Genomic DNA, 144179 nt, shown 5'->3' on the forward strand with positions numbered 1-144179 from the left:
GTGCCCCTGTTGTCATGAGGCATATCCAAATTAAGGAAGAGCCTACGAATGTTGATATCGGTGCCCTTCCCCGGCATGAACCCCGTCTGGTCCCGGTGGATCAGGCCCTCCAGCACCTGCATCAACCGGCGTGCTAAGACTTTCGCTAGCAGCTTAGCATCTGCGTTAAGCAGCGAAATAGGCCGATAAGCAGCACAGTCTTCAGGGTCCTTACCGGGTTTGGGTACCAACACCACCACTGCCTCAGTCATAGAATCCGGGAGAGAACTCAAGTCAGCAAAATGGGAAAAAAAGGAGACCAGCCTCGGGGCTAATAACTCCTGATGCGTTGAATAAAATTCGATTGGGAGGCCATCCGGCCCCGGGGCCTTACCCGCCTGCATAGACCCCATCGCTACTTGTACCTCCTCAAGAGAGATATCCCGCTCCAGGTCCTCCCTCTGAGCCGGGCTCAGGCATGGGAAATTCACCCCATCCAGGAACCCAGCTAATTCCCCCTCCGAATAACCGACCCTAGAAGAGTAGAGCCCCCGATAGTATTGCAAAAACCTAGTGTTGATCGATTCAGGGGTAGTCAGGGGGGCACCATCCGCATCCTTCAACCGCCCTATGTGGGTCACCGGGCACTGTCCTCTGGCCAACCAGGCCAGAAGCCTCCCATTTTTATCTCCGAATTCGAACACCCTCTGGGCACTGGACAACATGGACTTCTTGGTCAGGTCAATCCTAAGCAGCGATAGCTCCCGAAGGGCACCCTGCCACAGAGTATAATTATTAGGCTGCGGGCTGGCGACATACCCCGCCTCCAGGTCCCGCGCTCGCTCCTCCAATTGCCGCAGAGACTGCACATATTCCCTCTTCCGTTTACCGATCCTTCTCATGTATTCACCCCTAATCCAGGCCTTGAATGCATCCCAGGCACACAAGGGGTCGGCAGAACCCTCATTGTGTATCCAAAAGTCACACAACGCCTCTGGAATCTCGTCCCGGATGCCCACCTCCTCAATCCAGTACTTTGACAGCCTCCATAACCGCGGACCCATCGCCCCCACCCCCCCAACCGACACCAGTAAGGGAGCGTGATCCGAAATGCCCCGGGAGAGGATCTCCGCAGAGACCGTCTCCCGAAGCACAGCGGAGGACGCAAAAGCCATGTCCAAACGGGACAGTGTCCAATACGTAGCGGACAGACAGGTGTACTGTGCATCAGAGGGGTGGAAGTGCCTCCACAGGTCCGTTAACCCAAATGCAGAGGCCCAATTAGACAACCCACAGTTAGCCACAGGGGAGGGATGGAGCCTATCCAAGGCATTAGACATGACTAAGTTGAAATCCCCAACCAGTAACACCCGCTCCACCCCCAACTGAGCCACCACCCGCATCACACTGTAGAGCAAAGCATCGTCCGCCGGGGGGGGCAAATACAGACCCACAATAACATAGGGGATGTTGGGAATCAGCGCATGGACCAAAACAAAGCGTCCCTCCGGATCCGTTTTGATCAACATGGGCTGAAAATCCAGCGATTTGTGCACCAACACACTAACACCCCTGGCATAGCGAGAGTAGGAGGCGTGATAATGCGCTCCCACCCAGGCCCTCTTCAATCCCAAGGTCCTGGAACCGATAAGGTGTGTTTCTTGGAAAATACATATTTTGGGAGTATATCTGTGCACAAATTTAAATAGGAAAAATGTAAACCGCGCTAGGAAAAATAATGTGAAATTAACAAACTAACAAAATAGGCTGCAGCAATAAATGTGATATGGCACCCAACAGTAATAAAGTATATACAAAGCCGCGCCAACCCTCCACTACATATAATATAAAATTAAGATTAAACAAATAAATAAAATAAAATATGAAAATAAATACTGATACAATTATGCAAAAAAACCTCAAATAATGTGTAGATGACCAAAAAAGTCAAACATGGCATTAAAGTGAAAAAAGTCCAATTAAAGAAAAGTTCATAAGTGAATCCAAATGACGGACGTAAGTGTTCTTAAATGACAACACCACAGTGGTTCAACACTTTCCAAGGCGCGTGAGGTCACCATATGTTGAATGCGCTTACCAGAAAATATATGGAATGAAGCATATACAAATGATAAGTGGATGACATCCAGGTTAACCTTCCTCAGCTGGGTCAGCACTCCATCTCTTAGCGGTGTTTCCAAGATAATAGTCTGTTCAGTGGTCTCGATATGAAGCACCGATAGACAGTGCAGATCCTAAACAAATTTAAATACCAGGGACCGCTTTATGGCAGAGTTGAGGCCACGGACGTTCCAAGAAAGAATCGTAAAATCAGCCATGATCTCCGCTCCGCCACAATAACAGGATCCCTACAAAGGTGTGCCATCTCCATCCACCCCCCCCCCCCTCCACAGGACCAGAACCTCCCCAGCAGCACCAGGCCCCTCCCGCACCAGCGACCCGGTCTCCACGTACCAGCGAAAACACAGCCTGCAGAAATAAAACACACATGTCTTCCCAAACCAACCAAACCAACCAAACAAAACTTACACATCCCCAAACCCAGTGTCCCATGGGTCGCAACAGGCGTCCCCCCCTCCCCCCTCCCCGTGCACCTCCCAACAGTGGAGGGCACATACACCTCCCAAAAACAAACTTGAACAAGTTCAGATGGGGTAAATGGCAGTGGATTCGCAACCACTCTGGTTTACACCGACAGTCTCACCACAGAACAGTGGGTTAATTCAAAAAGAAGAAGCGACAGTCAATGTCTCTGTCCCGAGATGCTGGATTACGGATAAAAAAATAAAAACATGTTAACACATAAAAACAATAGAAAAAAGAAAAATTTTCCGGTGTGCCAGAATAAGTCCAGGGATATCCTCAGGAGGAATACACGGGCTCCGGGGTGAAAGTTTCCAGGCAAAGAGCTTAATTAGCGGCATACCAGGCAGTCTAGAACTTCCAAAATAAAGGATAAAGCAGAAAATAAAAGGAAAAAAAAACCGAAAAGGCAGGGGTAGCCAGGGGTGGCCGCTAGTCCCCACCACTAGGTCGGTAAGGCAAGAAGGATAGGGCCCTCATCAGAATTGAACGGGAGGACAAAATTAAAATCAAAGCGTCCTTATCAGATAGCCCATGTCCAGCCACCCCCAGGGAACAAAGAGAACAAACCAACTCCAGGTACCCGATCCACAGCTCACCCACGGGGAAGAGTGTCCATCCAGGCACTGGCATCTTTAGGGCTAGTGAAGATCCGAACCGTCTCGCCGTCAACCACTCGTAACTTGGCTGGGAACAGGATGCTGTAACGAATGTTCTTGCTCCTCAGGGCGGCCTTGACCGCATCGAACGACCTGCGTTGCCGCTGTGTCTCGAGAGTGTAGTCGGGGAACAGCATAAGCTTGACGTTTCGATATGGAATGTCACCCGCTGCCCTGGCCGCGCGAAGAAGTTCATCCCTGTCGCGGAAGTTCAGCAGCCGCAGGATCAGCGTGCGCGGAGGGGCGCCCTCCGGACCGGGCCTCGGTGGGACCCGGTGTGCTCTTTCCACTGTAAAATACGATGATAACTGTGCGGCGGGGAGAATCGATCGTAGCAGGTCCTCCGTAAAAACGGTGGGGTTCCTACCCTCCACACCCTCCGGGAGCCCGACAATGCGGAGGTTGTTACGTCGGCTCCTGTTTTCGGCGTCCTCCGCTCGGTATTCCAGTGCCCTGACCTTCGTCTGGAGCGCCCGTATGGAGGCTTCATGGCTGGTCACCGCGTCCTCAGCATCTCCAATCCGCTGTTCCGCCGCCGAAATCCGGGAGCGGATCTTGTCAATATCCTGCCGCAGCAGCCCAACATCCATCTGTACGGCCTCGATTTTATTCGTTAGGGCTGCCTGACACGCCGTAATGGCCGCCATCACCTCCGGAATCCCCGGCGGAGCGTCCTCCACGCGGTCTGTCTGCGACGCCATATTGCTCAGGCACACTGAAGCAGGCCGCTGTACCGGGTCTTCCAAAGGCTCAGCGGGCGAGAGGAACTTCAGCTTCTTGTCCCTTCTGGGACCCCCGGAGCTTCTAGAAGGCATACACGGGTTTCTGAGTAAAGTAACACCGTAAACGGATATTCAAACGGATTAACTACCAGCAGAGCTCAGGCAGCACGTCTGCTCAGTCCACCATCCCGGCCACGCCCGAATACAACAGTTAGTTAGTGAGTCAGAATACTTATGACAATATGAATTGTTAGTTATAGGGATTTTATACGTCACTTTACGTTTTGACTGAATGCGCTTCACTATTTTTAATGGCGTATTTTGAGTACCATGCAATGATTGCACAGTTGGGTGGTAGGTGCTTTCAATATTTATTTATTTATTTGTGTTGTTTTTGATTTTTCCATTAGTGTTGGGATTTCTTATCTATTTTAATCTCTGGTTAGGAGTATGAATTCTTAGTTTAGTACACAGAAGTCATTTGCTATTTTAACATTATCCCCAGGCAGGCGGTGTTTACAAATATGTAGAAAAGTAAAAAAATAAAAAAAATCCCTGAGATGAAAAAGACCATACAGAAATTAGGCAATTAGCTATATAAAAAGGGGCAAAAACAGAAATCAGAAATAAGCTTTACCATTAGGGAAGTATGGTTTATCCTCCTGATGGCAGCACTTTGACAAAAGTCAAAAATTTGCTGTGTTCAGGACACAAATTACAACATTGGTCATTGTCACACAGCTCATTCTGAGGTATGGCTAAAGGTTGAACACTAAGCCTTGGCTAATAACCTCTGGAGGTGTTACTTCACCTGCTGGGAAGTGAGGCTCTGACCTTCTAAAGTGGCCATAGGTTATATGGAACAGCTGGTTCTGCTGGCTGGTGGGGGGTTGAGATTTTAGACATTGCCCAATTGCAACAATTCTAAGCACCACATGGGCAGGACCCAAATAACTGTTTTGCTGCTTCCTATGTGCTTCTGTACAACCAGGACATACAATTTTTCATCTGTAAGTAGTCCATAGTAAGTCACATCAGGCAGAACCAATTCCATCTCCTTCTCTGCCCAATATTTTAGGCTTTATTAGCAATGAAACATAATTAATCTGATGTAGGGACAAACATTTTGTTGACAATGGGGAGCCCAGTGTGTTTAGATCTCCTTTACTCTGTTGGGTTTGAAGATCACAAGTCTATAACTGATCCTTAATCTGCACACATGCATACAGGACCTGTCAGGGCCTGGGTCATTAACAGTTTCAATACACAGTCTTGGTTCTCCTTTCAAATTGAAAATTGCAAAGTGATTGTTAATCGCTGAATGAACAACATATTTGTAACACCCCTGAATTAAGGCAATATCTGCAATATCACTTCACCTCTACATTTTAATGCCACAAAGCAGTGATTCTCAACCAGGGTTCCTCCAGAGGTTTCTAGGGGTTCCTTCAGCATTGGGCAATTTCTGCCTCTCAGATAAGTTCCCACTGACACCATTGATCTTTTTAGCTTCCTGTAAGGAGTTAATTCTTCCCAATGACCACAAGTGTAAGGACCATTCTTCCCACTGACCATCACACTATTGTATCATGAGTTGTAGATTTCTAATTTCTTCCCCGAGACCAGAGAACTATTTCAAGGGTTCCTCTGTGTTGAAAAGGTTGAGAAAAGCTGCCACAGAGGGTTCAATCTATTTATGTTCGATACTCTCAACTCCACCTACCTGGTCATAGTGAGGGATGGTGGGATCTTCTAATGTGGGATCCTGAGAATTCAGCGGAAGGGAACATCTCTCTAGAGGGTTTCTGTTACTGGATTCATCTGTAGGAAACACACAAACTGAATAATTGGATTTTTAGCTGACCTGTAATATCCATTCCTTGGAGTACATCACAGGACACAAAGCAACTTTATTCATTCTTACTAATAGAGTTATGTGCGACCCATATCTTTAGGTGATTAGAGACTGGTAAAAAGACAGGAATTCCTATATAACCCCTTCCCTAAAAGCAGGGCTTCAGTTTTGTAAGGAAGGATGGAATATTGGACCTATTGACAATAGCTTAGGATGATCTGGGGAGGGGGTCTAATGCCGCGTACACACGGTCGAACTGTATGACGTACTTAGTTTGTCATACAATCCGACGGACAATCCGGCGTACTTTCCACTGAACGGACTTGACCACACACGGATACACAAACAGCCCGACGAAAGCTTGCGCGATGACGTACAGTACGTACGACAGGACTAGAAATAGGAAGTCCAAGACACAACAAAGCCCTGTAAATCCTTTCTGGGCATGCGCCATTCTTAGTCCGTCGGACTAGCATACTGACGACCAAATTGTCCGCTGAAACCAAAGTACGACGGACAGATTTTTGGAAAAACCGAAATTCTTAGTACTCCGGACTGCACGCTGAAAAAGTCAGCTGAAGCCCACACACGAGCGGATTGTCCGCTGAAATGTGTTTCAACTGACTAAGTACGTCATACAGTTCGACCGTGTGTACGCGGCATAAGGGTTGTTAATCAACCTGTTCACACTGTCCAAGTACCAAGTTCCCCTGGCCAGGCTGGGGCACTCAGAACCACCAGAACCCATTCCACTCAAATCCTGCTAAACAGATTAGGTAGAAGCTGCAACAGCGTGGCTGCACAGATTAGGGAGGACTGGTCCTATAGTATCACCAGAGCATCCACTGTGAATGCTTGAGGATCTCTGGATCTGGAGAAAAACCTGTCCAACCTTGCATCAGAACTTGTTGCCGGAAGAGCCTCATCCAGGGTTCCCTACAAGCACCAGAACTCCTTGAACACCACTGGGTTAGGAGTTCACTCCCCCAGAGACAGTTGTTGACTGCTAAGCAAAAGCACCAGTCACATTTTTCATGCCTAGGTTGCAAATGGCGAACAGTGTTGGAAGATAACCTTTCGCCCAGGGTCAGATTAAAGTCACTTCCTCTGGGCCATCCGACTTCTGGTGCTTCCCTGATGATTTACATACATCACAGTCATGGTGCTGTCCAACTAAACACATGCAGGGAAGTTCTTCAGCTACGCTGCCCACTATAGCAGGGCAAGGCAATTTGCCCTATTCCAGGATGTTGATGGGCAACAAACTACACCTCAGCACATCAAGAGAGTCCACCATCAGGATCCTTCCAAAGTTGAGAGACAATTACTTTACCATCCTCAGCATCCGCGAGGAGATTTTCCAGTCCAAAGACAGGCTCATGTTAGGAGCAGCTGTATCATGGAATCCAACAACTGTCTTCTCTGGGTCTAAGTTGCCAAGACATTCCATTGGAAGGAATAAAATGAGGTAAAGAGCATTGCCTAAAAGAAAGCGGTTATCTTTCCTAGAGCCCTCAATCAGTGGCGAATCAAGATATTTGTGATGAGTCATGAGCAAATCCACCTGCATCCTCAGAGCATGACAGGGCAATGGTCAGGTGCAGATATTCTAACCCCTAGAATGAAATTAGGTCAGAATACTCAAAATTCAGCACCCATCCAAACCTCACCAGAGTGTGCAATAGAGACATGTTGGTGCCTAAAGGGAAGTGAGTTGCTTCCTCTGAAGTAAGTTGTCAAGGTTCCCTATAACAGATATACTTCAGATACACAACGGCCCAGAACCTGAGCCAGAGCCTTGTTAAACACACTAGGAGCAGTAACAGGCAGCAATAACATCAGGTCCCTAAATGAAAAATGATTATCCTCCACCACAACTGAAGAAAACTCTGGTAGAGGAAAGATTGGGACATGTAGGTGGGGAGAGAGGTCCAAGATGGGTGGAACATCACTATTTGGTTTCAGAACCATAAAGAGGCTGAAGCAGAACCTGCAGAATTTATCTTCCTCTGGGACTGAATGATCATTCCCCAGGAGAGAAGATGATTGAGAACTTGCAAAAGAGTAAAACTCTTTGGCAGGTTCAAAGAAAACATTTTAAAGCATGAAGCACGGAGAAAAGCTCTGAAATTGCAGCCTGTAGCCACGAGCTACTGTACAGTGAACGCACTCGTCCACTATTTCCCCCTTCCTAATCTCCCCAAGGCCTACAAATGTCCACCCTCCCCATATGTGGCAGGGTGCCTCTTCAATAAGAAGAGGATTTTTGGCTCCAACTTTGTTGACTGGGAGGCCCAGAACTTCCTACATACTTGGGATAAAGGGTTTCCACCTAGAAGTCGAGGCCAAGAAATGACAAAAGGAATACTCTGTAAAGGAAGAAATAGAAGGAGCGTCAGACCTTTGAGTCATATGCTTTCCCATCTTCCTAAAAGGCAACAGAGAACTCTTGGCTTTAAATCCAGGTAAGGCCAAAGAAAAACCCCCATGAAGAGGAAAATTCAACAGAAACTTCTTGCAGAGTAATTCTGCAGACCAGCATCTTAGCGTCCGGTGTGGGGTGTAGGTACCATTCTTCTAAGGGATCGTAGCTGTAGAAGTGGATCTGGAAAGCACCAGTCTCCCGGTCCTAGTGGTAACCTTTGTGAATATGGAAACATTGTACAGTGTCCTGAACAGTAGCGAGCTTCACCTTCAGACAATGGCAGGAAAACTAAAGTGTCCCATGATGTGCAATAAAGAAACATACTTTCTTGTGTTATCAGATGATGGAGGATTTAGGTGGACCCTCCATACTGCTCCCTCCTTTATAATAAGGTTGCCCTTACCTGGTGAGGTGTGGGGCAACTGATTCTCCATCATGACGTCCTTGAAGAGATCATTCTGTTCTTCTAAAAGCTTAACCAACTCCATGGAGAAATATAAAGGAACCTGACACACATAATGATACAGTCACAATCCAGAAACATTCCATGTCTGGTACTGGATAATATCCCAGAATTCTCCGCAGTGCTCACCTGTCCTGCCAGCAGCTCAATCATGTTGTCGGCAACTTCTAGGATCTTTTTTCTGTTCATCTCAGGCGCGAGGGAGCGAAGTGGAGGAACTGTGATGGTGATCTGATCTCCAGATTTCACAGGGGGGGAAACTCTGTATTCAAACAAAAACAATATCATGTCACAGTCATAGAATCCTCCTCACCTATCCGGTCAGGTCTGTGTTTTATAAATAGAGATAAGAGTGATGTCACATGACCTCCCAGAATCCTCCTCACCTCTCTGCTCAGGTCTGTGTTTTATTAATAGAGATAAGAGTGATGTCACATGACCTCCCAGAATCTTCCTCACCTCTCCGGTCAGGTCTGTGTTTTATTAATAGAGATAAGAGTGATGTCACATGACCTCCCAGAATCCTCCTCACCTCTCCGGTCAGGTCTGTGTTTTATTAATAGAGATAAGAGTGATGTCATGTGACCTCCCAAAATCCTCCTCACCTCTCCGGTCAGGTCTGTCTTTTATAAATAGAGATAAAAGTGATGTCACATGACCTCCCAGAATCCTCCTCACCTCTCCGGTCAGGTCTGTGTTTTATTAATAGAGATAAGAGTGATGTCACATGACCTCCCAGAATCCTCCTCACCTCTCCGGTCAGGTCTGTGTTTTATTAATAGAGATAAGAGTGATGTCAAATGACCTCCCAGAATCCTCCTCACCTCTCCGGTCAGGTCTGTGTTTTATTAATAGAGATAAGAGGGATGTCACATGACCTCCCAGAATCCTCCTCACCTCTCCGGTCAGGTCTGTGTTTTATTAATAGAGATAAGAGTGATGTCACATGACCTCCCAGAATCCTCCTCACCTCTCCGGTCAGGTCTGTGTTTTATTAATAGAGATAAGAGTGATGTCACATGACCTCCCAGAATCCTCCTCACCTCTCTGCTCAGGTCTGTGTTTTATTAATAGAGATAAGAGTGATGTCACATGACCTCCCAGAATCCTCCTCACCTCTCCGGTCAGGTCTGTGTTTTATTAATAGAGATAAGAGTGATGTCACATGACCTCCCAGAATCCTCCTCACCTCTCCGGTCAGGTCTGTGTTTTATTAATAGAGATAAGAGTGATGTCATGTGACCTCCCAAAATCCTCCTCACCTCTCCGGTCAGGTCTGTCTTTTATAAATAGAGATAAAAGTGATGTCACATGACGTCCCAGAATCCTCCTCACCTCTCCGGTCAGGTCTGTGTTTTATTAATAGAGATAAGAGTGATGTCACATGACCTCCCAGAATCCTCCTCACCTCTCCGGTCAGGTCTGTGTTTTATTAATAGAGATAAGAGTGATGTCAAATGACCTCCCAGAATCCTCCTCACCTCTCTGGTCAGGTCTGTGTTTTATTAATGGAGATAAGAGGGATGTCACATGACCTCCCAGAATCCTCCTCACCTCTCCGGTCAGGTCTGTGTTTTATTAATAGAGATAAGAGTGATGTCACATGACCTCCCATAATCCTCCTCACCTCTCTGGTCAGGTCTGTGTTTTATTAATAGAGATAAGAGTGATGTCATGTGACCTCCCAAAATCCTCCTCACCTCTCCGGGCAGGTCTGTATTTTATTAATAGAGATAAGAGTGATGTCATGTGACCTCCCAAAATCCTCCTCACCTCTCCGGTCAGGTCTGTGTTTTATAAATAGAGATAAGAGTGATGTCACATGACCTCCCAGAATCATCCTCACCTCTCCAGTCAGGTCTGTGTTTTATTAATAGAGATAAATGCGATGTCATGTGATCTCCCAGAATGCTTTTCACTTCTCCAGCCAGGTCTGGTTTTTTTATTAATAGAGAAAAGTGTGATGTCATGTGACCTCCCAGAACCCTCCTCAGCACTCTGGTCAGGTCTATTTTATTGATAGTGATAAGAATGATGTCATGTTAATATTTTTTTTTTTATCTTTTTGCTATAATATCCCAAAAAAATATATTAAAAAATTTTAAATTTATTCATCAGTTTAGGCCGATATACATATTTTTGGTAAAAAAAAAAAATCACAATAGGCGTTTATTGATTGGTTTGCGCAGCGTCTTAAAACTACGGGATAGATTTGGGGACTTTTATTTACAGTGGAAACTTGGATTACGAGCATAATCAATTCCAGGGAAAAAAGACCACCGCTCCAAAGCAACCCTCCAGGACATAAGCTCTTCCTCCTATCGATGATGAGCCCCAGGTGCTGGCTGTTACACACAGTGTGAGCAAGTAGGCAGAAAAACTCTGGATAGCCGCACACTGGAGAAAGACTTAAAATCCCGTCTTTTATTGAAACAATGTAGGTCACATCAAATCAATTCAAATAATCCACAGCAAAAAGATAGGGTACAAAACTGATGCGTTTCGCACCGTGATCAGTGCTTACTCATAGCTAACTGTCTTTCAAGCAAATATCAAATATATAGCATAAAGCATAAAAAGAGGCAAGGCATGTCACATAATTGAAAGATTGAAAATAATTACATACAGCTGAACCGCAGTTGCAATTAGATCTCAGCATGTGCAGCCAAGCAGAGAAATCACTCAAAAGAAAGCCAAAAAACCTGACCAAAAAAATTAACCCTAATAGCTGTGAATACAATGTGAAGCCGCTGCAGGCATGTAGAGCCTTATAAATGTATATATGCCTGCATGCCATTAAAATAAAAATAAAATATAATGGATTAACAAAGTCCTAAACTATGTAATTAGTCAAATCTACAAATAAAGAGAAAATATAAATGAAAAAAAAAATGAAAATATTCCCTTTTATTAAATTAATTTAAAAAAAGTGAAAAAAGAAGAGTGAAAAATAAGGAATAAAAAAGTAAAAGTAATGAAGCGCATATAAAAAAAAAGCCTGTGTGGGTGCCAAACAAATGAGGAACCTGACACTGACAGAGCAGACAAAGTGTAGTGTACATATTGTATATGCGTGATTGTGTATTTATATAACATATGTGAAAAATGGCAACAATGTAAATAAAAAGTCGAAACTTAAAAGTTATAGACATAGAAGAATAAATAAGAATAAATATAAATAGAGACATATATAGTCCCATATGTGTAATCGATTTATAGTGTCTTGTGAGAAAAACACGTCTACACGTGTACCACATATAGTCACATTGCTGCAACATAACGTGATATGTAATGTGTTCAACAAACTTAAAAAGCATATACATGATGTGTCATACGTGAATAATAGTGAGTATTAAACAACTTGCTGAGCAGCACACACCAAGATCCAATCTACATGTAGCCGAAGCTATATATATATATATTTATATTTATTTTATTTCACTGTTTGTAGCTTCGGCAACATGTAGATTGGATCTTGGTGTATGCTGCTCAGCAAGTAGTTCAATAAAAGACGGGATTTTAAGTCTTTCTCCAGTGTGCGGCTATCCAGAGTTTTTCTGCCTACTTGCTCATAATCAATTCCAGGAGAATGATTGTAATTCAAAGCATTTGCATATCAAAGCGAGTTTCCCCATAGAAGTCAATGGAAACGAAAATAATTAGTTCCACGTTTACTTTTATGGCATGCAATACCGTATGTGGCCAGAGGGGGGGGGCATCGGAGAGAATCAGAAATACTCAGAGATCATTTGGCTGCCCACGGAAACCCCAAAAAAGCTCAGAAACACTCGGGAACCGAGTATTTCCGAATGTTTTTTACGAACGGCTCCGATCAGCTCTGGCGCCCCCACACCTCTGGCCAAATGTGGTACTGCACACCACAGAGGCTTGACTCCTGCTGGTTTTGCGAGACAACACTCGCAAACCGAGTCAGAATTAAAAAAAAATATTGCTCGTATTGCGAAACTCTCATTAACCGTGTTACTCACAAACTGAGGTTCCACTGTATTTTTAACATTTTAACTGGTAATGGTGGCGATCTGCAATTTTTAGCAGGACTGTGACATTGCGGCAGACAAATCTGACTCCAAATGCCACTTTTTGGGGACCAGTGACAATTATTACATTGATAGGTGCTAAAAAAATGCACTGATCAATGTAAAAATGACACTAGCAGAGAAGGGGTTAACACTAGGGGGCGATCAAGGGGTTAAGTGTGTTCCCTCAGCGTGTTCTAAGTGTAGAGGGGATGGGCTTACTGAAACATGAAAGAGATCACTGTTCCTGATGACAGGGAAAACAGAAGATCTCTGTCATGTTACTAGGCAGAACAGGGAAAAGCCTTGTTTACAGTTCCCCGTTCTGCCTCTCCTCGCCGCGATCACGGGCAGCCGGCGGACATCAAGTCCGCTGGACCAACAAGCAAACTCTCGAGGTGCGCGGTGGGCACGTGCCTGCTGTCCTGCTTTTTGTGAGAGCCCTTCTGCTGACATATATCGGTGTGAGCCGGTCAGCAAATGGTTAATAGGAATGAGAGTGGTATCATCTGACCTTCCAGAATCCTCTTTACCTCTCCGGTCAGCAGGGTGATGATCTCCAGGGTGAGGTTTAGCATCCTCTCAGTCATGTGACTCTGGTCCTCCTCCATCCTCATTACTATGCAGGTTCCTCTGTAGACAGATAGTGTAGAATTATCTGGACAGTATTGGCTGTACAATATTAGAATGGGGATGTAAGGGATTAATAGGCATACTCTCTGCTCTCAATGTTTCCTTTATGGTAATCACTGCTGCTCTTACACATCTGTAGCCCTGTCCATATTATTGTGGTGTTTATTATTTTTTTCTCTATCTTATTGTCTCACCTAAACAATCAACTAATCTTAATCTGTACAACTTTGGCCTCTCTTGCTCTCTTGTAGTGTGTAGGCAGCGTTCAGTGGTAAGGAGGTAAATGGGGAAGGTAAGTAGTTACATTCTTCTTTAGAGGTTGCTCTATATGGTTGCACACTCCTGACCCACAGACTGTTGCCTATAGCGGAGTAGGCGCAGGTTCTATTTATCACTTCCTGTCTGTACCTGGCATCACTTTCTGTCTGTACCTGGCATCTCTTCCTGTCTGTACCTGGCATCCCTTCCTGTCTGTACCTGGCATCACTTCCTGTCTGTACCTGGCATTACTTCCTGTCTGTATCATTTCCTGTCTGTACCTGACATCACTTTCTGTCTGTACCTGGCACCACTTCCTATCTGTACCTGGCATCACTTCCTGTCTGTACTCAACATCACTTTCTGTCTGTACCCAGCATCACTTCCTATCTGTACCCGGCATCACTTCCTGTCTTTACCTGGCATCACTTCCTGCCTGTACCTGGCATCACTTCCTGTCTGTACCCAACATCACTTCCTGCCTGTACCTGGCATCACTTCCTGTCTGTACTTGGCATCACTTTCTGTCTGTACCTGGCATCACTTCCTGCCTGTACCTGGCATCACTTTCTGTCTGTATCTGGCATTACTTCCTGTCTGTATCACTTCCTGTCTGTACCTGGCATCACTTCTGTCTGTACCTGGCATCACTTCCTGTCTGTACCTGGAATCACTTTTTGTATGTACCTGGCATTACTTCCTGCCTGTACCTGGCATCACTTTCTGTCTGTACCTGGCATTACTTCCTGTCTGTATCACTTCCTGTCTGTACCTGGCATTACTTCCTGTTTGTACCTGGAATCACTTTTTGTCTGTACCTGGCATTACTTTCTGTCTGTACCTGGCATCACTTCCTGCCTGTACCTGGCATTACTTCCTGCCTGTATCACTTCCTGTCTGTACTTGGCATCACTTCCTATCTGTACCTGGCATTGCTTCCTGTCTGTATTTGGCATCACTTTCTGTCTGTACCTGGCATCACTTCCTGTCTGTATCAGGCATCACTTCCTGTCTGTACCAGGCATCACTTCCTGTTTGTATCACTTTTTGTCTGTACCTGGCATCACTTCCTGTCTGTCCCTGGCATCACTTCCTGTCTTTACCTGGCATCACTTCCTGCCTGTACTTGGCATCACTTTTTGTCTGTACCTGGCATCATTTCCTGTCTGTACCTGGCATCACTTCCTGTCTGTACCTAACATCACTTTCTGTCTGTACCTGGCATCACTTCCTGTCTCTACCTGGCATCACTTTCTGTCTGTACCTGGCATCACTTCCTGTCTCTACCTGGCATCACTTTCTGTCTGTACCCTACATCACTTTCTGTCTGTACCTGGCATCACTTCCTGTCTGTACCTGACATCACTTCCTGTCTGTACCTAGCATCACTTCCTGTCTGTACCTGGCATCACTTCCTGTCTGTACCTGGCATCACTTAATGTCTGTATCACTTCATGTCTGTACCTGGTATCACTTCCTGTCTTTACCTCGCATCACATCCTGCCTGTACCTGACACCACTTCCTGTCTGTACCTAACATCACTTTCTGTCTGTCTGGGATCAGGACATCCCCAGTCATGTTATTTATTTCACAAACATTTTATTTGTTTTTAGAACATTTGAGAACAATACAAAGAAAGCAAAAATGGTGGCTTGCATACATGTAGCGCCGCGCTCCTGAAGAGCACACGCTATGTTTTTGTCAATTTAAATGTTCCTAAGACCATAGTTGGGTTTTAGGGTTAATTACAGTAAATTATGGTGTAATTTGGTACATATTGTAAACCCATAGTCAAAAACGTCTGGCTTAAAGTGGTTGTAAACCCACTTTGTATTTTTCAGTCAATCCCCAGTGTTAGGTAATGCTATGTCTCCAGTGTGTGTGCTTTATTTAAAAAATGCCATTGTATACCTTATTTCAGAGTGCCGCTCAGCACTTACGTGACAGCATGCCGATCCCTTTAACGAACTGACAGCTACAGCGGGAGGGGCTGAGAATCCCCCACTGATGTCAGTCGGGAGGAGAGGAGAAGAGCGGCGAGCGGTCACGTGAGTGCTGAGAGGTGCTCTGAAATAAGGTATACAATGGCATATTTTTAATAAAGTGCATACACCTGGGATTGACTGAAAAATATAAAGTTATTTAAGCAGCAGGAGGGGTAGGGGGGCGCCACTGACACAAGCTAACAGGAAGGAGGTGGGGGTAGACAGAGGAGAGCTGCAGATAACAGAGGCATGTAAACTGACCACAGTGTCAGGGCCCAGCAGTCTTGATTAACCATGGTCAGTTTATAGGAGGGAAGGCAGAACCAGGATCTGCCAGGTATTTTAGATGATACAAGGGGCCAAATTACACAGCACAAGCACTGTGCTGTTATTAGTGCTTTAACCACTTCAGCCCTGGAGGAAGGATTTATTCCCTTAATGACCAGGCCATTTTTTGCGATAAGGCACTGTGGCGTTTTAACTGACAATTGTGCTGTCGTGCAAATCTGTACCCAAACAAAATTGATGTCCTTTATTTACCACAAATAGAGATTTCTTTTGGTGGTATTTGATCATCTCTGGGGTCTTTATTTTTTGCGATATAAGTAAAAAAATAGTGCAAATTTTGAAAAAAAATCTATATTTTTTACTTTTTGCTATAATAAATACCCCCCCCCCCCAAAAAAAAAAATTGAAAAAAACAGATTTCTTCCCTTAGTTTATGCCGATATGTGTTCTTCTACATATTTTTAGTACACAAAACACGCAATACGTGTATATTGATTGGTTTGCGCAAAAGCTATAGCATCTACATAATAGGGGATATATTTATGGCCTTTTTGATTATTATTATTTTTTTACTATAATAGCAGTGATCTGCAATTTTTAGCAGGACTGCGTCATTTCGGTGGACACATTGGACACTTCTGAATTTGTTTTTGGGACCATTGACATTTATACAGCAATCAGAGCTAAAAATAGCCACTGGTTACTGTGTACATGTCACTGACAGGGAAGGGCTTAACACCAGGGGGCGATTAAGGGATTAAATGAGTGTCCTAGGGAGTGTTTCTAACTGTGGGGGTATGGTACTGCCTGGAGGAGGAGACAGATTGCTGTTCCCCAGACAGAGTGGAGATCTGTCTTTTTACATTAACAGACCTCCGTTCTGTCCCTCTCAGGAGCGATCGCAGGTGCCCGGTGGTCTTTGCGGCCCGCCGGGCACCTGCATCCGCTCCTCCATCGCACTGCGGCCGCGCGCACACTCCATAGTGGTCTTAAAGCAGCCTACGTACAGCTACAGTGATTTGCCCAGGAGAGCCAACCTGCTGCAGTATAGCGATGGCGGCTGGTCAGCTACTGGTTAAAGGAACAAGATCAATTTTTTTGGGGTAACAAGCGATTTAAGGACAGTGCCATGCTCCCTACAGCCAAAAAAGCAGGTAGAGGTTGCATTTGGGGCAAATTTAGCAACTACGTCTAGCGCCATATATCAACAGTATAAAACCTTAAAGGCATTTTCCATAGCTTAAATATTTTACGAGCATTTAGCTACGGCCACCCAAGTTTTGTTCCAATTTGTCACATCAAAAAGTCTTTTTCCCACCTGTTGATATATGGGAGATTAGCTGGGCCTATAGTATCCATGAGTAGCATATATGGCTGAAATCAGGCCTCTAGAATGGGGCTCTTTAAGGCAGTGGCTTTCAAAAAAGTCGGTCAGGTAAGCATATAATGTTGGATCTGGACATAGCAAAACACCTTCGAATCACATATTTTCTTAAAGATATAGTAGGAGTTTTACTCGGTTTTCCATCAGGAGGCTATGAATTAATTTGACCACCTTTAACCACCATCAGCAAGATGCCATCGGTTTTTCATTGGAGCGTATGATGGAGGGGTTGTAAACAAGTCCATCTAGAGGCAAGGAAGAGATGTGATGGCCAGGATATTTTATGAAATCCTCTTGCTGAAACACATGCCGCATAGATGGGTCAGTGATGGAAGGCCTCTGAGGAGTAAGGGGTGAGACCATATAAGATTATAAGACTGTATGTTGGTAGAGGAGGAAAGTCTGCAACAGTAAAGTAGGTCTAGATGGGAAGTTCCTGAGTGGCCTGCAGAGAAACTAAGGAACTAAGGGCAAAATCTTGGCTGTGATTAAATATTTCTTCAGGTTTGGAACCTGTTAGCTTATGACCATACAGAACTAAGGCAGCTAACCCTGGCCTGCTGTAATGCCAGATGAACTTCATGAGTTTTTGTTGCTCAATGCATAAGACATGGTTAGGAATTGGTATTGGGAGAACCATAAAAACATACAGACGTTCGGGCAAATAGGACAGTTTTAAGGGATGGATTTTGCCAAACTAGAATAATTGTAAGGTGTTGGGTGTCAATTCGTTAGAAGAGATGCTAGGTGTTTAAATAGTGGAGGGTAGTTAGCTCTAAACAAGGAAACAAAGGAGGAAGTAGGCTCAATGCCAAGATATGGCAAAGAGGCTGACCAAATTAAAGTATACGTAAAATAAAAAATTATTATAAAATAAAGTAAAACGGGAAGGACTTTGGTTTCAATTTACTGCTTTAGATTTAGCTTCTTTGACCTGAAGGCTGGAGAAGGAGGTGAATTCTGTATTTTGAAAAGATTAGGTAGAGTGATGAGGGGAAGAAACATGTTAAAAAATATTGGCAGGGAACATCAACAGTTTGTGATGTACTCCAGCTAACTCTAGGTCTAGGATGTCCCGTTGGGCCCAAATAACTGCCACCAAAGACTCCAGTGGAAAAATGAAAAGAATGAGTGCCTTGTGCCTCGGTGGATGGAAAAGGGAATTGAGGTAAAGCAAAGCTATTTAACAGTAGCTGATGTGTAAGTGTTGCACGCCCGAACCCAAGATATAAAGCTCTACCACAATCCCCATCTTTGGAGCGCAAAAAAGCAGGTATTGCCATGAGATAATAACAAAGCCCTCAGATATTGAGCAGCCTTGATTCTGTTGAATGGATTTTAGTTAAGTGGATAAACTGTATCGCTCAAAGAATATTGTCCCATGCTCCACTGTATGAGCAAACCATACCTAGTCATTATGGATTAGGTGGCCAAGGAAGGGGTTGAGCCCAAACAAAAAAAAGTTTTGGAAAAGAGTTTTACATTAATATTTAGGAGGGATATTGGTCTGTAGTTGGACCAAGAATGAGGGTCAGTGGATGGTTTGGGTATCATCACCACAAATGCTCTGAGAGAAGAAATCCTCCTCCTTGTCTGCTAGAAAGGGTTCTGGAGCTGAGTAGAGCTTAGAAAGATGGCGTTGGAATTCTGATAGCACTTTAGTTGTATTACTTGTGAGTACATGACATCTCATTAGTTATGTGTTTCAATGGGGGGGAGGGGGGTCATAGAATGCAAGAATTTAGCCAACATTGTGCCCAGCTTGTTACTATGGAGGTAGAATTTATGTTTGGCCCAGCGCAGTTGTCATTCAGAGATGTCCAAGAGGCATAAATTCAGCTTGGTGAAAACTTTATACAGCGGGAGTCAGGTTTGAGGGGAAGAGCTATTTGTGTGGTCGAAGGTGGCCTGCCCTAGTTCCAGCTCTAGATCTTTCCTGTGCTGGTCTTGCAAATAGTGTCTATGTGAGGCTGACGGCATGAGTTGACCCTGGGCGCTTGACGGATGGATGCTCTGAGGCTTTCGGCTAAAAAAAAAGGGTTGTTGGAGCCAAATATGGTCTGTTTGGGTGAATCGATTATGTGAAGTGGAAACACAATGTATAATCCCTAGAGAGGTGATTGAGTTCCCTCCAAGCATTTAGAATTGGGATTGGAGTGGCCAGTAGAGCCAGTTGATTTATCAGGTTGAGTGGTTAAATTAAAATCTCTACAAATAAAAATGCCACTTCCATAGGAGTGAAGCAACTCTAGGATGTGCAAAAGGAAGGGGAGATTGGTGGTGTTCCAGGTGTAGTAACAGAGTATAATGGCCACAGCCCCCTGCAGAATACTTTGCAACCTTGAATTAAAAAATTTTTAGGTCAGAGATTTGTTTCCTACATACAAAAGTTATGCTTTTGCAGAAAGCAATCAAGACACTCCAATGTTTAGTGCGGACTGAGGCCACATAGACCATTAGAATAGAAGGGTGGAAGTGTTTGGGTGCAGAACTTCAGGAAAATGAGTTTCCTGCAAGCAGAATTAGTCCTTTTCTTTTTCGTCCAGCACAGGACACAGGGCCCATAGTCATAACTATATGGGTTGTACGTCACCTTCAGGTGATGGACACTGGCATAATCAAAGACAGGAAGTCCCCCTCTATATAACCCCTACCACACAGGGAGTACCTCAGTTTTTTCGCCAGTGTCTAAGGTGTTGGTCACAGTTAATGAAGTTCTAAGAAGAGCTCCGTAGCTGGTCTCAGATCAGGGAGCTATGGAATCAGATCCATTCAAAGAGCCAGAATCAAATCTAAAGTGGATGGTACCCGAGCCTCGGTACAGAAGAATGAGGTCTTGCCTGGAACGCTTCTTTCTAAAGAGCTTGTCCCTGAGTTCCAGTGCCTTGGTCACATTCCATACCACAGGTTTGCTCTGGCAGGGTGCTATACAGGTTCAAGGGAGTGGACCCTATATGCAAAGGGGGCCTGGTTCTTAAAGGTCTATCTTGACACCAGCCCTCTGTGATGGGTGAAGATTGGGTCTGTCTGTGATTTTCCAGCAGATCCTGCGGCGGGAAGGGTAAGTCAAAGAAAAGTCCCAAAAATTTCCTTATGGACGTCTTTGTTTTTGGGTGGATGGTGTCTTGCCTGTTGTTTCCACTAGATGGTGTTTGTAACATACCTGGTGCTAACATTACCCTGCTTACCCAGGCAGACTTTATCAGCAGCGCTTGTGGACAGCGTCTGCTCCTTTCTCCACTCCTGTCAGGCCATCTGGGGGGATTACAGGGGCTGTTTCAGGTTTTGGGCACCCCCTGCTGCAAGCCCCCCATCCCCCGTCCCCCCCAGATTCTCTGCAAAAGGGTGCTACTGCGGATGCACATGATCCCCTCCTCTTTAACGAAGGAGAGAGGACGTCACAGGGTGGGGCTGAGCACGTGCACGTGTGTTTGACGCACACGTTTTCAACAGCGCAGGCGCAGGCCGGCTGATGCTTTAAAAGTTTGCATGGCTGTGCAAACTCATGGCTGACGGAGGGACACAGGCTCTTATCTAGGGTCGTAAGCACTGTTTTTTAGCGTTGGACACATCTACTCAAGATCAGGCTGAACATTGATAGCGGCACATTAACCCATTGCTGGACTCAGCACAGCAGTAGATGCATTTTTACTACCTCTGTTTTATGCTTAAGCGGGGGTTCCACCCTAAAGTGGAACTTCCGCTGATCGGAACCCTCCCCCCCTCCGGTGTCACAATTGGCACCTTTCAGGGGGGAGGGGGGTGGAGATACCTGTCAAAGACAGGTATTTACACCCACTTGCGGGCATAGACTCCCATGGGAGTCTATGTCATTTCTTGTCCTGCCGCGCTGTCTGCTGGGACACACACGGGTCCCAGTGACAGCGCGGACAATTCCTATTGCGCTGCGCGAGTCACGCATGCGCAGTAGGGAACCGGAAAGTGAAGCCGATTCGCTTCACTTCCTGATTCCCTCATCTAGAATGGTGGCGGCAGCAGCCGAGAGCCGAGCGATCGATCGGCCTCGGCTGCCGGCATCGCTGTAACCCGGGACAGGTGAGTGTCCATTTATTAAAAGTCAGCAGCTGTACAGTGGCGGAATTATAGGGGTCGCCGAGATCGCCATGGCGACCGGGCCCCTTGCTACAGGGGGTCCTTGAGGGCCCCCTGTACTCTTCGATAGGAGGGGAGGCTGAGAAGAGCTCCCCGATCATCAGCCGAACTGAAATCGGCACTGTGCGGGGAGATCCTCACATTAGCCTAAGTAAAAGCACAGTGTGTGCTCTTTGTCTCCCCCTAGAGTGCAGTACCCGGCAGGAAAGGCAAAGGTAAATGTCTGCCGTTTTTTTTATTTTTTTTATAAGACTATCTACTGTATTTGTCTTTATATGTATGTGTGTGAGCATGCATGTGTGTGTGTGAGCATGCTTGTATGTGTGTGTGTGTGCGTGTGAGCATGCATGTATGTGCGTGTGAGCATGCATGTATGTGTGTGCGTGTGAGCATGCTTGTATGTGTGTGTGTGAGCATGCTTGTATGTGTGTGTGTGAGCATGCTTGTATGTGTGTGTGAGCATGCTTCTATGTGTGTGCGTGTGAGCATGCTTGTATGTGTGTGCATGTGAGCATGCATGTATGTGTGTGTGTGAGCATGCATGTGTAAGCATGCTTGTATGTGTGCGTGTGAGCATGCATGTGTGTGTGTGTGTGTGCGTGTGAGCATGCATGTATTTGTGTGTGTGAGCATGCTTGTATGTGTGTGTGTGAGCATGCTTGTATGTGTGTGAGCATGCTTGTATGTGTGTGTGTGAGCATGCTTGTATGTGTGTGTGTGTGTGAGCATGCTTGTATGTGTGTGTGTGCGCATGCTTGTGTGTGTGTGTGTGTGCATGCTTGTATGTGTGTGTTTATGTGTGAGCATGCTTGTGTGTGTGTGTGTATGCATGTGTGTGTGCATGTATATGAGTGTGCATGTATGCATATGTATGTATGTGAATGTGTTTATCAGTGGCGGTGCATCCAAAAGGGCGCACAGGTACCGCCCCCTCTCTCCAGCCACCCCCTCTATGACCAAAGGATAGATTCATGCAAAGCATAGCATGAATCTATCCATAGCCACAGCTGCCACCCCCATATTTAGGTGTCTGGTCCCTTTTGGGGTTCCGGACGCCTGAATTACAGCGGCGGGGGGTGTTTTTGCAGCACCTGATTAGAGCCATGGGCTATAATAGGCTTCAAAATAGGTGAACTGCGAGCACCATGCTTGATGCTCACAGTCCACCCAGGTGTGTTAGAAAAGTGAATTAATATTCACTTTCCTAACACTGAACTGCCTCTCCACCAATCAGGTGTGCGGGTCTGTTACCCATCACCTGATAGGCGTCCAATAGCTGTGCCTATCATTTCAGCCAATCAGGAGGAGAGGACGGAAGATGAGGATGGCAGGAGATGCATGGAGGACCCCGCTCATGGCTGTTACCCGCTGCCCCACCAAGGCAGGGTAAGTGGCAGGCAGACAGCGAGCGGGCGGTGGGGATTCACAGTGGCAGCATTTGATGGACACACCAACAGCATTTGATGTGCACAGTGGCAGAGCTTGATGGGCACAGTGGCAGAGCTTGATGGGCACACTGGCAGCATTTGATGGGCACACTGGCAGCATTTGATGGCACAGCGGCAGAGTTTGATGGGCACAGTGATGACATTTGATGGCACAGCGGTGGCGTTTGATGGTACAGTGGCTGCAATTGATGGGCACAGTGGCTGTAATTTATGTTTTTTTCTGAATTTTTCAGTTTGCTTGCCCCCTCCCCTAAAAATTTTGAGCACCAGCTGCCACTGGTTTATATGTGTGTGCATATGTGAATTTTCCTCCTGCAGCCGCTGAATGCCTGTGGGTGGGAGAGGAGGAGAAGCAGGGGGAAATGGTGAAATCGGTTCCTTTATAGGGCAGCCACCCCCTTGGGACCGGGCCCTGGTGTTCCACCATCGGGCTCGGAGAAAAGAGCCCTGTCCGGAGGTCGGGGGGCTCCATGGTTTCTTGCATCGGGGCCCTGAAGGTTCTAGTTACGCCACTGCAGCTGTAGTATTTATAGCTGCTGGCTTTTAATATTTTTTTTGTAGGTGGAATCCCTCTTTAGGACTATGTATTCCCGCAAGAGAGGAACAAAAGCAGCAAAGAGGAGCGCAATGGGGCACAGTCATGGTCTGAGGATCCTAGTCACGCTTCCTCTGTATCATCCTCTACTGAAAGACCTGAAGTGGCTGCAGTGCTGGGACAAGGTCTTCTAGAGCCCAGGGCGAACATGCCGAACCCCCCCCCCCCCCCCAAGATGTATGAGTATTATGTGGCAACAAAGATCCTCCTCAACAAAAAAACTGAGCACTAATCCTTTTCACTCCCCCAAGCATAATTTTCCCTCCTCCCAGTACAAATCACCCCCCCCCTTCTGAAATCCCCCCTCCCAGCACAAATCTTTGCCCCCCCCAAAAAAAAATCACCTCTCCTAGCACAAATTCTCTACCCCTACAAATTCCTAATTTCCCCTCCCAGTATACATCATCTCTCTCCCCCCACTGGAAATCTCCCCGCCCCAGTACAAATCCTCTTTTCTCATTCCCCTTCCCCACACAAAGCCCCCTAAATTAACACTCTTAGAATACCCCCACAAATTTTCCCTCGTAGAACAATATTTACCCTCTGCCACCCTCCAAGTTCCCCCTTCCAACAAAAATTCCCCCCCATCTCCTTGCGGTTCCCCCTTCACCTCACATGGTACCACAGTGCCCAGGGCAGCCGTCTCTTCTGCCCACCCCTTGTCCCGGCCCTAAGTGGCTGATCAGCAGTGTTAATTTTGGCAGCAAATTTTGTTTTTATTTTAGTCTTAGGAATAAAATGGCATTTTAGTTTTAGTCTCATTTTAGTCTTCTGCAATTGTTTTTAGTTTTAGTCGTATTTAGTCGACTAAATCTCCAGTACATTTTAGTCAACTAAAACTCATTTTAGTCGTCTAAAATCAAATGGGTGTAATTAAATTGTAATGCATTAGTTAACATTCCTCTACATTTTCCAAACTCATTATATACTGCTGGAGTGAAAAATCGAATATGTTATTATTTATGGTATTGAGGTATGAACATGCACTTCAGACCCGTGTTAATATTGAAGTCAAATTTCAATTTAGCTTTAGTCTTAGCCCTTGTACACATGGTCGGAGATTCCGACAACCAAATCCGTCGAATTTTGTCCGTCGGATTTTTTCCGACGGATTTTGTCAGAAACTGTTGTATACACACGGTCGGACAAAATCCGACGTGATGACGTTATCACGTTACGACGGGACTACGTTCAGGCTAGTAGCCAATAGCTTTGGTGTAGGAATTTGATCTGAGCATGCGTGGCACTTTGTCCGATCGGAATTCTCTACACATGATCGGAGTATGTCCGATCTGAGCATTTTGTCTGAAAATTTTACCAACAAGTTGGAAAGCTTGGTCCGTCGGATACTCTGACGGAAACAGTCCGATGTAGATCACACACAGTCGGAATATCCGACAAAATGGTCCAATCGGACACATTCCGTCGGAATCTCCGACCGTGTGTACAATGGCTAAGTCTTTTGACTAAAATGACATTTTAGTTTTAGTCGTATTTTAGTCATCTCAATTGTTTTAGTTTTAGTCGTATTTTTGTAGACTAAAATAGTATTCATTTAGTCGACTAAAATGTGTTAGTCGTTTTAGTTGACAAAATTGTAGCTAACTCCAACATTTCAGCCTCTGCTTATGTCACCAAGGATGGTTTGGCTGCCACATTGGCTGGTTTGGAGGGAAAAATAGTTGGTATGCTCGCATCTTCTCCCCAGGCTGGGAAGAAATGTGATAGGTACCCTTCCCCTGCTCCGGACCCATCCTTAGGGGATCAGGAGTTGGCAGGGGAAGCGGGTACACCTTTGGAGGACCCATTAGAGGGGCCGGAGGATGCCTCCTCCTTTGAGGATTCACTCTCAGAGGAATCCTTCTAAGCCTCACAATCTCAAAGGTTGTTAGTTCAATCCCTTACGGAGTCTGTCCGTTCTGGATATAAGTTGTCCCTAGCAGAGACGGCTGAAGTTCCTTTTTCCTCGTTGGGTTCCCTAAAGCCTACTTAGGGCGCACATGCTTTCCCTACGCACCCGTTGCTGGAACATCTTATTTATGCTGGCTGGGATTATCCAGACAGACATTTTTTCCCTCCCAAGAGATTTTCCCTTCTCTATCCTACAGAGGAAAAATTCTCAAAGAAGTGGAGTGTGCCAGCAGTGGACGCTGCTATATCTTCTTTGAATATGAGTTTGACTTGTCCAGTAGACAATGTCCAAGTGTTTAAGGATCCAGCAGATGAGAGGCTGGAATCTTTTCTTAAGCCCTAATTTGCTGTGGCAGGTGCAGTAGCGCAGCCTGCGGTAACAGCAATAGGCATTTGTCAGTCCCTGAAAGACAAAATTAAGCAGATTGACAAGGGAGATGAGATTCTCGCAGAGCTTCCAAGGGCCTTATGTTTTGCGGTTGATGCCATTAAGGATTCTATTCATCAGACTTCACGCCTTGTGCTTCTGTTGGTACATATGTGTAGAGTACTGTGGCTGAAGCATTGGTCAGCAGAGCTACCATGCAAGAAGCTATTAGCAGTTTTTCCCTTCCATGGGGAATGACTGTTCGGGGAAGATTTGGACAAATATATCCAAAGGATTTCAGATGGTAAGAGGACCCTCCTTCTGGTTAAGTGGAGGAGTAGATGTCCACCGTTTAAATGTTCTTTCTCTCCGGTACCTGGGGCATCAACCTCCAGGCAGCCACGACGAGAGAGGTAGGCTTCAAAACCAGGGTCAGGCTCAGAAAAATCCCTGGGGGCAGAAGTCGGCAAAGCAGAGTCCCAAGGCCTCCTTATGAAGGGGCGCTCGATAGAGTGGGGGGAAGTGGGGGGAAGGCTTCTGCAATTTTCAGGAGCCTGGCGGGAAGAGATCCAGGACAGATGGGTCATCTCCACAGGATCTCTAGGTTACAAGTTGGAGTTTTGAGAGTTCCCAGCATCTCATTTTCTAAGATCAAGCATTCCCAAAGATCCAGTGATAAGAGGATCTTTGTTCCAAGCGCTAGACCGGAAGAGCAGGGTTTGGGGTTTTATTAAAACCTCTACATGGTGCCAAAACCGAATGGAGATGTCAGACCCATTCTAGATCTCAGGGGTCTGAATCGGTTCCTAAACATCCACTCTTTTCGCATTGAGTTAATCAGACCAGTAATGGCTACCCATCAAGGATGCATACCTACATGTTCCAATTTTCCCCGCTCACCAGACGTTCCTGCGATTCGTAGTAGAGCAGTGCCATTTTCAGTTTGTGGCCTTGCCCTTCGGGTTGGCCACCGCTCCTCTGGTGTTTACAAAAGTTCTGGCCCCGCTTCTGGCAAGGCTAAGGGCCCAGGTTTAACAGTTATGGCATACTTAGACAACCTACTGCTGATAAATCAAACCATAGCATGGTTAGACCGAAATGTGCTCAGCACGGTAGGGTACTTGGCACGTCTGGGTTGGATTCTCAACTTAGAAAAGTCATCATCATGACCAGTAAGGAGTCTGGAATACTTGGGTCTGGTTATAGACATGGCCCAGGAAAGAGTGTTTTTACCTCAGGCAAAAATCAGAGTCATAAAAGACCTGGCCCTCTCGGTCAGGAAAAAGAAGGACCGTCCATCCGCCTGTGCATAAGATTGTTAGGGAAAATGGTAACTTCATTCAAAGCAGTTCCCTATGCCCAATTCCATTCCATTCACTATCCTATCGACATGGAACAGGGAAAGTCAGGGCTTGGATTGTCCAATGTACTTGGCTCCAAGGGTCTGCCCGAGTCTCAGTTGCTGGTTGGCCACGAAAAATCTGCAGAAGGGGAAACTATTCATCTCAGTTTCTTGGAGGGTGGTAACAACAGACGCCAGCCTCCTGGGCTGGGGAGCAGTCTTGGAAGGAGACTCTATCTAAGGGAGGTGGTCAGAGTTTCTAGAGAACCTTGCCCATCAACATTCTACAGCTACGGGCAGTGTGTCTGGCTCTAAAAGCCAGGACAGGCAGATTGCGCAACTGTCCTGTCCGGGTTCAATCCAACAATGCCCCTGCAGTGGCTTACATCAATCACCAGGGTGGCACCAGGAGTCACGCGGCCCAAAAAGAGGTAGACCACATTCTAGCATGTGCAGGAGAGCATGTGCCTTGCCTATCTGCGGTTTTCATTCCAGGGGTGGAAAATTGTCAGGCGGATTTCTTGAGCAGTCAACAATTATTCCCGGGGCAATGGTCTCTACATCCCGACATCTTTCTGGCTACATAGGGATGTGGATATTTTTGCGTCAAGTTTCAACAAGAAGTTGGACAGCTTTGTGTCAAGGACCAGGGATCCACTCGCATTAGGGACAGATGCATTAATCACTCCATAGGATCAGTTCTCACTGATTTATGCATTCCCCCAATCCAGCTGCTACTGCAACTGCTACGCAGGATCAAGGGGGAACAGAAACCAGTAATTCTAGTTGCCCCGGCATGGCCCAGAAGGTCCTGGTATGCAGAGATCGTAAAGATGGCAGTCGGGGATCCTTGGATTCTTCCGTCTTGGCCGCATCTACTTTGGAAGGAGCCAGTGTTCCATCCTGCCTTACAAACGCTAGGTTTGATGGTTTGGCTATTGAATTTGACTGACCACACCCACTATTTAATGTGATTTGCAGGATGTGTGTGGGGGGAGGGATTTTGGAAGATCTTGGTTGTGTTCCAGCACCTATTGTTTGAGAAAAAAAGCCCTGGGTACAGTGCTGCATGTCCGTGCAATTGTCATTCAAAGTGTGACAGCACTGAAAGCTGAAAATTGGCCTGGCCAGGAAGGGGGTAAAAGTGCCCAGTAGGTAAGTGGTTAAACAATAGTCAGCATGTTTTCATGAAAGACAGAAGTTGTCAAGCAAATCAGATTATTTCTTTTTATCGGGAGGTAAGTAAAACCTTGGACAGGGGAGTGGCTGTGGATGTGGTATACTTGGATTTACCTAAGGCATTTGACACAGTTCCCCCCACACACACCTTTTTACCCCCCCCCCCACACTCACCTACCTCTGTGTACCGATCACACCTCTGACACTCATATTCCCCTTTTACCCCCCCCCCCCCACACCCCATGCTCCCTATAATCATCCATGTAGCAGAACTTAGACAGACCTAGGGGAGCTCACACTAAACATCACTCTGCTGCCCCCTATAGGCACTCCTTGGCTTATGTTGTGAGTCCAGTGCCTACCTGGGAAAGAATCCCTGCCTCATTCTCAGCTGTAGACCTGCACTACCACATTTATGCACTAGGTGACAAGGGACGGTCCTCGGCTGTGCTGACTGTCCATGTGCCCACTGACTTGATCCTGTAATAGCAGCTCACTCATTTCCTGCAGGTTGCTTTACTAAAGTCACTGTGCACTCCGCAAGTTCAGTTGTTCCAGAGCTTAGTAAATGAGGGGAAGCTTCACTTTGCAATGAATATCAATCACATGCAAGGAAAAAATAAATATCAAAACAGAATTTTTATTTGCAGATGATTGTATGATGGAAGTCAAGAGGTCTTCCCCTCATTTACTAAGCTTTGACGCAAATTCCCTTGCAGAGTGAGCAGTCTTGCCTATAGTACATCCATCCCCAGGGCCGCCATAAGGGGGGTACAGCCAGTACACATGTAAGGGGCCCGCCCGTCCGAGGGGCCCGTACCCAGATCACAAGCCAAACTATCTTTAACATGAGGCAGCTGCCATCACAGCGGACCATTTGCTAGGATGCAGGGGAGGGTGGAGAGGTGGGCGGATCCCACATGTGTGGAGGTCGGGGCCCGCTGTCAGATGCTGTGCAGAGTGGGGTGACGTCAGGTGCCAGGTCGGATGGCCCCATGGAGCCGGAGGAGGACATCAGGGCAGAGGAGCCCCCCCGCTCTTTTGTGTGCAGGTTGGATAGACCAGTGGTCATCAACCCTGTCCTCAGGGTCCACTAACAGGCCAGGTTTTATGTATTACCTAGGGGAGATGCAGACTAGAATACTACAATCACTGAGCAGCAAATGATATCACCTGTGATGTATTTCAGTTATCTTGCAAACCTGGTCTGTTAGTGGGCCCTGAGGACAGGGTTGATGACCACTGGGATAGACCCATGGAGGAGCCCCCCCCCCCTCTTTTGTGCATGCAAGCTCCGCTCCGGTCAGGTACCAGTGTGCACCTGGCTGTGCGGGGTGGGTGGGGCCAGTTGTGCCAGTGGAGGGCCCCATGGATGAGTAGGTCAGGGTGAAGAAGCCTCCCTTTCTTGCAGCTGCCACCAGAGATCCTGGTGGAGATGGGACACAGGCTCAGCTACCCCTCCTGGCACTGCTGGAAATGTGAGAGTTGGGAGGACTGGTGCTTCTCTAGGTGTGTGCGACATTTCCTCCCACCTGTTCCACTGCCCCCCACCTGCTCCGCTTCCCGTCTACCTATGACACTGCCTTCCATGTGTCCCGCTGCCCCTCACCTGTCCCGCTGCCTCCTACCTATGACACTGCCTCCCATGTGTCCCGCTGCCCCCCTACCTGTAACTCTCCCTCCCACCTGTCCTGCTGCCCCTGACCTTTCCAGCTGCCCCTTTCCCCTGCCACCTGTCCCACTGCCCCTTTCATTCAGCTGCCCCCTCCTGTCAAGCTGGTCTTCTCCTGTGACGCTCCCCCCTCCTGTCCCATTTCTGTGTACCAGGAATCAAACACTTGTGAGCTTCCCACAAAACCATGGGAGATATCTCTGAAGAATCGATTGCAAAATATTCCCTCAAATCTCTCTGCAGATCTGGTACATACTATCCACCAACTTCAGAGACACCAAGAGTTTCTTAAAACACAGAAGGAAAGTGTACAACATGTGAGAAGAGCCTTGGGACATCTAGTAAAGGATCTGGGGCCAAGTTGAAGCCATCGGACACAATCCACAAGCCCTCAACAAAATCCGAGAGCTTCTCGAAACAGGTCTCTAGGAAACTGACCTGACCAGAGTTGGGTGCATAAATATTAGCCAACGTGACTTTAAATCCAGCTATACTGCCCTTCAGGAAAAGGAACTGACTCAGACAGGGAGTCCAAGAAAGTCCATGGGACCGATCTGGAAAGAAGAATACTGACACCCCTTGACTGGATACCATTGCTGTGAACTGCGTTACTCGCTTTTGGATCGAATTTGATCATTTAGATCACTTGTTGGACTTTAGTTCTTGTATTCATTTTTTTTCAACAATTAATCACTGCAACTTTTTCTTTGTTTCAATTATTTATGTTGTGTTATATGTCACATTTCATTGTTGCTACTTTTTTATTCACTTTATTGCCATTTTTTATTGAGTTTTCACATAAGCGCCTTATCCTTTTGTTTGTTTTGCCCCAATATATATATATATCATTTTTTTATTACCTTTTTACCAGGTGACACGTAGGAACTTTGGTGGACAGTTCTCAATGGTGAAAAATGAAAGGCCTCAGGCGCAGTATGAATGAGCCCTCAAACTTAACCACTTTCAGACCGGACCATTTTGCTGGCTTAAGACCAGACCATTTTTTGCGATTCGGCACTGCGTCGCTTTAACTGACAATTTTGCGGTTGTGCGACATGGCTCCCAAACAAAATTGATGTCCTTTTTTCCCCACAAATAGAGCTTTCTTTTGGTGGTATTTGATCACCCCTGCGGTTTTTATTTTTTGCGCTATAAACAAAAATAGAGCGACAATTTTGAAAAAAACGCATTATTTTTTACTTTTTGTTATAATAAATATCCCCCAAAAATATATAAAAAAAAACATTTTTTTTCCTCAGTTTAGGCCGATGTGTATTCGTCTACATATTTTTTGAAAAAAAATTTGCAATAAGCGATTATTGATCGGTTTGCGCAAAATGTATAGCGTTTACAAAATAGGGGATAGTTTTATGGCATTTTTATTAATAATTTTTTTTTACTAGTAATGCCAGCGATCAGCGATTTTTATTGTGACTGCGACATTATGGCGGACACCTCGGGCATTTTTGGCACATTTTTGGGACCATTGTCATTTATACAGCAATCAGTGCTATACAAATGCACTGATTCCTGTGTAAATGACACTGGCAGTGAAGGGGTTAAGCAAGCGGTGGCAGTCTAGGGGTTAAGTGTGTACTAGGGGCGTGTTACTAACTGTGGGGGGCTGGGCTGTGTGTTAGTGAACACTGATCTCTGCTCCAACCACAGGGAGCAGAGATCAGTGTCACTTGTTGCTAGGCAGAACGGGGAGATGCTGTTTACATCGGCATCTCCCCATTCAGCCTCCCCGTGAGACGATCGCGGCGATCGAGTCCGCGGGACCAGCGACTGGACTCACGGGGGTCCCGACCGGCAGGGTGGCAATTACAAATGGACATACCTGTATGCCGATTTGCCTGCCCGTGCCATTTTACTGACATACATCGCCGTGTGTCGGTCGGGAACTGGTTAAAGTGGACTTGATTTTATTATTTTTTTTATTTTATTTCTTTTCTGTGTGATCTTGCAAAAGGATTGCATCAAAATAAACCTGTGATTTGCAGCCCCAACTTTAATTGTAGCTCCAACAATAGCTTTATCTTCACCTTTCCCTCTCTCCTCCTCCTTCACCCAGCTGGAGAGAAGAGAGTTAAAGTGGAACTAAACCCTCCTATCCTTTTCAGCCAAGGAAGCCGCCATCTTGGCATCTACTTTGATCTGTATAGGTGTGGTGCTGTTCTTATGTTCTGGGGTGTGGCTCCCAACTCACTCTTTAATCAGTACTTTATATGTTATATAACAAACTTGAGTGCATTAATTATAAAGGGACTGGTGCCAAAACATAACTCATATGCATAATGTGTAAACAGTGCAATCATAAAAGAGTAACTAGTGCTGAGAATCAATTGATATACACGATCATTAAGTAAAAATCCAAATTGACAAGTGATCTTCAATCATATATGACCTCACTGCTTGAAATAAATATGTACAGTCCTTGGAAAGTAAATATATGCAGTCCTTAAAAAATATACATGCAGTCCTTAAAGATGTATAAATATTCCAAGAGTGACAGGTGCTCTTCAATCATATATCCCTTGTGCTGGTGCTCCTTACAGTTCCCCTAGAGGTAATGCACTCACCAGGAATACTCACCCCTCAAAGGGGTATTGTGCATTCACAGTATTTGCCACTGTGCTGCAGTATCTAGATCCATGGCTTGATTTGCTCTTAATATGTGTGTAGCACCCTGGTGTTTAGGTATGTTTGCTCGTAAATTTACCTGCTAGGTATAGCTACCTTGACTAATTGTTGAGGATCAATTGATTTCACACTAAGCCCTTGTACACACGGTCGGACATTCCGACGGATTTTGTCCGAAACTGGTGTTGCATACACACGATCGGACAAAGTTGTAGGAAAATCTGATTGTTTGGAACGTGATGACGTTATTTAGTTACGATGGGACTACATTCAGGCTAGTAGCCAATAGCTTTGGTCTAGGAATTTGATCTGAGCATGCGTGGCACTTTGCCCGATAGAAATTCTCTACAAATGATCGGACAAAGTGCGATCGGATCATGTTGTCGGAAAATTTTATAGCCCAGCTCTAAAACTTTGTCGGTCGGATATTCCGACGAAAACAGGCCGATGGAGCACACACGCGGTCGGATTATCCGACAACGCGGTCCGATCGGACAATTTCCATCAGAATGTCTGACCGTGTGTACAAGGGCTAAATCTGTAATTGCTGAACATCTCTCTTTGGCCACTAGGTGGCCGGTCACTTGATAAGACATGGGCACTGCCAGGTCAGATTATGGGTATATGGGGTATCTCAGCCAATGGTCAGGGGTTCTCTCAAATCCCTTGGCCTGCTGGGAGAACCTATATATTTGGGTGGAGTCAGGTGATCAGTGTTTTGTGCCACCTGGATGGCTGTCTGGGTGGATGTGTGTTGTATTGCCCAGGCTGCTAGGCCGGAGATTGGGCCTTTCCCGGGCACATCAGGCTGCTAGGCTGTCTGAGGGCCTATCCAGAAGCAAGAGAGCAGTGCAGGGTTGGGATTGGGGCTTGCAGTCCAACCAGAAGTGACAGTTCTGCTGGCTGGAGAACCTGTCGTGGTCGGAGGTAGAGGGGAAGCTGTTGTCACTAAGGGACCAATCACCTTATTACCAGGGACCACAGTGAGAAGCTGAAGCAAGTACTGGAGCAGTATTTTCACCAACCGGAGACGGCGAAGAATCAGAAATCTTCAGTGGATATCAAGCCAGGGACCCAGCCAGCGGAGATGATGCTTGCAGAGCAGCCTTGTGTGTCAAGCCAGGGACCGATCGAGCAGAGGTGATGCTTGCAGAGCAGCCTTGTGTGTCAAGCCACGGACCGAGTGAGCCAGTGGGGTGAAGCTTGAGAAGTATCTGGAGTGCCAAGCCAGGGACCCAGCAGAGAAGTAGGGGTGATGCTTGAGGAAGGTACTACAGTGAAGATTGGTGGAGCTCAAGGCGTTCAGTGGCAGAGAATCATCTAGTCCAGGGATATGCAATCAGCAGACCTCCAGCTGTTGCAGAACCTCAAGTCCCATGAGCATAGCAAGACTCTGACAGTCACAAGCATGACACCCAGAGGCAGAAGCATTATGGGACTTGTAGTTTTGCAACAGCTGGAGGTCCGCTAATTTCATATCCCTGATCTAATCTAATGAGAGTGACTGGGAGCTCAGTGATCTGAAGAAATACAAGAAGTGATTGTAGTGGAAGTGAAGAAAATGTTACACTTTGTGTTAGAAACTGTTATGCCGCGTACACACGATCGGAATTCTCGTCGGAAAAAGCTCTGATGGTTTTCCCGTCAGAATTCCGCTCAAACTGTCTTGCCTACACATGGTCACACCAAATTCCAACGGTCAATAACACCGCGACATACAACACGTTCAACGGCACTATAAAAGGGAAGTTTAATGTTTCCGAGCATTTTGTGCGTTGGAATTGCATACAAACGATCAGAAGATTCAATAGAAAGGTTTTCCGTCAGAAAAATTAAGAACAGGCTCTCAATCTAAAGACCGTCGGAAATGCAGACAGAAAAAGACCGATGAGCATACACATATCGGACTGTTTCCATTGGAAATTCCGGCCATGTGTAGGCGGCATTAAATACTGTTGCCATAGGAGACAGCATTCCTACACATGCAGATGTGGCATCTTGCTGGATGCCTTTCCCCGCATGGCTGTCCTCCTGTAGAAGTCTCGGAGTCTGCCAGTTAATATTACAACTGCTCAAGGGTGTCCTGGCCCTAACCCTAACCTTCTTAAAGTGTCTGGCGCCCAATTATTATACCTTGTATTACACCCACTATGCCTTGCAAGCCACCATATACAGGTATATATGTCCTGGAAAGATTGGAGGATCAGGTAAGTGTATCTCCCCTCTCCAATCTCCTAAAATAAAATGAGAAATTACATAGTTAATCTGGTTGAAAAAAGACAATCCAGTTCAACCAACATAGAAAAAGCAAAAAAACAAAACACACACACACAAATAGGAAACCTCAATATATACAATTCTGCACCCCCAGCCAGCACAGCCCCACTGCATGGGAAAACATTTTTTCCCCTGGAGTTCCACTTTAAAACTCTAGGTGCTGAGCACCAGCACAGCCCCATGGTAGGGAAGGGAGGTACATGCCCCCCATGCCCTTTGTTCCTCCCAGCCAGATGAAGTGGCAACAGAAAGGGAAGACAAGTATGAGCAGCTGGTAGGTCTGCCAGTAAAGGAAATCTTTAGTCCCAGCATACACTTTCATTAAATAGCATCAGCATTGTAAAATCAATACCAACAATTGTTATATTAGACAATCCAATATAAGCTTACCTGAAAACCCTGCTCTTTATCTCCTTAGTGTCTCTTTCCAGAACTTCCTGGATTGTCTGTAGGCTTTGCAGCTTCTCCTCTGTTGTTTACTTCCTAAGGAGTACATATCCCATGGTACCTTGCATCCTACAAGCTGAATCCTGTCCTGACTCCACCTCCTGGAACTCCTCCTCTCAGCCCCTGCAGTTCAGCAGGCAGGCTCTGAGTAATGTGTGACACAGCACACCCCATTTACATGGCAAAGTGACCAAATGTCACAGTATCCAAGGGAGCAAATGCTGGAGAGCTTCACAAAGTAAGTTTATGAACCTCCAGATCCTTCAGAATAAATGGAGTAGGCTGGAAACACTAGCAGTGCAATGTGGAAATGAAAATATGATTTTACAGTTTTGACCAGAGATATCCTTTATAGTGTACTTGTTACTTTTCCTGCATTTTCAAGTCAACTTTGTAGTTAAAGCAAAACTATATTATTATTTTTTATTTTATTTTTTTGGCGCAAAAATAACCTCACGCTGCTCCAAAATCTAATTGTAATTAAGAGCGCACTTCCAGAAAATAAATGTTATCTGCTAAAATAAAATATATATTTTTCTCAATCGCTTTTCCAGATTTGCTGAGTGTGATTCCGGGCAGCATGCATGTTGGTGCGATTATATTCACACCAACCCTCATCGCCTTTTTCCTGGTAGGAACTCACTTCTTTATGTTTAATGGATTTGGTATTCCATTTAAAACACTACATGGTCAGTGGGATCAACCATCGAGCCTCTTTTTGAGATGTGTTGTTTACAAGTTAAAACATTTCTTAGATCCCCCCCCCCCCCCCCAAACATTATACTGAAATGGATATTTTGTAGATAGGCAACTCCTATCCTCATATTGATTAGCAGTTCCAAATTAATAATAACTGCTGCAGTAAGGGACAGACACAAAAGATACGCTCAGCATCTTTCCAAATAACTGTTCTCCTTTATTATGATGCATTTGAAGGTTTTTATACACGATTACGTAGGTATCACATTAATATTACAATTGTACGTTTATGGTAACAAGGGACGTAACATAGGCAGGCTAATTCTAATCAGGACTTGAAAGAATGCAAAACATGTACTGAAAACATTATTAGTGCCGTGTGCACAGTGAGGGCAGTGTGCAATACATATAAAATAGAATGCAATTATATACAGAACTTACAAATTTCCATTACAAAACATTTTTTTCTAAAACCCTAGAGTAAAAAATGGCGGTCATTGCAATGCTTTCTATCACACCGTATTTGCACAGCGGTCTTACAAGCGCATTTTAAAAACAAAACAAAAAAAAACACCTTTTTGAGTTAAAAAATGAGACAACAGTAAAGTTAGCTCATTTTTTTTTAATATTGTGAAAGATAATGTTACGCCGAGTAAATCGATACCCAAAATGTCACGCTTCAAAATTGCGCACGCTCCTGGAATGGTGACAAACTTTTACCCTTAAAAATCTCCATAGGCAAGGTTTAAAAAATTCTACAGGTTGCATGTTTTGAGTTACAGAGGAGGTCTAGGGCTACAATTATTGCTCTCGCTCTAACGATTGTGGCGATACCTCACATGTGTGGTTTGACCACCGTTTTCATATGCGGGCGCTACTCACAGCGCCAACGGTCACCTCATGGAGAGGAAGAACGGGGAGATGCTAAAGTAAACAAACATCTCCCCGTTCTGCCTAGCAACAGTGTCCCTGATCTCTGCTCCCTGTGATTGGAGCAGAGATCAGTATGTGTAAAACACAGCCACGCCACCCACAGTTAGAAACACTCCCCAGGACACACTTAACCTCTACACTGCCACCTAGTGGCTAACCCCTTTACTGTCAGTGTCATTTACACAGAAATCAGTGCATTTGTATAGCACTGTTTGCTGTATAAATGACAATGGTCCCAAAAATGTGTGAAAAATGTCCGATGTGTCTGCCATAATGTCGCAGTCACAATAAAAATCGCTGATTGCCGCCATTAAAAAAAAATAAATAAAAAAAAATATATATATATATATTTATTAATAAAAATGCCATAAAACTATCCCCTATTTTGCGCAAACCAATCAATAATCGCTTATTGCAATTTTTTTTACCAAAAAAACAGGGCTCCTAAAAAAAAATGAAAAAAAAAATGAATAAACAATAAAATAAATAAAAATAAAAAGGTAAAAATAAATAAATAAATAAAATAACAAAAATAAAAAAATCACTGACACCAGTGGCAGAACTACCAGGGTCCCAAAGATTGCATTTGCGATCGGGCCCTGGCGTTCTGCCATCATGGGAGTGCCCCAAAACAGCAGGAAGGAGGCCCATTGGAGAACATGTGCATGTAATAAAGGTCCCCACAATGGGAGTAAAGCGCCCAGTGGGATCCGTGGGAGGGACCCTGGCTGGGGGGGGGGGGGGGTCAGGGGGGCCCCCTTGCCCCGGGGGGCCCTGAAGGTTCTAGTTACACTTCTGGTGTACACATTATGAATGTGAATGAATGTAGTAAGGAAAGTGTGTATGGTAAACCTATCAAAAAGCAGGGAAATGATAAAAAGTGCAGCTTGGCTCTGCTCCTCCGGCCTTTCTAGCCTTTTAGCGCACCTTTGGGGCTAATTCACACTGTAGGGCAGATTTACTAACACTTGGGAATACAGGATCTGGTGCAGCTGAACCAATCAGCTTCTAAATTCAAGCGGTAGTAAAAGGTGATTTTTCCCTACAGGTAAGCCTATAATAAGGCCTATAAGGCGGCTTACCTGTAGGTAAAATAAATATCTCCTAAACGTACCGTATAGAAGATAGTCATCCTGGATGCAGCCAGTTACGTCACCGGTGCCTGCGTTCTGAAGGTCCGGCATACGTTGCGGACCTTTGTCGCTTTGTGGCGGAACCAAGGTGCACATGCTTGGGGTTTACGTCAATGCGGCTCCGGCCAATCACATAGCCCGGAGCGTGCGAATCTGGAAGAAAGCCTAGGGCAGTGATGGCGAACCTTGGCACCCCAGATGTTTTGGAACTACATTTCCCATGATGCTCTGGCACTCTGCAGTGTACTGGAGCATCATGGGAAATGTAGTTCCAAAACATCTGGGGTGCCAAGGTTCGCCATCACTGGCCTAGGGGAAGATGTCAGCCCTCTCTGTGGGGACAGCATAGCGCTGGAGGGCTTTGTTCCAAGGTAAGTATTTCATAATGTGCTAGTATGCATCGCATACTAGCACATTATGCGGTTGCCTTACAGGTGCTGTTTTTTTTTTTTACTTTAACCACCTCAATACATGGCACCTTTACCCCCATCCTGCTGAGGCCAATTTTTGGCTTTCAACGTTGTCACACTTTGAATGACAATTGCGCGGTCATGCAACACTGTACCCAAATGAAATTATATATTTTTTTCCATACAAATAGAGCTTTCTTTTGGGGGTATTTAATCACCACTCTGTTTTTTACTGTCACTGTCAGAAAATTTTGTAAATAAGTAATATTTGTCCTTCACTGATGTGCGCTGATGAGGAGGCACAAATATGTCATGGCACTGATGAGGAGGCACTAATATGCCACACTGGTGGGCACTGATATTTGGCACAGATGAGCATGGATAAGTGGCACTGATGAGCACTGATAGGCAGCACTGATGGCCACTTATGGGCACAAATAGGCGGCACTGATGGGCGGCCCTGATGGGCGGCACTAATAAGCGGTACTGATGGACGGCCCTGATGGGCACTGGGCAGCACTGATCGGCACTGACAGGTGGCACTGCTGAACAGGCACTGACTGGCATTACTGATGGGCACAAATTGGCATCACTGATGGTCACTGACTGGCATCACTGCTGGGCACTGTTGGGGCTACACAGATAACCAATGCTCTGATTATATGTACAGGTCTCCCCTGCGAGGAGATGCCGCTGATCAGCTTTCCTCACCTCACACTCTGTCAATGTGAGACGAGGCGAGACGATTACCGGCACTTCCGTGTTTACATGTGATCCACTGTGATTGGACACAGCGGACCACATGGGTAAAGAGCTGCATCATTGGCTCTTTACCAAGATCGTGGTCGCGTGTTGGAGTGTGTGGCGGCCGAATTGTGGCCTATCGAAACTTCTGCAACCAGCATATAGCATTGACCATAAGTATACTGCACACCAGTATGGAAATAATACAAGCTTTATATAAGAAAAGATTAATAATAGTACATACATCCACTGTACAAACAGGTATTATTAGCAAAGGGGCCAACAAAAGCCTTTGTAGAATTATGCACAATATATAGTTATTAATAGAGATGCCTCTAGATGAATGTTGTGGCAAAGTCCAGTTGCAGGGACCCTGAGGATGATCACAATGTGGCATCTGTCTTTGTTAAGCAGATGTGAAGACAAGATCTGTAGTGATGGGGAGATCTTCCAACTGTTGTCCAACCAGCCTGGAACAGAGCTTCTCACCGTCACAGTGGCACTGGAACTCAAAGTCAGCCTATCATTTTTTTTTAATCAGATAACTTTTTATTGACATAACACATTGTATACAGGACAGTAATCCCAATGACATGTCAAAGAAATAGTACATACAAGAAAAAAGTTGCAATACATATAACAAGCAGATCCAGTAAGAAATCTTAAAAGATTGATACAATACGATTTAAAACAAAACAAGTTAACGCATCTTATACTATTCCAGATAGCTTATTTGTCGGGGGAAAAAATAATGCAAGTAGTATGTATGTGGACATATACCTTTAGCACAGTTACTCAATTACAAGATCAGCTGTATAAAAAAACAAAGAACATAGGAGAAGCTCAGCAGTGTTGATTCTAGAACAAACGATAATGCAGGCAGAACACAGCACATTAACATATCATGGCCTCAAAAGGTATCAAATTTGCAATAACCGTTGCAACGTTAGTTGTGTCAGCCTATCTAGTTTATGCTTTGGTTCCTCTCTAGTAGTTTCTAATCTGACATGCAACCAGAGCTCTAACTACCAGATGTGGCCACCGAATGTCTAACCTGACTCTAGCCTATGCCGGTTATCAAGCCCTAAGCTAAAACTAGCTAAAGAATCCCAGACAGGATCAGACAGGGTTAACTAAAATGACAATTAAAGTGGTTGTAAACCCATACAAACCACTTTGACCTACAGGTAAGCCTAGATTAAGGCTTACCTGTAGGTCCAATAAATATCTCCTTAACCTACACGGTTAAAGCGGGAGTCCACCGGGACTCCGCGTTTTTTTTTTTTTTTTTTTAAAAGCCAGCAGCTACAAATACTGCAGCTGCTGACTTTTAAAATAGTGACACTTACCTGTCCAGCGCGCCCGCGATGTCGGCACCCGAAGCCGATCTGTAGATCGTCTGTCGGGTGCTGCCGCCGCCATCTTGGGTATGGGAATCAGGAAATGGAGCCTTTCGGTTTCATTTCCCGGTTCCCTACTGCGCATGCGCGAATCGCGCTGCGCAATAAGGACGGTCCCCGCTGCCTCTGGGATCTGTGTGTTTCCCAGCAGGCAGCGGGGCACTTGCGGAAAGGGGCGGGAACTTGCGGAAAGGGGCGTAATCTACGCCCCTTTCCGCAGAGAGCTATCCCGGAAGTGGGTGCAGAATACCTGTACTGTACAGGTATCTGCACCCCCCTCCCCCCTGAAAGGTGCCAATTGTGGCGCCGGAGGGGGGGAGGGTTCCGATGAGCGGAGGTCCACTTTAGGGTGGACCTCCGCTTTAAGGAGATATTTTACAAAAATAGGGCACCGCTGTTTACGGCGCATGCGTGCTGTAGACAACGGCGCAGGTGCACTGGGCACTCCGCAAGTGATGGCAAACATGCCGTCACTTATGGCTCCCATGCGCATTTGCCGGAGTGACGTCATCGCTGCTCTGGCCACTCACAGAGCCGGAGCAGCGATACCCGGAAGAAGATGGACACTTCCTGCTACAAGGGACAGCTGTGACATTGCTGGCTCCTGTGTCAGGTAAGTGACACATGATGGGCTACTATGCGATGCATAGTAGTTCATTATGCTTTACCTTTGCAGGGAGACAAAGAGGAAGTAAACCCATCAGGGTTTACCTCCTTTTTAACAGGAGCTGCATATAAACTCTGCAATAAACAGGTTTGCCTACTAATATACTGGAAGTTGATCAATGGATACATATACAAGAGCACAGACCTAGCTATCTGGCATTGTTCATGTGAGAAAATAGCAATAGGACAGAGACTTTTCTGTCACTAGAATTCAGATTAATAAATTATGGGCAGCTACAGTTAGAGAGTTAGAACACAAAAACAGTTACCTAATAGTCTCTGCTTCTGGTCTGGGTAAAATACAGTATTGTAGTAATGAAGCTTCTATGTGTGGACATGTGGTGTCAGAGGCTCTCTCTCCACTTCCTCCTTCTGGGATTTCAAAGCCAACTTCTCAGAGACAGGAAGTGCCAATGCATAATTATACTTAAAGGTATTGTAAAGGTAAATAATTTTTCACTTTAATGCATTCTATGCATTAAGGTGAAAAAACATCTGACAGTGCCGGCGCCCCCAGCCCCCCCATTTTACTTACCGGACCCCTCGAAAGTCCCGCGCTCGCCCCCGGCATCCTCTTCGCCTCTCAGCCTTGCCGCTGATTGGCTAGAGTGGATGGATTGAAAGCAGCGCAGCCATTGGCTCACGCTGCTGTCAATCACATCCAATGATGCAGCGCGCCGAGGGTGAAGTCGAGTGATACAGCGAGCGGCTATAGCCTCCGGCAGTATCACGGGAGCGCGCCCGCAAGTGCTTCTTACCATGCGAGGGAGCTCGCATGAATGTGAGAAGTACTTGCGGAGGGAAGCCGAGACAGCCGCCGAGGGACCCCAGAAGACCAGGTTCGGGGCCACTCTGTGCAAAACCAGCTGCACAGTGGAGGTAAGTATAACATGTTTGTTATTTAAAAAAATTAAAAAAATAACTTTACAATCTCTTTAACACTGTGATATTAGCAGCTAACAATAATTGGACCTGGCCATCCTGATCATTCAGCGGCTGTCCACTGGGAAGATGATGTTCAAACCCATATGTGAGCAGTGTAGCCCAGTTGTCCGCCCCAGCCTTTGAACACACAAATGTTTCCATGTTCTGACTGTAGAGCATCTGCGTTCTGACTGCATGGCACCACCCAATGAGAGAATAACTTATTCTTGTTACGTAGTTTGCATGTCGTGACATGTATTGTTATATGTAGAGACCCTGAATCCAGACCTGTAAGGCCGCGTACACACGCGGGGACTGTTCGCTCAACTTTGTCCGTCAAACAGTTTCAGCAAACAGTCCGCTCAAAATTAGCATGGACGGACTTGCCCACACACGACGAACGAACAGTTTGCTGAAACCGTGCGCGATGACGTGAACGGCACGCACGACGGGACGGAAAATACGACGTCCTATACACTGCATTACAACTTTCGGCGTGTAAATCCTTTCTGAGCATGCGCGGAACTTAGTTTGACGAACAAGCCTACACATGAGGGGACTGTTCGCTGAAACCAAGTTTCAGCGGACAGTTTTTCGGAATTTCCGAAAAACTTTGTTCAGCAGACTGTTCGCTGAAACTGTCCGCTGAAGCCCACACACGGGCGGACTGTCCGCCGAAACACTGTTCAGCGGACAAAGTTGGGCGAACAGTCCCCGCGTGTGTACGCGGCCTAAGGGGATGGATTTTATCTCCAACAATGGCTGTGAGTGAGCATGGTGGAATCTTGTTTGCCATATATATTATTTATTTTGTCATGGACAGAGTACAAAGGACACAAGAACAAGGGAAGCTAGATAATGTGCAAGGTATTGCCATCCATCGCATGTCCTAGGGAATTGACCAGCACCTTGACAAATAATCACTAGAACCTAAAGTTCCCCAACCCAGACACATGTAGTAATTTACAGCACACACGCATACTAGATTGGTGTTTCTCAACCTTTTTTAGTTGTGGCACTTTTTAAGGCTATGCAAAATGTCAAAGACCCCCAGTCTAAAATGTAGAAAACGTAAATGTTACCTGAGCCTGGGACAATGCACACAACCCGCCTTGATTAAATAAATTTCACATCAGAAGCCCGCTGTCACGCACCTGTATGCAGAGCTTGAGATGATGAGGGTGGCCTCTTGTACAGTTCCTGACCGAGCACTCCTGGATGCAGGGGTGTACTGACAACTCATGGGGCCCCTGGGCAATAGGAGATTATGGGGCCCCCAGGCAATCTGTGATTATGGGGCCACACAGTATACACACACACACATAGTATACAATCACACAGTATACACATACATGTACACACAGTATACACAGACATGTTTCTATTGGCTGAGAAGGTACTGGAGAGGTGGGGCAGCTATAATCTCAGGATTTTTAGACCAAAAGGATGTCGGTAAGGGACATTTCAGAGACAGATGTAAAAGAAACACAGATTTTTACATACTGTCCCTGGTTTTACTGAGGCTGGCAACCCTGCTGGGGCCCCCTAGTGGCTCTAGGCCCTCGGGCAGTGCCCAAGTGGCCCAATGGTCAGTCTGCCCCTGCCTGGATGTTGAGCCAGCAATTGCAGAGGCGAAGGAAAATACTGTGACCAGGACCTGGGGAGCGCAGAGCGCTAGTAGATGATGAGCAGAGGTACAGCACTGTGAAAAAGCCAGGTCCAGTTGATGATGGGGTCAGGTCCCACACCTGGATAAGTGACAGCTGAGTGGAAGGACACCAGTATGTAAGCAGCATCATAGTCAGAAACAGGTGGAAGTTGTCAATCAAGCAGCCAGTTACAGATTCACTGGACAGAAGTGTGGTTAAAGCGGGATTCCACCCTAAAGTGGAACCTCCGCTGATCGGAACCCCCCCCCCCCCTCCGGTGTCACAATTGACACCTTTCAGGGGGGAGGGGGGTGGAGATATCTGTCGAAGACAGGTATTTTCACCCACTTCCGGGCATAGACTCCCACGGGAGTCTACGCCATTTCCTGCCCTGCCGCGATGTCTGCTGGGACACACACGGGTCCCAGTGACAGCGCGGAGATTTCCTATTGCGCGGCGCAGCTCGCGCATGCGCAGTAGGGTACCGGGAAGTGAAGCCGATTCGCTTTACTTCCTGATTCCCTCACCTCGAATGGCGGCGGCAGCAGCCGAGGCCCGAGCGGTCGATCGGCCTCGGCTGCCGGCATCGCTGGAACCCGGGACAGGTGAGTGTCCATTTATTAAAAGTCAGCAGCTGTAGTATTTATAGCTGCTGGCTTTTAATATTTTTTTTTGGGCGGAATCCTAAGTAGTCCAGGCCAGGGTCGGGAAGCAGAGACCGACAGCAAACATGAACAGGCGAGGGTAATCCGAGAGCAAGATCAGAGAGGAGGGTCAGTAATAGGATCAACGATGCATGTCAGGAACTGGATCACAGGAACAAGGCTGAAGACTACACAACGAGGAACCAGTTCAGAGTTCAGGTTTAAATAGGCCTCTTGGCGACAGTGGAAGTGTATGCACACTTGCGCATGCTCAGAAGTGGCAATGACGTACGTGCAGTCTATCTTCTATGTTCATAATGTGGGCAATGATGTATATGCACTCCATCTTGTATGCTCATAGCGTGAGCAACAATGTACATGCAGTCCGTCTTTTATGCTTATAGTGCAGGCAATGAGGTACATGCCCTCTGTCTTCTTTGCTCATAGTACAGGCAATGATGTACATGCAGTTTGACTTCTATGCTCAAAGAAATGTGCACGTCTATGCCTATGCTCACACGCATTAGCCAGGCAGCGAGTTTTATCCTGACAGCTGACATAGTGTTCCTGACACCCCTTCTAACATCAGTCACCCCTTCACATCAGAATCTCAGTCACACAGCCCCTCCTCCATCACAGAGCCCTCAAACCACATAGACCCTCATCATAGAGCCATTGTTTGTTATGGTGCTAGCGGCTGCACTATGGCAACTCATAACACTGATCTTGGGCAGAGAACTCAAGAGTTCAGCCAAACACAAATTACACTGTTCATTTCATTTTAGTTAATTTATAGGGGTACAGACATGATGGATTCTTCCCTGTTGGCCAATTACCTTTTAGAGGCGGTACCCAGCCAAGTGTGAAGAATGTTCTTATAAGGGCCAGAAGGTTCTGATGACTGGGTCAGAGTCAGGATTTGTGACACCAGCACCTCATTCCGATCGCAGTGAGTCCAAACAGATCAGTACATTTATTTAGCAGCTGCAATCGTAGGTGGGTTTATTATTTTGTCAGAATTGCCCTTTCCCCAATCAGAAGGCAGAAGAGAAGCCCCCTCCTGCTTGACCGCCTGTCGCTACACCATAAGGGGCAACTCCAACTACCCCCCCACTACAGTTTAATGGGGGGAAAAGTAGAAGAAAATCTGTTTTGGAAAGGAAATCAGAAAATGATTTTACATACCAAGTGAGGAGTGATAGGGGAGTTGAAACAAGTTTAAACAAAAAAGTGATGTTGTAAGTGGTTTGACTGGTTTTTTTTGAAACAATGCATTCTGCTCCCTCCCGGATCCAATTGTGAGACTCTATAAATCACACAGCTTATATTTTTCATCAACAGACTCTTTGAGTTAAAGGCCATGTCTCCAGTAACCAGCGTCTTCCCGATCCTGTTCCTGTGCTACACAGCCCTCTACGCTGACAACTCAACAGAAACCACTAATTCTAAAGATATAGGTAAGAACTAAAAATGACCGACTGACCATGATAGTCCTTACTAAAGCCAGGCCACAGGTCACCTGCTCTAAATGTTATTTTTCCTTTTCCACGCTGTGATTTTTGATTTTTTTTTGGCCACTCACCCCTAATTTACTTGGTCCTTCTGAATTGTCTTCAGACCATTTCAGATAATTGGGGCATTGGTTATTTATATAAAAAGATAGGGGAAGATCTCCTCCTAGATATGCCTTGTAGACCTGTATAGTACTTTCTGCCTAAGGTCCACAAAGATCAGGATTTCGCTGGGTGCCTGATCTTGTAAGTCAGCAGATCGATTGCGGAACCTTTGTTCAAATAGTTAGATGATTTTTTAAGACCTTAATTTGATCAAACAATTTCCTATTTGAAAGACACGTGAGATGTACCGAAAGGATAGAACATGTTTCAGATTTAGAATAAGACAAATTGAACAATGTGGTCAATATTTGCAGCCATATCCCACATAGAACAGGGATAGAAGATGTTAAGAAGATCATTATACATTGTCAAAGAGGTTTTGGATTATGCACAGTTTATAGGTTAGTGTACGAGTTTCGTCCTTGAAAGTGATTTGTTCCTCTTTTATTGTAAGTGGTCACTGAAAAAGAGGTACTGATATGGGAAATAAGTAACGTCCTCATTGTTAAAAGCAAATTGTCCCTTCTTGATAGTAAGTGATATCACCAAAGAGGCGGTACTACTACGAGAACTTAAATTACCTCCTCTTTCTTAAAAGTAATTTGCTCCACTTTGATAGTAAGTGAAATCACCAAGTAGAGAGTACTGCTTTGGGAACTTAGGTGACCCCTCATCCTTGAAATTAATTTGTTCATCTTTGATAGTAAGTAATCTGCAGTGTTAATTTTGGCAGAAAATTTATATTTTGTTTAAGGCTGGGTTCACACCTATACGAATTGGATTGGCTTACACCTCATACAATTTGCAGGACATTTCAAATTACATTAATTTTAATGAGGCTGGTATCACATATCTGCGGTGCATTTGCATTCTGCATTGCACAAAAAAAGTGTGCATTTTGTGGACAGAGCAATCCAACTCAGGTGCGAAATTCAGGCCCATTATCTTCTATTGGCACGCATCTGATTCGCAGATGTGTTCCATTGTGAACAGGATAAAATACTGATGTAAACCTGACCTGATCCTCATGCAATCCTGATCTGTTCCTGATCAAAAACTGACGTGAAACGCTGAACAACAGATTTTTCTCTTCGCAGGGAAAACGGAGCTGGAATTTGAACCTAACTGGTGTGAACCCAGCCTTAGTCTAATGCCCCGTACACACGATCGGAAATTCCCCCAGAAAAAGTCCGATGTGAGCTTTTGGTCAGAAATTCCGACCGTGTGCATGCTCCAAAAAGATTGAGCACTGGTTCTCTATTTTTCGGTCGGAAAAAGTTCAGATCGGAAATTCCGATCCTCTGTACAAATTCTGATGCGCAAAATCCCTAGGCATGCTTGGAAACAATTCGATGCATGCTCAGAAGCATTGAATTTAATTTTCTCGGCTGGTCTTATGCCGCATACACACAATCGGAATTCCGGACAGAAAAAGACAGATGAGAGCTTTTCATCGGAAAATGCGACCGTGTGTATGCTCCATCGGAATGTAGCTGTCCGAATTTCCGCCAGCCAAAAATTGATAGCATGTTCTCAATTTTCCAGACGGAAAAACTTTCTATCGGTAATTCCGATCATGTGTATGCAATTCCGACACGCCAAAAATTACGCATGCTCAGATTCAACTACGAGACAGAAGCTATTGGCTACTGGCTATTGAACTTCCTTTTTCTAGTCACGTCGGAGGTATTGTACGTCACCGCGTTATAAATGATCGGAATTTGATGTGACCGTGTGTAGGCAAGACAGCTTGAGCCGAATTCCATCGGGAAAACCATCAGAGCTTTTTCCGACGAGAATTCCGATCGTGTGTACACGGCATAACTGTTGTACGTCACCGCGTTCTTGACGGTCAATAGTTCAGAGAGCTTTTGTGTGACCGTGTGTATGCAAGCCAAGCTTGAGTGGTATTCCGTTGGAAAAACCATTCAAGTTTTTTCTGACGGAAAATCCGCTTGTGTTTAACGGGGCATTGGTCTGTGGATTAAATTCCATTTTAGTTTTAGTCCCATTTTAGTCATCTGCAATTGTTTTAGTTTTAATCATATTTAGTCGACTAAACCTGCAGTACATTTTAGTTGACTAAAATATAACGGGTTTAGTTAAATTATAATGCATTATTTAAGCATTTCTCTAGGATTTCCAAACGTATTATATACTCCTGGAGTACAAAATTCTAATATGTTATTATTTATGGTATTAAGGTTTAAACAAAGATACACAGATACAGATTTAGCCTCTCTGGATGGTCTGAGGAGGCCTGTATGCTGCATAGTGCTTTGGACGGTGGTGTGAAGAGGCCTGTAATGCACAGTGCTCTGGACGGTGGTCTGAGAGGGCTGTGATGCTGCACAGTGCTCTGGACAGTAGTCTCAGGAGGTCTGTAATGCACAGTGCTCTGAATGGTGGTATGAGAGGCCTGTAATGCTGCACAGTGCTCTGGACGGTGGTCTAAGAGGGCTGTAACGCTGCACAGTGCTCTGGACAGTAGTCTCAAGAGGCCTGTAATGCACAGTGCTCTGGATAGTGGTATGAGTGGCCTGTAATGCACAGTGCTCGTGGACAGTGGTCTAAGAAAGGCCTGTAATGCTGCACAGTGCTGGATGGTGGTCTGAGAGGAGGCCTGTAATGCACAGTGCTCTAGATGCCGGTGGTAAGAGGGGACCTGTAATGCACACAGTGCTCTGGATGGTAGTCTGAGGGGAGGCCTGTAATGTACACACTCACTGTGCTCTGCTCTGGATGGTCATGAGTTGGGGATTCTCATCGGGAGGCCTGTAATGCACAGTGCTCTAGGTCTCGGTGGTAAGAGGAGGCCTGTAATGCACACAGTGCTCTGGACGGTGGTCTGAGGGGAGGCCTGTAATGTACACACTCACAGTGCTCTGCTCTGGATGGTCATGAGTCTGGGGACTTTCATTAGGAGGCCTGTAATGCACAGTGCTGCTCTGGACGGTTGTTTGAGCAGGCCTTTGATTCCGCACAATGCTAACCTTTAAAGTGGAAGTAAACCCATCGATTTAAACAGTTTCAAAAAATGGCATGCCGGGAATGCTAACTGCACCTTGGCTGTGCTCTCAACCAAACTGTCAAACCACCCAATGGCTGGTGTCATAATGGATCACATGTACAGCATTGTGGCAGCTGAAGATTAAACAGAGGCAAAGATGGCATCTTCCGTGGATGAAAACGATAGGGGAGTTTACTTCCACTTTAAGCATGGAGCTCCGTGGAAACTGAAGGTAAATATCCCTCCCTTACACTTTCGTTTAGTTTTCATTCGTTAGCGAAAACGGAATTGATTTTCGTCATAGTTTTCGTCAGTGGAGAAAAACGTGGTGTACTTTTTGTTTCGTTTTTGTTACTGTAAAAAGGCCACTGATAAAAATATTGATGAAAATGTTTTCGTTGACGAAAATAAAACTGGTGATCTGACCCAATAATGGGAACTGCTATGGGAACTTAGATGGCCCTCTCGCTCTTGGAAGTAGGTTGTTTCTCTTTCATAGTAAATGTTATCAAATGTTACCAAATAGGTGGTACTGCTATGGGAACTTAAGTTGGCACCATGTGATATTAATATTTATATAGAGCTTTCAGAACCTGGCACAATGTTTCTTCCATCCTAGATAAACCCGGATCCTGTCCAGTGCCACCTGAAAGATGTTTTAAAGCCCCACGACTCGACGGCATCTGTACCAAAGACCAACAATGTCCTGGACACCTGAAATGTTGTGTCCGCTTGTGTGAATATGCGTGCGTAGAGCCTGAAAAATGTGAGTTACCGGAATCTAAAACAGAGGAACTACAGTAGATTTCCAGGGAGGATACATGTTCCATGGGTCTTGTTTGCCAAAAGCATTCCCAATTTGCTTGCTGTTCCATATCTAAATCCCCCCTTTAGTGATCATCATTTTATATGATTTGCAACTTTTCTTAAAGTGATCCTGGCTTCCATCCAGCCAAAAATGTTCAACCAATTTTGGATTAAGCTGGAGAGGGTTAACCCATTTGAGTAGCGTGAAAAGGGAATAAAACATTTGATATTTTTTGTTATCACTGTCCATGCCTTACCCCACCCTCTAAATTCTCGTTCTGGAGACCTATCCCCAAACCATTCTTCTTGTCTGCTAGGGTTATTTTCTGCCTAACAAATTCAGCCTAAACTCTGAAACCAAAGTCTAAATCTAGTGAATTTCGACCCGTTATAATCACTAACGATATGCTTGAAGTAGAACTAAAGGCAAATTTTGCTTTAATTTTGGATAGAGTAAGGGAGGGTTATTACCTCTACCATTTTTTTCACCATTTGAGTTTCATCGAGGAGACTTCCCTTCACTTCCTGCCCCATAGCCAAAGCAAGGGGTAATCCCTCCAAAATTAGGGAAGCCCTGGTTGTCACCAGAACTAGTGTCCCAATTAGAAGATTTTCACTGTATTCCTGTTCTGGTGACAACTCAACATTTATGATTTCCATTCACTTTTACTCTCAGTAATAATGGTGAATATAAAAAAAATAGAGGGGGTGAACCTCCCTGATGGACAGACAGCAATAAAAACCTGTTAGCGTTAGTTAAGTTAAGTTGAAGTATAACCTGTAAGCCCTGAAGAAGGAAAAGGCCTTTCCCTAAAACACGTTGGCTCTATTTGAAGTTCTTAAAGTGGAACTTTGCCCAGAATTAATAATCTTTGCAGGCAGGAAGGATTTTTATTAAAAAAGAGATATACAGGGGTCTATGTACCACAGGTCCGTGGCGGCCTTGGTCCGGACTGCAGAAGGGTCCTGTGTGTCTTTGGTCTGGTTGCATTGCACCTGAACCGGTGAACTGACACCCAAGGCACAAAACCCACAGTCGCATATATGTGAACCCGGCCTAATTCCGCGTACACACGATCGGACAATCCAACAACAAAATCCCATGTTTTTTTTCCGACAGATGTTGGCTCAAACTTGTCTTGCATACACACGGTCACACAAAGTTGGTCGGAAATTCTAAGGCCGCGTACACACGGGCGGATTGTATGGCCTACTTAGTCTGTCATACAATCCGACGGACAGTCCGTCATACTTTCGAATGAACGGACTTGACCACACACGGATGCACAAACAGTCCGTCGAAAGCTTGCGCGATGACGTGTACAGCACGTACGACGGGACTAGAAATAGGAAGTCCAATACACAGCAATGCAACCTTTCGCCGTGTAAATCCTTTCTGAGCATGCGCCATTCTTAGTCCGTCGAACTAGCCTACTAACGAGCGGATTGTCCGCTGAAACCAAAGTATGACGGACAGTATTACGGAAACTCCGAAATACTTAGTACGCCAGACTGCACGTTGAAAAAGTCCGCTGAAGCCCACACACGAGCGGACTGTCCACTGAAATGTGTTTCGACGGACTAAGTTGGCCATACAGTCCGCCCGTGTGTACGCGGCTTAAACGTCAAGTACGCCGTGACGTAAAACACGTACGACGAGCCGAGAAAAATGAAGTTCAATAGCCAGTGCTGCTCTTCTGCTTGATTCCGAGCATACGTGGCACTTTGTGCTTCGGAATTGTCTACACACGATCAGAAGTTGCCAGATCTCAAATTTTGTGCGACCGAAATTCCGATGGGAACTGTCTGATGGAGCCTACACACGGTTGGAATTTCCAACAACAAGCTCCGATTGCACATTTGCCGTCGGAAAGTCCTACCGCGTGTACGCCAGACAATTCGATCGTGTGTGGGCTCCAGCGGAATTTTTAATCAGAAAAGTCCGGCAGACTTAGAAAGTAGTTTTGACTCAAAATTTGTCCGCCGGACTTGGCTTTCAGCGGACAATCTGTTTGTCAGTGTGCTAGTCCGGCGGACTAAGAATGACACATGCTCTGAAGCAAGTACGAGAAGGAAGCTATTGGCTACTGGCTATTGAACTTCCTTTTTCTAGTCCCGTCGTACGTGCTGTACGTCATCGCACTAGAATTCGCCGGACTTTCGGAGTGTCCGTGTGTGGCCAAGTCTGTTCGTTATAAAGTCCAGCGGATTGTTTGCCGTATTGTTTGCCGGACCAAGTCCGCCGGACAATTTGATTGTGTGTACACGGCATTAGACTTATTTTTCACTTCTGAATGAATACTCTTTCATTATAGACAGTGATTCAATACTGTATTATGGCCACTAGATGGAGATGAGTGGAATAGGAAATACGGTACATACATCTATGTAACAAAAGATATAAAAATTATAGAGAACCATTGGTTACATTTATTTGGTAATTCCCATTGGTCATTTCTAGATTTGTTACATTGTATCTCTTGTTACAGAGGCATAAAAGTACTCATTGATCCTGCCAGGTGATAACTTCCTGTGATCTCTGCCTGTGAGGACTGTTATCAATTACAATGTCTCCAGTTCTCCTCTGTGTGATACAAAACCCAACCTCCGCTATTTAGTGAAGATAACGCCTGTCCTAGGGTGACAGTGCTGCTCCTCCATAGATACAACACAGTAAGTGAGCGTTACCACCCCAGGACAAGAAGTGTGTTATTGGCAGGATCACCAGGTGAAAAAAGCCTGAAAAGAAAACAAATGCAGCCGCCACATCTGAGGACTGGTAAGCTTCAATACATGACATCTCTGTTCTCTTGTTTCGTATTCTAAGCCCTTGTACACATGGTCGGACATTCCGACAACAAAATCTGTCGGATTATTTCCGACGGATTTGGTCCAAAACTGGTGTTGCATACACACGGTCCGACAAAGATGTTGGAAAATCCAATCATTCGGAATGTGATGACATTCGTTCGTTGCGACGGGACCACGTTCAGGCTAGTAGCCAATAGCTTTGGTCTCGTAATTTGATCTGAGCATGCATGGCACTTTGTCCGATCGGAATTCTCTACAAACGATCGCACAAAGTCCGATCAGATCATGTTGTCGGAAAATGTTATATCCAGCTCTCAAACTTTGTTGGTCAGACATTCCGACGGAAAAAGTCCGATGTAGCCCACACACGGTCGGATTATCCGACAACATGGTCCGATCGGATCTTTTCCGTCGGAATTTCCGACCGTGTGTACAGGGGCTAATACTTATTGTTACTGCAAAGGAGCTCACAATCCTTTAACCACTTCACGCAAATCACCTTACCCGTACGTCAGTACTTTGACGCTAAATACCATTGTCATGGCAGCAGCTAGCTACCATAACCCCGGTATTTTCGGGAATGGCATGTGTTTCTCTTTGGGATAGAAGTGGTCTCTGCAGCGGATTTGCCGCAAGATCACTTTTATCGGTGGCGGGAGAGGTGCCCACCTCCCTTCCGCCGCGTTCCGGTCGGGGTGCGGACGTGATAATCTCCGCCGATATGTCTCCAGTAAGCGGCGGAGACTATTGCGTCGGCTCCCCTCACTGCCTAGATGCCGAGTGAGGGGAAGATGGCCCCCACTCGGCTCCATAGCATTGGAGGGCGGAAGTGACGTTTGACAATTTTTTTTTTTATTGCATTTTAGTGTAAATATGAGATCTGAGGTCTTTTTGACCTGTCATGCTTTTTTTCTATTACAAGGGATGTTTACATTCCTTGTAATAGGAATAAAAGTAACTAAATTAAAAAAAAAAAATAAAAAAAAAAATAAATACGATTTTTTTTATTTTTATTTAAAGCGTTCCATCCCGACAAGTTTGCACGCAGAAGCGAGCGCATACGTGAGTAGCGCCCGCAAATTAAAATTGTGTTCAAACCACACATGTGAGGTATCGCCGCGATTGTTAGAGCGAGAGCAATCATTTTTGTCCTAGACCTCCTCTGTAATTAAAAACTGGTAACTTGTAGAAATTTTTAAAGGTCGCCTATGGAGATTTTTAAGGGTAAAAGTTTTTCGCCATTCCACGAGCGGGTGAAATTTTGAAGCGTGACATGTTGGGTATCAATTTACTTGCCGTAACATTATCTTTAACAATATAAAAAATTGGGCTAACTTGTCTTATTTGTTAATTCAAAAAAATGGAAAATTCCTATCAAAATACTTACCGTAATTTTCCTTTCCTGATGGACTCCATGGCAGCAACGTGTGGGTTAAGTCCCGCCTCCACTACCCATAGGACACTACTCCCATAAATCTTTGCTCCCTGCCCCTGGCCGTGTTCGGTAACTAGCCTACTCCAGCCATTTTGGGAGGGAACTCCTGCTGCCATGGAGTCCATCAGGAAAGGAAAATTACGGTAAGTATTTTGATAGGAATTTTCCATTTTCCTGACAGACTCCATGGCAGCAACGTGTGGGAAATAACTCGCCAAACACACCCGGGTGGGCAAAAAATGCTGAACAAAAGATTTATTTAACACTGTCGGCCGACAGGACTTTCAAACCAAAATCAACAGAGGATAAAGAAGCTGGCTCAACACAATAGTGAGACATGAAAGTATGAATAGAAGACCAGGAGGCCGCTCTGCAGATTACATCAGGTGCAACGTGGCGTGAAGCCGCCCATGAGGTTGAGAGACTTCTGGTAGAGTGAGCTGTAACCGCCTCAGGAGGAGCCAAGCCCTTCTCTCTATAAGCCCATTGAATTGCTTGAACCACCCAAGCAGCGATGGATCTAACGGAGGCCTTGGCGCCTCTACTTTTCCCGTTAAATAGCACGAAGAGGAAGTCAGATTGACGAAAAGAAGCTGTAATATCCAGATATTGTTTTAGAGTAACTCCCAAATCGAGTGGATGTGGATCTTGACTTCCAGCAGAATTGAAGGTAGGAAGAGTGATTTCCTGGTTTTCATGGAAAACAGAGGTCACCTTGGGATTTGTCCCCAACATCGGAATTAGGACCACCCTATCTGGAAAGAAGGTGAGAAAAGGTTCCTTTGCACCTAGAGACTGAATTTCGGAGATTCTCTTCGCCGAGGTTATGGCTACCAGAAAAGAGGTTTTAAGGGTTAATTCTCTGATTGAGAGCGTTCTGTCAAGTTGAGAGAAGAAATCTAGAACCAATGGAAGATCCCATTTGGGGAATCTAGGCTTCCTTTGTGGCCTAAGCCTGACTGCTCCTTTGAAGAATTGTTGGACCAAGGGATGATTGGCCCATGCGACTCCGGAAAAGGCTGAAATTGCTGAAACCTGGACCCGGAGAGAACTAACCGAAAGGGAGATATCCAATCCCGATTGCAAGAAGCTTAAGACGTCCCGGACTGTCAAGGTATTACAGGAACTGGATCTTGAAGACAAGTGATCTGCAAACTTCGCCCAAATTCTCTCATATACCCGGTTAGTACTGCTTCTTCGAGCACTAAGAAGAGTGGGAATGACTTCTTCAGGACAGCCTAAAGCCTTCAACCGTCCCCTTTCAAAAACCAAGCCTTTAGGCGCAGGTGATCCGGGCAAGGATGTAATCTCGACCCTTGAGACAGAAGGTCTGGCCTGGATGGTAAAGAAATTGGATCCCTGACACTGAGGAGCATCAGAAGCGGAAACCAGGGTCTGTTGGGCCAATAAGGGATTATGGCTATCACTTCTGCTGTCTCTGACCTGAGTCTCCTCAGGAACTGATGAATAATAGGAGTTGGGGGAAAGGCATAGGCCTTGTGGAACCACCATTTCTCCGTCAAGGAATCCACCCCCGTAGGCTTGAGGATCCCTGTACCTTGAATAATACTTCTCTAGTTTTTTGTTGCAAGGGGAGGCAAACAGGTCGACTTCTGGGGAGAACCCCATTGTCAGGATCCAGCTGAACACTTCCTCGTGGAGAGACCACTCGTTGTTGTCCAGAAGTATCCGGGAAAGAAAGTCTGCCTGAACGTTCTGAATCCCTGGGACATAAGATGCTGTCAGATCCTTCAAGTTCCTCTGAGCCCAGGTCATGATCGGTTCCACCTCCTGGAGAAGGGATAGACTTCGGGTACCCCCCTTGCCTTCTTATGTACGCCACTGCTGTGGTATTGTCTAGCCTGAGAGAGACCGAGGCTCCTGAAATCAGATGCCGAAAGGCTAGCAGAGCTTGAAAGGCTGCCCTTAGCTCCAGGATGTTCGACACCGTCCCTCTGGAGGGGAGAATCCAGGTGCCCTGAGCCATTTCCGCCAGACAGTGGGCGCCCCAACCCCTGTTGCTGGCATCTGTTGTTATGGTGACCCATGAGATGGGGAGAATGGAATGGCAGTTGCAGAGATTTTCCCGTTGGAGCCACCACAGAAGGGAATTCCTCATGGATAAGGTGATCCGAATCAGCTGGGCTTTGCTGCCTGACCATTGAAGAAGGAAACCCCTCTGAAAGGGCCTCATTCTCCACTGTGACCACCTCACCATCGGAATTGTCGCTACCATAGTGCCTATAATTTTCAGGCACTGGAGAGCCTGGAGATGAGAGGCAGAGAGGGCTGGACGGATTCTGTCCCTGACCACTGACAACTTCTCTTCTGGCAATGAGATGGTGCCTCTGACAGTGTTGAATAGGGCCCCTAAGAACACCAGCCGCTGAGATGGGACCAGCTGGCTCTTCTCCAAGTTCAAGATCCACCCGAATTCCTGTAGGGTGGAGATGACCTGCTTCCTGTGTACCAGAAGTTGATCCTTGTCTTGAGCCAACAACAGAAGGTCGTCTAGGTAGTGATGTAGACGAATCCCTTTGGTTCTCAGGAGAGCTACCACTGCCAACAATACTTTTGAAAATACACGAGGAGAAGTTGATAGCCCGAAGGGAAGGCAAGTAAACTGAAAATGGCTTTCGCCCACGGAGAAGCAGAGATACTGCTGGTAATTTTCTGCAACTGGGACATGAAAATAGGCGTCCTTGAGGTCTATGGAGACCATCCAGTCCCCTGCTTGGACCGATTGTTGAATTGTGGATAAAGACTCCATCTTGAATTTTTCTTTTTTGATAAAACTGTTCAAGTGGGTTAGATCTATGACCGGCCTCCAGGCCCCGCTCTTTTTCCGGACCATAAACAAAGGAGAGTAGATTCCCATGCCTCGCTGAATGACTGGAACATGGATAATGGCGCCTTGAGCCAACAAAGATTCCACGTAGGCTAGAAGAATTAGCCTTTTTTCGTCTGAGGCTGGGAGAGAGGTGGGGACCCATCTGAGTCTGGGAGATTCCTTGAAGGTCCAAACATGACCTGAGGAGACTGTCTTGATGGTCCAGAAGTCTTGGATCGAGGCCGCCCAGACATGGCGAAAGTGGAAAAGACGAGCCCCCACCTGCCCTGTCTGAGCGGGCCCAAACTCAAAAGGATTTAGTTGGTTCCCTCTCTCCCTTCAAATCACTTTTTGTAGATTTTTTAAAAGAGGATTGTCTTGATTTCCAGGACCTGGAAAATTCACGGCCTGGTCTGTAACTGCGAGCTTCCCTGGCTCGTTCCTGGTACTGTCTCTTTGGAAAAGACCTTCTCTGGGCTTGCAAACGCCGGTCCTGGGGGAGGAACCCCGACTTTCCACCAGTGGCTCGGGTAATAGCCTCATCCAACTTATTGCCGAAAAGGGAGGACCCTTCAAAGGGGATGCGGCACCATACTTGTTTTGAGGCTGGGTCTGCCAGCCAGGGGCGGAGCCAAAGAGCCCGTTTAGCCGTAACAGAGGAAAGCATCACCCGAGCCACCAGGCGTATAATGTCGATAGAGGCCTCCCCAAGAAAGGCGGAGGCCAGCCTAAGCTCTTGGATAGGCGAGCTCTTAGCTGTATCTTCAGAGATATTTCTAAGTGTCTCATCTACACTATCTGTCCATATCTCCATTGCTTTGGACATAGCGGCCAGAGCCAACGCTGGCTTACAGGCCATTCCTGCTGTGAGATACACTCTCTTCAAATCAGCATCGATTCGTCTGTCCAGAATGTCCTTAAAAGACACGGTATCCTCTAAGGGAAGTGTGACATGTTTCACCAGCCGCATGACTGCTGCGTCTACCAACGGTGCTGACTCCAAATGCTTCACCTCTTCTTCATTGAAAGGATAGAGTTTCGAAACCTTTGATAGCATGGAATTTTTCTTCTCCACCTTGCCCCATTCATCTGTGATAATCTCACCTAGCTCAGAAATAAAAGGAAAATTAATCCGTTCCTTCTTTAATTGCTTAAAGAATTTTCTTTGTTTGGAAGGAGCAGCCACAGAATCTTCCCAGTTCAGTGTCTCTTTAACAGCTCTGACCAGAGGAGGCAGTAGAGCGAAATCAAAGCCCACACAGGGATCACTTTTATCAGAGTCACTGTCAGATATGGCAGCTGAGGGGTGGCTATGCGCAGAGGATTCCCAAGTATCCTGCAGCTGAGTCTCCCTTCCTGGAGAAAGTGGCAGCTCTGCCGGGGGAACATAGGACTGGCCCTCAATATTTCTGAGGGACTCCTTAACAACTTTCTCCACCAGGGTTTTAAGTTGTTGATCCGCGTCACCCCTTTCATTAGAAGCCTTGGCATAGCAAGGATCGCATAAAGATTTTCCTGCCGGTACAAGAGCTCTGCACCCCCAACAAGCACTAGCTGAGTGACTAGATTGAGTCCTCGAGGAGTGCGATCTTTCTTCACTACGGTGTCCTGATTTTGAGGAGGAACCATAATGTTTAGATTTGGAAGAGGAGTGCCGGTGATGCGACTTGGAGGAGTCGCTCCCTCTATGAGAGTTGCGATGCTGTTCTGACCTGGAAGGGCTGAAAAAGACACCAGACAAGAAACCACAAGAGACAAGACATCAGGACAGAGCTAACAGATACATACCCCTCCCCCACCAGACCTTCAGGTGATCATTAGAAATACCTTTTATGAGAGGGCTGGCCACAAGCAGGCGGTAAGGAATCCATGTCCTCAGCGATATCCATACGCGCTGAAAAGATGACAAGGGATCAGTGCAAGGGACAGGGAAGGGATAGCCTCCCTATCCCAGAATGCCACTTACCAGTGGATGCAACACAGAGGCAGGGGGAAGTCACCGCAACAGCCCGCAAGCATTCCCAAAGCTTGCAGACAAATTCCACATTTAAATAGCCCGCCCCTGTGATGTCACCGCCGTGCCTGTGCGCATGCGCGAAACAGCGGCATTTTGCCGCTATCGCGCATGCGCGAAACCAAGCCTCGATCTCAACCGCGTTCGCGCATGCGCAGTACGGCCTAAAACGCAAACCCGGAAGTAGAACGGCGGCTGGAACGCGGAAGAACCAGCCGCCATGCCTGCACATACAAACAAACAGAAACAAACGAAGACAAATAATAAGATACAAAAACTGCTGCCATAAAGAACTTTTAGAATCTCTCACCACTCCCACCACGATCGATCACTCGGCCGAAGATAAGGTAAGATGACACCGGACTTTCCAGGGGGCAAAACAGGTCACCTGCTAATAGCTGGCTATCCGACCAATGCGCAGCCTGCCTGCCAGTGGCCAGGACATGTGGCTTCTTCACAGCGCCTCTTCCACTGCCCACTCCATACCCTGCTAATAGCTAGGGCTTAGCGGAGTAATGCGACTTTCCAGACCCAGAGTCGCAGACCGGCCGACCTCGATCGTGGGGATGATAAATCTTCAGGTAGGAAGACCACTTCTGGGTCCTTCGGAGGAGGACAAAAAAAGAACACGGCCAGGGGCAGGGAGCAAAGATTTATGGGAGTAGTGTCCTATGGGTAGTGGAGGCGGGACTTAACCCACACGTTGCTGCCATGGAGTCTGTCAGGAAAGTGTATTTTTTCCAAAAAAAAGTGCGCTTGTAAGACTGTTGCGCAAATACAGTGTGATAGAAAGTATTGCAATGATCGCCATTTTATTGTCTAGGGTGTTAGAAAAAATATATATATAATGTTTGGGGGTTCTAAAAAATTATTTTAACTTGTAAACACTGAGTCTGAAAAATAGGCCCGGTCCTTAAGCTGTTAAGCAAACAACTGGGAACCCAAGTACAACATCTCATCAGGTGATTACATAGAAAATAAATCCTTTTGAGTAAATTGTTTTAATCCTGGATAAACTGATGATGACAGGGGTTATACTCCTTCCCTACTCTATCCAAACACTAAATAAAAAATAAAAAAGAAGGTTTAAGCTTTAGTTCTACCTTAATTGCTAAAATAAGTTCACTTAATCTACCTGCAGACTTTGGATGGAGGGTGGCCATGTACGAAGGATCTGGCATTTAAAGGAAATATATTTCTACAAATAGGCATACTTGAATGGGAAGAGCACCCATGCTTGTGGCCCTGAGAAATAAGGGGGGGGGGCACTAGATATATGTCCCCAGGGCCAGCTTCTGTAATAGGGAAAAGAGTGGAGCCAGCTAGGAACATCCACCCCAGACAATTGACTTCTCCTTTGAAAAGACTCAGCCATAGGTAGGTCTTCTATGTGCCTGAGATAGGATGGTTGTCTGATGGGGAGATGCTTGTAGACTGACCACCCGATTATGACTTTATATCCCTGGTGCCCAACCTATGGCCTGGGTGCTGCATTTGGCCCTTTGCCACTTTTTCTGCAGCCCTTGGTGCCCCTGTTTCTTTTTCCTCGCCTGGGTGCATGCTCAGGATGTTAACGGTAAAATATCCTTTAGATTGGTTTTTGGTGACAGTCCCCGGATTGAGGACACTGTCCCCGGACCAAGTCTGTCCCCGGTTTTGTCCCCAGATTGGATTTGAGGGGCTGGGGCAATTTCAAAGACAGTCAGTGCAGAATAAAAAAAATAAAAATAAATCTGAATTACACACCCCCTCCCACTCTGCCGCTCCTACTAGCTTAGGGGGGTGTATTTTTTTCCATTATCTGTGCCCCTTATCTGTGCTGGTTAGAGCGGAGGGAATATTTCTTCAGTTTCGGGTGCATGCCCATTCAGCTCCGCTCGCATGTTCTTCTGCCTAGGCTCAAGTCCCCACCAGCCATCTGCATGCCTATCACCTTACCTTACCCGGCAGAGTGATCTTTCTCCGCTCACCACCCAGTAGTAGCCGGGGCCCGGAGAGTGAAACTTAAAGTGGTTGTAAACCATTACAAACCACTTTGACCTACAGGTAAGCCTAGATTAAGGCTTACCTTTAGGTCCAAGAAATATCTCCTAAACCTATATGGTTTAGGAGATATTTGCTAGAAAACAGGCACCGCTGTCTACGGCGCATGCACCGTAGACAGCGGCGCGCAGGCGTACTGAGCGCGGCATTCTCAACGAGGGAGCTGCCGCGTGTTGGCTCCCATGCGCATGCGCGGGAGTGACGTCATCGCGGCTTCGCTGAATGACAGTGGCGGAGCTGCGAGACCCCGCCAAGAAGATGGATGCAACGGACTACAGGGGACAGCGGCGACTTCGCTGGCTCCTGTGTCAGGTAAGTGACACATAATGGACTACTATGCGATGCATAGTAGTCCATTATGCTTTGCCTTTGCAGAGAATGAAAGAGGAAGTAAACTCATCAGGGTTTACTTCCTCTTTAAAGTGATTGTAAAGGATCGTTTTTTGTTAAATAACAAACATATCATACTTACCTCCACTGTGCAGATCATTATAGACAGAGTGGTCCTGAACACCAACTTCTGCGGTCCCTCGGCGGCTCCTCTCCGCATCAGATAACCCCCCTAGGAGAAATTCTCTCCCGGGGGGTTACCTTATGGGCGTGCTCCCTAGTCATTCATTCAGCATCCATAGCTGCTGAAAGTATGAATCAGCCCCGCCCCCCCGGGTGCCCATGTCATAAGTTTTGATTGACAGCAGCAGGAGCCAATGGCTGCGCTGTTATCGATATAGCCAATCAAAAACCAGGGCCTGGTGGATCGAGGGCCGGTGCATCCGCGACCCCATGGAGAGAGGGACAACGCAGAGGGAAATTCGGGCCTCAGGTAATTAAAACGGGGGGCTGGTCACTGCAAGGTGTTTTTTCACCTTAATGCATAGGATGCATTAAGGTGAAAAAACACGAGGGTTTACAACTCCTTTAACAGGCTGTGAGGGTGGCAGTGGCGATGGGCAGAGAGTCGCTGATTGCTGCCATTACTGGTAAAAAAAAAAACATATATCCCCGGACCCTTTGCAGGGTGGGCCTGCAAAGGGTGGGTCACTCTCAGTCTTTTGCTGGTGGGAATTCCACCAGCAGAAGTCTGATGGAGCATACACACGGTTGAAATTTCTGAGGAAAAGCTTACATCGGACTTTTGCTGATGCAATTTCCACTTTTTTTGTTTGTTTGTACGTGACATTAGACGTAGCTAAAATGTCTCTGGTCTGGTCCTCCCTCTCTCAAGGGGGCTCCGTTCAGGGGAGCCCCACCAGGTGGGCCAATGAGTACCCCAGGCCCTGTCAGGAGCCTTGCACCCTGGGGGATCAGAGTAAGGGTTCTTTTTCTTCAGGGGAGGACCATGTGTACACCCGGTGCACTTTTTTCTGTTCTCACTTTTTGTGTGCACCGGGTGTTAAAGAGGAACTGCAGTCTGCTCACATAATTTGTAATAAAAACATCTTTGCCATTCTGCAGCTTCCCTCTGACCATTTTGCGTGTTATTTTATATATACGGTAATTCTGTACTTGCCAAATCAGCTGCAGAAATCTCCCTCCACTGAGTCTGGCTGCAGCCATTTTAACTGTGGGCAGCTGAAGCTGCTGCCTGTTCACTTCCTGGATTTTCACAGACAGGGGGACACCTCCAGCTCTGCAGTTTTCATTGGCGCTCTTATGACTCATCTCACCTCCCCTTCCTAGCAAACTCTCACAAGAGTGAGAGAGAGCTGTGCATGATGTCATAAGCCTAGGTTAATGACCAGACAACAAGCAGGAAGTGGGCTGTATAAGGTATTTACTGGCAGAAAAAAAATGTTTTACTATCCAAAGTTAAAACAACAACAAGGGCAGAAGATTTAATAGATGGAAAGTTTAAAAAAAATGACTGAAGGTCCACTTTAAGTTTTCACACCACAGGACTTAAAAAGAAAAAAAAAACTGCCAAGCTAGAGTTATGTGGCCCAATGAATGAATTCCTGGCAAAAATGTGTTTCTGTTTCTTCCAGTTGAAAAAAGTGGGCAGTGCCCTCATGTGGGGCCGCCTGGTACCTTTATGCTGTACAAATGTCCATCTGTCAACACAACCGCATGTGTAAATGATGTGGACTGCGAAGGTCACCAGAAGTGCTGCAGCGAGTTTTGCGTCAACAAATGCCGGGATCCTGTGGGTGAGCCAACCGTAGGTAGGTCTGCCATGTGCCATACAGATATAATAAGGTATTCTGATGGGAGATGGCAGTAGACTAACTGCCTCTATGTGACACCATATCAAAGGAACATTTTTGGGTTTCAAATATTTTTCTAAATTCCAAGCTAGAGTCATGTGACTCAATTAATGAATTAATGGCAAAATATTTGTTTATGTTTTTTCCAGTTGAAAAAAGTGGGCAGTGTCCTCATGTGGGGCTGCCTGGTACCGTCATACGGTATGCTTGTAAATCTGTCAACACAACTGCCTGTGTGAATGATGTGGACTGTGAAGGCCACCAGAAGTGCTGCAGTGAGTTTTGCGTGAACAAATGCCGGGAACCCATGGGTAAGCCAACCATAGTAAGTCTGTCATGTGCCATACAGTGATTAGATGCTACCAGTTAGATCGAGGGATGTTGGGCTGTGGCAGTGCCAAATGGCTGGTTCTTAAGGAGTCTAAAATTCACTCTGTGCATTGCCAACTTTAATCTAATGCCGCGTACACACGATCGGAAATCTCGTCGGAAAAGCCTTGGGTCGCCAAGAATGCGGTGACCTACAACACTACGACGAGCCGCGAAATTGGAGTTCAATGCTTCCGAGCATGCATCGCATTGTTTCTGAGCATGCATCGGAATTTTGCGAGTCTGGATTGTCACAGACGATCAAAATTTCCGAAACTTTTTCCGTCTGAAAAATTGAGAATGCACTCTCAATCTTTTGCTGGCCGAAATTCCGCCAGCAAAAGTCTGATGGAGCCTACACGTGGTCGCATTTTCCGATGAAAGCTCTCATCGGTCTTTTGCTGCCTGAATTTCCGATCGTGTATACGCGGAATTAGTGTTTAGCTCAAAGTAAGAGGTCAGAGTGTATAGCTTGGGGCACATCTGTACAAAAACCTCACACAGGGACCACCAGGCTCCACATGGTCTATACTGGGTTTCAATGTCCCCTTCTAGGGACATCATTCAGATGATATTAATTATTTATTTATCTAAGTCTTTAGATCAAAGTAAGAGATCAGAAGGTAAAGGTGGGGCACATCTATACACTTGTTTTTGGTGGCAAAAAAACTCACACAGGGACCACCATTCTCCCATCTGTACTGGGTTCTACTGTCCAATTCTAAGGACACCATTCAGATGATATTCATTATTTATATAGAGATATCAGAACCTGACACAATGTTTCCTCTATTTTAGATAAACCTGGAACCTGTCCAGTGCCACCTGAAAGATGTTTTAAAGCTCCACGACTCGACGGCATCTGTACCAAAGACCATCAATGCCCCGGACACCAGAAATGTTGTGTCCGCTTGTGTGAATATGCGTGTGTAGCCCCTGAAAAATGTGAGTCAGCACAATCTAAACATAGAGAAACAACTACAATACAGGCAGACAATTTCCAGGGAGAATACATCTTCCATCATGCTTGTTTTGCAGAGAGAATTGCCTATTTGCTTGCTGTTGCGTATTTAAAGGGATTGTAAAGGTAATTTTTTTATTTATTTAAAATAACAAACATGTTATACTTAGCTCCACTGTGCAGCTCGTTTTGCACAGAGTGGCCCCGAACCTGGTCTTCTGGGGTCCCTCGGCGGCTGTCTCGGCTTCCTCCCGCAGATGCTTCTCACGTTCATGCGAGCTCCCTCACATGGTGAGAAGCATCTGCGGGCGCGCTCCCGTGATACAGCCGGCGGCTATAGCCGCTCGCTGTATCACACGGCCCCGCCCCCCCGATGCTCTGTGTCAGTGGATGTGATTGACAGCAGCGCGAGCCAATGGTTGCGCTGCTTTCCATCCATCCACTCCAGCCAATCAGCGGCCAGGCTGAACGGTGGAAAGGACGTCGGGGGATGAGCGTGGGGCTTTCGAGGGGTCAGGTACGTAAAACGCATGCATAAAATGCATTAAGGTGAAAAAACATTTACCTTTACAACCCCTTTAAGTTCTTCCTTTGGTGGTCATCATTATATGTGATTACCATCCTGTCCTCCATCCAGCCAAAACTTTTATTTCACTTTGGATAGAGTGGGAAAGGGTTATCTCTCATTAGGCTTACAGTATATTGCTGTCTCAGTCCTATTAGTAAAAAGTCTCCTCGCTTTCTGTCAGGACAAATCTCTCCAGTGGGGACACGCACATTTTGAGTAGTTTGGTAACTTCTGAAAATGTTTTATCTCTGTCTGTGCCTTACCGTACCCACCATTTCTTGTTCTGGTGTCAAAGGGCTCCCCGAATCACTCTCCTTGTCTGATGTGGTTCATTTCTACCTATTATTTACCCAAAATACAACCTTATATCTGGCCTTCTAGTGAATACAGTTTGGTTATAATCACAAATAATTTTGTAAGCTCTGAACAAGAAGGAGACCGTTCTCTGAAACATGTTGGCTCAATTTGATGGTTTTAATGTAGGGACATTTTTTTTATTTTTTATTTAGAACTGCTTACTGTCTTTTTTTAATACTACCTTTTTTAGTGACTGAGTAGGCGTACTCTGTACCTCATGTTCATTCACATGGGGGGGGGGGGGGGGGATATTGGGGCCCCCTTGTTAAAGGTTAGAGAGGGCCTCCATATTTCAATAAGCCCCCTGCTTGCAGGTCACCACAACCACCAGCCAGAGTTATGGGGAAAAGACCCTTGTTCCCATCAACATGGCAGACCCCCCCCCCCCCCCAAGCCTCCCATGTTAAGAGCATGTGGCCTGGTATGGTTCAGGAGGGGGGCCCTAAGTGCCCCCCCCTTTCCTGACCTGCCAGGCTGCATGCTTGGATAAGGGTCTGGAATGGATTTTGGACAGACCCCACACCATTTTTTTTTTATTTTGGGACGTGATATACTTGGATTTTGCAAAAGCGTTTTAACATCCCTGGCGGTATGATTCAGTCTGGTTTTAGGTGCTTAAAGCGGTACAATTATTTTGCATGGAAATTTGGCGTTTTATATTGTAGTCCTGTAATTCTTAGGAATAACTCTCTTAAATCTGTTCAAACCAGAGTCTAGTAGACATCCTGGGTATGATAAAGTTTATAATATAATAAATAATAATACAAATTATTCAATAATGTAATCAAATCCTAAAACACTGAAAAAGGGACACTTTCTGGTTGCTATGGACAATCTCCAAATTCCAGCCATAAAAAACAGTATTTATAATATAAAAGTGCACGCAGGGCACTGCACAGACCACTAGGGACAAAGGGTGTGTGTAATTTTTTAATACAGTACTGTAATCTTTAAGATTACAGTACTGTGTGTGTTTTGTGTCTTTTTACTTTTTTGAATTTGCCGCCGTTCTCCTTTCCCGTGTGCCGTAACGTCGCAGGGAACGGAGCTCGGCGGCATTCGGCACTGGGAATCGAGTGGAGGACAGCTCGATCACACAGCGCGGAGGACATCGCGATAGCGATGCGATCCCGAGTCTGGCTCGGGGTTACCGCTCCTGTTAGTAAAATCCCAACCCGAGCCAGACTCGGAATTACCGCTAGGGAGGTTAAACAGTTCCCCACACACGGCTCATGTGTAAGGTAAAGTCTACAGGCTTGGAAAGATCAGTTTGTAAATGGATTGAAAACTGGCTAAAAGACAGAATTCAGAGAGTAGTGGTTAATGATTCTTACTCTGAATGGTCTAAGGTTATCAATGGTGTACCCCAAGGATCAGTGTTGGGACCCTTACTTTTTAATGTCTTTATAAATTATATAGGGTCTGGGATTAAAAGTACCATTTCAGTCTTTGCAGATAACACCAAGCTATGCAGTGGAATAATGTCCTTACAGGATGTCTCCAATTTACAAGCCAACCCCAATGCTCTGTTTAATTGGCAACTATGTGGAAAATTAGGTTTAATGTTGATCAATGTAAAGTTATACATTCAGGGCTAAGAATATGTATGCATCATACATACTAGGGGGAGTACAACTGGGGGGGATCCATAGTGGAGAAGGATCTGGGAGTTTTGGTAGATCATAAGTCTAATAATAGCATGCAATGCCAAGCTGGGGTTTCCAAAGTGAGCAAATTCCTTTCCCGTATTAAGAGAGGTATGGACTCCAGAGAGAGAGATATCATTTTGCCCCTGTACAAATCATTAGTAATACCTCATCTGGAATATGTAGTTCAGTTGTGGGCACCAGTTCTCGAAAAGGATATCGGGGAACTGGAGAAAGTGCAGAGAAGGGCAACCAAACTGATAAGAGGCAAAGAGGAGCTCAGCTATGAGGAAAGATTAGAGGAACTGAATTTAAGGGGAGATATGATCAACATATATAAGGGGTCCATATAGTGAACTTGGTGTTGAGTTGTTCATTTTACGGTCAACACAGAGGACAAGAGGGGTACTCTTTATGTCTAGAGGAAAAGAGATTTCATCTCCAAATATGGACAGGTTTCTTCACAGTAAGAGCTGTGAAAATGTGGAATAGACTCCCTGCAGAGGTGGTTCTGGCCAGCTCAGTAGATTGCTTTAAGAAAGTCCTGGATTCTTTCCTACATGTACATAATATAACTGGGTACTAACATTTATAGGTAAAGTTGATCCGGGAAAATCTGATTGCCTCTCTGGGATCAGGAAGGAATTTTTTCCCCTGCTGCAGCAAATTGGATCATGCTCTGCTGGGGTTTTTCATCTTCCTCTGGATCAACTGTGGGTATAGGATTGTGTACAGTGGTGTGAAAAAGTGTTTGCCCCCTTCCTCATTTCCTGTTCCTTTGCATGTTTGTCACACTTAAGTGTTTCGGAACATCAAACCAATTTAAACAATAGTCAAGGACAACACAAGTAAACACAAAATGCAATTTGTAAATGAAGGTGTTTATTATTAAAGGTGAAAAAAAATCCAAACCATCATGGCCCTGTGTGAAAAAGTGATTGCCCCCCTTATTAAAACATACTATAACTGTGGTTGTCCACACCTGAGTTCAATTTCTCTAGCCACACCCAGGCCTGATTATTGCCACACCTGTTCACAATCAAGGCATCACTTAAATAGGAGCTGCTTGACACAGTAAGGTCCACCAGAAGATCCTTAAAAGCTACACATCATGCCGAGACCCAAAGAAATTCAGGAACAATTGAGAAAGAAAGTAATTGAGATCTATCAGTCTGGAAAGGGTTATAAAGCCATTTCCAAAGCTTTGGGAATCCAGCGAACCACAGTGAGAGCCATTATCCACAAATGGCGAAGACATGGAACAGTGGTGAACCTTCCCAGGAGTGGCCGGCCGCCCAAAATTACCCCAAGAGCGCAGCGACGACTCATCCAAGAGGTCACAAAAGACCCCAAAACAACGTCCAAGGAACTGCAGGCCTCACTTGCCTCAGTTAAGGTCAGCGTTCATGCCTTCACCATCAGGAAAAGACTGGGCAAAAATGGCCTGCATGGCAGAGTTCCAAGGAGAAAACCACTGCTGAGCAAAAAGAACATCAAAGCTCGTCTCAATTTCTCCACAACACATCTTGATGATCCCCAAGACTTTTGGGACAACATTCTGTGGACCGATGAGACAAAAGTGGAATTCTTTGGAAGGTGTGTGTCCAAGTATATCTGGCGTAGAAGGAACACTGCATTTCATAAAAAGAACATTATACCAACAGTAAAATATGGTGGTGGTAGTGTGATGGTCTGGGGCTGTTTTGCTGCTTCAGGACCTGGAAGACTTGCCGTGATAAAAGGAACTATGAATTCTGCTGTCTACCAAGAGATCCTGAAGGAGAATGTCCAACCATCTGTTCGTGTACTCAAGCTGAAACGACCTTGGGTTCTGCAGCAGGACAATGATCCTAAACACACCAGCAAGTCCACCACCGAATGGCTGAAGAAAAACAAACAAAATGAAGACATTGGAGTGGCCTAGCCAAAGTCCTGACCTGAATCCTATTGAGATGTTGTGGTATGACCTTAAAAAGGCCGTTCATGCTCGAAAACCCTCTAATGTAACTGAATTAGGACAATTCTGCAAAGATGAGTGGGCCAAAATTCCTCCAGGACGCTGTAAAAGCCTCATTGCACGTTATCGCAAACGCTTGGTTGCAGTTGTTGCTGCTAAGGGTGGCCCAACCAGTTATTAGGTTTAGGGGGCAATCACTTTTCCACACAGGGCCATGATGATTTGGATTTTTTTTCACCTTTAATAATAAACACCTTCATTTACAAATTGCATTTTGTGTTTACTTGTGTTGTCCTTGACTATTTTTTAAATTGGTTTGATGTTCCGAAACACTTAAGTGTGACAAACATGCAAAGGAACAGGAAATGAGGAAGGGGGCAAACACTTTTTCACACCACTGTATATGGGATTGTGTGATATTATTTTTTATTTATTTTTACGGTTGAACTAGATGCACTTGTGTCTTTTTTTAATCGGAATAACTATGTAACTATGAAGAGCCTGCCATTGTATTGCACTATGGCACTATGCACTTATCCACTTCCCCTTCCCTCTATTTATGTGTGTTTTGTCACTTTGCATTCCGATTAGTAGGGTAATTTGTAATAAAAACATCTTTACCATTCTGCAGCTTCCCTCCAACCACTTTGCATATTTTATATATACTGTAATTCACTACTTGCCAAATCAGCTGATGAAATCTCCCTCCACTAAGTCCGGCTGCAGCCATTTTAACTGTGGGCAGCTGAAGCTGATGCCTGTTCAATTCCTGGATTTACACAGACACACAGAGGCACACCTCCAGCTCTGCAGCTTTAATTTGCCCTCTTATGACTCATCCCAACTCCCTTCCTGGCAAACTCTCATGAGAGTTAGAGAGAGAGCTGTGCATGATGTCATAAGCCTAGGCTAATGACCAGACAGGAAATAGGAAGTGGGCTGTATAAGGTATTTACTGGCAGAAAATAATGTTTTACTATCCAAAGTTTGAACAACAACAAGGGCAGAAGATTTAATAGATGGAAAGTTGAAACATTACTGAAGGTCCACTTTAAGTTTTCACAACACCACAGGACTTAAAAAGAAAAAGAAAACTGCCAAGCTAGAGTTATGTGGCCCAATGAATGAATTCCTGTCAAAAACATGTTTCTGTTTCTTCCAGTTGAAAAAAGTGGGCAGTGCCCTCATGTGGGGCCGCCTGGTACCTTTATGCTGTATAAATGCCCATCTGTCAACACAACCGCATGTGTAAATGATGTGGACTGCGAAGGTCACCAGAAGTGCTGCAGCGAGTTGTGCGTCAACAAATGCCGGAACCCTGTGGGTGAGCCAACCGTAGGTATGTCTGCCATGTGCCATACGGAAATAATAAGGTATTCTGATGGGAGATGGCAGTAGACTAACTGCCCCTATGTGACAGCATATCTAAGGAATGTTTTTGGGTTTCAAATATTTTTCTAAATTCCGAGCTAGTGTCATGTGATTTAATGAATGAATTAATGGCAAAATATTTGTTTATGTTTTTTCCAGTTGAAAAAAGTGGGCAGTGTCCTCATGTGGGGCCGCCTGGTACCATCATACACTATGCTTGTAAATCTGTCAACACAACTGCCTGTGTGAATGATGTGGACTGTGAAGGCCACCAGAAGTGCTGCAGTGAGTTTTGCGTGAACAAATGCCGGGAACCCATGGGTAAGCCAACCATAGTAAGTCTGTCATGTGCCATACAGTGATTAGATTTTACCAGTTAGATCGAGGGATGTTGGGCTGTGGCAGTGGGACACCCATGGCTCAAATTTTTGGCTGATTCTTAAGGAGTCAGCTAAAATTCACTCTGTGTGTGACCAACTTTAATTTAATGCCACGTACACACGATCAGAATTCTCGTCAAGAACGCGGTGATGTACAACACTACGACGAACGGTGAAAGTGAAGTTCAATGCTTCGGAGCATGCGTCGAATTGTTTCCGAGCATGCATTGGAATTTTGCGCGTCGGAATTACCACACACGATCAGAATTTCCGATAGAAACTTTTTCCGTCTGAAAAATTGAGAACATGCTCTCAATTTTTGCTGGCCGAAATTCCACCAGCAAAAGTCTGATGGAGCCTACACGCGGTCGCATTTTCCGATGAAAGCTCTCATCGGTCTTTTGCTGCCTGAATTTCCGATCGTGTGTACGCGGCATTAGTGTTCAGCTTAAAGTAATAGGTCAGAGTGTATAGCTTGGGGCATATCTGTACAAAAACCTCACACGGGACCACCAGGCTCCACATGGTCGGTACTGGGTTTCAATGTCCACATCTAGGGACACCATTCAGATGATATTAATTATTTATTTATCTAAGTCTTTAGATCAAAGTAAGAGGTCAGAAGGTAAAGGTGGGGCACATCTATACACTTGTTTTTGGTGGCAAAAAAACTGACACAGGGACCACCATTCTCTCATCTGTACTGGGTTCTACTGTCCAATTCTAAGGACACCATTCAGATGATATTCATTATTTAGAGATATCAGAACCTGACACAATGTTTCCTCTATTTTAGATAAACCTGGAACCTGTCCAGTGCCACCTGAAAGATGTTTTAAAGCTCCACGACTCGACGGCATCTGTACCAAAGACCATCAATGCCCCGGACACCAGAAATGTTGTGTCCGCTTGTGTGAATATGCCTGTGTAGCCCCTGAAAAATGTGAGTCAGCACAATCTAAACATAGAGAAACAACTACAATACAGGCAGACAATTTACAGGGAGAATACATCTCCCATCATGCTTGTTTTGCAGAAAGAATTGTCTATTTGCTTGCTATTGCGTATTTAAGTTCTTTCTTTGGTGGTCATCATTATATGTGATTAACATTCTGTCCTCCATCCAGCCAAACCCTTTATTTCATTTTGGATAGAGTGGGAAAGGGTTATCTCTCATTAGGCTTACAGTATATTGCTGTCTCAGTCTCCTCACTTTATGTCAGGACAAATCTCTCCAGTGGGGACACGCACATTTTGAGTAGTTTGGTAACTTCTGAAAATGTTTTATCGCTGTCTGTGCCTTACCGTACCCACCATTTCTTGTTCCGGGGTCACAGGGCTCCCCAAATCACTCTCCTTGTCTGTTGTGGTTCATTTCTACCTATTATTTACCCAAAATACAACCTTATATCTGGCCTTCTAGTGAATACAGTTTGGTTATAATCACAAATAATTTTGTAAGCCCTGAACAAGAAGGAGACCGTTCTCTGAAACATGTTGGCTCAATTTGATGGTTTTAAAGTAGGGACATTTTTTATTTTATTTTTTTTAATTTAGGACTTGTCAAAAACTGCCTACTGTCTTTTCTTAACACTACCTTTTTTTAGTGACTGAGTAGGCGTACTCTGTACCTCATGTTCATTCACATGGGGGGGATATGGGGCCCCCCTTGTTAAAGGTTAAATAGGGCCTCCAGATTCTGATAAGCCGCCTGCTTGCAGACCCCCGCAACCACCAGCCAGAGTTATGGGGAAGAGACCCTTGTCCCCATCAACATGGGGACATAGTGCTTTGGAGGGGGACAGACCACCCCCCCCCCCCCAAAGCCACCCATGTTAAGAGCATGTGGCCTGGTATGGTTCAGGAGGGGGGTCCTAACTCGCCCCCCCCCCTTTCCTGACCTGCCAGGCTGCATGCTCGGATAAGGGTCTGGTATGGATTTTGGGCAGACCCCACACCATTTTTTTCTTAAATTTGGGAGATGGTATATTTAGATTTTGCAAAAGCGTTTTTAAACACTTCCCCACACACGGCTCATGTGTAAGGTAAAGTCTACAGGCTTGGAAAGATCAGTTTGTAAATGGATTGAAAACTGTCTAAAAGACAGAATTCGGAGAGTAGTGGTTAATGATTCTTACTCTGAATGGTCTAAGGTTATCAGTGGTGTACCCCAAGGTTCAGTGCTGGGACCCTTACTTTTTAATATCTTTATAAATGATATTGGGTCTGGGTTTGAAAGTACCATTTCCGTCTTTGCAGATGACACCAAGCTATGCAGTGGAATAACGTCCTTACAGGATGTCTCCAACTTACAAGCCGACCCCAATGCTCTGTCTAATTGGGCACCTAAGTGGCAAATGAGGTTTAATGTTCATAAATGTAAAGTTATGCACTTAGGGGCTAAGAATATGTATGCATCATACATGATAGGGGGAGTGCAACTGGGGGGATCCATAGTGGAGAAGGATCTGGGGTTTTTTGTAGATCATAAGCTCAATAATAGCATGCAATGCCGAGCTGCGGTTTTCAAAGTAACTAAAGTCCTTTCCTATATTAAGAGAGGTATGGACTCCAGAGAGAGAGATATAATTTTGCCCCTGTACAAATCATTAGTAGGACCTCATCTGGAATAGGCAGTTCAGTTTTGGGCACCAGTTCTCAAAAAGGATATCAGGGAACTGGAGAAAGTGCAGAGAAGGGCAACCAAACTGATAAGAGGCATGGAGGAGCTCAGCTATGAGGAAAGATTAGAGGAACTGAATTTATTCACTCTTTAGAAGAGGAGATTAAGTGAGGATATGATCAACATGTACAAATATATAAGGGGTCCATATAGTGAACTTGGTGTTGAGTTGTTCATTTTATGGTCAACACAGAGGACAAGGGGCACTTTTTACACCTAGAGGAAAAGAGATTTCATCTCCAAATACGGAAAGGTTTCTTCACAGTAAGAACTGTGAAAATGTGGAATAGACTCCCTGCAGAGGTGGTTCTGGCCAGCTCAGTAGATTGCTTTAAGAAAGTCCTGGATTATTTCCTAAGTGTACATAATATAACCGGGTACTGACATTTATAGGTAAAGTTGATGCGGGGAAAATCTGATTGCCTCTCTGGGATCAGGAAGGAAATTTTTCCCCTGCTGTAGCAAATTGGATAATGTTATGATCGGGTTGTTCGTCTTCCTCTGGATCAACTATGGTTATAGAATTGTGTATATGGGATTGTATAATATTATTTTTTATTAATTAATTTATTTTTGTGGTTGAACTAGATGCACTTGTGTCTTTTTTTAATCTGATTAACTATGTAACTATGAAGGGCCTGCCATTGTATTGCACTATGGCACTATGCACTTATCCACTTCCCCTTCCCTCTATTTATGTGTGTTTTGTCACTTTGCACTGTGCACTCTCTCACATTCCGATTAGTAGGGTAATAAAAACATCTTTGCCATTCTGCAGCTTCTCTCCAACCACTTTTCATATTTTATATATACTGTAATTCTCTACTTGACAAATCAGCTGCAGAAATCTCCCTCCACTAAGTCTGGTTGTAGCCATTTTAACTGTGGGCAGCCGAAGCTGCTGCCTGTTCAATTCCTGGATTTACGCAGACACACAGAGGCACACCTCCAGCTCTGCAGCTTTCATTTGCCCTCTTATGACTCATCCCAACTCCCTTCCTGGCAAACTCTCATGAGAGTTAGAGAGGGAGCTGTGCATGATGTCATAAGCCTAGGCTAATGACCAGACAACAAACAGGAAGTGGGCTGTATAATGTATTTACTAGCAGAAAAAAATTGTTTTACTATCCAAAGTTAAAACAACAACAAGGGCAGAAGATTTAATAGATGGAAAGTTGAAACATTACTGAAGGTCCACTTTAAGTTTTCAGAACACCACAGGACTTAAAAGGAAAAAAAAACTGCCAAGCTAGAGTTATGTGGCCCAATGAATGAATTCCTGTCAAAAATATGTTTCTGTTTCTTCCAGTTGAAAAAAGTGGGCAGTGCCCTCATGTGGGGCCGCCTGGTACCTTTATGCTGTTCAAATGTCCATCTGTCAACACAACCGCATGTGTAAATGATGTGGACTGCGAAGGTCACCAGAAGTGCTGCAGCGAGTTGTGCGTCAACAAATGCCAGGACCCTGTGGGTGAGCTAACCGTAGGTAGGTCTGCCATGTGCCATACAGAGATAATAAGGTATTCTGATGGGAGATGGCAGTAGACTAACTGCCTCTATGTGACACCATATCAAAGGAACATTTTTGGGTTTCAAATATTTTTCTAAATTCCGAGCTAGAGTCATGTGACTCAATGAATTAATTAATGGCAAAATATTTGTTTATGTTTTTTCCAGTTGAAAAAAGTGGGCAGTGTCCTCATGAATGAATGAATGACTTGTATAGCGCTACCTATGCGAACTGAATCGCCTCAGGGCGCTTTTTGCTGTCGGTGTCCACCTGCGGTATAGTGCAGTCCTTTGCCCCATGGGGTCCTGACTAGCTTACAAACACATAAAACATACACATATTTGCCCAATTTTTCAACAGGTTCTAATTAACCTACCAGCATGTCTTTGGAGTGTGTGAGGAAACTGGAGTACCCGGAGGAAACCCACGCAAGCACAGGGAGAACATGCAAACTCCAGGCAGATGGTGTCATGGTCAGGAGTTGTGCCAGTGACCCTATTGCTGCTAGGTGAAAGTGCTAACCACTACACCACTGTGCTGCCCCACTCATGTGGGGCTGACCGGTACCGTCATACGGTATGCTTGTAAATCTGTCAACACAACTGCCTGTGTGAATGATGTGGACTGTGAAGGCCAGCAGAAGTGCTGCAGTGAGTTTTGCGTGAACAAATGCCAGGAACCCATGGGTAAGCCAACCATAGTAAGTTTAGATTAGATGCTACCAGTTAGATGGAGGGATGTTGTGCTGTGGCAGTGCCAAAGGGACACCCATGGCTCAAATTTTTGGCTGGTTCTTAAGGAGTCTGCTAAAATTCACTCTGTGTGTGGCCAACTTTAATATAATGCCGTGTACACACAATTGGAATTCTCATCAGAAAAGTCTTGTATCGTCAAGAACAATGTGGCGTACAACACTACGACGAGCCACGAAAATTAAGTTCAGTGCTCCCGAGCATGCGTCGAATTGTTTCCGAGCATGCATCGGAATTTTGCGTGTCGGGATTGCCACAGACGATCAGAATTTCCGATAGAAACTTTTTCCGTCTGAAAAATTGAGAACATGTTCTCGATTTTTGCTGGCCGAAATTCCACCAGCAAAAGTCTGATGGAGCCTACACACGGTTGCATTTTCCGATGAAAGCTCTCATCTGTCTTTTGCTGCCCGAATTTCCAATCGTGTGTACGCGGCATTAGTGTTTAGCTCAAAGTAAGAGGTCAGAGTGTATAGCTTGGGGCACATCTGTACAAAAACCTCACACAGGGACCACCGGGCTCCACATGGTCTGTACTGGGTTTCAATGTCCACTTTTAGGGACATCATTCAGATGATATTATTTATTTATCTAAGTCTTTAGATCAAAGTAAGAGATCAGAAGGTAAAGGTGGGGCACATCTATACACTTGTTTTTGGTGGCAAAAAAACTCACACAGGGACCACCATTCTCCCATCTGTACTGGGTTCTACTGTCTAATTCTAAGGCCACCATTCAGATGATATTCATTATTTAGAGATATTAGAACCTGACACAATGTTTCCTCTATTTTAGATAAACCTGGAACCTGTCCAGTGCCACCTGAAAGATGTTTTAAAGCTCCACGACTCGACGGCATCTGTACCAAAGACCATCAATGCCCCGGACACCAGAAATGTTGTGTCCGCTTGTGTGAATATGCCTGTGTAGCCCCTGAAAAATGTGAGTCAGCACAATCTAAACATAGAGAAACAACTATAATTCAGGCAGACAACTTCCAGGGAGAATACATCTCCCATCATGCTTGTTTTGCAGAAAGAATTGCCTATTTGCTTGCTGTTGCGTATTTAAGTTCTTCCTTTGGTGGTCATCATTATATGTGATTAACATCCTGTCCTCCATCCAGCCAAATGCTTTATTTCATTTTGGATAGAGTGGGAAAGGGTTATCTCTCATCAGGCTTACAGTATATTGCTGTCTTATGCCGCGTACACACAATCAAATAATCGGGTGGAAAAGTCCGGCAAACTCAAGTCCGCCGGACAATCCCTCCGTGTGTAGCCTCCGGCGGACTTTTTTTACCCGAAAGTACAGCGGACTTAGAAAGTATTTTTGCACTCCAATCTTCCCGCCGGACTTGCATTTCGGCGGACAATCCGGCCGTTGGTATGCCAGTCCACCGTACTTTTGAAATGACCGGACTTTTCCCGCGCGGAGAAAAGTCCGCTCATTTTGAGCGAGTCTCCAGGTAGACGGGGCCAGCGAAGAAGGCGTCGCTGGCCCCGACACCTGGTATGGACTTAAAGGGGAACCCCAACGCCGAAAAAAATCGGCGTGGGGGTCCCCCCCAGGTCTACATCAGACCCTTGTCCGAGCACACTACCCGGCTGGCAAGGAAAGGGGGGACGAGCGAGCGCCCCCCCTCCTGAGCTGTACCAGGCCGCGTGCCCTCAACATGGGGGGTTGCCTTGGGGAAGGGGGGGCCACGCGGCCCCCCACCCCAAAGCACCTTGTCCCCATGTTGATGAGGACAAGGGCCTCTTCCCGACAACCCTGGCCGTTGGTTGTCGGGGTCTGCGGGCGGGGGGCTTTTCGGAATCCGGGAGCCCCCTTTAATAAGGGGGCCCCCGGATACCGGCCCCCCAACCCTATGTGAATGAGTACGAGGTACAATGTACCCCTACCCATTCGCCAGTAAAAAAAAAAACACAACACACAAGGGTTAAAATAGTTTATTGCAAAGCTCCGGGGGTCTTCCGTCTTCGGGGGTCTTCTCGCCGGACTCCTCCACTATCTTCTTCTAGCTCTTTTGCTAGCGGAGGAGCCCGGCTTTCTTCCTCGCCGCCGCCCTCTTCTTCCGACTTCGGAGGTCTTGTCCCCCTCTTCGGGGGTCTTGTCCCCCTCTTCGGTTCTTCTTGCCGGGCCACCGCGCCTTCTTCTAGCTCTTTTACAGGCGGTGGCCCGGTCTTCTGTCGCCGCTGTCGCCGCCTTCTGTCCTTCTCTATTCTATCTATTCTATCTATCAGTGGAATAACGTCCTTACAGAATGTCTCCAATTTACAAGCGACATCAATGCTCTGTCTAATTGGGCATCTATGTGGCAGATGAGGTTTAATGTTGATAAATGTAAAGTTATGCACTTGGGGGCTAAGAATATGTATTAATTTATACATACTAGGGGGGATACAACTGGGCAAATCAATGGTGGAGAAGGATCTGGGAGTCTTGGTAGATCATAAGTCTAATAATAAAATACAATGACAAGCTGTGGTTTCCAAAGTGAGCAAAGTCCTTTCTTGTATTAAGAAAGGTATGGACGAGAGAGAGAGAGAAAGAGAAAGAGAAAGAGAAAGAGAAAGAGAAAGAGAAAGAGAAAGAGAGAGAGAGAGAGAAAGAGAGAGAAAGAGAGAGAGAGAGAGAGAGAGAGAGAGAGAGAGAGAGAGAGAGAGAGAAGAGAGAGAGAGAGAGAGAGAGAGAGAATTTTGCTCCTGTACAAATCATTAGTAATACCTCATCTGAAATATGTAGTTCAGTTGTGGGCACCAGTTCTCGAAAAGGATACCGGGGAACTGGAGAAAGTGCAGAGAAGGGCAACCAAACTGATAAGAGGCAAAGAGGAGCTCAGCTATGAGGAAAGATTAGAGGAACTGAATTTAAGGGGAGATAAGATCAACATATATAAGGGGTCCATATAGTGAACTTGGTGTTGAGTTGTTCATTTTACGGTCAACACAGAGGACAAGGGGGCACTCTTTACGCCTAGAGGAAAAGAGATGTCATCTCCAAATACGGAAAGGTTTCTTCACAGTAAGAACTGTGAAAATGTGGAATAGAGGTGGTTCTGGCCAGCTCAGTAGATTGCTTTAAGAAAGTCCTGGATTATTTCCTAAGTGTACATAATATAACTGGGTACTGACATTTATAGGTAAAGTTGATCCAGGAAAATTCGATTGCCTCTCTGGGATCAGGAAGGAATTTTTTCCCCTGCTGTAGAAAATTGGATCATGTTATGCTCGGGTTGTTCATCTTCCTCTGGCTCAACTGTGGGTATAGGATTATGTATATGGGATTGTGTGATATTATTTTTTATTAATTAATTTATTTTTGTGGTTGAACTAGATGCACTTGTGTCTTTTTTTAACCTGATTAACTATGAATGGCCTGCCATTGTATTGCACTAGGGCACTATCCACTTATCCACTTCCCCTTCCCTCTTCTTATGTGCGTTTTGTCACTTTGCACTGTGCACTCTCTCACATTCCGATTAGTAGGGTAATTTGTAATAAAAACATCTTTGCCATTCTGCAGCTTCCCTCCAACCACTTTGCATATTTTATATATACTGTAATTCACTACTTGCCAAATCAGCTGCAGAAATCTCCCCTCCACTAAGTCTGGCTGCAGCTATTTTAACTGTGGGCAGCTGAAGCTGCTGCCTGTTCAATTCCTGGATTTACACAGACACACAGAGGCACACCTCCAGCTCTGCAGCTTTAATTTGCCCTCTTATGACTCATCCCAACTCCCTTCCTGGCAAACTCTCATGAGAGTTAGAGAGAGAGAGCTGTGCATGATGTAATAAGCCTAGGCTAATGACCAGACAACAAACAGGAAGTGGGCTGTATAATGTATTTACTGGCAGAAAAAAAATGTTTTACTATCCAAAGTTAAAACAACAACAAGGTCAGAAGATTTAATAGATGGAAAGTTGAAAAAATTACTGAAGGTCCACTTTAAGTTTTCACAACACCACAGGACTTAACAAGAAAAAGAAAACTGGCAAGCTAGAGTTATGTGGCCCAATGAATGAATTCCTGGCAAAAATATGTTTCGGTTTCTTCCAGTTGAAAAAAGTGGGCAGTGCCCTCGTGTGGGGCCGCCTGGTACCTTTATGCTGTACAAATGTCCATCTGTCAACACAACCGCATGTGTAAATGATGTGGACTGCAAAGGTCACCAGAAGTGCTGTAGCGAGTTGTGCGTCAACAAATGCAGGGATCCTGTGGGTGAGCCAACCGTAGGTAGGTCTGCCATGTGCCATACAGAGATAATAAGGTATTCTGATGGGAGATGGCAGTAGACTAACTGCCCCTATGTGACAATATATCTAAGGAACATTTTTGGGTTTCAAATATTTTTCTAAATTCCCAGCTAGAGTCATGTGACTCAATGAATTAATTAATGGCAAAATATTTGTTTATGTTTTTTCCAGTTGAAAAAAGTGGGCAGTGTCCTCATGTGGGGCTGCCTGGTACCATCATACGGTATGCTTGTAAATCTGTCAACACAACTGCCTGTGTGAATGATGCGGACTGTGAAGGCCACCAGAAGTGCTGCAGTGAGTTTTGCGTGAACAAATGCCGGGAACCCATGGGTAAGCCAACCATAGTAAGTCTGTCATGTGCCATACAGTGATTAGATGCTACCAGTTAGATCCAGGGATTTGGGCTGTGGCAGTGCCAAAGGGACACCCATGGCTCAAGTTTTTGTCTGGTTCTTAATAGACATGTGCAAAAGGGAAACAATTGTTTTGTTTAGTTTTAATTCGTTAATTAATTAATTTCGTTTAGTTATATTTGCTAAATTAGTTTTCAGATTTCGTTTTGTTTTCTACCGAATTCGAAAAATCGGTCACATTCGAAACTATTTCAACCGCATTGGAAACTATTTCAACCGGATTTGAAAATATTTAGCGACCTCAATTTAGGGCCATGTATCTCGGGGTGACTTGGTGCTAGAAACCCCAAATTTGAAAATGTTATAGTGCTAGTTCTATTGTGTTTGCATACCAAATTTGGTGTTTCTAGCTATAAGTGACCCGAGATATGTGGCCCCAAAGTGGGGTCACAAAATCGAATTCTCTGCTGCAGAAAAGATCTTGACATTTTGTGCCCCCACTTTGGGGCCACGTATCTCGGGGTCACTTGGTGCTAGAAACCCCAAATTTGAAGATGTTGTAATGCTATGCTGCAGAAAAGTACTTGGCATATTGCCCATATCACTTGGGTCACTTGGTGGCAGGTGACGTGACAAGTGAACAATCCACATCTTGGTCACGTGGCACTCGTGGCCGGCCACGTGGCACTCGTGGCAGGTCATGTGGCACTCGTGGAAGGTGACGTGGCAAGTGGACAATACACAAATTGTGGCAGGTGACGTGGCAAGTGGACAAATACAATACACAACTTGTGGCAAGTGGACAATGACATACAGCATATGCATTTGCCTTGCAATCGACATCTGTGACTTCTTCAATCAGGCATGCTGACAACTTCATTGATACCATAAATATAAATGAAATAAGATGTGTGTGTTTTTTTTTGCACTGGTACACTGAAAGTATGAAAAGTTGATGTGACAGATGTATATAAGTAACTAACCATCTTCCAAAATTTCTAATTCAAATAGAAAAGATTACAACAGAATAGAAAAAAATATATAATTTAATAGAATAGAAAATATATATATAAGAATAGACTAGAAAAACAATAGAACAGAATACAATAAAATATAATATATTCTATTCTGTTCTATTGTTCTAGTCTATTCTCTATTTCTATTCTAATCTTTTCTATTCGAATTCAAATTTATTCTATACGAAATTCGAATGTCGGAAAGAAAAACCACTATCTTCCGAAATTCGAATTTAGTATATAATGATTTCGATTTTAATAGAAAAGATTTTAATAGAATATAAAAGAATAAACTAGAAAAACAATAGAACAGAACAGAATAAAATATAATATATTCTATTCTGTTCTATCGTTTTTCTAGTCTATTTTCTATTTTATTATAATCTTTTCTATCCAAATTTAAAATGAATTAATTAAAAAATTTTAATTCATACTATTCAAAATTCAAATTTATTCTATTTGAAATTTGAATTTCAGAAGATGGTTGTATATTCTTTCTATTTTATTCTATTAAATTATATTTTTTTTCTAATCTTTTCTATTTGAATTAGAAATTTTGGAAGATGGTTACCGTATATACTCGAGTATAGGCCGACCCGAATATAAGCCGAGGCCCCCAATTTACCCCCAAAAAACTGGAAAACTTATTGACTCGTGTATAAGCCGAGGGTGAGACATGGCTGTCCATCCCTGTGTGTCCGTCCATCCCTGTGTGTGTGTCCGTCCATCCATCCCTGTGTGTGTGTCCATCCATCCATCCCTGTGTGTGTGTCCGTCCATCCATCCCTGTGTGTGTATCCATCCATCCCTGTGTGTGTGTGTGTGTGTGTGTGTGTGTGTATTCATCCATCCATCCATCCCTGTGTGTGTGTGTGTGTGTGTGTGTGTATCCATCCATCCATCCATCCGTGTGTGTGTGTGTGTGTGTGTGTGTGTGTGTGTGTCCATCCATCCATCCGTGTGTGTGTGTGTGTGTGTGTGTGTGTGTGTGTGTGTGTGTGTGTGTGTGTGTCCGTGCAGCCTTGTGTGTGTGTCCAGCCTACCTGTGTCCCAAGCCTCCGTCCCGAGCCGCCGTCGTCCCGAGCCTCCTCTGTCCCGTGCCTCCTCTGTCCCGTGCCTCCTCTGTCCCGTGCCTCCTCTGTCCCGTGCCTCCTCTGTCCCGTGCCTCCTCTGTCCCGTGCCTCCTCCGTCCCGTGCCTCCTCCGTCCCGTGTCGTGCCGATGGATCGCCGCTCTTCTCGGCGGCCATTCTACAATTCAAAAGCTGCGCCTCCGTCCTCCGCCTGTGATAGGCGGAACACTCAATTTCCCAGCAGCCTGTGTTCCGCCTATCACGGACATCCTCTCATACTCGTCCGTAGTATGAGAATGAACGGATGTCCGTGATAGGCGGAACACTGACTGCTGGGAAATTCAGTGTTCCGCCTATCACAGGCGGAGGCGGAGAAGGAGGCGCGGCTTTTGAATTTTAATGTCCGCCGTCTGTCTGCTCGATACGCTGATCGAGCAGTCAGACAGCGGTGACTCGAGTATAAGCCGAGGGGGCACTTTCAGCCTCAAAAAAGAGGCTGAAAATCTCGGTTTATACTCGAGTATATACGGTAGTTACTTACTTATATACATCTAAACACACACATCTTATTTCATTTATGTTTATCACATCAATGAAGTTGTCAGCATGCCTGATTGAAGAAGTCACGAATGTCGATTGCAAGGCAAGTACATATGCTGTATGTCATTGTCCACTTACCGCGTCACCTGCCACAAGTTGTGCATTGTCCACTTGCCACATCACCTGCCACAAGTTGTGTACTGTCCACTTGCCATGACATCTGCCATGAGTGCCACGTGACCTGCCACGAGTGCCACATGACCTGCCACGAGTGCCACATGACTCAAGTTGTGGATTGTCCACTTGCCACGTCACCTGCCACAAGTTGTTGTGTTCCTAGCACCAAGTGGCCCCGGATATGGACAATATGTCAAGTACTTTTCTGACATTTTGTGACCGACTTTGGGGCCTCGTATCTCAGGGCCACTTGTAGCTAGGAACCCCAAATTTGGTATGCGAACACAGTAGAAATAGCACTACAAAATCACCAAATCGAAATTATTTCAACCTTATTCGAAACTATTTCAACAGGATTCGAATATATTTTGTGACCCGACTTTAGGGCCATGTATCTCGGGGTCACTTGGTGCTAGAAACCCCAAATTGGAGATGTTGTAGTGCTATGTCTACTGTGTTTGTATACCTAATTTGGAGTTTCTAGCTTTACATGGCCCCAAAGTCGGGTCACAAAATGTCATTTTTCGAATTGGATTTGAATTTCGTCCGAATTCGGCGGAATTCGTTAGCATTGTAATTCGCAAATTCGAATGCATCCGAATGTCCGAATAATGAAAATTCGTCCGAATTTCGAATCGGAACAAGCATGCATCGAATTGTTTCCGAGCATGCATCGCAATTTTGCACGTCGGAATTGCCACAGACGATCAGAATTTCCGAAACTTTTTCCATCTGAAAAATTGAGAACGTGCTCTCAATCTTTTGCTGGCCGAAATTCCACCAGCAAAAGTCTGATGGAGCATACACGTGGTCGCATTTTCTGCTGAAAGCTCTCATCGGTCTTTTTCTGCCCGAATTTCCAATCGTGTGTACGCGGCATTCGTGTTTAGCTCAAAGTAGAGGTCAGAGTGTATAGCTTGGGGCAAATCTGTACAAAAACCTCACACAGGGACCACCGGGCTCCACATGGTCTGTACTGGGTTTAATGTCCACGTCTAGGGACATCATTCAGATGATATTAATTATTTATTTATCTAAGTCTTTAGATCAAAGTAAGAGGTCAGAAGGTAAAGGTGGGGCACATCTATACACTTGTTTTTGGTGGGGAAAAAAACTCACACAGGGACCACCATTCTCCCATCTGTACTGGGTTCTACTGTCCAATTCTATGGCCTTCATTCAGATGATATTCATTATTTATATAAAGATATCAGAACCTGACACAATGTTTCCTCTATTTTAGATAAACCTGGAACCTGTCCAGTGCCACCTGAAAGATGTTTTAAAGCTCCACGACTCGACGGCATCTGTACCAAAGACCATCAATGCCCCGGACACCAGAAATGTTGTGTCCGCTTGTGTGAATATGCCTGTGTAGCCCCTGAAAAATGTGAGTCAGCACAATCTAAACATAGAGAAACAACTACAATACAGGCAGACAATTTCCAGGGAGAATACATCTTCCATCATGCTTCTTTTGCAGAAAGAATTGCCTATTTGCTTGCTGTTGCGTATTTAAGTTCTTTCTTTGGTGGTCATCATTATATGTGATTAACATCCTGTCCTCCATCCAGCCAAACCCTTTATTTCATTTTGGATAGAGTGGGAAAGGGTTATCTGTCATTAGGCTTACAGTATATTGCTGTCTAAAGCCTTGTACACACGATCGAATTGTCTGGCGTACTTAGTCCAGCAAGCAATCCGGCGGATAGTCTGGCGGTCTGGCTGCAAAACTACTTTCTAAGTCCGCCGGACTTTACGATGAAAAAGTCAGCTGAAGCCCACACACGATCGAATTGTCCGGCGAAATGTGGTCCGGCGGACTAAGTACGCCAGACAATTCGATCATGTGCACGCGGCATCAGTCTCCTCACTTTATGTCAGGACAAATCTCTCCAGTGGGGACACGCACATTTTGAGTAGTTTGGTAAAGCCTCATGCACACGAGACGCAGTTAAACGCGCGTTCAGATGCAGTTGGACAGTTTTTTCAACTGCACCTGAACTCATTCAATGTTATCCTATGTGTCCATGCACACAGTCTCGTTTTTTTCCGTTTATATGCAGTTGCGTTTAATCTCGTTTTTCCAGAAGCAAAAAAATGCGTTCAGAAACAAAAATTTCTGCGTTTCAGACGCAAAACGCGGCAAAACGCGGTAAAACGCGGCAAAACGCCGCTACCGCGTTTAGCCGCGTTTGCGTTTATATGCGTTTTTAAAGGTGACCTTTTTTTTTACATTAAAAATCTCAAAAATGATTGCAAATGATGAAAAACCATTAGAAAAATATTTTAAACAATTGCAATTGCAAGTGGACAATCCACAACTTGTGGCAAGTGACGTGGCAAGTGGACAATCCACAACTTGTGGCAAGTGACATGGCAGGTGGCAAGTGATGTGGCAAGTGGACAATCCACAACTTGTGGCAAGTGACGTGGCAGGTGAAGTGGCAAGTGACGTGGAAAGTGGACAATAGACAACTTGTGGCAGGTGACGTGGCAAGTGACCTGGCAGGTGACGCGGCAAGTGACTTGGCAGGTGACGTGGCAAGTGGAAAATCAACAACTTGTGGCAGGTGACTGGCATGTGATGTGGCAAGTGGACAATAGACAACTTGTGGCAGGTGACGTGGCAAGTGACCTGGCAGGTGACGCGGCAAGTGACTTGGCAGGTGACGTGGCAAGTGGAAAATCAACAACTTGTGGCAGGTGACTGGCATGTGACGTGGCAAGTGGACAATCCATAACTTGTGGCAGGTGACGTGGCAAGTGACGTGGCAAGTGGACAATCCACTTGTGGCAGGGGACGTGGCAAGTGACGTGGCAAGTGGACAATCCACAACTTGTGGCAGATGGCATGGCAGGTGACGTGGAAAGTGGACAATCCACATCTTGTGGCAAGTGACGTGGCAGGTGATGTGGCAAGTGACGTGGCAAGTGGACAATCCACAACTTGTGGCAGGTGATGTGGCAAGTGATGTGGCAGGTGATGTGACAAGTGGACAATCCACATCTTGTGGCAAGTGACGTGGCAGCTGACGTGGCAAGTGACGTGGCAGGTGACGTGGCAAGTGACATGGCAAGTGGACAATCCACATCTCGTGGCAAGTGACGTGGCAGGTGATGTGGCAAGTGACGTGGCAAGTGGACAATCCACAACTTGTGGCAGGTGACGTGGCAGGTGATGTGGCAAGTGACGTGGCAGCTGACGTGGCAAGTGGACAATCCAAAACTTGTGGCAGGTGACGTGGCAAGTGACGTGGCAGGTGACGTGGCAAGTGATGTGGCAAGTGGACAATCCACAGCTTGTGGCAAGTGACGTGGCAAGTGGACAATCCACAACTTGTGGCAGGTGACGTGGCAGGTGACGTGGCAGGTGAAGTGGCAAGTGATGCGGCAAGTAGACAATCCACAACTTGTGGCAGGTGATGTGGCAAGTGACGTGGCAGGTGATGTGGCAAGTCACGTGGCAAGTGGACAATCCACAACTTGTGGCAGGTGATGTGGCTGGTGACGTGTCAAGTGGACAATCCACAGCTTGTGGCAGGTGGCATGGCAGATGACGTGGAAAGTGGACAATCCACATCTCGTGGCAAGTGACGTGGCAGCTGACGTGACAAGTGACGTGGCAAGTGGACAATCCAAAACTTGTGGCAGGTGACGTGGCAAGTGATGTGGCAGGTGACGTGGCAAGTGATGTGGCAAGTGGACAATCCACAGCTTGTGGCAAGTGACGTGGCAAGTGGACAATCCACAACTTGTGGCAGGTGATGTGGCAGGTGACGTGGCAAGTGAACAATCCACAACTTGTGGCAGGTGACGTGGCAAGTGACGTGGCAGGTGATGTGGCAAGTGACGCGGCAAGTAGACAATCCACAACTTGTGGCAGGTGATGTGGCTGGTGACGTGGCAAGTGGACAATCCACAGCTTGTGGCAGGTGGCATGGCAGATGACGTGGAAAGTGGACAATCCACATCTCGTGGCAAGTGACGTGGCAGGTGATGTGGCAAGTGACGTGGCAAGTGGACAATCCACAATTTGTGGCAGGTGACGTGGCAGGTGATGTGGCAAGTGGACAATCCCCAACTTGTGGCAAGTGACGTGGCAAGTGGACAATCCACAACTTGTGGCAGGTGCCGTGGCAAGTGACACGGCAAATGCAAGTGTACAACTGCTCTCTATGCTGCTGCTGCTCACTCTGATCAAAATAGCAGAAATAGTTAAAAAAAATGCTTTGAGAGCTTGGGGAGGGTCTACATGATGTTATCTTTATAAACGCGTCTAAACGCAAACGCGTCTAAACGCATCTAAACGCGTCTAAACGCGACATGCAAACGCGGCAAAACGCGCGTTTCTAAACGCGCGTTTCAGCTTTTTTTTAACAGATGTTTCATCTGCGTCTCGTGTGCATGAGGCCTAACTTCTGAAAATGTTTTATCGCTGTCTGTGCCTTACCGTACCCACCATTTCTTGTTCTGGTGTCACAGGGCTCCCCGAATCACTCTCCTTATCTGTTGTGGTTCATTTCTACCCATTATTTACCCAAAATACAACCTTATATCTGGCCTTCTAATGAATACAGTTTGGTTATAATCACAAATAATTTTGTAAGCCCTGAACATGAAGGAGACCGTTCTCTGAAACATGTTGGCTTAATTTGATGGTTTTAAGGTAGGGACATTTTTTTATTTTATTGCCTACTGTCTTTTTTTAACACTACCTTTTTTAGTGACTGAGTAGGCGCACTCTGTACCTCATGTTCATTCACATGGGGGGGGGGGGGGATATGGGAGCCCCCTTGTTAAAGGTTAGACAGGGCCTCCAGATTTTAATAAGCCACCTGCTTTCAGGCCCCCACAACCACCAGCCAGAGTTATGGGCAAGAGACCCTTGTTCCCATCAACATGGGGACAAAGTGCTTTGGAGGGCGACATACCCCCCCCCCCCCCCAAAGCCACCCATGTTAAGAGCACAAGGCCTAGTATGGTTCAGGAGGGGGGCCCTAACTTGCCTCCCCCCTTTCCTGACCTGCCAGGCTGCATGCTTGGAGAAGGGTCTGGTATGGATTTTGGGCAGACCCCACACCATTTTTTTCTTAATTTTGGGACTTGGTATACTTGGATTTTGCAAAAGCGTTTTAAACAGTTCCGCACACAGGACTAATGTGTAAGGTAAAGTCTACAGGCTTGGAAAGATTTGTTTGTAAATGGATAGAAAACTGGCTAAAAGACAGAATTCAGAGAGTAGTGGTTAATGATTCTTACTCTGAATGGTCTAAGGTTATCAGTGGTGTACCCCAAGGTTCAGTGCTGGGACCCTTACTTTTTAATATCTTTATAAATGATATTGGGTCTGGGATTAAAAGTAAAATTTCAGTCTTTGCAGATGACACCAAGATATGCAGTGGAATAACGTCCTTACAGGATGTCTCCAATTTACACCCGACCCCAATGCTCTGTCTAATTGGGCAACTATGTGGCAGATGAGGTTTAATGTTCATAAATGTAAAGTTATGCACTTGGGGGCTAAGAATATGTATGCATCATACATGCTAGGGGGAATACAACTGGGGGAATCAATGTTGGAGAAGGATCTGGGGGTTTTGGTAGATCATAAGTCTAATAATAAAATGCAATGCCAAGCTGTGGTTTCCAAAGTGAGCAAAGTCCTTTCATGTATGAGAGAGGTGTGGACTCCAGAGAGAGAAACAGATAATTTTCCCCCTGTACAAATCATTAGTAAAACCTCATCTGGAATATGTAGTTCAGTTTTGGGCACCAGTTCTCAAAAAGGATATCGGGGGAACTGGAGAAAGTGCAGAGAAGGGCAACCAAACTAATAAGAGGCAAAGAGGAGCTCAGCTATGAGGAAAGATTAGAGGAACTGAATTTATTCTATCTTGAGAAGAGGAGATTAAAGGGGGATATGATCAACATATATAAGGGGTCCATATAGTGAACTTGGTGTTGAGTTGTTCATTTTACGGTCAACAAAGAGGACAAGGGGGGCACTCTTTATGTCTAGAGGAAAAGAGATTTTATCTCCAAATATGGACTGGTTTCTTCACAGTAAGAGCTGTAAAAATGTGGACTGGACTCCCTGCAGAGGTGGTTCTGGCCAGCTCAGTAGATTGCTTTAAGAAAGTCCTGGATTCTTTCCTAAATGTACATAATATAACTGGGTACTAACATTTATAGGTAAAAATGATCCAGGAAAATCCAATTGCCTCTCTGGGATCAGGAAGGAATTTTTTCCCCTGCTGCAGCAAATTGGATCATGTTATGCTGGTTTTTTTTGTCTTCTTCTGGATCAACTGTGGATATAGGATTGTGTATATGGGATTGTGTGATATTATTATTTATTTATTTATTTATTTTTACGGTTGAACTACGGTTGCACTTGTGTCTTTTTTTTAATCTGATTAACTATGTAACTATGAAGAGCCTGCCATTGTATTGCACTATACACTTACCGGTATCCACTTCCCTTCCCTCTATTTATGTGTGTTTTGTCACTTTGCACTGTGCACTCTCTCACAATCCGATTAGTAGGGTAATTTGTAATAAAAACATGTTTGCCATTCTGCAGCTTCCCTCCAACCTCTTTTCATATTTTATATATACTGTAATTCACTACTTGCCAAATCAGCTGCAGAAATCTCCCTCCACTATGTCTGGCTGCAGCCATTTTAACTGTGGGCAGCTGAAGCTGCTGCCTGTTCAATTCCTGGATTTACACAGACACACAGAGGCACACCTCCAGCTCTGCAGCTTTAATTTGCCCTCTTATGACTCATCCCAACTCCCTTCCTGGCAAACTCTCATGAGAGTTAGAGAGAGAGCTGTGCATGATGTCATAAGCCTAGGCTAATGACCAGACAGGAAACAGGAAGTGGGCTGTATAAGGTATTTACTGGCAGAAAAAAAATGTTTTACTATCCAAAGTTAAAACAACAACAAGGTCAGAAGATTTAATGGATGGAAAGTTGAAACATTACTGAAGGTCCACTTTAAGTTTTCACAACACCACAGGACTTAAAAAGAAAAAGAAAACTGCCAAGCTAGAGTTATGTGGCCCAATGAATGAATTCCTGTCAAAAATAGTTTCTGTTTCTTCCAGTTGAAAAAAGTGGGCAGTGCCCTCATGTGGGGCCGCCTGGTACCTTTATGCTGTTCAAATGTCCATCTGTCAACACAACCGCATGTGTAAATGATGTGGACTGCGAAGGTCACCAGAAGTGCTGCAGCGAGTCGTGCGTCAACAAATGCCGGGACCCTGTGGGTGAGCCAACCGTAGGTAGGTCTGCCATGTGCCATACAGAGATAATAAGGTATTTTGATGGGAGATGGTAGTAGACTAACTGCTGCTATGTGACACCATATCTAAGGAACATTTTTGGGTTTCAAATATTTTTCTAAATTCCGAGCTAGAGTCATGTGACTCAATGAATTAATTAATGGCAAAATATTTGTTAATGCTTTTTCCAGTTGAAAAAAGTGGGCATTGTGCTCATGAATGAATGACTTGTATAGCACTACCTATGCGAACCGAATCGCCTCAGGGCGCTTTTTGCTGCCGGTGTCCACCTGCGGTATAGTGCAGTCCTTTGCCCCATGGGGTCCTGACTAGCTTACAAACACATACAACATACACATATTTGGCCTATTTTTCATCAGGTTCTAATTAACCTACCAGCATGTCTTTGGAGTGTGTGAGGAAACCGGAGTACCCGGAGGAAACCCACGCAAGCACAGGGAGAACATGCAAACTCCAGGCAGATGGTGTCGTGGTCAGGAGTTGAGCCAGTGACCCTATTGCTGCTAGGTGAAAGTGATAACCACTACACCACTGTGCTGCCCCACTCATGTGGGGCTGACTGGTACCATCATACGGTATGCTTGTAAATCTGTTAACACGACTGTCTGTGTGAATGATGTGGACTGTGAAGGCCAGCAGAAGTGCTGCAGTGAGTTTTGCGTGAACAAATGCCGGGAAGCCATGGGTAAGCCAACCATAGTAAGTTTAGATTAGATGCTACCAGTTAGATGGAGGGATGTTGGGCTGTGGCAGTGCCAAAGGGACACCCATGGCTCAAATTTTTGGCTGGTTCTTAAGGAGTCTGCTAAAATTCACAGTGTGTGTGGCCAACTTTAATATAATGCCCGCGTACACACGATCGTAATTCTCATCGGAAAAGTCTTGTATTGTCAAGAACACAGTGGCATGCAACACTACGACGAGCCGTGAAAATGAAGTTCAATGTTTCCGAGCTTGCGCCGAATTGTTTCCGAGCATGCATCGGAATTTTGCGTGTCGGGATTGTCACAGACGATCAGAATTTCCTATAGAAACTTTTTCCGTCTCGATTTTTGCTCACGCTCTCGATTTTTGCTGGGCGAAATCCCACCAGCAAAAGTCTGATGGAGCCTACACGCGGTCACATTTTCTGCTGAAAGCTCTCATCCGTCTTTTGCTGCCAGAATTTCCGATCGTGTGTACGGGGCATTAGTGTTTAGCTCAAAGTAAGAGGTCAGAGTGTATAGCTTGTGGCACATCTGTACAAAAACCTCACACAGGGACCACCGGGCTCCACATGGTCTATACTGGGTTTCAATGTCCACTTTTAGGGACATCATTGAGATGATATTAATTATTTATTTATCTAAGTCTTTAGATCAAAGTAAGAGGTCAGAAGGTAAAGGTGGGGCACATCTATACACTTGTTTTTGGTGACAAAAAAACTCACACAGGGACCACCATTCTCCCATCTGTACTGGGTTCTACTGTCCAATTCTAAGGCCACCATTCAGATGATATTCATTATTTAGAGATATCAGAACCTGACACAATGTTTCCTCTATTTTAGATAAACCTGGAACCTGTCCAGTGCCACCTGAAAGATGTTTTAAAGCTCCACGACTCGACGGCATCTGTACCAAAGACCATCAATGCCCCGGACACCAGAAATGTTGTGTCCGCTTGTGTGAATATGCGTGTGTAGCCCCTGAAAAATGTGAGTCAGTACAATCTAAACATAGAGAAACTACAATACAGTCAGACAATTTCCAGGGAGAATACATCTTCCATCCTGCTTGTTTTGCAGAAAGAATGGCCTATTTGCTTGCTGTTGCGTATTTAAGTTCTTCCTTTGGTGGTCATCATTATATGTGATTAACATCCTGTCTTCCATCCATCCATTATTTCATTTTGGATAGAGTGGGAAAGGGTTATCTCTCATTAGGCTTACAGTATATTGCTGTCTTATGCCGCGTACACACGATCAAACAATCGGGTGGAAAAGTCCTGCAAACTCAAGTCCGCCGGACAATCCCCCCGTGTGTAGCCTCCGGCTGACTTTTTTTACCTGAAAGTACGGCGGACTTAGAAAGTATTTTTGCACTCCAATCTTTCCGCCGGACTTGCATTTCAGCGGACAATCCGGCGTTGGTATGCCAGTCCGTCGTACTTTTGAAATGACCGGACTTTTCCCACGCGGAGAAAAGCCCGCTCATTTTGAGCGCGTCTCCAGGTAAATGGGGCCAGCGAAGGAGGCGTTGCTGGCCACACCACCTGGTATGTACTTAAATGGGAACCCCAACGCCAAAAAAAATCCCCCAGGTCCACATCAGACCCTTGTCCGAGCACGCTACCCGGCCGGCCAGGAAAGGGGGGGACGAGCGAGCGCCCCCCCTCCTGAGCCGTACCAGGCCGCGTGCCCTCAACATGGGGGGTTGCTTTGGGGAAGGGGGCCCGCAGATACCGGCCCCCTAACCCTATGTGAATGAGTATGGGGTAAAATGTACCCCTACCCATTCGCCTGTAAAAAAAAGTAAAACAAAACACAACACACAAGGGTTAAAATAGTTTATTGCACAGCTCCGGGGGGTCTTCCGTCTTTGGGGGTCTTCTCGCCGGACTCCTCCGCTATCTTCTTCTAGCTCTTTTGCTAGCGGAGGAGCCCGGCTTTCTTCCTCGCCGCCGCCCTCTTCTTCCGACTTCGGGGGTTTTGTCCCCCTCTTCGGTTCTTCTTTCCGGGCCACCACTCCTTCTTCTAGCTCTTTTACAGGCGGTGGTCCGGTCTTCTGTCGCCGCTGTCGCCGCCTTCTGTTCTTCTCTATTCTATCTATTCTATCTATCAGTGGAATAACGTCCTTACAGAATGTCTCCATATTACAAGCCGACATCAATGCTCTGTCTAATTGGTCAACTATGTGGCAGATGAGGTTTAATGTTGATAAATGTAAAGTTATGCACTTGGGGGCTAAGAATATGTATGAATCATACATACTAGGGGGGATACAACTGGGCAAATCAATGGATGGTGGAGAAGGATCTGGGAGTTTTGGTAGATCATAAGTCTAATAATAAATACAATGCCAAGCTGTGGTTTCCAAAGTGAGCAAAGTCCTTTCTTGTATTAAGGAAGGTATGGACTCTAGAGAGAGAGAGAGAGAGAGAGAGAGAGATATCATTTTGCCCCTGTACAAATCATTAGTAATACCTCATCTGGAATATGTAGTTCAGTTGTGGGCACCAGTTCTCGAAAAGGATATGGGGGAACTGGAGAAAGTGCAGAGAAGGGCAACCAAACTGATAAGAGGCAAAGAGGAGCTCAGCTATGAGGAAAGAATAGAGGAACTGAATTTAAGGGAAGATAAGATCAACATATATAAGGGATCCATATAGTGAACTTGGTGTTGAGTTGTTCATTTTATGGTCATCACAGAGGACAAGGGGGCACTCTTTACGCCTAGAGGAAAAGAGATTTCCTCTCCAAATACGGAAAGGTTTCTTCACAGTAAGAACTGTGAAAATGTGGAATAGACCCCCAGCAGAGGTGGTTCTGGCCAGCTCAGTAGATTGCTTTAAGAAAGTCCTGGATTCTTTCCTAAATGTACATAATATAACTGGGTACTGACATTTATTGGTAAAGTTGATCCGGAAAAATTCGATTGCCTCTCTGGGATCAGGAAGGAATTTTTTCCCCTGCTGTAGCAAATTGGATCATGTTATGCTCAGGTTGTTCGTCTTCCTCTGGATCAACTGTGGGTATATAATTATGTATATGGGATTGTGTGATATTATTTTTTATTAATTAATTTTTGTGGTTGAACTAGATGCACTTGTGTCTTTTTTTAACCTGATTAACTATGTAATTATGAAGGGCCTGCCATTGTATTGCACTATGGCACTATGCACTTATCCACTTCCCCTTCCCTCTTCTTATGTGTGTTTTGTCACTTTGCACTGTGCACTCTCTCACATTCCGATTAGTAGGGTAATTTGTAATAAAAACATCTTTGCAATTCTGCAGCTTCTCTCCAACCACTTTTCATATTTTATATATACTGTAATTCACTACTTGCCAAATCAGCTGCAGAAATCTCCCTCCACTAAGTCTGGCTGCAGCCATTTTAACTGTGGGCAGCTGAAGCTGCTGCCTGTTCAATTCCTGGATTTACACAGACACACAGAGGCACACCTCCAGCTCTGCAGCTTTAATTTGCCCTCTTATGAGTCATCCCAACTCCCTTCCTGGCAAACTCTCATGAGAGTTAGAGAGACAGCTGTGCATGATGTTATAAGCCTAGGCTAATGACCAGACAGGAAACAGGAAGTGGGCTGTATAAGTGGCAGAAAAAAATGTTTTACTATCCAAAGTTAAAACAACAACAAGGGCAGAAGATTTAATAGATAGAAAGTTGAAAAAATGACTGAAGGTCCACTTTAAGTTTTCACAACACCACAGGACTTAAAAAGAAAAAGAAAACTGGCAAGCTATAGTTATGTGGCCCAATGAATGAATGAATTCCTGTCAAAAATATGTTTCTGTTTCTTCCAGTTGAAAAAAGTGGGCAGTGCCCTCATGTGGGGCCGCCTGGTACCTTTATGCTGTTCAAATGTCCATCTGTCAACACAACCGCATGTGTAAATGATGTGGACTGCAAAGGTCACCAAAAGTGCTGCAGCGAGTTGTGCGTCAACAAATGTCGGGACCCTGTGGGTGAGCCAACCGTAGGTAGGTCTGCCATGTGCCATACAGAGATAATAAGGTATTCTGATGGGAGATGGCAGTAGACTAACTGCCCCTATGTGACAATATAACTAAGGAATATTTTTGGGTTTCAAATATTTTTCTAAATTTCCAGCTAGAGTCATGTGACTCAATTAATTAATTAATGGCAAAATATTTGTTTGTTTTTTCCAGTTGAAAAAAGTGGGCAGTGTCCTCATGTGGGGCTGCCTGGTACCATCATACGGTATGCTTGTAAATCTGTCAACACAACTGCCTGTGTGAATGATGCGGACTGTGAAGGCCACCAGAAGTGCTGCAGTGAGTTTTGCGTGAACAAATGCCGGGAACCCATGGGTAAGCCAACCATAGTAAGCCTGTCATGTGCCATACAGTGATTAGATGCTACCAGTTAGATGGAGGGATGTTGGGCTGTGGCAGTGCCAAAGGGACACCCATGGCTCAAGTTTTTGGCTGGTTCTTAATAGACATGTGCAAAAGGAAAAAAAAATTTTTTTTTCGTTTTAATTCGTTAATTAATTAATTTCGTTTAGTTATAATCGTTAAATTCATTTTCGGATTTCGTTTCGTTTTCTACCGAATTCGAAAAATCGGTCACATTCGAAAATATTTCAACCAAATTCAAAAATATTTCTACCAGATTCGAAATGATTTCAACATGATTCGAAATTATTTTAACCGAATTCAAAACTATTTCAACCGGATTCGAAAATATTTTGCGACCCGACTTTAGGGCCATGTATGCTGAGATATGTGGCCCCAAAGTGGGGTCGCAAAATGTAATTCTCTGCTGCAGAAAAGTGCTTGACATTTTGTGACCCGAATTTGGGGCCACGTATCTCGCTGTCACTTGGTGCTAGAAACCCCAAATTTCGAGATTTTGTAGTGCGATGTATACTGTGTTTGCATACCTAATTTGGCATTTCTAGCTATAAGTGGCCCCGAGATATGTAGCCCAAAATCGGGTCGCAAAATGTCATTCTCTGCTGCAGAAAAGTACTTGGCATATTGCCCATATCACTTGGGTCACTTGGTGGCAGGTGACGTGGCAAGTGGACAATCCACAACTTGGTCATGTGGCACTCGTGGCCGGTCATGTGGCACTCGTGGCAGGTCATGTGGCACTCATGGAAGGTGTTTTGGAAAGTGGACAATACACAACTTGTGGCAGGTGACGTGGCAAGTGGACAAATACAATACACAACTTGTGGCAAGTGGACAATGACATACAGCATATGCACTTGCCTTGCGATCGACATGTGTGACTTCTTCAATCAAGCATGCTGACAACTTCATTGATACCATAAATATAAATGAAATAAGATGTGTGTGTTTTTTTTTGCACTGGTACACTGCAAGTATTAAAAGTTGATGTGACAGATGTATATAAGTAAGTATAAGTAACTAACCATCTTCCAAAAAGATTAGAACAGAATAGAAAAAATATATAATTTAATAGAATAGAAAATAATAATATATATATCTATATATATATCTATATATATATATATATATAGATATATATATAGATATATATATCTATATATATATAAAACCATCTTCCGAAACTCACAGTATATAATGATTTTGACTTTAATAGAAAAGATTTTAATAGAATATAAAAGAATAGACTAGAAAAACAATAGAACAGAATAGAATAAAATATAATATATTCTATTCTGTTCTAGTCTATTCTCTATTTCTATTCTAATCTTTTCTATTCAAATTCGAATTCATTCTATACAAAATTCGAATGTCGGAAAGAAATATATATATATTATAAAACCACCATCTTCCGAAATTCGAATTTAGTATATAATGATTTAAATTTTAATAGAAAAGATTTTAATAGAATATAAAAGAATAGACTAGAAAAACAATAGAACAGAACAGAATAAAATATAATATATTCTATTCTGTTCTGTTCTATCGTTTATCTAGTCTATTTTCTATTTTATTATAATCTTTTCTATCGAAATTTAAAATTAATTAATTAAAAAATTTGAATTCATACTATTCGAAATTCAAATTTATTCTATTTGAAATTTGAATTTCAGAAGATGGTTGTATATTCTTTCTATTGTATTCTATTAAATTATATATATATTCTAATCTTTTCTATTTGAATTAGAAATTTTGGAAGATGGTTAGTTACTTACTTATATACATCTTCTCATACTTGCAGTGTACCAGTGCAAAAAAAAAACACACACATCTTATTTCATTTATATTTATCACATCAATGAAGTTGTCAGCATGCCTGATTGAAAAAGTCACGGATGTCGATCGCAAGGCATGTACATATGCTGTATGTCATTGTCCACTTACCACGTCACCTGCCACAAGTTGTGTATTGTCCACTTGCCATGACACCTGCCACGAGTGCCACGTGACCGGCCACGAGTGCCACATGACCTGCCACGAGTGCCACATGACCAAGTTGTGGATTCTCCACTTGCCACGTCACCTGCCACAAGTTGTGGGGTTCCTAGCACCGTGACCCCAGATATGGACAATATGTCAAGTACTTTTCTGCAGAAGAGAATGACATTTTGCGACCCGACTTTGGGGCCACTTGTAGCTAGGTATGCAAACCCAGTAAAACTAGCACTACAAAATCACCAAATTGAAATGATTTCAACATGATTCGAAATTATTTCAACCTCATTCGAAACGATTTCAACTGGATTCGAAAATATTTTGCGACCCGATTTTAGGGCCATGTATCTCAGGGTCACTTAGTGCTAGAAACCCCATTTGGAGATGTTGTAATGCTAGTTCTATTGTGTTTACATACCAAATTTGGTGTTTCTAGCTATAAGGGACCCCAAGATATGTGGCCCCAAATTCAGGTTGCAAAATTTAATTCTCTGCTGCAGAAAAGTGCTTGATATTTTGTGACCCAAATTTGGGGCCACGTTTCTCGAGTCACTTGGTGCTAGAAACCCCGAATTTGGAGATGTTGTAGTGCTATGTCTACTGTGTTTGCATACCTAATTTGGGGTTTCTAGCTATAAGTGGCCCTGAGATACATGGCCCCAAAATCAGGTCACAAAATGTCATTTTTCTAATTTCGTCCGAATTCGGTGGAATTCGTTAGCATTGTAATTCGGTAATTCGGATGCATCTGAATGTCTGAATAATGAAAATTCGTCCGAATTTCGATTCGGAACGAAATGTAATGCACATGTCTAGTTCTTAAGGAGTCTGCTAAAATTCACTCTGTGCATGGCCAACTTTAATCTAATGCCGCGTACACACGATTGGAATTCTCGTCAAGAACGCGGTGGTGTACAACACTATGACGAGCCACGAAAAAAATGATGTTCAATGCTTCCGAGCATGCGTCGAATTGTTTCCGAGCATGCATCGGAATTTTGCACGTCAGAATTGCCACAGACGATCAGAATTTCCGATCCGAAACTTTTTCTGTCTGAAAAATTGAGAACATGCTCTCAATCTTTTGCTGGCCGAAATTCAGCCAGCAAAAGTCTGATGGAGCATACACATGGTCGCATTTTCTGATGAAAGCTCTCATCGGTCTTTTGCTGCCTGTATTTCCGATCGTGTGTACGCGGCATTAGTGTTTAGCTCAAAGTAAGAAGTCAGAGTGTATAGTTTGAGGCACATCTGTACAAAAACCTCACACGGGACCACCAGGCTCCACATGGTCTGTACTGGGTTTCAATGTCCCCTTCTAGGGACATCATTCAGATGATATTCATTATTTATTTATCTAAGTCTTTAGATCAAAGTAAGAGGTCAGAAGGTAAAGGTGGGGCACATCTATACAATTGTTTTTGGTGGCAAAGAAACTCACACAGGGACCACCATTCTCCCATCTGTACTGGGTTCTACTGTCCAATTCTATGGACACCATTCAGATGATATTCATTATTTATATAGAGATATCAGAAACTGACACAAGGTTTCCTCTATTTTAGATAAACCTGGAACCTGTCCAGTGCCACCTGAAAGATGTTTTAAAGCTCCACGACTCGACGGCATCTGTACCAAAGACCATCAATGCCCCGGACACCAGAAATGTTGTGTCCGCTTGTGTGAATATGCGTGTGTAGCCCCTGAAAAATGTGAGTCAGCACAATCTAAACATAGAGAAACAACTACAATACAGCCAGACAATTTCCAGGGAGAATACATCTTCCATCATGCTTGTTTTGCAGAAAGAATTGCCTATTTGCTTGCTGTTGCGTATTTACAGTAAGTTCTTCCTTTGGTGGTCATCATTATATGTGATTAACATCCTGTCCTCCATCCAGCCAAACCCTTTATTTCATTTTGGGTAGAGTGGGAAAGGGTTATCTCTCATTAGGCTTACAGTATATTGCTGTCTCAGTCTCCTCACTTTATGTCAGGACAAATCTCTCCAGTGGGGACACGCACATTTTGAGTAGTTTGGTAACTTCTGAAAATGTTTTATCGCTGTCTGTGCCTTACCGTACCCACCATTTCTTGTTCTGGTGTCACAGGGCTCCCCAAATCACTCTCCTTGTCTGTTGTGGTTCATTTCTACCTATTATTTACCCAAAATACAACCTTATATCTGGCCTTCTAGTGAATACAGTTTGGTTATAGTCACAAATAATTTTGTAAGCCCTGAACAAGAAGTTCTCTGAAACATGTTGGCTCAATTTGATGGTTTTAAAGTAGGGACATTTAAAAAAAAACTTTTAATTAAGGATTTGTCAAAAACTGCCTACTGTCTTTTGTTTACACTACCTTTTTTTTAGTGACTGAGTAGGCATACTCTGTACCTCATGTTCATTCACTTGGGGGGGGGGGGATATGGGGGCCCCCTTGTTAAAGGTTAAAGAGGGCCTCCAGATTCCAATAAGCCCCCTGCTATCAGACCCCCACAACCACCAGCCAGATTTATGGGGAAGAGGCCCTTGTCCCCATCAACATGGGGACATAGTGCTTTGGAGGGGGACAGAGCCCCCCCTCAAAGCCCCCCATGTTAAGAGCACATGGCCTGGTATGGTTCAGGAGGGGGGCCCTAACTCCCCCTCCTGATTTCCTGACCTGCCAGGCCTCATATCTGGATAAGGGTCTGGTATGGATTTTGGGTAGACCCCAGATCGTTTTTTTCTAAATTTTGGGGGTTCCCCTCAAAATGCATACCAGACCTGAAGTCGCCATGTTTTTTTTCTTAACTTGTCATTTCCGGCATTTGTTTTTTACATTCAGCTGTCAGCAGGAAACTCTGCTGACAGCTGATGACTCATCGGTTGTTAAGGATGGAGCAGCCACCATGACAGTTACCTTAGCAACCAGTTACTTACAGCCTGTGTTAAGAATAACAGTAAATTACTGCAGACTTTCACTCCTAAAATACATGACTTCATAAAATAACTCATGCAGTATTTTAGTTGCGTTTTTTAGTGAATGCCCAAAAACAGTTTGAAAGACTCCTTGCGGTATCTTAGGATACCGCTTTGTGAATGAAGACCAATGTTGGGACCCTGTGGGTGAGCAAACCTTAGACAGGTCTGCCATCTGCCATACAGAGATAAGATGGATGTCTTATGAGGTGATTTGTAGACTGCCCCATAGAATGTGACTCTGCATCAAAAAGAGATTTTGGGTTTTTTCTAAATTTTCTAAATTACTAAGCTAGAGTTAAAGTGGTTGTAAACCCTTACAACCAACTTTGACCTACAGGTAAGCCTAGATTAAGGCTTACCCGTAGGTCCAATAAATATCTCCTAAACCTACACGGTTTAGGAGATATTTGCCGAAAAACAGCGGCGCGCAGGCGCACTGAGCGCGCCGCGGTCAACGGCGATATGCCGCAAGTGGCGGCTCCCATGCGAATGCGCAGGAGTGACGTCATCGCGGCTTCTCCGAATGACAGGCGGCGGAGCAGGAGACTCACGAGAAGATGGATGCGCCAGACTACAGGGGACAGCGGTGACTTCGCTGGCTCCTGTGTCAGGTAAGTGACACATAATGGACTACTATGTGATGCATAGTAGTCCATTAAGCTTTACCTTTGCAGGGAATCAAAGAGGAAGTAAACTCATCAGGGTTTACTTCCTCTTTAAGTGATCCAATAAATGAATTCATGTCACAAATATGTTTCTGTGTTTTCCAGTTCAAAAAAGTGGGCAGTGTCCTCATGGGGGGCTGCCTGGCACCATCATGCAGAACACATGCAAATCTGTCAACACATCTGCTTGTGTAAATGATGTGGACTGTGAAGGTCAGCAGAAGTGCTGCAACGAATTGTGTGTCAACAAATGCCGAGACCCCATGTGTGAGCCATCTTTAGGTAGGTCTGTCATGTGCCATACATAGATAGAGTAGTTGTCTGATTGGGGGATGGTCATAGACTCACCATCCATATGTGACTCTATATCAAGGAGACATCTTTGGGTTTAAAATATATTTCTGGTGATGTTCACCAGAACTGCTTACCAAGATAAGATAGTTGTCTTATGGGGAAATAGTCATAGATTGATCCTTAGCCTTGTACAGAATATAAATTGTTCTGTAGGCTTAGACTTGACTGGTAGGCTAGTGCTGAGAGAGAGGAACAGCACAGGACAATTCATAAGCAGCAATGGGAAATTCAACAAAGGTCAGGTTTTCTCTTACGGTGGAAACAAATCCTTACATGATCAGCATGTCCTTTAATTAATTCTTTTTTTTTTGTGCATCAGTGCAGATAATGTACCCATCGGGTCACTGGTTCTCTCACAGACAGGATGTTAGCGGATACTACAGCCCACAAAGATAGGGAAGCACACCATCTTTGTATGGGAAAGAGACTTCCAGCCGCCTTTGGTCCTCATGGGGGTCTTGCATAGCTTTCAGAGACATCCAATTCAGTAGCAAAATTGATTGGCAGAAGAGATGATCAAGTTCGGATAAGCCATTAACTTAAGACAGGGGACTGGTGAGTCAGTTATCAAAGATCTATTCATGAGACGGAAAGATTGTTTTAGCCACACATTAATGTGTATGTCCTGAGCTAATAATGTTTGGTAAAATCCATTCCAAAGAATTAATTTATTTTTCGTATATATCATGGACAGAGCTGCACAGTAATAACTATGTGGGTTATAGGCCTACCTTCAGCTGATGGACACTGGCACACCCAAGACAGGAAGTCCCCTCTCCTATATAACCCCTCCCATACTGGGAGTACCGTTTTTTCACCAATGTCTAAGGTGTTGGTCACAGTTAAGGATGTGTTAAGAAGAACTCCGCTGGAAAGATCCTTCTGGATCAAGCAAGCTATGCAACTGGATCCATCCAAAGTGCCATTGAGGCCAAAGTGGATGGTACCCAGGCCTTGGTAAAGAAGAACAAGGTTTTGCCTGTAATGCCTCTCTTAGGAGGGCTGGATCCTGGTTCCCGGTACTTTGGTTATGTACCACATACCAAAGGTTTTTTCTGGCAGAATGTGGTACAGGTCCAGAGGAGTGGAAACCCTGTCTAAGAAAGCGGTCCTTGAAGGTCTGTTGACATGGCCCCCCGTGATGGGTGAAGATTGGGTCTGTCTGATTTTCAATAAAATCCTACAGCGGGAGAGGTAAGCGAAGGTTCCTAAAATAACTTAGTTCACTTAGGAAACTTTCTTTGATCTGATGTTGTCATGCCTGTAAGTTACCACTAGAGGGTGTAAATATACCTGATTCCACATGTCTCCTCTGTATTCACTCTGTGTGCTGGGAGAATTCGTCTGCAGCTCCCTTGTTAGCCAGGATAATCGCAGCCACTGGTGGTAGTGAGAGGAGAGTTGTTGGGGGTCCCCATAGTAATGGAAACTTGCTCTTAAGGCCACCCGTGGCTGCCCTACAGTAGTGGCATGCATGTTCCTCTGTTGCTTGCGCTCCTTGAGTGATTTGCGGCTCTCGTTTTTCGCTCCCTCCTCCTTCCCTCTTCCCCCACGCCATATCCCACAGTGGCACCAGCACACACATGGGGTGCAGGATTGCTGTTTTAAATAAGCAGGCGTTCCAGGAAGGGGAGACAAGGGGGCGTAGCGTAGTGCAGTGGCCGATACGTGCCTCAACGTCCACGTTGCTTGGCTCGGCCCAGGCGCAGGGCGGCCCTACCCCTTAAAGGCCTCTGTTTTCAGAACAGTCTGGCTGATGGAGGTACACAGCAGCGCTGGGACAGACGTGTAAGCTGGAGTATGCAGGCATTCCCATCTTGTTCAGCATCAGGTTGAACTTTAATAGCAGCTTTTTTTTTGCAGGACTAGAGCTCAGTAGTAGATGCGTGTTTTGTGTAAGTACCTCTGCGTTTGTGCTTAGGACTATGCCTTCCAAGAGTTCGGGACTAAGCTTCCAAAGAAGCCTCCAAAGGTATCACCATCAGGCTCTGAGGATCCTGGTCATGCCTCCACAGTACCATCCTCCCCTGATAAATCAGATGTGGTTGCCCAGGGTGAGCCATCGGGGGTGTCAGGTGCTGCAACCGCCCCCGTCCCACCTGCCCCTGTTTATGTTACTGAAGAAGTTTTTGCTTCAATCCTTGGAGGGTTGGAGGAGAGGTTGATGGAATTAATCGCATCTCCTTCCCAGACGGGAAAGAAGCTCGGCAGATCTCCCCCTCCCCCCTCTGGCTCTCTAGCAGGAGAGCAGCAGTGGCTAGAGGAAGTTGAATTACCCTCAGGGGACCTGGGAGAGGGATATTCTGATGTCTCCTCTTCTGAGGAGTCAACGGTAGAAGAACCCTTTTCAGCCTCACAGTCTGAGAAATTGATGGTGCAATCCCTTACTGAAATGGTTAGTTCTGCATTTAAATTGTCCTTAATAGAGCCAGCTGGGAGGTCTGTCACTTCCTTAGGTTTTTTGAAGGCTCCTCAAACTATGTACTCCTTTCTTGCCCATCCTTTGTTGGAAGAGCTTATCTGTAAGGATTTGGATCATCCGGATAAGCATTTTCTTCCTCCTAAAAAGTTCTCTGAACTTTATCCCATGAAGGAAAAATTCATCAAAAAGTGGAGTGTGCCAGCAATTGACGCTGCTATCTCCTGTGTGAATAAGAGTCTAACTTGTCCGGTGGACAATGTACAGATGTTCAAGGATCCAACGGATAAGAGGTTGGAATCTTTATTAAAGACCTCTTTTTCCTTGGCAGGTGCTATAGCTCAGCCTGCGGTAGCAGCAATAGGCATTTGTCAATCCCTGAAGGACCAGATGAAGCAGGTTCTCAAGGTTATCCCTGCTCAGCAAGTGCGGGACTTAGCCGAGCTACCAAGGGCATTATGTTTTTCAGTTGACGCTATTAAGGATTCTATTCATCAGGCCTCACACCTTTTGCTCCTGTTGGTACATATGCATAGTAGTCCTGTGGTTGAAAAAATGGTCAGCCGAGGCACCTTGTAAAAATCTCTTGGCTGGGTTTCCGTTTCACTGGGAACAGTTGTTCGGGGATGATTTGGACAAATATATGCAAAAAAATTCTAATGGGAAGAGTACTCTTTTACCAGATAAAAGAAGGAGTAGGCACCACTTTAAACGGTCTTCCTCTCCAGTGGCAGGGACATCAGCCTCTAGGCCAGGGATGCCGAACCTTGGCACCCCAGATGTTTTGGAACTACATTTCCCATGATGCTTATGCACTCTGCAGTGTAGGGGAGCATCATGGGAAATGTAGTTCCAAAACATCTGGGATGCCAAGGTTTGCCATCCCTGCTCTAGGCAGTCTCGACAGCCTCCACTGTCAGGTTCTAGAGGAAGAGCTCAAGGTCAAGCCCAGGGACACAAAAAGCCCTGGGGGTGAAAACTGACTAAGCAGAGCCCCAAAGCCTCCTTACGAAGGGGCACCTCCGCTCGATCAAAGGGGGGAAGGCTTCGGTAATTCTCAGGAACCTGGCAGGAGGAAATCCAGGACAGATGGGTCATCACTACTGTATCTTTTAGGTTACAAACTGGAGTTGTGAGAATTTCCACCTCTTTGTTTTCTGAGATCAAGCGTTCCCAAAGATAAAGAGACAAACTGTGTTTCTGGCACTGGTTATTGTCCCAAGGGGTAATCATAAAGGTTCCCACAGAGGTGCATGGCTTGGGGTTTTATTCAAATCTCTTCACAGTTCCAAAGCCAAACGGAGATGTCAGGCCCATTCTAGATCTCAAGGGTCTGAATCAGGAGAACTGCTAGCGTCAATAGTCATCAAAGAAGCATATCTGCATGTGCCTATTTTCCCCGCTCATCAGAAACTCTTACGGTTCGAAGTGGAGCAGCACCAATATCAGTTTGTAGCCTTGCCCTTGGGTCTGGCTACTGCACCCTGGGTCTTTACAAAAGTTCTGGCACGCTTCTGGCCAGACTAAGAGCTCAGGGTGTAACAATAATGGCATACTTGGACGATCTACTACTGGTGGATCAGTCAGTAGCCTACCTGAACCAGGCTGTACTCAGCACAGTCAGGTATCTGGAATCCTTGGGTTGGATTCTCAATCTGGAGAAGTCGGCCCTATGTCCAGTAAAAAGGCTGGAGTACTTGGGTCTGGTCATAGATACAGACCAGAGGAAGGCATTTTTGCCCCAGGCAAAAGTTGCTTCTATAAGAGGACAGATCCAGGTGGTCAAGGTGAAAAGGGATTCCTCTATTCGCCTTTGTATGAGGTTGTTAGGGAAGATTGTGGCTTCATTCAAAGCCATATCATATGCCCAATTTCATTCAAGACTGTTGCAAAACAATATCCTGTCTGCCTGGAACAAGAAGGTTCAAGCTCTGGACTTTCTGATGTGTCTGTCCCCGAGGGTGCGTCAAAGCCTCTCTTGATGGTTGATGCCCAGAAATCTGCAGAAGGGGAAATCTTTCATTCCAGTCACCTGGAAGGTGGTGACAACAGACGCCAGCATTTTTGGTTGGGGAGAAGTCCTGGGAAGGATGACTGTTTAGGGAAGGTGGTCCGTACTCGAGAAGACCTTGCCCATCAACATCCTGGAAATTTGGTTGACTCACCTGGCCCTGAGGGCCTGGATGCTCGAGTTACAGGATTCAATCCAACAATGCCACTGCAGTGGCCTATATCTGTTATATCCTCTGTGTTGTGAGAGACACAAGACAGCATCTCAGGACAGTACATCTTAATATGCTGCTTACATATGTCCAAGATGGCCACTATACCCCTTGACCCTTGTCATCACTCATGGGTGGAGCCAGCCTTAAAGTGGCAGTACATGTGGAACCCTGCAGGTATAACACCTTCCATCCATCCCTAAAAAAAAAAAAAAAAAAAAACAACAAAACGAGAAAAGGCACAAAACATTAACTAATAACTGTCCAATAACAGTCCTCCAAACACAGGAGATTCACAGGACTTTTCCTGCATCCAGATGTGAGAGCAAGATTCCAGGGACAGGTGCGGCGATACAATGTCATTGGATCACTTTCGGTGGCCCCAGCGAAAGTCTCGTAACCGGTCTTGAAGCTGAAACCGGTCAGGAGGGCGACAGTGTCGTTGAGGGCGGGCACCCATCGACTCGGGATCGGAGGAAACAGGGTCAGCCGGAATGGGCACTGGCAGTGCCAAGAAGGGATCCCCCAGTTCAGTGGGTGAACCAACCTCCGGACCAGGGCTGGAGGGCTCTGTTGGAGCCGAGTTCAAAAGTTCAGAGTCTGCCCAATCATCAGTTCCCGTGCATTCTGATCCGCTGGGAGCAGTTCCTTGCAACACTGGTGGTTCAGCCGGCGTCAGGGATTCATGCAGTTGAAAACGAGGACGCAGTTGGTCCGCATGCCTTCTGCAAATGGAACCATCTTCCAGGCAGACCCTATACATCTTGGGTCCCAAAGTCTCTGCAATGACAGCAGGAAGCCAACGGGTGTTGGAAGTCCCATAAGATCTGGCCCATACCTTTTGTTGGGCTGTGAATCGGGGGATCTCATGGTGTTTGACCATCTTGTCGTGGGACTGCAGTACATGTTCCTGGACTGTTTGAGGGCGGAGCATGTCCAAAACAGTCCATGGCTGCCGACCCAGAAGGAGTTCTGCTGGGGTTTTCCCAGTGGTTGCATTCGGTGTGTTTCTGTAAGCAGAAAGGAAGGAGTCCATCTGCTGGGGTGACAGGGACTGTTGTTTACTTGTAGCCACTGTAGCTTTGAAATAGCGTTTAAAAGTCTGCACAAACCGCTCTGCTTGACCATTTGTAGCTGGGTGGTAAGGTGCGGTCAACTTGTGCTTGATGTTGTGGGCAGTCAAGAAACGCTGAAACTCCTGACTGGTGAATTGTGCACCATTGTCTGTGACGATTTCTCTGGGGTATCCAAATGTGGCAGCGAGATGTAACAGTATGGAAACTGTTGCCTTAATTGTTGGCTGAGTAACAGGAATTACCTCAGGCCACTTTGAATGGGCGTCCACTATGATCAAGAAGGTGTGTCCTCTGATCGGACCTGCAAAGTCCAAGTGTAGGTGAAACCAAGGAACCGTGGGCCAAGTCCAGGGCTGGACGCACCCTCGAGGAGGGTCTCTTGCAGTTTGTACACATCCAGCACAAGCATTCACATATGTTGTGATATCTGAGTCTAAGTTTGGCCACCACACATAGCCTCAGGCCTTTTCTTTCATACGTGTGCCCCCGGGATGACCAGTATGTAGCAAGTCCAGAATATGTCTCCGGAGGGTCTGTGGAATGATCACTCGGTCTCCCCATAAAACACAGTTACCAGCCACAGTTAATTCCTTACGCCTACGGAAATAAGGTTCATAATCCTGTGTGACGGTTGCAGGCCAACTGGACCGTACCCAGGAGAGTATTGTCTTCAGTAAGGTATCCTTGGCTGTATGGGCTGCTATCTCCCCAGAAGACAAGAAGGACAGGCTGGTGTAACCACAACTCTTGACTGGTGGAGAGGAGTCCATTGACCTCCCTGTCAGTCAGGACATTGCGTCCGCATTAGCATTGGCATCATGACCGCGATACTGGATTTTATAACTGTACGCTCCCAAGAACAGGGCATAGCGTTGGAGGCGGGCCGCAGTAGTCTGAGAGATGCCTTTGTCAGGGCTAAAGATCTGAAGGAGTGGTTTATGGTCTGTCAGTATGGTGAATTCCCTACCATACAGGTAAAGATGAAACTTCTTAATTGCCCATATCAGTCAGGCTAGGTGCAGATAACAAGTAACAGTTCAGGTGTGCTGATTATACAAAGAGTTCAAAGCACATACCATGAGCAGGTCTAAGCAGAGCAGGTCAGCTGGGACTTGTAGTACACTGCTGCAGACGAAGGTAGATGATTGCTGGACCTTGTAGTTCACTGCTGTAGGTGAGGATAGATGATTGCTGGACCTTGTAGTTCACTGCTGCAGATGAGGGTACTAGTAGAATCAGGCAAAGCGTAGTCTAGGCAAGCTGGGTCATACACAGGTAGATCAGAATCCAAACGGTACAGAATCAGAAGCAAGTAAGGAGGGTCAAACAAGCCGGGTCAAACACGAAAGTCACAGAGCAAATATCAGCTGGATCAAACACAAGTGAACTCTAACACGAGCACTGACTGAATGCTGATACAGGTGATTTAAACGTGAGCTGGCCAATCACTGTTGTTTCCCAGACACAGGCTGTGTCAGGTGAGTTGTGCTGGGTCCTAAAGGGATTCTAGTACTGACAATATCAGCGCAAGAGCCTCTTTGTCAATGTGTGAGTAATTGCTTTCTGCTTTTGTCAAAGACCTGGAGGCAAATGCCACTGGTTTTTCTGACCCATCTGGTAAGATGTGAGACAGTACAGCCCCCAGACCATAGGGCGAGGCATCACAAGCCAAGGTCAGAGGCTTCTGGAGGTCATAGTGAACAAGCATGCGTGACGCCAACAGCTTCCGCTTAGAGACTTCAAAAGCGTGTTGGCATGCTGCCGACCAGTCCCATCTGGAGTGTTTCTCCAAAAGCTTGTTCAACGGAAACAAGGTGTGTGCCAGATCTGGCAGAAATTTGTGGTAATAGTTCAGCAAGCCAAGGTATGATCGCAGCTGCTGGACATTGGTTGGGGCAGGAGCTTTGACTAAGGCATCAACCTTGGCTTCTGTGGTGTGTATACCGTCTGCATCCACAAGGTGGCCACAAAACTCCAATTTAGGCACCATGAATTGGCATTTTGCTAAGTTCACTTTCAGACCCTGCTCTTGGAGTCTTTCCAACACAAGCTCCACGTTTCGCTTGTGTTCCTGGTCCGTCCGTCCCGTGATGAGCATGTCATCTAACAGGCACTGAGCGAAAGGAATGTCTGCTAAAATCTCATCCATCTTCCGTTGCCAAATGGCTGGGGCAGAGGCTACACCAAACACCATACGATTGTACTCATACAGTCCCTTGTGGGTGTTGATGGTCAGAAACTTGCAGGAAGAAGGATGGACCTCAAACTGTAAATATGCTTGTTTGAGATCAAGCTTGGTGAACTTTTGACCCCCTGCAAGAGAGGCAAAAATGTCATCTACTCTGGGTAGAGGATACTGGTCTATTTCCAGTTGGGAGTTCAGTGCCATGCGGAAATCGCCACAAATGCGCAAGTCCCCATTCGCTTTCTTCACTGGTACAACAGGTGATGCCCACTCGCTGTGCTCTACCTTTGAGATGACACCTTGTTCCTCCAGCCGACTTAGTTCTGCTTCCACTCCTGCTCGGAGTGCGAAAGGTACTGTGCGAGCTTTGAAGAACTTAGGCTGGGCGTTGGGTTTCAGCTTGAGTCTCACACAGTCATGCTTTATTTTCCCCAACTGGTCATCAAAGATCTTTGGGAACCGCTGCTTCAGGGACTCCACCCATCCCTCATTATCTCCTAATGGAATTGTAACAGTGTTACAGGGATTTATGGCGATGTCTGGCATACCAAAGTGAGCAATCCAGTCTCTCCCAAAGAGAGGGGGTCCCCCATTTTCTAGTATATATAATGGCAGTCTCTTTGTCTGACCCTTGTACAATACCTGCACTTTTGCATAACCCAGTGGGTGGAGTATCTGCTTTGAGTATGTCTGCAGTTTGATTGGCGTTGGGCGGACAGTTGTTCGGGTCTGAAGTTGTCTCCATTGTTTCTGAGTGATAACTGAAACTGCTGCTCCTGTGTCTACATCCATCTTTAGTTTCTTTCCCTCAATGGTTACCTCTACAGTCATTGCAGAGGGTGCTGAATGCATATGATGTATGTCTAATCTGTGGAGCACTTCCTCATCCTCTGACTCAGATGATGATGTATATCTTCCTACCATATATGTCTTTGTCTTGGGGTTCAGAGGTTGTTTATCTCGCACCTTCTTGCTTCGGCAAACTCGTTTCAGATGGCCTGTTTTACCACAATTATGACAGGTCTGATCCTTAAACCTGCAGACTTTGTGATCATGGTCTGTATTCCCACAACGGTAGCAAGCTGACTCCCGGCTTGGTGGAGGTCTGTATTTCCAGTTTGCAACTGTGGGCTTGACTGCTGTTCTGAAAACTTCCTGTTTCACCTCTTCTCTTCTGCCCTGGGGGTTCAATTCCTCTGTATCTTTCACAGCCATTTCCATCATTGAAGCTATCTCAATTGCCTTTGCAAGGGTAAGGTCTTTCTCTCTTAACAGTCTCTTTTGGCTAGAGTCACAATTCAGTCCCATGACAAACTTATCTCTCAGTGCAGTAGGTAGGTACTCCCCAAAAGAACAAGTAGAGACTAGTCTGCGAAGGGCGAGCACATAAGCTTTAATTTCTTCACCTGGCTGCTGCTGCCTCTGATAAAAACGAAATCTTTCTGCAATCTCTAGTGGTTTAGGCTGGAAGTGACCCTCTAACAGTGTCAGGAGCTCTGCCAATGTCTTAGTTGCTGGTTTTACAGGAAAAAGAAGATCCCTGAGAGTGTCATATGTCTGAGCACCGACCACTGTCAGAAATACTGCTACTTGCCTTTCACCTGGGATGCCATTTGCACTGAAATACTGTTCCAGTCTCTCCACCCAGGAACTCCAGGATGTCTGTTTTCCATCAAATTCACTTAATGTCCCGATCAATGACATTTTCCTGCTGGGATCTGTGATTGCTTTTATCCAGGTAACAATCCACAATGTCTTTGTCTCTCTCTCAGACTGATAGACACTTTGTAAATCCCATCCTCGTCACCACTGTTATATCCTCTGTGTTGTGAGAGACACAAGACTCTGGTCTGGAACAATGGATGTTTATTTCAGTACTCACTGTACACTGCAACATGCATCTCAGGACAGTACATCTTATTATGCTGCTTACATGTGTCCAAGATGGCCACTATACCCCTTGACCCTTGTCATCACTCCTGGGTGGAGCCAGCCTTAAAGTGGCACTCACCAGGAGTCACGCTGCCCAGAGGGAGGTGAACCAGGTCCTGGCCTGGGCAGAGAAGCATGTACCTTGCATATCTGCGGTTTTTATTCCAGGAATAGAGAATTGGCAGGCAGACTTCTTAAGTCACCAGTAATTGGTTCCGGGTGAGTGGTCTCTTCATCCCGACATTTTCCTGATCATATGTCAAAGATGGGGGTCCCTGAACATAGATCTGATGGCATCCAGTTTCAACAAAAAAGTGAACAACTTTGTGTCACGAACAAGGGACTCACTCGCATATGGGACGGATGCGTTGGTAACTTCTTGGGATCAGTTTTCACTAATTTATGCATTCCCCCATATTCAGCTATTACCACAGCTTCTTCACAGGGAAGTCAGTGATTCTTATCGCCCCAGCGTGGCCCAGGAGGTCCTGGTACGCATAAATCGTAAGGATGTCTGTGGGGGACCCATGGACCCTTCCACTTCATCCAGACCTGCTCCCACAGGGCCCAATATTCCACCCTTCCTTACAAACTCTACATTTAACGGTTTAGCTATTGAATCCCACATTCTAAAGAATCAGGGGCTTTCTAGGTCAGTAATATCTACCCTGATTAATGCAAGGAAGCCGGATTCCAGAGTAATATATTATAGAGTCTGGAGGGCATATGTGTCTTGGTGCAAAAGGGTTGGCATCCTTGTAAGTATATCATAGGTATATCATAGGTAGAATTCTTGCCTTTCTACAATTGGGCGCGGAAATTAAGCTGGCCTTAAGCATCAAAAGGTCAGGTCTCAGCCTTGTCAGTATTATTCCAAAGCCTGCTGGCTATGCATTCTTTGTTTGGGCCTTTATACAGGGAGTAACTCGGAGCAATCAGCCAGTTAAGTCACCGTTGTTTTCATGGGACTTGAACTTGGTTCTGTCGGCGTTGCAAAAGCAGCCCCCTTTGAGCCTTTGGGCCATATTCCCTTAGTCCTTTTGACTAGGAAATTGGTGTTTCCTGTGGCTATATCCTCTGATAGAAGGGTATCAGAATTGGTTACTCTTTCTTGTAAAGAACCATATTTGATTGTTCATAAGCATAAAGTGGTATTACGTCCTCATCCAACCTTTCTGCCTAAAGTGGTGTCAGGTTTTCATTTGAACCAAAATGTGGTTCTCCCGTCTTTTTTTCCAGAACCTAGTTCTGCAGAAGAGAAGTCATTACATTCTTTTGATGTAGTGAGAGCAGTTAAGGTCTATCTGAAGGCTAGTGCTCAGATCCAGAAGATGAATGTTTTGTTTGTGCTGCCAGAAGGGCCCAGAAAGGGACAGGCAGCATTGAAATCTACTATTTCCAAGTGGATTTGGCAAGTTATTGTTCAGGCTTATGGTTTTAAAAGAAGAGTTCTGCATTTTCAAATTAGAGAGCACTCTACCAGAGCAGTTAGTGCTTCTTGGGCAGTGCATCACTAAGCCTCCATGGCTCAAGTCTGCAAAGCCGCAACCTGGTCTTCGGTACATACATTCACTAAATTCTATCAGTTGGATGTAAAGAGACATGAGGATATCGCCTTTAGGCACAGTGTGCTGCAGGCTGCAGTATAGGTCCCCACGTCTGATGGCGGCCTACTTTATTTTTGGTGTCTCCCTCCCCTCGTTTGGCATTGCTTTGGGACATCCCACATAGTTATTACTATACAGCGCTGTGTCCCGTGATGTACGAAAAAGAAAATAGGATTTTTATAACAGCTTACATGTAAAATCCTTTTTCTTTGAGTACATCACAGGACACAGAGCTCTTGCCCCTCTTCTTGGGATACTTATTGCTTTTCTACAAAAACTGAGGTACTCCCGGTATGGGAGGGATTATATAGGGGAGGGGACTTCCTGTCTTGGGTGTACCAGTTTCCATCACCTGAAGGTAGACCTATAACCCACATAGTTATTACTATGCAGCTCTGTGTCCCGTGATGTACTCGAATAAAAGGATTTTACAGGTAAACCAAAGATTGTTGGCAATGTGATGTCTATAGAGGTGATATAATTATTTCCTGATATGAACATTATCTGGTGGCCATCATGTTATATGCATTATGGAAAGACACACAATCTTCCTCTATACAAAGAATTAGTATGACCTCATCTGGACTATGCAGACCCTAGCTCTCGAAAAAGGATTTTGGGAAACTGGAGAAAGTGCAGAGAAGAGCAAATACAAGAATAATGGGCATGGAGGACTTTGGATATGAGGAAAGATTAGCTGAACTGAATGTATTCCCCTTTGAGAAGAGTTGATTAGGGGGGATATGATTACTATGTATATGTATATAAATCATTCATATAGTAAACTTGGTTTTAATATGTTCACATTAAGGTCGTTGTAAAGGACAAAAGTACACTCTTTGCGCCTTGAGAAAAAAAGGTTAACCTCCGCATATGGAAAGGCTTCTTTACAGTAAGTGTACAAAATGTTTCTAGAGGAGCTATATTTAGACATTTCTGTAGATTGCCAAATACACAAAATATAACTGGCTAATGATATTTATAGTAAGGTTGTTGATCCAGTGAGTGCTTTCCCTATTGAAGCAATTAAGACAATGCTTTGCCTTCCTCTGGAAAACTGCAAGTTAAGGGCACATTTACTACTTTTTAGTGAGTTTACACACTTTAGATTGAACATTATGTGCATCATTGCATTAAGGCAGGCCATTGAAAATAATGGGCTGCCAATGTACCCTAAATCAAATAAATAAAAACCATATCACTTTTTCTTTTTATAATAATGCACCATTGCCATAATAAGCTGGGGAACTATTCACAATTAATGGCACCACGGTACAGTAATGCATATTATTTATGGTATCTCAACGCAAAAGATTTTATGGGCCATTAAAGGATCTGAGAGTGTAGGGTTTTCACTTATTTATTTTTGTATTTGGTTTGAACATGAACAGATGTCTTTTTATCAACATATCTATGATAACTAATAACTTATAAGTTACTATACAAAACTCTGGGTATATTACCGTAATGATTTTTCTCTTTCTTGCAGCTCCCACCAGAAGCCTATGGATGGTTGAACCCAGTCTGATCAGATCAATTTTATGACTAATCGCCTCCAAATACATCCTCAGATAGTGCTCTGTTAATTATTAAGAGAATTAATAAAATACAAATTGACCTTATTCCTACATTATGTGCATTATTTATATACAGTGCATCCAGGAACGTATTCACAACGCTACACTTTTTTCACAGTTTGTTATGTTACAGCCTTATTCCAAAATGCATTCAATTCATTATTTTCCTCAAAATTGTACAGACAACATTGCATAATGCCAACCTGAAGGAAGTTTGTTTAAAATCTTTGCAAATTTATTAAAAATAAAAAACGAAAAAAATCCCATGTACATAAGTATTGACAGGCTTTGCTCAATACTTTGTTGACTCACCTTTGGCACCAATTACAGCCTCAAGCCTTTTTGAGTATGACACTACAAGCTTGACACACCTATTTAGGGCAGTTTCTCCCATTCCTTTTTTTTTTATTTTATTTTTTTTAGTGAAGGAAAGGGTTTATCTTCTTTTATTGTAATCGTATGCACCAATGTTTAAGGCTCAGCTACACATGAGATTTTAAATAATTTACTAGCTTGAGGTTACCCGCATTGACAACCACCTTATCTGCAAAACACTGAATTCAGTGGTTTGAAAATGCAAGAAGATCATTTTGATGTCAATAAGTGTTAGAAAAAAAATCCACTTGCTCCAAATAAAATAACTGAAACAGCAGCAGATGCAGAGGAAAGTACAGATAGAAGACTGAACCATTGTAGTTGGCAACGTGACATCTTATAGCAGCTTTTCACCAATACGCATAAATAATAACTAACTGATATTCTAAAAACTCCCATCACTACAAAAAAGTTCAACTGTACAAACATCTCCCACTGCCATTATGAGAAAGAGGAGTACAGAAGGTTCATAGCTCTAAATGTTCTTTGTAAGACTCTTCCAGGAACTGACCCATGCTTCAATAAAGCTGAAAATATTTTCTGACTAGGTTCAATATGTAAAAAAATATAGCATTATGGAATACATTTACATCCAAAAATATATATGATATCTGGTGAAGAGCACCTGGTAGCTTGTCAAGATATGTCAACTGTGAATCCACCATGCTGAATGGGTTTGGTAGAAATGTCAAAAAAAAGTCTGTTTCCTAAAATTACTAAAAGATGGCTCAGCACAAAACTGGTCATCCAGCTGACATTCAGTAGTTCATTATGACATCTAAACCAAGCTTAACCAACATTTCTGCACCTGATCAGGTTGCCAAATGAGTAAAACTGGGGTGCTTGTGAACCACATGTGTAAAACCAGAAGGACTCACAGGACCATATAATCTTTTGCCAGACATAATAGAACATTCAAGGTGGTCAGTGTAATGACAGCTGCTGATGTCAGGAACAAAGTGAACGGTGGTCTACAGATTCTCTCTCCAATAAGTAACAGATAGGTATGTCCCCATACAGAGCAGGATCAGTCATGGGATTAAGAAGTAGAAAAAAAAGTACAACCCCAAGAATGTAGAAAATGAGAATAGTTATGCGTTGTGGATGGTCCAAAGCTGTAAATATTGCTGGGAATCCAATGTAATTGCAGAAGGAATGGCAAAGTACGGGTCCTATAATATGCCCTGTTCTAATGAAGATAAAGGCTGTGTAAGCTCCAAACACTGCAGTATATGAAAATTGAAATGCAGCTGACAGAAATATGTTCAGAACAGTACCCTGTCGAAATTGTAGCTGCTCAATAACGTGATGGAAATGAACAATGCCAAAGAATAGTGGACACGTAAAGATAGCTGTCCCAGGGCTAGTACATGGTACTAACATAGGAAGCATGCAGGCCCTGAAGACCAACTCCTCTGTTAGTGGGGCAATCACCTGGTTACGCAGCCACCGCATGTCAGTTATGCAGAGTATCCAGAACCTAGGATCAAAAGCTACTTTCAAGCCATCAAGGAAGTCCCAGGGACAATCCATAGAGAGCTGGACAAGAGGACCAAGGAATAATATCATGGTCAATAACAGAGGTAACACTGTAGCTGTAAGAATGCATTCAAGACGGAAACCCATAAGGGAAAGGAAAGCTGCATCTGTCTTGATTCCAGTTAACTCCTTCCATACTGAGAGGAACAGTGGGGACAATGAGGATACAATCAGTACACTGGTAAACCTCCTCTTGATCACAGCAGGGTGGTCTCTGGGAAGGTCACTCTTCCATACATACAAGCTGCCTACATAAGAACATGCCGGTGTGAGACAGCAGAGTATAGACACCCTGCACAGCCCAGAGTCAGGATCCCCTTCATGATTCTCAGACATGGCTGCCACAGCTAGTAGCTACTGTCTTCTCCCATTCCTTATTGCAGGACCTCTCAAGCTCCATCAGGTTGGATGGGGAGCGCCGGTGCACAGCCATTTTCAGATCTCTCCAGAGATGTTCAATCGGGTTCAAGTCTAGGCTCTGGTTGGTCAACTCAAGGACATTCACAGAGTTGTAGCCACTCATTTGTTCGCTTGGCTATGTGTTTAGGGTTGCTGTCCTGTTGGAAGATGAAGCTTCGCCTCAGTCTGAGGTTGAGAGTGCTCTGGAGCAGGTTTTCATAAAAAATGTCTCTGTACATTGCTGCATTCATCTTTTGCTAAATCCTGACTAGTCTCCCAGTTCCTGCCGCTGAAAAACATCCCCACAGCATGATGTTGCCACCACCATGCTTCCCTGTAGGGATGGTATTGGTCAGTAGTGATGGACGAACTTCCGACGGGACGTTTCGCGAAAGCGGACCGCGAACGCGGCCGATAGTTCGCGAACCGCAACATTCGCGGCGGGCCCCATTGACTTCAATGGGAGGCGAACTTTGCAAACCTACAGGTCAAATTTGCAGCCACAAAATAATTACTAGCTGTGCAAACATAGTCCCACCACATGGCCAATGACATAACACATGTATGAGGTGAATCTGGGATCGACAACTACAAGCATTCTTTTTTTATATGTGAAATTGTTGTGACAATTCAGGACTGTGGAGCGCATGAAGGCAATGGAGGAGAGGGAAGGTCAGGGTAGGCAAAGAAGAGGGTGCAGGAGATGATCACCAGCAGCGTGACATACAGCAATGACACCTGCACCGTGATAGAGTGATCTGACACCAGCACAGTGATAGAGAGCACTGACATCAGCAGCGTGACATAAAGCACTGACACCAGCACCGTGATATACAGCACTGAGACCAGCACCGTGATAGAGAGCACTGACATCAGCACCGTGATATACAGCACTGACACCAGCACCGTGATATACAGCACTGACACCAGCACCGTGATAGAGAGCACTGACATCAGCAGTGTGACATAAATCACTGACACCAGCACCGTGATATACAGCACTGACACCAGCACCATGATAGAGAGCACTGACATCAGCAGCGTGACATACAGCAATGACACCTGCATGGTGATAGAGTGATCTGACACAAGCACCGTGATAGAGAGCACTGACATCAGCAGCGTGACATAAAGCACTGACACCAGCACCGTGATATACAGCACCGTGATAGATAGCACTGACACCAGCACCGTGATATACATCACTGACACCAGCACCGTGATAGAGAGCACTGACATCAGCAGCGTGACATACAGCACTGACACCTGCACCGTGATAGAGTGATCTGACACCAGCACCGTGATAGAGAGCACTGACATCAGCAGCATGACATAAAGCACTGACACCAGCACCGTGATATACAGCACCGACACCAGCACCGTGATAGAGAGCACTGACATCAGCAGCGTGACATACAGCAATGACACCTGCACCGTGATAGAGAGCACTGACATCAGCAGCGTGACATAACGCACTGACATCAGCAGCATGACATAACGCACTGACACCAGCACCGTGATATACAGCACTGACACCAGCACTGTGATAGAGAGCACTGACATCAGCAGCGTGACATACAGCAATGACACCTGCACCGTGATAGAGTGATCTGACACCAGCACCGTGATAGAGAGCACTGACATCAGCAGCGTGACATAAAGCACTGACACCAGCACCGTGATATACAGCACTGACACCAGCACCGTGATAGAGAGCACTGACATCAGCAGCATGACATACAGCAATAACACCAGCACTGTGATAGAGAGCACTGACATCAGCAGCATGACATAAAGCACTGACACCAGCACTGTGATATACAGCACTGACACCAGCACCGTGATAAAGAGCACTGACATCAGCAGCGTGACATACAGCAATGACACCTGCACCATGATAGAGTGATCTGACACCAGCACCGTGATAGAGAGCACTGACATCAGCAGCGTGACATAAAGCACTGACACCAGCACCGTGATATACAGCACTGACACCAGCACCGTGATAGAGAGCACTGACATCAGCAGCATGACATAAATCACTCACACCAGCACCGTGATATACAGCACTGACACCAGCACCGTGATATACAGCACTGACCCCAGGAGGAAGTCAGCATAGCACAGGGATGGTGGGAGCCCCTCATAATGAGCATAGCACAGGGATGGTGGGAGCCCCTCATAATATGCACAGCAAAGGTACAGCCCCAGGAGGAAGTCAGCACAGCACAGGGATGGTGGGAGCCCCTCATAATAAGCATCCCCAGTAGAAATATGACACCGCTCAACCTCTTCAAACAGGAGGGTACGGGCATATAGTATGGTGTGCTTTTTTTGGACAAGGAAGTGAGCCAAATGAAGAAAGAAGGTCTGTGTGCTCGATTAAAAAAATTGTTTATAGACATATACATGGTCTACTGGTCACATGTGTTGAATTCCTCCGAGATCCATGCCTCATTCATTTTTATAAATGTGAGGTAGTTAACACTGTCATGAGCTGGCCAGAGGTCAAGCCTGCCCACCCAGTAGTCCAAGGGTTCATCACTCCTCAGTGCGTCCACATCGGCCGTTAACCCGATGTAGTCGGACACCTGGCGGTCTAGGCGTTCCCTGATGCTGGATCCGGATGACACCTGTCGATGGGTCGGCTGAAAGAATGACCTCATATCCGAAGTCACTAACACATCTTCAAACCGGCCTCTTCTTGCAGGCACTGTTGGATTGGTACCCGCAACTCTTTCTCTGGGAGTGGGAATTGCTCCTCTGCCAGCGCACGCAAAAGCAGAATGCAGCATTTCTCGAACCAAGGCCTGGAAGTGCTCCATTCTGACAGCTCTCTGTGACGGCGGTAACATTTCCGCCATTTTGTGTTTGTACCGGGGTCTAAGTACGTTGCCACCCAGTACTGGTCCTTGACCCTTATGCTTTTTATACGGGGGTCCCTATTAAAACACTGGAGCATGAAGGCCCCCATTTGCACTAAACTGGAAGCGGTGTGGTGGCCTGGCTCCTGTTCATCATCCAGGATAATGTCGTCCTCTTCATTCTCCTCTCCCCATCCACGCACAACAACAGGGATCCCAGAAAGGTTTAAAGCATGCTCTTCTTGCTCCTCCTCATCTGCCCCGGCACCATCCTCCTCTGACTCCTCTTCAGACTCCTGTTGTTCACTTGTCTCAGATAGAGTAGCCCCCCCTGGGAATTCATCCAGCATTGCGACTTCCTCATCTTCCCGCTCCTGCTCCTCCACAGCTTGATCAATGACACAACGCAATGCACGCTCCATAAAGAAGGCATAAAGTACCATGTCACTGATGGCGCCATGGCTGCGACTGACCAGTTTGGTGATCTCCTCAAATGGCCGCAGAAGTCTGCATGCGTCGCGCGTGAGCAGCCACTGGCGCAGTGAAAAAAAGCCCAGCTCCCAGAACCTGTTCTGCCGCAGAGTTCATACAGGTAGATGTTAACTGCACGTTTCTGCTGAAGCAGCCTATCAAGCATATAGAAGGTTGAGTTCCATCGCATCGGGCAATCGCAAATAAGACGTCTGACCGGCAGATTGTGTCGCAGCTGAATGTCAGCAAGGCGAGGCATGGCCGTGTAAGATCTTCTGAAATGGGCCGAGATTTTCCTTGCCTGCCGCAAGATGTCCTGGACCCCAGGGTATTTGATAACGAATCACTGCACGACCAAGTTTAAGACGTGTGCCATGCATGGCACGTGCATCATTTTTCCCTGTTTCAATGCGCTAAGCAGATTGGCACCGTTGTCACACACCACTTTACCAACTGTCAAATTGAGTGGTGTTAGTCACTGATCTGCCTGTGAACGTAAAGCTGAAAGGAGTGCCGGGCCAGTGTGGCTCTTGGCTTCCAGGCACAACAGACGCAGCACGGCATGGCAACGTCTCACCTGGCATGTCGAATAGGTTCTGGGGAGCTTGGGCGGTGCAGCGGAAGAGACGCTAGCAGCGGAAAAGGAGGAGTCAGCCAAGGAGGAGAGGGAGGAGGATGGAGTAGGAGGAGGAGGAGAAGAAGAGCCAGGCCTGCATGCAATCCGTGGCGGTAAAACCAAATCTACACGGGTGCCATGGGTTACATGCTTGACGGCCGTCAGAAGGTTCACCCAGTGGGCAGTAAAAGTGATATACCGGGGAGCATGTGCGGCAGCTCACAAGATGGCCGCTGGCTGCTAGAGCTCCGCTCCACCACGGCCCCAAATTGAGAACCGGAGCCCTCGGAACGTCCCGCGGCGATCACCACTGGGCCTGTCAGATAGGCGAGACCGCCCGGAACCCACGGATGTCGGTCTCGCACCCGCGGCGGAATCTCCTGGGGCAGATGTCAGCGTCGAACGTTCCTGTCAGCTATGCCAAAATGGCGGCGGCAGGACCTAGGACAACACACAGCGCGGATCTCGCTGAGGAGTCCATAGCTGATCAGGACCTGGCCCCTCCATGCTCCCCAGGTACAGACTTTCCTCCTCTCCCCCAGGCAGTCTCTCCTGCATCCACGGAATCCCTGCTAGGCAGACTGGACAGGGAACGTCCTTCCACCCCCATGCTGGATCCTCACACAGGCATGCTTCTCTCACATGCTGAAACAGACACTGCAGCCCCCACTCCCAATGACTTTCCCTCTATGATGGAAGCATTTTCTCAACTGCTAGCCAAAAGCCTGGCAGAAAATGCGGCACAGATTACTGCATCCATACATTCTGATTTGCAGTACATAGGAGTGAGAATGGATACTATTGAAAATAAAGCAGATCAGGCAGTAGTGCGAATTAATCAGAATACAGCCAGATTACAGGATCTGCAGGATCAGCTCGAAACCGCATGCGCAAAAATCGACGACCTCGAGAATAGATTGAGACGTTACAACTTTAGGATCAGGGGACTTCCCGAAACCGAGAAAGATGTCCCTGTTGCTGTGAAGCGGCTGATTAAGGACTTAATACCTGACATTACTGAGCAACGTCTGGAACTCGACAGGGCGCACAGGGCCCTACAGCCTCCCCGTTCAGATGGCCTCCTTAGAGACATTATTGTTAAACCACACTTTTATTCTGTAAAGGAGGAGGTTATGAAAAAGGCTAGGTTTTCAGACAACCTCAAACTGCTGGGACATAAGATTCAAATTTTTACAGATTTGTCACCATATACGGTACAGAAAAGATGCGCCCTCAAGCCCTTACTTCAAATCCTGGCGGATAAGCAGATCCCTTACAGGTGGTCTTTTCCTCTTCGCCTTAACTTCTCTTATATGAATAAGAGTCATGGATTCTCCTCGTTTGCTGACGGTGAGAGACTTTTGTTACAGCTGGGTTTGATTCCTCAAGACCCATCCTCCAGGCAAACCTTCAGAGGGACTCCGGCTTCCTCCAAGAGGCCTCCTCCAGCCAGTCCTCTTCAACCAAATTGGCTACAACAGCATTCCAAACGTTCCAAAGAAAATCTCCCGCCCTGATGTGGAATCATCTACAGAAGAATAGATCTATGCTCCTGATTGTTGTCAAAAACTCCCTTTTTTCTTTCGGTTTTTGGCCACCTCCGGAACTATCCAGTGACCCCCACTGAGTCTCCCTCCTTTGGCTCTGGTCCCTTTACCTGTTCTAATCAATTTTTATCCTTTTTTTTAGTTGCTATTTGACTGGTGGACTCAGGAGGGAGGGGTGAATTGGAGGGATTGAGGGGTTTTAGTTCTTGGGGGGAGGTTGGGAGGGTAGGTTGTGAAAGTTTTGTTCATCTAAGGTTTTACAAAACTCTAGAAGATCGTATTTATCCTGACCTGGGGTTCACTTTACCTCTCTCTACTTGACATTTGTTACTCTGGGTTTTCCCTGTCAGGAACCTCGGCTTTCGGGCAAGGCTGGCACACCTTTTTCTGCTGGCGACTCCTGGGGGAGGGTTTTTGGCAAACGGGGTCCCTGATGTTGTAGTGGGCAGCCTGACCCGGCCCTATGCCCGGCTGGAGTGGGCTGACTCGCCGGGGCCTTGTTTCTGGGGAAGAGGGGACATGGGAGCGGTTGGTCCTACTGAATAGGCATCTTAATTGAAATCTCAGTGACCAGTTACAAGGTTCTGTTATTTATATTTTTCAATATTTTTTTGCTTCTTTACTGGTGGTTGGTACTATTTTCGATTCGTTCTTCATCTCAGGGATGTTCTGCATATAAGTGTTTTCATGGGCTTTAGTTACAGCCCTCATTTTCTTGTTTTAGTTCTCCGGTTACTGGGGCTGTGGTGGACCCAGTGCACCTCCGACAGGTCTCTAGAGCACCTCTGGTGCCCTTGGGAACTCTACTGGTGGTCCTACAATTAGGACTAACCGGTCCTCTTAGATTACAGCGACGGAATGACCCATACATTCCGCCCAAGGGGTGGGAAGGGGTTTGGGGACCCCAGATTTCATTGGGTAACGTTTTCGGTAAGGTATATGAATACAGTTAATGTCACACAGATGTTATTAACATTGGCTCTTTCTTCCCTTTCTCTTTCTTTCTTTTCTCTTTTCACCTCTTTTCTATGGCTCCTCTCTTTTGCTCTATTTTGCAGTGCTTGGATCCGTGACGGACCGTGGTCTTCCTTCCCAGGCCCCAGCGAGCTGGCTCCCACTTTGCTCCTACTCCTCCAAGTAGTGCTTTTTCGCTACACGGGTAAGAATGCTGCCTACAAGCTAGCCTCTACACACATTTCTCATGACTAGTCCCACCAATTCTGCTCCCACTCTCGAAATCTTTTCACATAACACTCAGGGACTCAACTCCCCTGTCAAACGTAGGAAAATGTTCCAAAGCTATCGGTCTATGCATGCAGATGTTCTCTTATTACAAGAGACTCACTTCCCACCTTTCTCCACCAACACTTCCCCCAATTTTTTCTATCCTCCGCATCAAACAAAACAAAGGGGGTGGCCATATGCCTGGCCAAACATATTAATCTCTCACACCATGAGACTGTAGCGGACCCGATGGGTAGATACATTGTGGTATCAGGGAAGATTGATGGAGAGATGTATACTTTTATATCTTACTATGCACCCAACAAAGGGCAGAGGGCTTTCTTTGACTCCTTACTTTATAAGATTAAACCTCATCTTAGGGGTACTATTATCCTTGGGGGAGACTCGAACATTGCTTTTGATTATTCCTTGGACAAATCAGGTAATGGCTATCAAAAACCCAGACATCCGCCTAGACAAAGCATTAAGATTGCCCAATTACTTCACTCAGCAGGCCTGATTGATATTTGGAGGGAGGTCAACCCCCGTACAAAAGATTACACGCATTTTTCGGCTCCCCAGAATACTCTGGCCAGGATAGACCACATCTTTGTCCGCCCCACATCGATCCCCCTTGTCATTTGCTCTAAGATTGTGGATACTCCATTATCCGATCACTCAATGGTCACTCCGAGTTTAAACAGGCCAATAGGGGCGGGGTCCCTGCCTCAATGGCGGCTACAGGAATCCCTTTTAAGCGATCCTGCTCATTGTTCGGTTATTGAGGGCTTTATTCAAGACTATTTCCGTAACAATACGACTGATGACGTTTCCCCTATGATGATCTGGGCGGCTCATAAGACAGTTGTTAGGGGAGAAATCATCAAATTATCGGCAAAACTTAGAGCGGAACATAAAGCTGACACAATAAAGCTGACTGATGATTTCCGATCGTTGGCTAGGCTTCACAAGCGTCACCCTACTCCGGCCTCCCTCGCTCAACTGGATAAGGCTAGGACCTTATTGAATTTGCACTTAACAACAGCAGTGGAAAGACATCTTAGATGGACAGGTGCTAGATTTTATAGTCAACGAGATAGGATCGGTTCCAAACTTGCGGTTAAACTAAGCCCCAAACACCGCATCTTAGCTTTTCCTAAAATTAAACTGCCATCGGGAGAGTTATCACAGAATCCAGAGAAAATCATGGAGGCCTTTCTTCAGTTTTATACGAAACTTTATGAAAAGTCTCCCGATCTCTCGGGATCGACTCGGAAGACCTTCCTAGATTCCTTCCCACTGCCCTCCCTGACTACTGATCACAAAGACCTCTTGGAAAACCCGTTTACCCAGGAAGAAGTGTTACATACAATCAACTCCTTGAAAATAGGCTCTTCCCCCAGTCCAGATGGTTTTTCTACGGGTTACTATAAGAAATTTAGCTCCACCTTAGCACCTCACCTGGTCTCCCTATTCAACTCCCTTAGGAAGGGGTCACCTCTGAGTTTAGACCTTAATTCGGCCTATATTTCGGTAATACCCAAACCAGGAAAGGACGTCAGTGAAGTGGGAAATTACCGTCCTATATCTCTCATGAATAATGACATTAAAATTATGACTAAGATATTGGCCAATAGGTTAGCGAGCTTTATTCCCTCATACATACATAGAGACCAGGTGGGTTTTATTCCCGGGAGACAGGGCCCGGACCAGATAAGACGGTCAATCGATATCATATCTCTCCTCAATTCCCAATGGGATGGAGGTCCCCCTCAGGAAGGGTTCCTCCTTTCGATCGATCTACACAAAGCGTTCGACTCGATCGACTGGGATTATTTATCGGATATCCTGCACAGATGGGGCTTTGGCCCTTCTTTCCTTAATCTGATCAATTCACTTTACTCCACCCCTTCCGCACAAATACGCTTGATGGGTAGATATTCTGCTCCGTGCCACATTAGAAGAGGTACTAGACAGGGCTGTCCACTCTCCCCCCTGCTGTTTGCAATTGCCATAGAAACCCTAGCGATAGCTATCCGGACGAACCCTGACATTCGGGGGGTGGATTGTGGGGACCAGATTCATAAATGTGCATTATATGCAGATGATCTCCTTCTGTATATTACCTCTCCCCTAATTTCTTTACCAATGATCTACAAAGTGTTAGGTAAGTTTAGTGAGATTTCTGGACTTAGAGTTAACATGCATAAATCGATGGCATTGAATGTTAACATTCCGCCGGACCGCCTTCTGCAGCTTGTTAGAAACTTTGATTTTGTGTGGGCTCCCAAAGAAATCTCTTATCTGGGGATCAAACTGACTCCTAACATCAAAGATCTGTTTAATGCAAATTATCCATCTATGTTAGCCAACTGCAGAAGAGATCTGGATCAGTGGTCGAGGTGTGGTCTGTCCTGGCTAGGTAGGGTACATGCTGTCAAAATGACTCTCCTTCCCCGTACTCTGTACTTGTTTCGGTCTCTTCCCATTCCGGGCCGAAAACAGTTCCTTAACAAATTACAATCTGAGATCGTTCGCTTTGTCTGGGGGAATAAGGGTTACCGATGCCCGTCTAGAATTTTGCTTCGCTTGAAATCTCAAGGAGGGTTGGGTCTCCCTGATCTTTGGAACTATTATCTAGCAGCACAATTGTCGCAAATTTCTCTGGTCTTCTCCAAAGGCCCAAAACCGGATTGGCTCTCTATGGCGAGGAAAGCAGTCCCCCTTCACACGATAGACTTCCTTCTTTGGCGTGATCCGAAGGCGCGACCAGCCATAATGTCACCTACACTATCCCACTCTGTAGCCCTTTGTTCAAAGCTATTCAAACGTAATACTCTGACCTCTTCACTGAAACCGCTGGCCCACCTATTTAACAATTCCAATTTCCCGCCTGGGTTGAACATTCAGGCTTTCAAATGGTGGACTGACAAAGGGCTATATCGCATAGGCCACTTTCTTTCTCCTGTGGGTCCCCTGACCCTTTCTCACTGTAGAAAGAAACTGGAAATGCCGGATACGGAATTATTCAGATTTTCCCAAATATCTCATTTTTTAAAATCAATTTGGACTGATCAACAGACACCCCCTCCATCACACCTTATGAAAACTGGTGTGTTAATACCTCGGACCAGAAAGGCAGCATCTCTCTGATTTACACAGCGCTCCTGACGAGGATGGGAAAGCCGACGTATGCTCGGGCCTGGGAGGAGGACACGGGAAGCTCATGGTCCCTGACTGAGTGGTCCCAGGCAGCTACACGTTCTTTTAAAGGTATTTATAATATTTCATTAATAGAAGCCAGCTTTAAAATTTTATTCCGTTGGTATTATGTCCCTGCTAGATTGGCACGGATGTACCCAGGTACTTCATCCCTATGCTTTAGAGGCTGCGAGTTGGAGGGTACTATGATACATATATGGTGGACCTGCCCACATATCCGTTCATTTTGGCAGAAAATTTTTCGTACCATCAACATAGTATCCGATACCACTGTACATCCTAACCCAAATGTAGCTCTTCTCAATCAATACATCCCCAACCTATCCAAACATAAACAGAAACTTGCCTTCTTCATATTGTTGGGAGCTAAAACTTCGATAGCGAAGGCCTGGAAGAAGCCTACGGTCTCTTTCCAGTGTTGTAGAAGGAAAATCTCTTGGATTATGTCGCAGGAACACCTAGTGGCTAAATTGAACGATAAGGTTGAGAGCTTCTATGCCATCTGGGATCCCTGGGCTGCTTATTGCCACTTTCCCCTTAGACCTGGCTTGTCATGTTGATTGTAGATACACGAGTACTACCCTCTCTGTTTCTATTCTCCTTTTCGCTCTTTCTTTTCCCACGTTTTCTTCTTTCCTCTCTTGGGGGGTATTTTTTACCTCCCTCTCTATTTGTTCTACAAAACTTGTTATGACACCCACACACATTAGAGGGTCAGAGGTAGGTTAGGGGGTTGGGGGATTACAGTCTGACCTCCTGCCTATCTGTTCTTATAAAACAGTTTAGCTACCTTTGACTTGGTGGCCCAGGAAGCCCGTTATGTGGACAAACTCTACCAGTGGGGGATGGGTTTGGTGGGGGGTTTCGGGGCGCTCTCTGGGGGTTCTAGGCTCTCACACAGTTAGCTCCCATTGGGGTGGGGGGGCCTGGACTCTTGGGGGTCGCTCTGGGGCCCTTTACCGGATCCCCCGTTTTTATATATTTTTTTGTTTTTATTTTACTTCTGGTTTCCTGGACCGGATTGATCTGTATTGGTGGGGTCTCCCCTAACAGTTCAGACCACTTTGAGGGTGTTCATGGATACATTATGTTTTGCTTAATGTGTGGCTGTCTCATGGTATTCTGTATGTTTCAATTACACGTATTTCATTTGTTTAGAGGTACATGTCTAACGGCTGACTTACTGTTATATGAATCTTTATTATTATTGAGCCATTGCTATTCTGTTTAACTATGAAAATACAATAAAACTTTCTTAAAGTTAAAAAAAAAAAAAAAAAAAAGTGATATACCTTCCCTGCCCGTGTTTGCTAGACCACGTGTCTGTGGTCAGATGTATCTTGGCACCGACACTGTGTGCCAGAGATACATTCACTTGCCGCTGAACATGGCCATATAGCTCTGGGATGCCCTTCTGTGAGAAATACTTCCTTCCTGGGACCTTCCATTGTGGTGTTCCAATGGCCACAAATTTTCGAAAGGCCTCCGAGTCCACCAGTTTATATGGCAGTAGTTGGTGGGCTATCAGTTCTGACAAGCCAGCCGTCAACCGTTGGGCAAGAGGGTTATCCGGCGTCATCATTTTTTTACGCTCGAACATTAGGCCCACGGAAGCCTGCCTTTTTGCAGAAAAACGTTAGCTTGGCATGATGGAAGGTGGAGTGGAGGACAATTGTGAGGAGAGAGGAGAAGGAGAAGTAGAAGACGAGGCAGGACGGTGAGAGCCTGCAGTGTGGCTTTGTGTGTTCCGTTGCTCCCACTGGGCTCGGTGATGGCTGCTCATGTGCCTTCTTAAGGCGGTCGTCCCTAGGTGAGTGTTGGGCTTACCGCGACTAATGCGTTGACTGCAAAGATTGCAGATGGCAGCGCTATTGTCAGCAGCGGACACGTTAAAAAAAGCCCACACTGCGGAGCCATGTGCCAGCGTCCTGGGAGCGCCAGATGTGACCGTACATGGTCGATGACTCGCTCCTGATACATTTGCAATCTGCTTTGTCCCTCCTGTGCAATGTAAGTTATTCCTGCTTCTCCTCCCTATCTGCTGGTCCATATCTCCCTCTGAACTCCCCTCCTCTTCCTCTCTTGTGGGCACCCACGTGACATCACTAGACACGTCATCATCGACGTCACCTTCCCCACCGCTATAAGTAGAGACCTCGGAGTAGGCAGCAACACCGGGGACCAACCTCCTCCTTGGGCTGATCTGGGTACTGTCGTCAGACTGCTAAGTGGCGGTTGTTGCTACCTCCTCTTCCTGATCCAATACCAAGAGTGGCTGCACATCAGAAATGTCTTGATATGGATCGGAAAATAATTCCTGTGACTCAAGCGGAAGGTATGTGGTGGTGGTGGTGGTGTTGTTGGTGGTACTGTCTTTGGGGGTGCACATAGCAGAGAGTGCAGAAGAGGGTGCAGATCGAGAGGATGAGGAGGGTGCAGAAGAGTAAGGCTGAGTGAGCCACTCAACCAAGTTTGGTGCGTCCTTTAAAGTAATTGAACGCACCTTCTGCAATTTCCCACTTTGGCTCAAGCCTGTTGCTCCTGCCCTACCCCTACCACCCCTGCGGAAGGGCCTCTTCCTCTGCCTGTTATTTTTTAACCACTTGGGTACCGCGCTATTGCAAAATGACGGCAATAGCGCGGACCCACATTTCCGGGACTACGTCTATTGACGTCATCCCGGATACGAGCGGCCTGCGCGCCCCCTGTGATCGGCGAGTCCGTGAGACTCGCCTGATCACCGATCCGTGTAAGGGGTCGATCCCGACCCCTTATCACGTGATCAGCTGTCAGCCAATGACAGCTGATCATGTGATAAAACGGAGCTGGTAATCGGCTAGTATTCCTCCTCGCGCTGACAGCGCGAGGAGAAAAAAAAAAAGCCGATCGCCGGCGGCCGTGTTCGGGACATCAGTCCCGATCACGGCCAGCAATTTAAGCGGACACCTGCCCCCTGCCAGTGCCCACCTGCCACCCGCAGTGCCATCCTGAAATAAAGTAAGTGCCCCCCTGTCAGTGCCACCCAGCAGTGCCCATAGTGCCCACAGTGCCACCCAGCAGTGCCCACAGTGCCACCCAGCAGTGCCCACAGTGCCACCCACAGTGCCACCCAGCAGTGCCACCCACAGTGCCACCCAAAATCTGCCTCAAAGGTGCTGCACCCCAGTGCCGCCCATCAGTGCCCAGCAGTGCCGCCCATCAGTGCCCAGAAGTGCCGCCCATCAGTGCCCAGCAGTGCCACCTATCAGAGCCACCTATCAGTGCCACCTATCAGTGCCCATCAGTCCCATCTATCTGTGGTACCTATCAGTGCCCATCCGTGCCACCCATCCGTGCCACTTATCCGTGCCACCCATCCGTGCCATCTTATCTGTGCCCATCTTTGCCCATCAGTGCCGCCTTATCTGTGCCCATCGGTGCCGCCTTATCTGTGCCTATTTGTGCCGCCTTAACTATGCCTATCAGTGCCCACCAGTGCAGCCTATCAGTGCCCACCAATGCAGCCCATCAGTGCCCACCAATGCAGCCCATCAGTGCCCACCAATGCAGCCTATCAGTGCCGCCTAATCAGCGCACTTCAATGAAGGAGAAAAATGACCCGTTTGCAAAATTTTATAACAAACTATTAAAACATGATTTTTTTTTTTTTTTTTTTTGCATCTTTTTTTGTTTGTTTAGCAAAAAATAAAACTCCGAGCTGTAACTAAATACCACCAAAAGAAAGCTCTATTTGTGGGAAAAAAATGATAAAAATTTCATTTGGGTACAGTGTTGTATGCCCGCGCAATTGTCATTCAAAGTGCATCAGCGCTGAAAGCTGAAAATTGGTCTGGGACTGAGGGGGGTTTAAGTGCCCAGTAAGCAAGTGGTTAAATGACCCTGTGACAAAACTCTCAGCCCCTATACTGATAAAGGACTGCTGCAGAATAGGGCAGCAGTCAGCAGTAGTGCACCTCAACCCTATACATTGTGGACCTATACCAGTCCTTTAGGAATAGCAGACTGTACCTCACTCAACCCTATGTACTGTAGTACCCTATACCTTACCAGTCCTTATAAGGACCTTTGTGGAACTAGTAGGTTGTGAATGATTAGCAGACTGTACCTCAGTCCCTATACTGATAAAGGACTACTGCAGCAGAAGGGCAGCAGTCAGCAGTAGTGCACCTCAACCCTATATATTGTGGACCTATACCAGTCCTTAAGGAATAGCAGACTGTACCTCACTCAACCAAATGTTCTGTAGTACCCTATACCTTACCAGTCCTTATAAGGACCTTTGTGGAACTAGTAGGTTGTGAATGATTAGCAGACTGTACCTCAGTCCCTATACTCATAAAGGACTACTGCAGCAGAAGGGCAGCAGTCAGCAGTAGTGCACCTCAACCCTATATATTGTGGACCTATACCAGTCCTTAACCACTTTCAGACCGGACCATTTTGCTGGTAAATGACCAGAGGTCTTTTTACAATTTGGCACTGCGCTGCTTTAACTGGTAATTGCGCGGTCATGCAATGTTGTACCCAAACAAAATTTGCGTCCTTTTCTTCCCACAAATAGAGCTTTCTTTTGATGGTATTTGATTGCCTCTGCGATTTTTATTTTTTGCGATATAAATGGAAAAAGACCGCAAATTTTGAAAAAAAAATGATATTTTCTACTTTTTGTTATTAGAAAAATCCAATAAATTCAATTTTAGTCATACATTTAGGCCAAAATGTATTCAGCCACATGTCTTTGGTAAAAAAAAAGTCAATAACTGTATATTTATTGGTTTGCGCAAAAGTTGTCACATCTACAAACTAAGGTACGTTTTCTGGAATTTACGCAGCTTTTAGTTTACGACTGCCTATCTCAGTTCTTGAGGTGCTAAAATGGCAGGGAAGTACAAAACCCCCCCAAATGACCCCATTTTGGAAAGTAGACCCCCTAAGGAAATTGATAAGTGGCATGTTGAGCCCATCGAATATTTTATTTTTTTGCCTCAAGCGATTGAATAATGACAAAAAAATATATATTTTTTTTTTTTTTACACAAAGTTGTCACTAAATGATATATTGCTCACACATGCTATGGGCATATGTGAAATGACACCCCAAAATAAATTCTGCTGCTTCTCCTGAGTACGGGGATACCACACGTGTGGGATTTTTTGGGAGCCTAGCCGCGTACGGGGCCCCGAAAGCCAAGAACCGCCTTCAGGTTTTCTAAGGGCGTAAATATTTGACTTCACTCCTCACTACCTATTACAGTTTTGAAGGCCATAAAATGCCAAGATGGCACATAACCCCCACAAATGACCCCATTTTAGAAAGTAGACACCCCAAGCTATTTGCTGAGAGGCATTTTGAGTCCATGGAATATTTTATATTTTGCCACAAGTTGCGGGAAAATTACAAACTTTAATTTTTTTTTATTTTTTTTTCACAAAGTTGTCACTAAATGATATATTGCTCACACATGCTATGGGCATATGTGAAATGACACCCCAAAATAAATTCTGCTGCTTCTCCTGAGTACGGGGATACCACATATGTGGGACTTTTTGGGAGCCTAGCCACGTACGGGGCCCCGAAAACCAAGAACCGCCTTCAGGTTTTCTAAGGGCGTAAATATTTGACTTCACTCCTCACTACCTATTACAGTTTTGAAGGCCATAAAATGCCAAGATGGCACAAAACCCCCACAAATGACCCCATTTTAGAAAGTAGACACCCCAAGCTATTTGCTGAGAGGCATGTTGAGTCCATGGAATATTTTATATTTTGCCACAAGTTGCGGGAAAATTACAAACTTTTTTTTTTTTTTTTTTCACAAAGTTGTCACTAAATGATATATTGCTCACGCATGCCATGGGCATATGTGAAATGACACCCCAAAATAAATTCTGCTGCTTCTCCTGAGTACGGGGATACCACATATGTGGGACTTTTTGGGAGCCTAGCCGCGTACGGGGCCCCGAAATCCAAGCACCGCCTTCAGGCTTTCTAAGGGCGTTACAGTTTTGAAGGCCATAAAATGCCAAGATGGCACAAACCCCCCCCAAATGACCCCATTTTGGAAAGTAGACACCCCTAAATTTAGGGGTACACTAGTGAGACTAGGTAATAAATGGCGGGTGCCCTGAAACTATAAAAAAAATAACTAACCAACCAGCGTCACCTGTAACAGTTATATGGTGATCACTGGTGAAAGGGTTAACTAGGGGGCAATCAGGGGGCTTTATGCGGTAGTATATGGGAGTCCCTGGCGCTATAAAAAGCTGTGGCGAACCTAAATACCTACCTGCCTAACTAGCGTCACCTGTGACACTAATACAGTGATCAGAAAAACGATCGCTTATTAGGCTGGGTTCACACTGGAGCGATGTGGGAACGCCACGAATGTGCGGCGGGTTCCCGCATCACATGCCTCCCGGCGGCAGTTCACACTGCCCTATGCGAACTGCTGGGAGTGTCAGTGAAATGTTAATGACACCCCCAGATCAGTTCGCATATCGCAGTGCGATCTGCAAACTCGGATCGCATGGTGTGAACACCCATGCGATCCGATTCTGCTGCGGACCAAAAAAAGGGTCCCGTGCGAGTTTGCGGCGGGTGCGGCGGGTGCGACACGAATTCAGCCATACTATCTGTATGGCTGAACTCGAATCGCACAGAGATCGGATGTGATTTGCACTGCAGTGCGGTGCGAATCACATCCGTTCTCATAAACCGCTGCAATGTGAACCCAGCCTTAGTGACACTGGCGACGGGGGGTGATCACGGGGTTAAACCTTTATTGGGGGGGTTAGAGGGGTACCTTAGAACTAAAGGAGGCTAACCCTAACTGCCCTAACAGTTATTACAGTCACAAATGACACCCGCCGGGTGATCAGGGGGTTAAACCTTTATTAGGTAATAAATGGCGGGTGCCCTGAAACTATAAAAAAATAACTAACCAACCAGCGTCACCTGTAACAGTTATATGGTGATCACTGGTGAAAGGGTTAACTAGGGGGCAATCAGGGGGCTTTATGCGGTAGTATATGGGGGTCCCTGGCGCTATAAAAAGTTGCGGCGAACCTAAATACCTACCTGCCTAACTAGCGTCACCTGTGACACTAATACAGCGATCAGAAAAATGATCGCTTATTAGGCTGGGTTCACACTGGAGCGATGCGGGAACGCCACGAATCCGCGGCGGGTTCCCGCATCGCATGCCTCCCGGCGGCAGTTCACACTGCCCTATGCGAACTGCTGGGAGTGTCAGTGAAATAATGACACCCCCAGATCAGTTCGCATATCGCAGTGCGATCTGCAAACTCGGATCGCATGGTGTGAACACCCATGCGATCCGATTCTGCTGCGGACCAAAAAAAGGGTCCCGTGCGAGTTTGCGGCGGGTGCGGTGGGTGCGACACGAATTCAGCCATACTATCTGTATGGCTGAACTCGAATCGCACAGAGATCGGATGTGATTTGCACTGCAGTGCGGTGCGAATCACATTCGTTCTCAAACCGCTGCAATGTGAACCCAGCCTTAGTGACACTGACGACGGGGGGTGATCACGGGGTTAAACCTTTATTGGGGGGGTTAGGGGGGTACATTAGAACTAAAGGGGGCTAACCCTAACTGCCCTAACAGTTATTACAGTCACAAATGACACCAATGCAAAAAAAAAAAAATGCAATTGGTGTCACTGTGACTGGGGGGGCAGGGGTAATTGGGGGGGTGATCGGGGGGTAAAGGGGGGGTGTGAGTGTGCCTGGCATGTTCTACTGTATGTGTGGTGTGTTGGTGCAACTCACCGAACCTCTCTCCTCGGTGCCGGAACGAAAAATACCGACACGGAGGAGAGAATACATCACTTCCTCTCCTGTGTTTACATTACAGGAGAGGAAGTGATGTCACGGAGGATTTCCATTCGTCGAGAGCGATCGCGAGGGGGTGGCCATGAATGAATGGCCGCCTCCTCATCCCGGATCGCTCTCGAAGGAATGCCGACCGCCGCAGGCACCGGGGGGGGGCCCGATCGGGCCCCCCACCCGCGGGCAGGCAGGGACTTGTATATACGCCCATATGCCTGCCCGTGCCATTCTGCCGACGTATATCGTCGTGCGGCGGTCGGCAAGTGGTTAAGGAATAGCAGACTGTACCTCACTCAATCCTATGTACTGTAGTACCCTATACCTTACCAGTCCTTATAAGGACCTTTGTGGAACTAGTAGGTTGTGAATGATTAGCAGACTGTACCTCAGTCCCTATACTCATAAAGGACTACTGCAGCAGAAGGGCAGCAGTCAAGTATAATATTCTTTCTATATTTGGAAGAAAGAATCATGTTGTAGAAACATTTCAAAGATGATCAGTGGAAACAAGATCCACCTGAGCTCAATTTTGAGTGTCATGGCAAAGGCTGTGAATACTTATGTACATGTGATTTTTTTTATTTGTAATAAATTTGCAAAGATTTCAAACAATCTTCTTTCACAACGTCATTATGGGGTATTGTCTGTAGAATTTTGAGTAAAATAATGAATTTAATCATTTTGGAATAAGACTGTAACATAACAAAATGTGGAAATTAATGTATAATACATGACATATAATAATGCAGGTAACAAAATAGTGAGGGGCAACCAAATATTTTCCGACCAAAGTGTACCAACATTTATGAAAGACCCAAGTAGAATCGCCAAAAACACCTCCCCCACAGGGTGAAACAGTAGGTGCACAGGAAGCAGCCAGACCCGAAAAAAAAACTGAAGAAAATGTGTAAACAATAAGGAACAAGGGGGGAAAAGAAAAAGAGGGGCGGAAAGGGGGGGGGATAAATAAGATGGTGAGGGTGAAGAAAAGAACATGAGATGGGTAGAAAATAAAGGGAGGGGGGGGCGTGCGGAAAAATCCAAAAGGGGAAAATAGGTGCTAGGTATAAAAATAGAGGCTGCCCCTAAGTGGGATGGAATAATGTGACCTGCCAGGGGGTACAAATACAGATGGCCCCTTGGGACGTGGTCGACAGATCACCAATCATTCACACCATAAGCAGTAAAGTAAATAATCTCAAAGACTAAGTGATACCAGGATGAAACAGCCTGGCATGGAATATAATGATAATTCTATCATAAGTAGTAGTAAGTACAATAATAACCAAAAGTAGTAGTAAGTAGTAGTAAGTATAATAACCAAAAATGCTAGTTTGAGGTAACAACCCATATTATGTACACATATAGGTGGAAGTATGTATCAAATATACCAACTAATTCAAATATAAGGAGCACAGATCCCAAAATAGTGCAAGGACACTCCCTCAAGAGTAATCAGCTACCAAACCTTTAGGGTTTAGGACAAAGTACCACCTTTTTCTGTCCAGGTTGTGACATGGGGGATGTTTAGCTCTTGTGATAGATGCATTTGTGAAATGAGCTCACGTCAGACAGGAACTATAGTTAGGCCCCTTTCACACTGGGGTGTTTTTTCAGGCGCTACAGCATTAAAAATAGCGCATCTATAGCGCCTGAAAAGGGCTTTCACACTGGAGCGGTGCACTAGCAGGATGGTGAAAAAAGTCCTGCTAACCGCATCTTTGGAGCGGTGAAGGAGTGAATCACCACTCCTACCCATTGAAACCAATGGGGCAGCGCGGCTATACCACCAGCAAAGCGCCGCTGCAGTTTTAACCCTTCTTCAGATGCTGGCGGGGGTTAAAACCACCCCGCTAGCGGCCCAATACCGCCGATAAAACGATGGTAAAACAGCGCTAAAAATAGCGCCGTTTTACCGGCAGCCCACTTTTATTAAAATGCAAATAGAAAGTTTGTTAACTTGACTACACGTGGCTTCTTTAGCCTTGGATGCACCAGTCTGCTGTATAGGCCCACTCCTGGCTCCCTGATAGGGTTCCCCCAGCACCCTGGGCTTTTCTACTTCTGAGGCCGCGTACACACGGGCGGACTGTATGGCCTACTTAGTCCGCCGAAACACATTTCAGCGGACAGTCCGCTCGTGTGTGGGCTTCAGCGGACTTTTTCAGCGTGCAGTCTGGCGTACTAAGTATTTCGGAATTTCCGTAATTCTGTCCGTCATACTTTGGTTTCAGCGGACAATCCGCTCGTGAGTAGGCTAGTTCGACGGACTAAGAATGGCGCATGCTCAGAAAGGATTTACACGGCGGAAGGTTGCATTGCTGTGTATTGGACTTCCTATTTCTAGTCCCGTCGTACGTGCTGTACACGTCATTGCGCAAGCTTTTCGACGGACTGTTTGTGCATCCGTGTGTGGTCAAGTCCGTTCATTCGAAAGTATGACGGACTGTCCGTCGGATTGTATGACGGACTAAGTAGGCCATACAATCCGCCCGTGTGTACGCGGCTTCAGAGACACAGGGCTTTCTCCAGCCCTCTCTGTGGACTCACTAGTCATCTCAGATTTCTCTGACTCTCAAGACTCAGTTTTTGTAGCTGCTGACTTTTAATTTAAAAAAAACAAAAACAAATCCTGCGAGCCATAAAAAGCTCCCTCCTAGCTATATACCACTATCAAGCTGCAAATGTTAAACACGTCTCATACATATGTGCATAATAAAATTAAAATAAAATAACATACGCTGCGCTAGATAGGTTCTATACCTAATAATCAGTGCCTTGATCTATAATTATAGATGCACAGGTGAGTAATAAAGTGCATAAATAATAAACACACAGTTGGTATAAAGTGCAAGTGCAATCTGTGGCAAGCTATACGCACACAAATGTAAAAACACAACTGGAAAAAAAGTGCACAAGTGCAGATAGTGGCAAAACCACACTCAATAAATTTGATTAAAATATATAAACCTAACCATTACATGGTGCCACCATATACATATAACACAAATTAAAATAAAAACAGAAAATGCTTAATACATACCAATGTGACAACAAATTTGCAAAAAAAAATATATATATATATATATATATATATATATATATATATATATATATATATATATATATATATATATATATATATATATATATGCAAGTGCATACACCATATGATTGTCCCTATATAATAAACATTAAACAGTCTTTTGTAGCAGCCTGTTTTAGACTGTGATGAGAAACAAAGTACTGATGGTGGTGAGATAGATGCAAAACTACAATCTCCAGTGATCAAATTAATAACATGCTTCTACATCCAACCATGATTCTGAATCATGCATAGTTGAAATCCAGAAACCCCTTATGGTAATGAGCTCACCTTGGAGCGTGTGACTAGCTTTTAAGTCAAATCACGCATATGAATCACTATGGGTTTCTCAGCTGTTCCCTGGATCAGAAGTTTCCTCAATGCAGTATTCAAAAGTGCATGAAAAAGGAAAAAAGCTGATAGTGCAATATCGTTTTAAAATTTTATTACACACAAGTTAAAAACGCTCCCCCGCCGGGGTATTCACATGTATAAGGTGTGTCAGTGCACACTACCTCATAGAGCTTAAAGCGGAGCTCCACCCTAAAGTGGAGCTTCCGCTCATTGGAATCTTCCCCCCCTCCGGCGCCACAATTGGCACCTTTCAGGGGGAGGGGGGTGCAGGTACCTGTACAGTACAGGTATCTGCACACACTTCCGGCATAGATATCCACAGAATCTGCGGATATTTACGCCCCTTTCAGCAGGTCCCGGCTGTCTGCTGGGAAACACACGGATCCCAGAGACAGCGGGGACCATCCTTATTGCGCAGCACGACTCGCGCATGTGCAGTAGGGAACCGGCAAAAATGAAGCCGCAAGGCTCCACTTCCTGATTCCCATACCCAAGATGGCGGCGGCAGCACCCGAGAGACGATCGAGAGATCGGCTTCAGGTGCCGACATCGCGCGCGCGCTGGGCGGGTAAGTGTCCTTATTTTAAAAGTCAGCAGCTGCAGTATTTGTAGCTGCTGGCTTTTAAAAAAAAAAAAACGGCGGAACTTCCGCTTTAATAAATACTGAAAACAGTATGGGTATGGCTTGTATTTCCTCTAGGCAGGTATACTGTCTCTCTCTCCATCCTGGCCCCTCCCCTACGCGTATCGATACTCAGGGTGTGGCGTATCTTCCTCAGGGTGTTTTCACCTGAGGAAGATACTCCACACCCTGAGTATCGATACGCGTAGCGGAGGGGCCAGGAAGGAGTGAGAGACCTGCCTGGAAGTCGGCCTTGTGTAGTGTGTTCCGGCATGGTGATAGAGAGAGAGAGAGAGATAGACAGTGTATATGTATATGTATATGTATATATATATATATATATATATATATATATATATATATATATATATATATATATATATAAAATAATATATATAAAATATACACTGTATTCAGTTTAGGTAGATTCGTTCCTGTGTACTGTGTCCTTTACACAGTGTGCACTTAAAGCTACCCACATTGCTGGTGTTCTGATGATCCTTACCTGCAGGCAGCTGTAGCAATTACAGTTGGTGTATTGTGTCATCTGCACAGTGTGCACCTAAAGCTACCCCAATTGCTGGTGTTCTGCTGATCCTATCCGCAGGCAGCTGTGGCAATTACAGTTGGTGTATTGTGTCATATGCACAGTGTGCACATAAAGCTACCTAAATTGCTGGTGTTCTGATGATCCTATCCGCAGACAGCTGTATTATCTACAGTTGGTGTATTGTGTCATCTGCACAGTGTGCACCTAAAGCTACCCCAATTGCTGGTGTTCTGCTGATCCTATCCGCAGGCAGCTGTAGCAATTACAGTTGGTGTATTGTGTCATCTGCACAGTGTTCACCTAAAGCTACCCCAACTGCTGGAGTTCTGCTGATTCTATCCGCAGGCAGCTGTAGCAATTACAGTTGGTGTATTATGCCATCTGCACAGTGTGCACCTAAAGCTACCCCAATTGCTGGTGTTCTGCTGATCCTCTCCGCAGGCAGCTGTAGTAATTACAGTTGGTGTATTGTGTCATCTGCACAGTGTGCACATAAAGCTACCCCAATTGCTGGTGTTCTGATGATCCTATCCGCAGACAGCTGTATTATCTACAGTTGGTGTATTGTGTCATCTGCACAGTGTGCACCTAAACCTACCCCAATTTCTGGTGTTCTGCTGATCCTATCCGCAGGCAGCTGTAGCAATTACAGTTGGTGTATTGTGTCATCTGCACAGTGTTCACCTAAAGCTACCCCAACTGCTGGAGTTCTGCTGATCCTATCCGCAGGCAGCTGTAGCAATTACAGTTGGTGTATTATGCCATCTGCACAGTGTGCACCTAAAGCTACCCCAATTGCTGGTGTTCTGCTGATCCTATCTGCAGACAGCTGTAATAATTACAGTTGGTGTATTATGCCATCTGCACAGTGTGCACCTAAATCTACCCCTATTGCCGGTGTTCTTCTGATCCTATACCACAAGCAGGCAGCTGCAGTAATTACAGTTGGTGTACTGTGTCATCTGCACAGTTTTCATTTAAAGCTACCCCAATTGATGGTGTTCTGCTGATCCTATACCGCAGGCAGCTGCAGTAATTACAGTTGGTGTACTATGTACTCTGCACAGTGTACACATAAAGCTACCCCAATTGCTGGTGTTCTCATATTAATAATACTACAGGCAGGCAGTTGATTCTGCTAGCTGCAGTATAATCAGTATATACGTCCCAGCTTCGTGCAGCTACATCTCCCTGCAGGCCATTACTATGTCTGGAAGGCCCACAAGGAGAGGCAGACAGTCACAAGCCAATAAAAGAGGGCAAGCAGGCTCTGTGTCTAGAGGCAACAGTGCTGGTCGTGGACACGGTGCATCCTCATCAGCACGTGGCCATGGGACATGCTTGTCCTTTTTTTCAGCAGCTGGCCATGTTGAGCCTCAACATGCCAATGTGGCATCTTCCCTCGGCTCAATGACACCAGTCACTCCTTCCCTAGCCCCGCCATGTCCTCCTGAACTGCTTGAGCACAGTGTTGGGTACATGCTCCAGGAGGATGTCCAGCTTTTTGAAGGCTCTGATGATGATACCCAGCTTGAGAAAGGCAGTAACGTGAGCCCAGAGAGAGGGGATGCCCAAGAAGGACAGCAATCTAGCAGTCATGTTCCCCCAGCTGCAGCATACTGCCAGGTTTGCTCCAGTGATGAGGAGGGAGGGGATGATGAGGTCACTGACTCCACGTGGGTGCCTGATAGGAGGGAGGAGGAAGAGACACATCTTCAACGAGGCAGGATGCTCTCCAGGGGCCAGCTTAAGGACAGCACCGACTGCATCACACTGCAGAGCTCTGCATGTGCAGGGCGCTGCTGTCTCTGCGCATTATTCCAAAAGTTCTTTGGTGTGGGCCTTTTTTGAGACGAGTGCATCAGATCACACCGCTGCTATTTGCAACATATGTCTCAAGCTTATCTCGTGTGGCCAAAACATCAGCCGCTTGGGCACCACATGCTTCACCAGACATATGTCGACCTGCCATGCAGTTCGTTGGCAAGCGTACCTAAAAGACCCACACCAAAGAACAAAGTGGACCTCTCCTTGCTCCTCATCAGCTGGGATCTCCAACCCCACTAGACCTTCAGTCCTCTCTGAAACCTGCACTGAGAGTAATGACGGGTAGAATTAGGTGTGTCACAGCCAAGTGCTTGCGGGCAATCTGACATCTGATTGTACCAGGCAAATTTCCCTGCCCCAGCTGCTACATCACCAAAAGAACTTCATTCCCAGCCATCCACATGCCCAGTGGTTGAATACTAGCTTGGCTAATTTGCTAGCACTTCAACTGCTGCCTTTTCAGTTGGTAGACTCTTCCCCCTTTCGTGAGTTTGTGGAATGTGCGGTTCCTCAGTGGCACGGAAGGCGATTCCAGCTATCTACCGGCATGTGGAAGGCAATGTCTTCGACCTCGCTAAACAGGGCGGTCAGTGTTAAAGTGCATATTACCGGTGACTCATGGTCCAGCAGGCATGGACAGGGACGTTACCTATCTTTCACAGTGCATTGGGTGACTCTGCTGGCAGCTGGGAAGGATGCAGGACAAGATGCAGTAGTGATGGAGGTTGTTCCGCCACCACGCCTCCAAAATGCTACTACTGGTGATTCTGACACACCTCTCTCCTCCACCCCCTCCTCTTCTTCTTCTTCCATGGCCTCTTCCTGTGCTTTGTCCTTGGAACCAGCGGTGCTCTGTAGGCGTTCAAGAGGCTACGCAAGTACGCAGGCAAAAAGATGCCATGCGGTGCTTGCTCTGGTGTGCTTGGGGGACAAGAGCCACACTGGGGCAGATATTCTGTCAGCTCTGCAGGGGCAGGCTGAGAGGTGGTTGACGCCATGCCAGCTTTAGCCAGGAATGGTGGTTTGCGACAATGACACCAGCCTCCTCTCTGCCCTCCGACAGGGACGACTGACCCATGTGCCCTGTTTGGCTCACGTCCTTAGCTTGGTGGTGCAGCGGTTCTTGGGCAGGTACCCAAGCTTACAGGATGCACACGCAGCAGAGGGCCATCAATGAGTACATGTGCAACTACGGCACCAGGACAGGATCAGGGGAGCTTGTTTTTTTTCCCCACACTAGTGGTCCATGATCAGGGATGCATGCACTGTCCTGTCACCATTTGAGGAGGCCACGAGAATGATGAGCAGTGACAGTGCATGCATCAGTTACACTGTCCCTCTTGTCCACCTGTTGGAGCACACTCTGCGTGTAATAATTGACAGGGCACTTGAGGCAGAACAGAAGCAGGAAGAGGAGGACTTCCATACCTCTCAAGGACCCCTTTATCCAGACAGTGTTCCTGCTAGCCCACCGATCACACATGAAGAGGAGGAGGAGGATTGTGTCAGCATGGAGGTAGAGCCTGCCACTCAGCATCAGCAGCAGACTTTTAGGGATCATTTACAGTCCCAAGAAACCCATGGACTTGTACGTGGCTGGGAGGAGGTGGCTGCGGATCATGTCATCCTTAGTGACCCAGAGGACTCCGGACCGAATGCCTCAGCTAACCTACACTGCATGGCCTCCCTGATCCTGCAAAGCCTGTGGAAGGATGCTTGTATTCGTCAGATCAAGGAGAGGGATCATTACTGGCTGGCAACCCTCCTTGATCCACGTTACAAGGGTAAGGTTGCGGACCTTATCTTGCCATCGCAGAGGGAGCAGAGGATGAAACATCTTTGGGAGGTCCTGCAGAAAGGTCTGTGCAATGCATTCCCAGAAACTGGAAGGTTACAAATTCCTGGTCCTGGACAACGTGTTGCTGAGGCTTCGGTCAGTCACAGAAGGAGTGGTGGAGAAAGTGGCCGTCTGACCGATGCGTTCAGACAATTTTTTAGTCCGCAGCCCCAAGGTATGATCGGTTCCAGCAACCATCGCCAGCGTCTGATTTACATGGTGCAGGAATACCTAAGGGCAAGATCAGACTTGGATATGTTTCCCACAACAATCCTCTGGGTTACTGGGTCCTGAGGATGGATCACTGGCCAGAGCTTGCACAGTATGCAATTGAGCTAACTGATCACAGGTTGCGCCTGTCCACTGACTCGGTTGATCGACTGACCTTCATAAAAATGAATCAGTCTTGGATCACCACCAGCTACCAAGCACCTGATGCTGATGTAACTGAATAGTTTTTTTTAAATGTCAGATCCCTTCAAGACTGCCTATGCTGATGCTGAGTGACAATCCTGTTATGCTGAGTGACTATCCTCTTCCTTCTCAATGATCATGCTAATGGCTTGTAAGAACATTTTTGGTTCTGGGCACCGCCACCAGTGGCTAAGGCCCAATTTTTCAGCCCCTGTTTAACAAGGGTGTGTAATTACAATTTTTGATGCAATATTTTGCAGGAGCGTTCATTACTGCGCTCAACTACAATATTTGTGAGTTGTTGCAGTGTTGTGGCACCAGCGCCTAAGGCCCATTTTTTCAGCCCCTGTTTAACAGGGGTGTGTAATTACAATTTTTGATGCAATACTTTGCAGCAGGGCTCATTCCTGCGCTCCAACTAGAGTTTCTGTGAGGTGTTGCAGTGTTGTGGCACCAGTGCCTAAGGCCCAATTTTTTCTGCCCCTGTTCAACAGGGACATGTAATTACAATTCTTGATCTAATATTTCACAGCAGGGCCCATTCCTGGGCCCACCAAGAGTTTCTGTGAGGGCTTACAGTGTTGTGGCAACACCACCACCCCCAAAGGCCCAATTTTTCTGCCCCTGTTCAACAGGTGCATGCAATTACAATTCTTGATATAATATTTCACAGCAGGGCCCGTTCTAGCACCCACCAAGAGTAACTGAGGACTTACAGTGTTGTGGCACCAGCA

The 144179-nt window shown here is 45.5% G+C and overlaps 1 protein-coding gene and 1 pseudogene across 9 annotated transcripts; one reads left to right on the forward strand and one right to left on the reverse strand.

The window, feature by feature from the left end:
• Nucleotides 1-45778: 45778 nt before the first annotated feature.
• Nucleotides 45779-114693, forward strand: LOC143989233 (uncharacterized). Of its 9 annotated transcripts, none has more exons than XM_077489293.1 (20): nt 45779-45946; nt 49735-49881; nt 63041-63217; nt 63409-63570; nt 64427-64573; nt 70280-70456; nt 70648-70809; nt 71665-71811; nt 74861-75037; nt 76609-76755; nt 79878-80054; nt 84478-84624; nt 90352-90528; nt 92099-92245; nt 95075-95251; nt 95441-95602; nt 99211-99357; nt 101382-101558; nt 113883-113963; nt 114561-114693. In XM_077489293.1, the coding sequence occupies exons 1-19, from the start codon at nt 45850-45852 to the stop codon at nt 113933-113935; spliced, it is 2904 nt and encodes a 967-aa protein (XP_077345419.1). In that variant the 5' UTR covers nt 45779-45849; the 3' UTR covers nt 113936-113963; nt 114561-114693. The 9 variants fall into 9 exon arrangements, with proteins under 9 accessions (XP_077345419.1, XP_077345420.1, XP_077345423.1 ...); XM_077489294.1 differs by lacking the exon at nt 79878-80054 and adding an exon at nt 80246-80407; XM_077489297.1 differs by lacking the exon at nt 95441-95602.
• Nucleotides 114694-115932: 1239 nt separating this feature from the next.
• LOC143989235 (CAAX prenyl protease 2 pseudogene) lies at nt 115933-116915 on the reverse strand (annotated as a pseudogene).
• Between the last annotated feature and the right edge of the window lie 27264 nt (nt 116916-144179).

The sequence above is a fragment of the Lithobates pipiens genome, unplaced genomic scaffold, assembly GCF_037356315.1.
Source record: "Lithobates pipiens isolate NorthernLeopardFrog02 unplaced genomic scaffold, aLitPip1_a1.2 Scaffold_18, whole genome shotgun sequence".
Lineage (NCBI taxonomy): Eukaryota > Metazoa > Chordata > Amphibia > Anura > Ranidae > Lithobates > Lithobates pipiens.

What these genes read in the sequence shown, in the direction of transcription:
- LOC143989233 (XM_077489293.1), top strand. Translation starts at nt 45,850, where the DNA reads ATGTCTCCAGTAACCAGCGTCTTCCCGATCCTGTTCCTGTGCTACACA. An exon ending in CAAATGCCGGGAACCCATGG is followed by an intron (nt 95,603 to 99,210) that starts GTAAGCCAACCA and finishes CCTCTATTTTAG; the next exon opens with ATAAACCTGGAACCTGTCCA. An exon ending in GTGTGTAGCCCCTGAAAAAT is followed by an intron (nt 99,358 to 101,381) that starts GTGAGTCAGCAC and finishes TGTGTTTTCCAG; the next exon opens with TTCAAAAAAGTGGGCAGTGT.